Source organism: Vanessa cardui, chromosome 10 (genome assembly GCF_905220365.1).
Source record: "Vanessa cardui chromosome 10, ilVanCard2.1, whole genome shotgun sequence".
Lineage (NCBI taxonomy): Eukaryota > Metazoa > Arthropoda > Insecta > Lepidoptera > Nymphalidae > Vanessa > Vanessa cardui.
In genome coordinates, this window is record NC_061132.1 from 6786588 (window position 1) to 6909513 (window position 122926).

The window sequence follows — 122926 nt, forward strand, 5'->3', positions numbered from 1 at the left end:
AATGTGCCAGATAATATTGTAATGACAGTTTTTGCCCTTCTGATGCCACACCGCGGCCCCTCGTGTTTAGGTCACGTGATATACAGACTAAACATCACGACTATAAATTTCAATATAAATATTTAAAGTAACTGAATGCGCTTTTATGGTTCAAAATTAAAATATTTCCGTATACCTCTTCATATATTTTAATTATCATCAAATTTCATAATTTATTTTCCCTACCGAAACTATTAATTACAGTGCTCCTCAACTTAAGCTTAAACGTATCCATATATTGTAAATTATTTATTTAAATAACAATGACTTAACTACGAAAATAATGAGTTAATTTATAATATCGTTAAATATATAATTTGAATTTCGCATTTAAAACAGTGAGCCAAACCGCGCGACAGGTGGTACTTTCTAATTATCGCAAAACGGTCCGAGCTCATTTCCATACATTAAAATTAATTATTAAACGACGAAATTTGATTTTAGATGACACTAGAGAATTTCGAACGTTTTACCTCCAACATAAAATTATACGTAGAATTATTCAGATAAAGGAATTTGCATTCTTTCTGAATTATCATTTTAATGCTTAATTTTATATACTTAATGTATAAGCTTTAAGTGCTACTCTTGGTCAAATTTTTGATTTCACTTAGGCTATTTAATCATGGGATGTTAAATTTCAACTCGGTCTTTCGTTCAGTGACTGCATTTCTTAACGTCTTCTTGATATCAGTGGATATTGAGTTCTTCTCACAAAGCAGTAATGGTAATAGTGATCAAAATATATTATTTTAGTTTCCAACTGTGTTTGAAGGAGTTCCCTCCCAAGGGGATGTGAACTAAATACCATGATGATCAGTTGAGTAGTTAATGTATGAAAGCGTTGAGCGCGAAGAATATGTGAACCAGTATGTATTTGTTTATGATTCTCGTATCTATACCCAAGTATTGCTGATGAATGACGTACCGTAAAATTTCAAATACTGGAAAAGATTCATGACTAAGTACCGGTTCTCGGCGAAAGGTTTCCTTTTACTAATTACTAATTAACAAATTTAGAATCTTAATTGACGCAATACAAGCCACGTGCCGATACAAAAGTCGCAGAATCGATCCTGACCCTTTGGATAATTGTTGTAACCACTTCTAACAAGTAATAAACTTAAAAGGAGGGGTAAATAAGATAATATATTTTAAAGTAAAGTGAAGTAAAGTAACAGCCTGTACATTTCCCACTGCTGAGATAAGGCGCCCTCTTCCATCAAATTAACATTCCGAGGGTTTTGGAACATATTCCACCACGCTGTTCCAATGCGTGTTGGTGGAATGCATATGTGGCAGAATTTCGGTGAAATTAGACACATGCACACCTCCACACATGGATACACGATTTCACCGATCCTTCACCGCCAAGCACGAGATGAATTATAAACACAAATTAAGCACATACATATAGTGGTGCTTGCCTGGATTTTAACCCGCAATCATCGGTTAAGATGCAGTTCTAACCATTGGGCCATCTCAGCTCCACTTATTTTTTATTTTAAATAAATACTTTAACTAATATAAAACGTAAAATATAAGCCGACATCAAGAGATAGCTAGCATAAGAATTATTAAGATGGAGAATTATCGAGATGACCCAGTGGTGAAACGCTTACATCTTTGCCGATAATTGTGGATTCAAAGCTAGGTAAAAACCACTGCACACCATTAATACTACTACTAATTTGTGTTAATAATTAATCTTATGAAGAAGCCGTATATTTACTTATGTATGCTCATCAATGCATTCTAGCTAGAAATTGAGTAAGTTTTTAATTTTAATTTTGTATATTCTGTTTGTAAACCTATGAATAAATAAATAAATAAGGTGTACTCTTTTTTTAATTCGGTTAAGAGCTACCAAAGCACCAAAACACGGTCGTTCCCTAGAAAGACATGTTTATTTACAGCAAGCGACATTCAGTGAAACCGCTAAACTTTTAAATGTCCAAAATAGATTCTAGGAAAAGATATTCAGAGATAGCCGGCCTTTAAAACTGCCTGACCGAATCACGAAGAGTATTTTTTAGCTACACTAGTTATTTGTAAATGCCGAACGCCGCAGCGATTTCCATCAACTGTCCGGAAAAGATTTATGTAGTGAATAACACTTTTATACGCAAAAATCTATAGAAATATTATGAAGAGTTAAACTTCGTGTGCTTGTATACATAACAAGCGACCCGGCTTCCCACGGATGAAATGATTACGTCACAGTGGAAACTTCTAAAATTATCAGTGTTTCTTCACTAAATTGTTCATATATTATATATAAAAACCTACTTCTCGAATCACTTTATCGCAAATAAACGCATCAAAAACTGTTGCGTAGTTATAAAGATTTGACGACCTCCATGGTCGAGTAGTGTGTACACCGGTTTTCATGGGTACGCCACTCTGAGGTCCCGGTTTCGATTCCCGGCCGAGTCGATGGAGATTACCATTAGTTTTCTATGTTGTCTTGGGTCTGGATGTTTGTGGTACCGTCGTTACTTCTGATTTCCGTAACACAAGTTCTTCGGCTACTTACATTGGGATCAGAGTAATGTATGTGATGTTGTCTCATATATCAGGTATCGATAAAGATTCAAGCATACATAGGGATATAGGGACAGAGAAAGCGACTTTGTTTTATACTATGTAGTGATATAATCTCTGTTCCAAATTTAAAATTTTATACTGGTTGAAAACTTTATGCTTGTGTGCTATGTGTATCAATTTTATTTTTTTTTATTAATAAAATGCACCAGTGCGAACCCGTGACGGGTCGCTAGTATTAAAGAATAAAAGTGTGATAAAAATCTCCAATATTTTATATTTAAATTTGGAATGATAGGTTTTTCGATGGAACGTATTTTAAACCACTCAAAAATGTCACATTACTCATGTTTTCGGAACTCATGGATTTATGTGTTTTTCTTTATTTCGTCATAACTTTAAATGCCCGAACAGATTTGTATGTGATATGGTATCGTTACAAAACTTTGTTTCACATAGGGTGTCCGGTCCCCATCAAGTGTTTCATTTTTTTTATTATATATATATATATATATATATAGCCTGTTAATTTCCCACTGCTGGGCAAATGGCCTCCTCTCCCATTAAGGAGAGGGCTTGGAACATATTCCACTTGGAACATATTGGGTTGTTGGGAAAACACATGTCACACTGACTATAAATTAATTCTAACTTGTTTTATTTATTTGTGAGATTGATAAGAGTTTATGCCTGTAGTTGGTAACACTGGTTCACTCACTAAAAACAATACTCAGTAGAGGAGGTGGGGGAGAGATGGACACTTTTTCGCAATTCAATGCATAAAAAATCCATCATTACAGATAATCAAGATTTATTGCTAATTCTTATTACAATACAAATTTAGTTAGATATCTATATTTCTAAATCTTATAATAATACGAGATAATTTTAGAAATTAAGTCAAAAGTGCCCAAAGCTCCCATCGACAGGGAGGTTTGGTTTACCTAATGCTATTAGGCGGTGGAGTGCCTGATCCTTTTTCTTTCAATTCCCTTAAATTACATTCGTTCGTCACCAAACTTTTGCTTTTACTGCGTCACATTAAATTTTCATCAAAACGTGTCTTTTCACAGCAAAACTTTTATTCTTTGTCGTGATTGTACCCACGTCAATACAAGATACGGATCCCAAATGAAAACACACTGTTACTTAAGGAACAGTTTCTTTTTATCAAAATGAAACAAATAATACATAAGGCGTGTGGTCCAGTGGTTAGAAGACGCGAATCTTAACCGATAATTTTAAATCCAGACAATCATGTATAAATATGTAATTTAGTTCTATAATTCATCTCGGGTCCGTCAATCATGTATTTAATTTAGTTTTATAATTCATCTCGGTGTCCGTCATAGAAAACATCGTAAGGAAACCTACATGTCGCGAAAGTAAAACTGCTACATGTACGTATCTAACCTGTATGGTTGCATAATAAACTCCAAATATCGAAAGTAAGCTTAGCCCAGCTCTGGTATATTTATAGGGGCTATTACTTTATAAACATTTAAAAAGAGAATATATTCATTTCAAAATATGACTTTCACAGTAAACTTTAAAACAGTTTCGTGGTCATAAAATCATGGATACGGTCTAGTTAATTTCTTAAGTTTTAATGGTTTTAATTTTATTTGGGACGACCGACACGTCAATTTATAAGCGTAAAAGACTGGAAAGTAGGTATTTGATGAGTACATATGCCTGCCTATAATATTAAGTCGAAGTTAGATCTGTGTAACGACTTTGATAGACAAATTTGACAAATTATTGAAAAATATTAAAGCCAGTTACAGTCCTGAACCGTGGAACGGCAATGCCAGTTAAAACCGCGCGGCGCATTTAGTACCTTATGATATTGTAAATAAAACACAAAATACTAAATATATTAATTTATTACAATAAGTCTATTGTCCAACGTCGGTGTGATCGGTGTTACTTTCCTGATATAGTTTTCTAAGACGTCGCTATCTTTGCCGATTGAAGTCATGTTCTGTCCATATTTACTTAACATCTGGAATTAATAATTATTTTTATATAATAATAATAACATTTAATCTTAATTTGCGACTTATTAGATACAAATAAATTGATTACTAGAAATTTTTATCTTTTTTTGGATTGTGTATAGTACGACACAAGTTAGATGTAGCATCGGCAAATTCAATAAATCCGATTACTGCCGATTTACACAACCAATAGAAATAGCTCACTTTCGCGCCATTCGACGACATTCGTCGCTATAGATTCTAGCGTCAGTTCAACCTGAGAAAGCAAGTGCATGTAAATCGACGTGTCAAATTGACGAATATATTAGGTCACATGATATAACAAGTTGTTACGTTTGTGTAAAGATCATATTCACATATGAAATAAATATTGATAATTTTGGATAGCGTACTCAATTCGGATGTGATCCGTTCCATTTTACGAATTTTGCCGATGCTACATCTAAGTTTTTTCGTACTATACGTAAGTGGTCTGTTACGTACACAGTCAATTCTATTTAATAATTCTTAATAATTAAAGCCTACAAAGCTACAATCAAATTAGCAATGTTAAAAAAATATGAACATTTAGAACAATTTTGCAATTTTAATTTAAGAACTATATTAACTTATAATTATTTTATATTATTCCTTTTCTGCTTAATTAAGACAAATAAATCAGTAAACATATGACAGTAATTCCGCTGGGTTGGGTTTGAACCTAATGTCGATAAAAATTCACGTGTAATGAGCCTCTAAACTACGAGTATATCTAGCTATGATATATTTAAAGTATACTTACGTCAAAACCGTTTCCGCCTTTACTGATAAAGCTCATTGTTGTAACTTGGTATTCCATTTCTGGGTCTAAAGGCACGTAATCATCACCTTCCTTAACTAATACTTCAACGGTTAACTCGTTCGTCAAATTTAATTTCAATCGCATTCCTGAAAAAAGGTCAATAAATTTTACTTTATCATTTGTAGTTTCAAACATAGTTCTTTTTACCATTCAGTCATTACCTGTTCTCAAACATTCTACAAATATTAAAAAACATATATATCTTTTTCTTATCTCACTAACCTGTCATATAATTTATTTCCGAAACGAATAATTCTAACGATAAAGCGTTTAGTAACGTTTACATTTCTAAATAATTTATTATATAATAGGTATTTACGTACCAAATATTATCTACATTATGAAAAAGACAAATCACTATTTTAAAAAATAATTAAAGAATATGTTTATTCCAATGGCAGGAGAACGAAATAAAGTTAGATTTACATATTCCATACTATCTGCTAATAGTTCTGCTATATTATATTCTATATTTTTGATAACAGTACTATAATTTGTAACATAATTACTGACGAACATTAACTACTGACTTCCTTGCTGCTACTTCTCAATGGAATAAACATTCCGAACCAATGGTTATTTCATCTTTAACTCAATTCCATAGTAGGTATGGGGTTCAAAAAAAAACATCCTAAATTAAATATCATGTTAATTTAAGGTCAACTATGTTTATTTATCTTAAACTCGTCCTAGCATCGAAATTAACTTTACCTATTAAAATTTTATACAAAGTACTTACCCGAAACTTGAGGCATCCACGGTCCTTGAAAGGGCTTAGCGACCCAGGACGTGCTCATGCAATTTTTAAAGGCATCGATCAAATATTTTCCGAGCAGAGAAAAGGTAACCACGGAGTTTGTAAACGGTAATGCGTTTATAACTTCTCCTCTTGTTATGTCTGAATTCATAGAATTTTGTCATTTTAAAACGTACGTACGAGTTTGTAATTAACAAAAAAAATGTTGCTTAAGTTACTCCTTATTATATCAGTTATCTGCCAGTGAAAATCCCGTTACAATCGGTCGAAAAGATTATCCGGAACAAACAGACAAAAATTATAAAAAATGTTATTTTGGTATATGTACCGTGTATAAATACATATGCATTGAATAAAAGGGTGTTTTAATGTTACAAACAGACACTCCAATTTTATTATATGTATAGATATTCAATTCAATTAATGAAAGATTTTTTAGTCATTTAATGAAGAATATACATTCGAAGATTATAATTGGAATATTCGTTTCATTCGACGTTTATATAATTTTCACATAATGTTTATAAAGTATATCGTTGTATATTATTTCAGTTGTAATTACCTCCTTTTGGAATTGATCCACGGATCATATTACGCAATAGGAACGATACGTGAGTGAGGTTCGAGACTTCCAATTCCTTTGTCTGAAATATATTAATTTACATATATAATATTAAATTGTAAGATATATTTCATTGCTGATAAAATATTTCTCAATCGTTTATCTCTCAATCAAACGATATTCTTTTGTCTCTTGATATATCTTATTTAATTGTGATTTATTTTGACTTTAAGATAGATTTTTTTATACGATTTGTAGTTAGAAAGACGCAAATGGGTAATCTAGAAATAACTGATCACTGCTGCCCATGAATATTCGTCCTTTATCCGACATGAACCATTTCATTTCTTAGAGGACTTATTTTTTTATTCGTCATTATCAATCTTATCATCATTACATGGTATAAAACAAAATTGAAAAAAATCTTTAAAATTAAAGAGGAAGATTTATATTTATAATGCATGCACAATATAGTAGAGAAACATTGATAATTTTACGAGTAGATGTTTTAAAGTGATCGTAAATAAGCACACTTTTTGCGCTTACATTGCAAAGTCTGGCTGAACCCTACGAGATATATTAAAATAATGTATTACAGTATTTTAAGATAGTCTTGATAAGTTCTTCAAGAAAGTACACGATTATCTATGTCTCTCAGAGACAACCGACAGTAACCATTTTTTATAATTTAATTTTTACGACAAATAATGGCTTCATTTCGATGGAATTTTTAGCTATGTCTCAAATTTTCTAAATACCAAGGAGTATGCAAAAATAACAGCCATTATAGTAAATCCTTGATAAACTCAACGCATATACTCACCGAATACAAAAATGCGTCCGCGAAAAAATCGCCAATAGCACATTCCTTCGACCCACAATCGTCAGTAAGAAATTCGTCATCAACGTAACCAACTACTTCGTTTACAATTTCATGAAGATCATCAGTATAGGGTTGGAGAAGAGCTTTTATATCAGGGTCTAGATTTTAATGATAATTTATCAAATAAATATATATCATTATGATCATTAAAAATTAATATAAGATGTCGATAGAGCCGTAGAGGTTAGAACGCGTGCATCTTAACCTTAAAACACTTATATATACAATATAATTTGTGTTTGTGTTTATAATTTATCTCGTTCTCGGAAATGAAGGAAAACATCGTGGGGGAAACCTGCATGTATCTCATTTCATAGAAATTCTGCCACATTTGTATACCACCAACCCGCATTGGAACAGCCAGGTGGAATATGTTCCAAAACGAATCCCATAGTGGGAAATTGACAGGCTATTGTTGTTGGAAAATGTTAATTTTCATCAAATTGGGTTCAATGGTTTTGTTTGAAAGATCGATAGACAGACAGACGTTCTTTCGCAATATTATATATTATTATACAAATCTAAGACAACATTATATACAAATTACTAGATTATTGTTATGTATATTGAAATACATGCTTGAAACAATGTTATTAATGTTTGAAATAATATTGTATTTCATTAATTAATTAAATATGTAACAAACCTTCTGGAATAGATCTGTTGAGAAACACCGGTTCACCCTCGAAATCCTTCAAGTGGCCCTCGTCATCAAAATAAACCGTCAAGTTACCCAAATACTTTGTAAAACATGCCGCTGTCACTATTAAAACCTGATTTATAATAAATAATATATTAATATACAAATTAATAATAACCAAGTAAAAGATAAAGGCAGTAGGCAATTGACTCATTTTCGACGAGAACATATCAGTTTTGAGTACAATCTTACTTGATGCCGAGGATTTGATTCAGTCCGCACGAGTACAGGGTATGGTCCAGATATATATTCATTGCTCGGAGACTTTCCGTTCCATAAAAGACTATGCGAGTGACCTCCTACAATTACGTCAATTTTCTCTCCAACCATCGATGCTATTTGCCTGTTAACATAAACACATCTCTACTTAAAATAATAAATAAAGAAATATATACGACATATTACATATGCCTCAAAAATCAATGTAATATGTATATATATTACATTGATTTTTGAGGCCATTTGGCCGATCCAAGACTAACCATCCATAAACCCAATTTCAATCAAATTCATTCGTCTGATAAGTTATTGTTTGGACAACCTGTATCTAACATTAAATCTTTTGCTCTCCATATATTCTCGGAAACAAAATCGATGGCAATTTCTTTTCGAAACGTTAAATTATATCTGTTATATGTAATGAACAGAATCGGAGCAAAAACCATAAATTCGTTTGACTGAAAATGCACTGAATCTTTATAAGACTATGTTAAGCGGATATTGGAAAATCCAACAGATTTATTTCATAGATAATAAAGTTATCGATGTATATTACTAGTATTCCAACAAAAGGATCTTATGCACCGTAGTCAGCGATTTGACAGGTTTATTGGAAAATATGGGAGCTAGCTACTTTCTTTGCATTTAAATCGCTTGTAAGTCACACGCATGGAATACATCGCTGTAGTTGATAATGCTTTTAATAAATTAGTATTTTTAATAGTATGTTAAATTATACTCAATTCTTGTCTAATTATCACTTACTTGTCAATATCTAGTCCACAATGAGATAAGAGAATTATAATATCTACTCCTTGATCTGTTAGTATCTGTGCTTCTCTTTGTGCTGTTTTTATTGGATCTAAAAAGATAACACCTTCAGCGTTTGACGATGTCTGAAAATTTCAAAAACACTTATATAGTCATTCACTTAGTTTAAGATCTCTTCTTGTATATTTTCGTACCTTAGTTTCTGTTGTTATTAAACCGAATATTCCTATTTTTCTGCCATCTCTTTCTAATATTACGTGCGGTTTATATAAACCATCCAATGCTGGTTCAAGGCTTGTGTCAATATTGGCGACGACGACCGGTGCTTCGAGTGCCGCAAGGTACGGTGCTAAGCCCGCTATTCCATCATCGAACTCATGGTTGCCAATCGTCTAAACAAATTAATATTTATAACCTTTACTCTTATCTCTATATAAATAAAGTTTTACAATTAATAATCAAAAATAGATTATTAAAGAGCGTGAAAAGACACTGCGTCAGTGTGCTAACACCCACACTAATCTATGTAATCTCCTGCACAGATAGCTAAACTCTCTTGAAATCAAGTCAGAAGGTCAATATTTTGAAATAAACAGGGAACACTGTAATTATTAAAATTGAAACGAGTAATATTATAAGAAAAACGTAATTATATGAACATTAGAGTCACAAACAATGGCCGATCTAAACATTTATATACAAATTAATAATTACTTGGTGGTAGGGCTTTGTGCACGCCCGTCTGGGTAGGTACCACCCACTTATCAGTTATTCTACCGCAAAACAACAGTACTCAGTATTGTTGTGTTCCGGTTTGAAGGGTGAGTGAACCAGTGTAACTACAGGCACAAGGGACATAATTTCTTAGTTCCCAAGGTTGGTGGCGCATTGACGATTTAGGGAATAGTTAATATTTTTTACAGCGTCATTGTCTATGGCTAATGGTGACCACTTACCTTCAGGTGGCCCATATGCTCGTGCGTAAACCTATATCATAAAAAAAAATTCGAAATACAGGCTATTGAATATGCAATTTTAATTGTTTTATTTTTTAAACAATAGTGAGATGTCTTGAAGACTTCTTTCTACAAGATATTATAAACCGTCTCCTTTTTTCTGTTCGTCCTGTCTCATTTGTTACAAATATGATTATTAAAGACTATAATTTAAAAAAAAAGTCGTCAATTGCACCATAAATCATGAGAGCCCAGATGTTGTGTTGTTTTTTGATTTGAAGGGTACCGCTGTGTGGTGGTAGAATATCTGATGATTTGGTGGTACTCATGCTTGCAGTAATCGCTACCTACTACTAGTAAATAATAATTACATAATCATTAAACCATACAATCTATGCGCCTGCGCCAGTGCACCTAATTGCACTTGACTAGTAACAGCTAACATCTTATGTATATAAAAATAATTTATTTTATTTTAAATTACTGTTCCAATGGGTTTAATGGTAAATATTATCAGAACACAAATTTACTATCAGTTAAAGTTTATTTGTTTAAATAAATAATTAATGTTAGCATTTGTGTTTACGTAAGTTAAATATTGAATATTTTTATGTTGCTGTCCTTTGTTTATTATTAACCGTCATTTGTTAATAACCCAGTGACCTAATCAACGAAATGTATTGGTTTAAGATTGTTTTAATATAACGTTGAAAGAAGGTATAGTACGAAACAACTTAGATGTAGCATCGGCAAAATTCGTAAAACCGATCACATCCGAATTCAGTACGCTATCTCAAATTGACAATATTTATTTCTTATGTGAATATGATGTTTACACAAACGTAATAACTTGTAATATCATATTATCTAATATTTTCGTCAATTTACATGCACTTGGTTTCTCGGGTTGAACTGACGCGAAAATCTATAGCGACGAATAGCGTCGAATGTCGCGAGGGAGCTGTTTCTATAGGTTGTGTAAATCGGTAGTAATCGTTTTTATTGAATTTGCCGATGCTTCACCTAAGTTGTGTCGTACTTTATATCCCAGTAGGCCGTTTCAAGGCCTTATTTGTGTCTACCAATTCTTTAGCTGATAAGGAAATCATCGTGAGGAAAAGGTTTTGAAATAATAATGATTAACTCTCTGCGTTCAACGAGTACAAACATTTATCTTAAACATGTTTTAAATAGTCTCATTGTCCCTTTGACAACAATTTATCATCATTGTCATATTAGTTGAGCATACACGTTTTATTTATTTATTTAACAGTATCCACGTGCCAGTGCCTTATTTATATTCTATTTTAATATATTTAGCGTTTTATATTTTACATTTTAAATGAACATCACCGGATCTTCGCTGGACTACCTATCGTCTTCTTAGAAGGCTAAACGCTTACTTTTTTCTTTTTTTTTTAAATTACGATGTGTAATAAAGAGCAGAGATGGCCTAGTGGTTAGAACGCATGCATCTTAACCGATGATTGCGGGTTCAAACCCAGGCAACCACCACTGATTCATGTGCTTAATTTGTCTTTATAATTCATCTCGCGCTCAGCGGTGAAGGAAAACATCGCGAGGAAACCTGCATGTGACAAATGTCATAGAAATTCTGCCACATGTGTATTCCACCAACCCGCATTGGAACAGCGTGGTGAAATATGTTCCAATATTATATTTATATTATATACATCCGGTCTCACAGACATACACGTTTGTGCATATTTATTTACGTTTCTTTGTGCGCGCGTGGGTATACAGATATATTTTAGTGTCTTTCAATATCTACTTCCTAGATTATTTTAATGACAATGTATACGACGTAATAAACGATTATTAACTAATAAATAATGCTTGTATAAACATATGTCTAAAGAATAAAAAAAAGAAGCAATTTGCCAAATGCAAATACTCACATGTGCATCATTGGGCAGTAGGTTTATGAATCTTTGCGTTATATTCCATTTCAACAATGTGTACCAATAGGTTCCTTGGAACGTATCGCCAGCATTCAATAGCAAGGCGTCAGGTTTGTCTTTGAGCAGTGTTTTGATTTCATGGTACAAACGAGCGTAGCCTCCTAAGCATGATGTATCGTTTGATATACACACTGGGTAAGACACTGTCGTTTCTTCGAATCTGAAATCAAAAATTTACAAATTGCATAAAAGATATACATTTATCAGAGTAACTTCTTCAATCAGCCTTAATGGCCAGATTCAAAATTATGGAATAGCAAAATAGAAAATACTCAAACAACTGTCGGAGCTCATTTTGTTGATAATATTTGTCGGATTTTGCTAGCAAGTCTTAAAAAGGGGTGAACGTAATACACAATAATCTAGTCAAAATATACTTTATTCATGTTTTTACAAGCACTGTTGCATCGTGTTTTTACACAACTGTATTAAACGTGAATCTACCGCCGGTTCGTAAAGTAGATTCTATCAAGAACAACCGGCAATTTCTTGCCGGAGAAACCACGCAGTTTCCTCCGTTCTCTTTATCAATATTTGAAAGTTAAATACAATGACATCCTGTCCGAAAGTAAACAAACGCGTGTTAAATAATATGCCTTGTTTAATGATGTTTTCACTACATAGTATAAAACGAAGTCGCTTTCTCTGTCCCTATGTCCCTTTGTATGATTAAATCTTTAAAACTACGTAATGGATTTTGATGTATTTTTTTAACAGATAGAGTGATTCGCGAGAAAGGTTTTTGGTAGGACAATGTAGTAAAAGATAATTTTAGAAGTATGTAATGTGATGTCGTAAATAAATAAATTTTGTAGCATATTTAGTGTCAGTATTGCACCCGTGCGAAACAAAATTTGAATAAGAACAATTGAAATAAAAGATCTTAAAATGCCAGAGTTCCATGGTTATAGTAGTTAAGAATGAAGATTATCGTTGTCCAAACAAAATAATAAAACTACGAATACACGAACATTTATTTCTAGTCCAAGTAATATTCTGTCAGTAAACAGAATTGGCTTGTATTGTTTTAGTTTGGATTAAACCGGTTAGAACCAGTTTTATAAAGCGATTACCATTTCGACCACGATTGGCTAATAAGGATAAGGTTACCTTGATACACTCTAATTTAATTACATAGCCATGATATACAAGGGCGAGAGACGAAACAAAACTACAGAGATACCTTAGGGAAGCCTATAAGAACAACACACATAAAGATATACACATATATAGATATATCTGTATGTTTATAACTGTTATAAAAACCCTGTCCGGCGTTGAACACCCCTTAACCGAGTTTTCCCTGGACGGTTATCAATATTCTTTTTCGTTTTTATATTGTTTAAACCACACCAAAAAAAATAAAAATATTACATTTTTTTTATTAGCAATACATTAATTTCCAATTATACAACTGTAAGCACGTTGTGGGAATTTGATTAGACCAATCACGCTCATTGGTGCCAATGTTGGTCGTCGGTTTGGTCCAACTCATTTTGCGAAACGTGTTAATATACCAAGGTTAGATATCAGATATTACTCATCATAAAAGTAAGGCTTATTTTTTTATTATATCATATAGGTTGGTGAACTGGATCAATTGAAAGGAGTCTTCCTATCACGCATCAGCTTTAGGAACCAAAATGTTACCAGTACCTAAAGTTACACTGGCTCACTCACACTTCAAACCGGAATACAACAATACTACTTGAGTGTTACTGTTTGGCGGTATACTAATTAATAAGTCGGTGGTTGGTGCCACAGAATTAATTAAACGTGATAATAAGTTTATCATTAAATGTACTGTGTGGTGCCGTAAATAATTGAAAAATTAACATTTTTTATTAAACCAAAGTATTCTTAGTCTATATATACTTTTATATAGTAGGAAATTAATCTTTACATAAATTCATACTAACATAAAAATGCGAAATTAACTATGTCTATCCGTACGTTACTCTTTCAAGGTCAAACCACTGCACCAAGCTTGACCGTAAGTCAAACATTGATTATAACTAAATCTGACAAGCAATATTTGAATCACGAGTAAAGACACGGTTAGCAACTAGTGCTTCATCACGTTCAACCATGACCAATCATTGATAACCATGTACCAATTACTTGATTTATATCGTCGGGTTTATATTTTAATACCATAATTATGAGAAAAGAACACGAATATCGTATTATACGATCATGCGAGTACGTCATACTACTGACTCAGCAACAACTGTCTGTATATTTTCCACTGGTGGGTTAAGACCTCCTCACCCTTTTTAAGAAGAAAGTTCGGAACATATTCCACCACGCTGTTCCAAAGCGGGTTCGTGGAATAGGTACACACGTGGTACACATACGTACACATGTGTAGGTACACATACCTCACGATGATTTCCTTCACCGCCGAGCACTACATGAATTATAAACACATAATAAGCACATGAATATGGAGCAAAATTTCAGTGGTGCCTGGCTGGGTTTGAATCTGCGATCATCGATTAACGCAGCTATTTTGTAATTTGAATTCAAAACTTATATTTGCTGATTGATATTCAAAACTCTGCGTCAAATGTTCAGAACAATGATGCTTGATATTAATATCAATACGGGTCATTATATTTGTATTAAAATACAAATTTTTACGTGACATAATTATTGTCTAGGTCACTCAGACTTCTAGCAATCACCTGTTTTATCACATGTATTTACATGTGATAAAATTGGGCGTGCTCAAATATAATAATTAAATGTATATAATCCATACTAATATTAAAAAGTAAAGGAACAGTCTGTAAATTTCCCACAGCTGGGATAAGGCCTCCTCTTTCATTAAGGAGAGGGTTTGGGGAGGGGGAGGAACATATTCCACCACTCTGTTCCAATGCGGGTTGGTGGAATGCACATGTAGTAAAATTTCGAAATTAGACACATGCAGGTTTCCTTACAATGTTTTCCTTCACCGCCGAGCACGAGATGAATTATAAACACAAATTAAGCACATATATATAGTGGTGCTTGCCTGGGTTTGAACCCGCAATAATCGGTTAAGATGCACGCGTTTTAACCACTGGGCCATCTCGGCTCTCACTATTGTTATAATTATACTAATATTATAAATGCGAAATTCACTCTGTCTGTCTCGCATTCACGCTCTACTGAACCGATTGAAATGAAATTTGGTACACATATAGACTAGAGCCTGAGAAAGAAGATATGCTACTTTTTAATTGGAAATGGTGTTGTAAAGGGTTGAAAAGGAGGGATGAAAGGTTATATGAAAGTATTGTGTATAGAACTGGAAGCATAAAACTTGTATTTTAGGCCTTTGATCTTTGATTTGAACTTATAAAATATAATATCAAGACACCCACTAAGGAGTGTTTCTACCTATTTCTATTTTAAATTAATTTGTCAATGTATTCACATTTCACGAGAGCAAAGCCGAGAGTAGCAGCTAGTATCATTATATACTGACGTTAATACAACAATGACATACGATTAAAGTTAAAAGAAGACTAAGAGGAAAATATTATTTTAAATGACTATACACAAAATAATCTAACTCGCCTCACTGTATCTACATTTTAACCTATAGGCTTATTCGTTATGCAAAACACGAAAGACAGAGTACTAATAGTTATTCCTAGCGACTCGACCGAATAGACTACATTTATTGTAAATTGAAGATCAGCTCAAAAGCTATGATGTGATAGTCATAGGACTTTGACTTTTGACAAACCCGTCGGGGTAGGTTATTGAAACGTTTTATTACCTGGCCATCAGATATTCTACCGGTTTAAAGGGTGAGTGAGCTCTGTCTTCACTTTTGGCACAAGGGACTACTTAGCTCCCAACGTTAGTGAAATCGGTTCTGTGTCACGAATGGTTGACATTTCTTACAGTACCAACGTTGTGGGCACTGGTGGCCACTGACCATCAGATGGTCTGTTTACATGTCCGCCAACTTAACAAAAAATACATATTCTTAAGCGGATATACCTTCAACAGAAGCCGACAGACTTGAATGTCAAGTTTTTTTTGATTGATGCCTCAGTTTGCGAGTGTTTTTAAAAATTGTATTTAGGTACATACTTTATATCTATACTACTATTATATATGCGACGGTATCTCTATCTGTCGGTGAGGTTTCCTTGGCTTATCTAAAACCTACGAGTCCCAAAACGTGGACGGAGCCAAAGGGGGAAAAGAAGTTGTTTTTATTCTTAATGATAAGAGTTATCATTAAGAAATTAAAATTAAAAAATGAAATATTAGATTCAAATTTAATTGCAACCTGTTTAGTGGATTCTACATAAATTCTCCTCAAACCAAATACATGTAAAGCTATTTATTGTTTCTCCACCTCTTTAGTTGTACAATTAATATAATTGTATGTTTAAGCTTTTAGCTAACTCATTTTCGCTACAAAAATATATTCTCTTTACTTATTACTTTTTTTTAAATAATTCATATCTTCCTCTATATATAAAAGGAAATATTCCTATATTCGTGATCTAGGAGTTGCTAAACCATTCCTCCAATTGAGATGCAATTTTTTTTCTGTAAGTACTTCAGAAGATTCGTATTTCCTAATAAAAATATGTATTTAGCACGACTGTACATCAATTTTAACTTTTTAGGTATGTAGGCTATTTATGCTAAGCCGATACGGGTAGCTGGTATATAGTAAAATACAATACAAATACTAATAGTAAATACGAGGAAAGAGAATAATAATAATAATAAATATCTTATTACTAAAACTCTTTTATACAATCTTATTATGAAATCTATATAAATAGCTTTAATTGCTAATATTACTTGCTTATAATTACAAATACACAAAGTGCCAAGGTTGTTTCTCTAAAAGTCCCTCCCCGAGGTCATGCCACGTGACTGAGCCTCGTGACACGGCCGGGAACTATCGGGGACACGCGTTAAAGATAATCAAATTAGTTACGTACTTTCAGTGCTAGCAAGACCCTGATGGTAGCTTTTACGCCTGAATATCAAGAAAATATCGTACACATAATTTAAAGGCCAGTAATACAGATTCAACCAAGATAACCGACAATAAACTTAGTAGTTATTCTTTTCAACATTTGAAAATACAAAGTCAAATAAATAAAAAATATTAACTCCACGCTTTTTATCATCTATATAATGTTGTATAAATATTTATAATATAGGTAATATGGCTTCTTTACCAATGTAATTTTTACGAATGAGTTAAATTTACGAAACGACATTAATGCACGGACCATTGCTGGATTATCCTCCCCCATTGGGGAAAAGATTTGGAGCTGATTCCATCACGCTTTTCCAATGCGAATTAGATACATGCAGGTTTTCTCACAATGTGTTCTTTCACCGTTCAGCCCGAGACGAATTAAGCACATAAAATTACATTGGTACTTGCCTGAGTTTGAATCCGAAATCACTTGAGATGTACGCTTTCTAAGCGCTGGTCCATCTCAGTTCTTAATGAATTATTAATAAGTTAATTACTAACATAAACTTTAACCATCTTAACATGATCTTTAAATATTTTGATACGTCATTTATGTATAATTAAAATTGACGATAAGACTAAGTCAAAGATTATCAAAAAATAAACAATATTATGCGCAAAAGATAACTGTATTAGGTCAAAATTATATTATTGAGTCGATGTTTCCTGTATAATCATTAATTGCGAATGCTTTCCCAGATTATGTACAGCATGAAATTGCTGTTTATATAACTTTACAACTATGAGGAATCAAGATTTCCGAATATAGCAATAGTCGTCGCTTTAGACTGAACGCGTTTTACTGGTCCAAGTTTCTGTATTTAAATTTAATAAAAAATAAACCAATATTGTAATTGATCCTGCGTCATATTGTTATTCGTGATTTTCTTTTATTTTAATTATCTATACGTTAACGTAGAAGTGTAGGGTATATATATATATATATATATATATATATATATATTAAATATTTCGAGTCACCCGCCCTGGCTTCACACTGATGCAAAATATACTACAGAATTTGTTTATTTACGACAGCACAATACAAACTTTTAAAATTATCAGTGTTTCTTTACTATACTGTCCATATATTATATACAAAAACTTTCCTATCGAATTACACTATCTATTAAAAAAAAACACATTAAAAATCGGTGCGTATTTTTAAATATTTAAGCTTACATAGGGATACAGAGACAGAGAAAGCGACTTCGTTTTACATTATGTAGTGATATGAATATTCCGATGGTGTTTCGATAATCAATAAATAATTAATTATTCCGTTTTCTCTGTAAATTAATTTACGACACTAAGACTAACAATTGTGCCAGTTAATTTCCGTTACTATCTGTTTGCATTGATTAAAGCCTTAGTATTTTTAAAATCATGAAATAGCGATATCCCTTGGATGTATTGTATCCCTTGCGCCGTTCCTTAAGCTGGAATAAGGCAATACAAAGATAATAAGTACTGATGTATGGCCAATGTTGTTTTCAATCAAATCATGACATGTGTACCGCGGAAGTCGCTATAAACTAGACTGCAGTGAAACTCGGTACACTTGTAGCCCAGTTTATAAAACAAATTCATAATATGATCCAGATAGTTTTATTTATACACTCGACATCTATACTTATAATAAAATTGGAGTGTCTGTTTTTAATAATTAATAACCGTGTTTTACTAAATGCATATGTAAACATATTACAGAGTATATATACCGATACAAAAAAAAATTACAATTTGTCTGTCTGTCTGTTTGTTCCGGCTAATCTCTGGAATGGCTGGATTGATTTTGATAGCTATTTCACTGGAAAATAGCTGATGCAATAAGGAGTAAGTTAGGCTACATTTATTTTAGAATGAGTGTTAAATTCACAGCTAGTATTAAATATTATTATTACTTTTTGTCATATGGGAAGGCGGACTGCCAAATGAGCCAATTAAAAGTAACGTAGTGGTCACCATTATTCATATATCGGTAATAAATTTCAATAATTCCTTATATCAACTTTTGCCACCAACTTTGGGTACAGATGTTATAACCCTTATGCTTGTAGTTACACTGACATAAACACCCTTCAAACCGGAACACATCAATACTAAGCATTTCTGTTTATCGGTAAATGATAGGTGGTACCGACCCAAAGGTCCATAAAGCCTCAAGCTCTATTAAAATAAAAAAAAATAAAAAATCTCTAAATTTTTGGGTCCGACCATTAGTTACTGTTATTTCTGGCACGCAAATTTCAGAATTAAGAATAAAAAAAAAATACAGACACTCTCGTGCCGTAAAAAGTATTTAATTTCGTTGTTTATTCACCTGCTCTCATACCGATTGTACCGAAATGACGACCGAGGGAATTGTAAGAGAAAGAGAACGCAAGCGCACCTATATTTCCGTGTATAATTTGACACTTCAATATTTTTTTATTTTTTATGGTATAAGTTGGCGGACGAGCATATGGGCCAATGTGCCATCAACCATGGGAACTAAGATGTTATGTCCCTTGTGCCTGTAGTTACACCTCTCTTCATCTGTTAAAAATTAATCTTGAATCATGAGAACCGGAAGCTTTGGCGCATAGAATTAGATTAGAAGGACGTCGCTATGTAAATATTATATACTCTGACAGGTAAATCACTAAACAAAATTTTATGAAAATGACTTTAAGTCTTGAAGAAAGTGCACCCGCGTTTATAAGGTAGTTGTTTATATGTAATATACTCTATCATTTCACTAAAGGCACTATCAAATTATTGACATGTATATATAAAAAAATATCTATTAAAAATCATTTTAAATAATTACAAATAATAAGTTATAACACTTTTAAAAATCCTCCTAAAACAATATCAGTAATGAATTCGAAATAAAGAAACGAATCAATGATGTATTCGAGTTTACAGTTGCAATCGACAATTACCTTGCGTGAAAATCATTATAATGAACTATGTCCAGCTTAAACAAATCTCTTTTGAACACACCACAATTAACAAAGTCACTTATAAATAACAAAAACGATATAAAAAATAAACGTAACATTGTTATATTGGATAACGAAAAACGCGTTCAATTCGGCGCATCACTATCGATTACCGAATACTAAAACCATATCGACGTCAGTTTACTAAAGTCGACAGTTAAATACTACTAAGTACAGCACTCAAACGAGTGCCGCGTAAAGATTACTTCCACAAGTATGTTGCAGTTGAAATCTGTTATCGACTTTATGCTTTTGTAATAAGGTTGTTTAATTCGACAGGTAATTTTGATATGGACATTGAAATCGTTGCGAAAACAAGGGTTACGAAATGATACAACGCAGTCAGCTGATCGCAGTTTACGAACTGATGGAGTGCATTTATCATTTTAATGTAACTTAATACGTTAAGTACGTTAAATTGTTTAAAGGATGAGAATAATTTTGAAGTCGATCGAAATGACGTCATAAATTTTATATCCTTAATTTTGATTGTAAATTATTATATAGTTAGTATATAGTGATGTCATTTACGTATTACATTTTTGTATACTAATTTTGGATGGGAATTAATTTAATTAACTTAGGTATGTAAAACGTATATTTTAAATTTTTATTGCAAGTATTTTTAAGTCGGATTGTTTTATTGTATACTATTAAATTAAACATATCGAAAATAATATACGAGTATGTACGCTTTTTGGAAAGCGATGTTTCGTAAATATTTTTCACATTAACATTTAATTCTCTCATTAATCTTTGAACACTTAAAACGTTAAACTGCTTTTGAAATTTATACAATGTGTATATTTAACATAATTATTTATTGTAAGACTCTTAAGCGTTCGTAATCCATTCCGTGAATTCCGCTTTTCCTGTTTTCTTATTTCCATAAAAATGTATAACCGATAACGAATAACATATTCGTTATTAATTTCGGGATATTTACCATGTTTTTTATTTTTGTTCGGTGGAGCTCGGTATTTCGACATTATCTACGAATGTCTTTTTCACGAGTCTCGTGACAAAATAAAAACATGATAAATATCCCGAATTTAATAACTTTAATAATAAAAATAACCATGTTAATTTAGAATCTTATACGAATAACATATTTGTATATTAATGTAAAAAAAAAAAACAGAAAGATCTTAATACATCAATATACAATAACAGCTTAATAATATATATATATATATCACTCCCATGTACTAATTTATCAATCTCTATATAGAATAAAACCTATAAAATTTATGACTATAATCACTACATACTATAAAACATAGTCGCTTCCCGCTGTCTGTCTGTCCCTATGTATGCTTAGAATTTTAAATCTACGCAACGGATGAGGCGATTTTTTTTAAAAGAGTGATTCAAGATGAAGATTTATATGTATAATACATGCAAAATATAGTAGAGAAACACTGATAAAATTTTTTAAAGGTTTCTAATGTAACGTCATAAATAAACACTTTTTTAAATGTTTGGTACGTGCCGAATTATTATTTTTTTAAAGACAATTCCCAGCAAATAAATATATTGTCGAAATCAGTTCATAAATAATAGATTTATGAATAAATAAAATATACATTAAAAAACTAAATTTACAACCTCTACTTTTGTGAAGTCGGATAAAAAAATCAACTCACTTAAGCCTTTAAAGAATTAATAAAAAGACATAGCAGGATTAAGAATTTATATTTCCCGTAGATAAATAAAAAATAAGGATCAGAATGTGAAACAAAACATATCTCTGTCCCCTTCTTGTTTTAGCGATTGAATATACTACTACTTCTATACTTCTATTTATACAAGATTATGCTGTCTTTGGTTATTAAACGGGCAGGGTCCTTGGAAACGCAGTTTAATAGCTATTAGGGAATGGCCCTTGGTGCAGGACTAAGCTGACCATACATGCTATTTTGTATCGGACAGTCCTACTTTCAAGTTAAATACAAAGTACTTGCAAAATATTTTAAAGTAAGTTGACTAAAATACAAATGATCATTTGAAATGTACAAGAATTATTGAGACATTTTTATTTCGAAAACAAACAGTATCTTGAATTGTACTGTTAACTTATCTAATAAAGTAATATTATAAGTTAATCTGTAAATATATTATTATTAACTTGTTAACTGCCCGTGGCTTTGCTCATGCGCAACCGCTAGTAACTAAATATATTCAATTACCTTCAATATAATTATAGCGAATACAGAGAGACGTAACGTGTCAAAAATTTACAATTAATACATAAAATAAATAGTAGTATATTTAATACTTCTTTATTTTTATATACATTTTGCTTTACATACAACAACAACAACTTGTAATTTACCCACTGCTGAGCTAAGACCTCCTCTCCCTTTGAGGAAAAGGTTTGAAATATATTGCACTACGCTGTTCCAATGCAAGTTGGTGGAATACACATGTGGCAGAATTCTCAAATTGGACACATGCAGGTTTCCTCACGATGTTTTCCTTCACCGCCGTGTATGAGATGAATAATAAACACAAATTAAGCACAAAAATATTCAATGGTGCTTGCTTGGGTTTGAACCCGCAATACGGGCTAAGATGCACGTGTTTAGCACTGGGCTATTTCGGCTCTTATATACAGGTTATAAAAATTATATTAGCAACATTTTTTTTAATTTAAGTTAAAATTCAATTGCTGGCTTCGTATTTAAACTGTTAGCAAGGAGATTGTGACCAATAAGGTTAATTGGGAAATTAAATTTTTGCTAACGAAGTAAGTCTAGTAAGTCATTAAATATCACCTTAATAAAACGAACGACGATACGATCGAGAAATATTATTATTTAATTGGGTTATTTAAGTAGAATACATTAATTATATTTCGATTGGTTTTTTCTAATGTATTTATTGTTCTATATATATGGTATACGTTGGCGGATGAGCATATGGGCCACCTGATGGTAAGTGGTCACCATCACCCATAGACAATGATGCTGTAAGTAATATTAACTATTCCTTACATCGTCAATGTGCCACCAACCTTGGAAACTAAGATGTTATGTCCCTTGTGCCTGTAGTTACACTGGCTCACTCACCCTTCAAACCGGAACACAACAATATTGAGTACTGTTATTTGGCGGTAGAATAACTGATGAGTGGGTGGTACCTACCCAGACGGGCTTGCACAAAGCCCTACCACCAAGTAAAATGATACGTTACATACGTATTACGTACGTTTACGGGAGAAACATTATTATTGAATTGGGTTTTTTAGTAGAATTCGATAATTATATCTCAATTGGTTTTTCTAATGTATTTATATATATATATATATGTATATGAGACAACATCACATACAATACTCTAATCCCAATGTAATGTAATGTAAGTACCACAAATACACAGACCCAAGACACATAGGAAACTAATGATAATCTAAAATAAATCTAAACCCAGTGTACACACCACGGAGGTCGTCGAATTTTATTATTCGATTAATTTTATTATCGTTTACATTCCACGTGTCTTATAATTTACTGATGTTTAAAACATTAATAGTTTCACTTGAGGGTTTTTTACAGACTGTCTTTATGACAGATTCAAGAGAAAATTTAGACACCAATTTACTTTTAATTATTTTCAGATTAACTATGACAATTAAAATATATAACTACTGATGTTTAAAACATTAATAGTTTCACTTGAGGGTTTTTTACAGACTGTCTTTATGACAGATTCAAGAGAAAATTTAGACACCAATTTACTTTTAATTATTTTCAGATTAACTATGACAATTAAAATATAGACTAATGTTTAATAGATTTCTAATACCTCATAGAAAGAGTTTTACATGACAAATTAACAATATGAATTTCAACAGGTAGGTGTGTATTTTGTGACAAAATGAAAAAAAAGCCTATTTTAAATTTATCACTATAAAAGTTTTTTTTATAATTTTCAAGCAAACTGTAAAACTACATTGTTAAAACTAACATATTAGCCAAAAATTAAATATATACAATACTTAGAGTTGGTGAAAACCGGCGATTAAGATTTTAGTTGCTTCGTTTCAAATGTCACAAGAAAACTGATAACGACACTTTCCTCTAGTCTGTTTGTCACGATTAGGAACTATTCTTGTACTTAAATCTTAAGAGAAAATTGTACAATCGCAGACTTATCTCAATTAAAGAAAAACTGTAGGTTAACCTATAGTCAAACTCTATTCCAAATTTGAATTATATTTAAATATTTCGAAAAAGGAAAGAGAATCTAGGATTCTGTATGTATGTATATATGTATAAAAAATGAACAGAGATATATATCTAGTTAGTTTGTATGGAACACACTTATAATTGCTTATTAAATTAAGCATTGTTTGAACGATAATACTATTTTATTACCTGTTATCAGTAACAAAGTTTAGATTTAATTTTACGTTAGAAATCGGCAATTCGATTTTTCTTTGATTACTAAATTAATATATTTTTTATTTGTTATTAATTGATTATTTAACATTAAGGCCTGTAACACAAATAAGAATTAAAACAGCTACTACATAAATCATGATGGCGTAAAATGGTGGTGAAAATGCTAGAAGCATTTCCCCGTTGAATCTCCGTTCCGATTTTCTAAGCAAAAAATAATTACCCTTATGTCATCAGTGGAAAATACAAAACCTTGGGAGTAGGGTTAGCAAAAAAAACAATTCAAATAAAACTAAAGACGTCCAATGACATTTACCGGCACTATGACGGTATGTTACATTGGAATTTGGAATTTTGGAAGATGTGTTGACATCTTGGCCAACTGTAATCCAACACGTGCAAGTCACCTCACGATGTTTTCCATCCTTCATTATAAACACGAATGAAGCACATGAGCGTGTTAGAAACGCTTCTCTGATCCCACAATCTTCGTTAATATCACAATCATGGTCAAGTATTTCCTGTCAATTTCACTCGATATATAGATTTAGGTCGTTGATATGGATTTGCACGTGAACTACATTAAAGTATATTCTGAACAAATGGACATTTGTACAATTGCCTTCAATCAATAGATATGAGTGAAATCTCTAAGATTGCCTTATCATATTTTATAATCTCGCGCCATTTCGAGAGTATTTCGATTAGAAAGGTAGTGTGGACCAGTTTGGGTAGTTCAATGATATATGTAATTGCTCCTAGCGATATGAAGAGATCGATTCCCACAGCTTGGCCAATTGTGATCCCATAACAAATCCTTCTAGATTCACTATTCAGTAATATGTACTACTGTTTTAGTAAATGTGTGGCGGATTGAAATTTTTGTTGTGTGAATAATGTATGCCATTGCTATACCAAGCCACTCCATGCTATCAAGAGCTACTGAATGAAAATTGACTACGACCAAATATTTAAAAAAAACCGTTAATTGCAATTTACCAATATATATACATAGATAATATACATTAATTATATTATAAGCCACTAGGTATACATAAACCAGGAGATGCGAGGCGTTTGTGTGGAGGTTTTAGTATATAATATATTACATAAGCTGCGCTTACAGTATCACGCGTCTTAAATTTATACTATTGACGTGACAAAGGAGAATTCCATGTTCTCGTATAATAACAGTAATTATCGCGCTGTGGAGTTTCGCGCTTGAGATTATAAGCGTGAACGCGCACTTGAAAGTACTTTAATTATTCAGTATTATTATTATCAATTTTCGAAATATATGTTTAAGTATGCACTTTAAAATTAATTATTTTTATTTTTATATATTTTTTACTTATATACCGTACGAACAAGAGTATCTTCTGATGAAAAGTGACAACCACTCATGAACATCTACAGCAAGATTCATCGAAACTTCCTTAGTCGTATAGGTTAGGAAAAACCGCTCGCGAAAACAAAATGTTCTAAAAATCGTGCCATTGTTCATTCATATATTTTTCTAAATTCGTGAAATTGATTTACATAGATAAGTCATAGTAAATAGGATAAAAACTTGGCTAAACGTGGCGCTCACAGCGAGCTCAGTCAGACATATCAGCAACAGGAACATAGGACTAGCTTACACAGCAACTAACTTCTGAGAACTCTATTTCCTAAATAGCCGACAATATAAAAACGATAAAAAATATTTTCTTATTAAAAAATCGCGTCGAAATAATATTTTTATAAATAACTTTCATTTTAATTCAAGTGTTTTATAGTGAAATGATTTTGTAATTACATTAGTAATATGATTTCATATAAATATGCAACCTAACGTAAGACAATTTCATATACCAACTGATTATATTGATTTCTTACGTCATCAATAATTATAAGAATATGTTATAATATAGTGTAGTAAATGTAAGGCAAGACAACAAAAGTAATTGAGAATATCATAATCAAAATAATCTTTCAAGATACTCATAAGTTACAGTGTAGAATTATATATAAGGTTAAACCGGTTCTTAAAGTAGATTATATCGAGAAGAACCGGCAATAAACTTAGTAATTACTCTTATCCATTTCGATTATCTTCTTATCCATTTACTTAGTGGTAGGGCTTTGTGCAAGCCCGTCTGGGCTAATTATAGAATAGAAGAAAACAAGAATAAAACAATTGAAATACGAACCGCATTATAATACAATAATTATATTACTAAAGGATATGCTAGATAAAATAATGAGACCAAATTTCTCAAGTGGTAGTGCCACGCTGTATACCTTCGGGTTACAGCCGAATGGGCCGGCACGCCCGGGGAAGTACCACTCTCTCACTTAAAATCGGCGTAAAGTGGTAGTTATGCTACCGCGTTTCGTCCGGTAAGTGAGAGTTCCGGAGGCCCAATCCCCCTCCCCCCCAAAACTTGATGGTTGTGCAGAATTAGGTTAAATTACCCCAGGAGGGTACCATCAGCGACAGCGGTGGAGAATCCCTCTCTGGGCATCCATGCTCAGGACATACACCACCTGAGCAGGGATGCCCAGGCTGCCCTGCGTCCGAATTCTGGGGGGGCAATTTTGCGCTCGCCACTGTTCGGGGCAAGCGGAGCAGGCATCATAAGGCAACCCCTACTACCCTCGCTGTGGACTTCTGCAACTTAAGGGGACTCAACTCCAACCTCAACGCCGTTCACTACCATCTGGAAACGGCGAAGCCGGCCTTGCTCTTTTTAACCGAGACCCAAATATCTTCTCCTGCCGATACGACTTTTCTCTCGTACCCTAGGTACAAATTGGAACATTCCTTTATACCACGAGCTGGGGTATGCGTTTACGTCAGAGATGATATCTGTTCTCGACGCCTCGGCAGCCTTGAAGGACAGGACCTATCGATTATATGGCTGCGTGTAGACTGCGATGACCATCCGCGAATCTATGCGTGCCTTTATAGGTCCCATAGCGGTAATGCCGAAACCAACCGACTTGAGCACGTCCAAATGGCTACAGATTCCGTGCTTCAGCAGATTCCATCCGCAGAGATCATTATTCTGGGTGACTTTAATGCTCACCACGCAGAATGGCTCGGCTCACGCACCACCGATCATGCGGGCAGATCTGTTCTGAACTTCGCTCTAGCATATGATCTGACACAACTGGTCAACTCGCCAACGCGAATATCGGATGTGGAGGATCATACACCTTCCCTGTTGGACCTTCTGCTGACTTCGCATCCGGATGGCTATCAGTTTATCGTCGATCCCCCTCTGGGCTCGTCTGACCACTATCTCGTCCGGAGTACAGTGCCGGTTGTGCGGTACTCACAGCCTCGCTTTGTTGGGTGCCGCCGAGTATGGCACTACAAGTCAGCAGATTGGGATGGGATGCGGTCTTTTTTTGCATCTTACCCATGGGGGCAGATTTGTTTCTCGCCGGATGATCCGAACGCTGATGCTGACTCTGTTGCCGATGTGGTGCTTCAGGTTATGGAACTATTCATTCCTTACTCTGCAGTACCCATCGGTGGCAAGTCCCAGCCTTGGTTTGGTCGCTTCTGCAAAACGGCATCACGCCGAAAGTGGGAACGCTATCAAACCTGGGCTAATGCATCTGCGTCTCGTGATGTAAACCAGCGCATTTAAAAAGGAATACAACTCTGCCTCTAGGTCCCTCAAAAACGTGATTGCTAGGGCGAAGACGGAGTACATTGGCAGAATTGGCGAGAGACTGGTGCGTCTCCCTTCAGGAACACGAGCGTTCTGGTCTCTTCCTAAGGCTGTCTTAGGGAATTTCTGTCAGTCATCTTTTCCATCTCTGCACAGAGACGGTGAGTCATTTGCCCATACCGCGAAAGAGAAAGCTGATCTTTTAGGCTCTCTCTTCGCGTCGAACTCGACTCTGGATGACCAAGGAAAATCTCCACCAACAATTCCGCGGTGTGATACCACGATGCCGGAGGTTAAATTCCGGCAAAGTGCAGTTCGTAAAGCACTTCTTTCCTTGGACATTCATAAGTCGAGCGGACCCGATGGTATCCCACCAATCGTGCTACGGACATGTGCTCCCGAGTTGGCACCGGTCTTAACGCGTCTTTTCCAGCAATCCTACACATTAGGCGTCGTCCCGAATTCCTGGAAGACAGCTTTGGTGCATCCGATCCCTAAAAAAGGCAACCGCTCAGACCCGTCCAATTATAGGCCTATAGCCATCACCTCCATGCTCTCCAAGATAATGGAGTCCCTTATTAACTGCCAGCTCCTGCGGTACCTAGAGGAGAATCAGCTGATTAGTGACCGCCAGTACGGTTTCCGTCGGGGTCGCTCAGCCGGTGATCTTCTAGTTTACCTTACTCACAGGTGGGCTGAAGCAGTTGAGAGCAAGGGGGAGGCACTAGGAGCCAGCTTGGACATAGCGAAGGCCTTCGATCGTGTATGGCACAAAGCGCTTCTTTCGAAGCTTCCTTCCTATGGGCTTCCCGGGAAATTATGCAATTGGATTACCAGCTTTTTGGCAGATCGGAGCATCAAGGTCGTTGTCGACGGTGCATGCTCTGACTTAAAATTCGTCAATGCTGGTGTTCCACAAGGCTGCGTTCTATCACCCACTCTATTTCTTCTGCATATCAATGATTTGTTGCAAATCGGGAACATTCATTGCTATGCAGACGACAGTACCGTTGACACCTTATACACTGGTCGCGCTAATATTTCTCGGGAAAACGTCGAAGAGAACCGGAACAAACTTGTGTCTGAAATCGAGTCTCAAATTGGGGCCGGCTAAATCTAGTCCATTTCAACCCCAAAAAGACGCAAGTTTGCGCGTTAACCGCTAAAAAAACACCATTTGTCGTATCTCCACGATTTGAGAACATTCCGATAGCCGCTACAGGTAGTATCGGAATACTTGGCGTTGATATTTCGAGCCTCGTTCGGTTCCGCGGTCAATTGGAAGGCAAAGCAAAATTGGCTTCAAAAAAGCTGGGTGTGCTCAGCAAGGCGAGACAGTATTTCACGTCGGCCCATCGCCGTAAACTTTACAAGGCGCAAATTCGGCCTCACATGGAGTACTGCTCTCACCTCTGGGCAGGTGCTCCCCAGTACCAGCTCCTTCCATTTGACCGCATCCAACGTAGAGCGGCTCGAGTTATCGACGATCAAGCCCTTTCCGATCTCCTTGACCCTTTGGCTTTGCATAGAGATGTCGGATCACTCTGCATCTTCTACCGAATTTTTCACGTGGAATGTTCCGAGGAATTGTTCGGATTAATCCCGGCTGCTGAATTTTACCTTCGGACATCTCGACAAAATTCTAAGTTTCACCCGCAAAATCTTGATGTCCGAAAATCCACAACAGCGCGATTTCTCAGACATTTTCTGCCTCGCACAACCACTTTGTGGAACCAGCTTTCGCCGGCGGTTTTTCCGAACCGATACGACTTGGGAACCTTCAAGAAAAGAGCGTACTCCTTTTTGAAAGGCCGGCAACGCACCTGCAAGTCCCCTGGTGTTGCAGATGTCCATGGGCGGTGGTAGTCACTTTCCATCAGGTGAGCCTCCTGCTCGTTTGCCACCTATGATATTAAAAAAAAAAAAAAACATCCTGTTAATATCCTTTGGCAAACTTTTGATCTCGAGGAGGGAGTTCGAAATTTATTCCACCGTTCCAATTGGTTATCACTGATCATAGATATTAGCGCTGTAAGTAACATTTATTTATGACATCACACCAAACGTGGAATCTAAGAATAGATGTCCACTGTGTCTGCTGTTTGCAGGTAATATATAATATGTAAATAAATAAAATTAATAATAAAATTAATAATAATAATTAATAATAAAATAAAATAAAATAAAATTAATAATAAAATAAAATTAATAATTAATAATAAAATTAATAATAAGACCACAGGTAAAACTGTTCAAAATATAATTATAAACAAAATTTAGGAGTTCCTTTGTATTGCATTGTGTAGAAAAAAATACTCAAGGTAAAAGGTCCAAAAAATAGTTTTACACGATATTCAAGAAAACGGTAAGATTTGTCGTAAAAATACCTCAAACAAAAATTGTAGATGATTAAATTAACTACAAAAAAAATATAAAACTTTTTTTTCCTACGAGCCACCGCTTTTGAGATATTACGATTAAAAACTTGTAAACGTCATAATATGGATAAGTACGACATGTACAGTCGGGGTAAGAAAAGGTTCGTCACCTTAAGATCTATTTTCGTATGCTCATGAGTGATAATCTGCTTTACCGATCGAGAATGACATATTGCGTCGCAATTATTTCATGTTTAGATTTAAAAGGTACTAAAAAAGGTAAAAGGTAAGGCTTAATAAAGGCATGAATTTGAAAACTGACAAAGGTTTTCTTACTCTGACTGTACATATACATACGATACGATACGACATATACATCTCTAGTTTCAATCTATGTTAAAATATTTTTCTATTATGAATCACCGAATATCTAGATTGATTCTAACTTGAAACGAGATCTCATCAAATTACATCAAATACGTATGACAGAAGACAGGGTAAAAACAGGTGTGTTTGCCATCATTTGTTCGCCGTTCGCACGGACAAACGAACAACATGTATGGAATCTCACGAAGACAACTGAACAATGAACTATAATAGAAATATCACACTTACCGATTCAGTTGGTGTATGGCGAATAACGGGTATATTGTAACGTTAGTGGTATACTTTACTAGCGACGTGTCCTTGTCCTTAACTGATACTAAATATACTACTTTTCTTACAGCGTTCACAGCGCTTTTGACATTTTTAAATCTGTAATATTTCCGAAAACATTTATTTAATTTACATGCTGTAACCATATTGATCTATATAATTAACTAATATTGTAATAAATTATTTAAAGTACTTAATTAGATGTCGTGATGCTTAAAATCATTTCAAAATATACCATTATTTCTCGTAAAAGGATACCAATGCGGACTTTTTTGAAGATCTTTATAAAGTATAAAGTGTTATAAACCTTCCTCTTCAATCAATCTATTAATAGAAATAAAAACCGTTGAGTAATTTTAAAGATCTAAGCTTACATAGAGACAGACAGCGGTAAGCGAGTTTGTTTTATACTGTGTAATAATAATAACAATGAAATTATGGTTTAAGGTGACGCACAAGGTCTATGGAACAATTTGGAACGATTTAAAAGTGTAATTAATGGAAGAATATCGTATCAAAAATAATGCGATTCTTTTTATAAATGTTTTCTTTATGGCATAAACAAAGTAAGTTTATTCCAATCGAAGTAGCAGTTAACAGAAACATATCTTAGTTTTACGTATTTCATGCGATTTGCTAATAACTCAACTATGTGCACTACTAAAAGTTAATGATTAATGTATGTTTATTTATTAACCCAGTACTATTACTAACCCCCGACGCAAAAAGAGGGGTGTTGTAAGTTTGACGTGTCTGTCTGTCTGTATGTTTGTGGCATCATAGCTCCCGAACGAATGAACCGATTTCAATTTCGTTTTTTGTATTACATGTGTTTTACGGGCGAGTGTTCTTAGACATGTTTGATGAAAATCGATTGAGCCGTTTAAAAGTTAAAGTGGGGAAGAAAAACCGAATGTCTGCAAATATGCTCAAGTGGGGTATCAAATGAAAGGTTATGACTTATAAATCACAAAAAAACAACAAATTTTATAAGTTTACAACTTAACCAGAGATATTATAAGTATGTTTACCTTTAAAAAGTATAAAATAAAAAATTTAATTAAAAATGTAATAATTTTATTTTTCATTAAATTTTAACAACAAAAATTAAAATTTAAGTTCTTAACAACTTTTATCAACTTTATTTTTACTTCCGAAATTCCGATAACAGTTTAGTCGATGTTCAAAACGCCATTTTTTCGAAAATCTATAGTGAATCATAGATTAATCAAGCTCGACCAATGACGTCGCGTCAATTTGCTGTCAAATTTTGTTTATTTGGCTTTTCTTCTCTTATAGCTGGAATAAAGTATATAAGCGTTTACCCAGCCTCTCTAGTGTTTGAGTAATATGAATATATCATTTTAATAATGTAGATATAAGACATAAAATAAATTATTACAATAAAATTAAAATTATGGTATTTTAAGTATAAAAATATAAATATAATAATAATATAATAATAAAATAGGTGAAATTTGTTATTTAAATACTAAACTAAATTATATCATTATACACAAATATGTGTTCCATATACATATATATGTATATGTATATTCATTAATAATGTTGGATATTAATTATGTCCGGTAATTAATAGCGATACTAATCATGTAAGATTAGTATGATTTCTACGAGGTCATATTACATTTTCAATCACACTTATTGAGATAAAGAAGCATGCTCTTTGCATGTATTTGAAATCATATAAATACTAAAAGGCTTGTTAATATTTTTAGACGATCGGAATTGCGATTTAACGAGGAAGTGCTGCTAACATTCTTGCCACCAATCCACGATCATGATGTGTATAGTATTTTTAAATTATATTTTGTACATAATTGTACTAATCTACTGGTTCACGCGGCGTTTAGTCTTCACCAATTAACGTCATAATTAAACTAATTAACACATAACTTTTATGAGTTATACACATAGAAGTTCTTCATAAATAACTCCATTGATGAAAAGCATTATGAAGCTGCCTTTTTCAATAATTTATCAACATATTTTAGTTAATTTTAAAAAATCTTATCGATTATACGCCTATACCTCTCTCACGAAAATCTCCATTAATTAATGAAAACTATATGAAATCAGTATGGTAGATTTTGAGTTGATCACGAACAGACAAAATTGGATTTAAAAGTCTAGAGGTCCTAGGTCACAAATGGGGGGAGTCCCTAGTCCAACAGAGGCGTGGAGACCCTAATCATTTTCATTCATTTATTATGAATTAATTAGAATGTCTTAATTTCAACTAGTAAGCTAAGCAGTAAATTCATTTATTTACTTGTATCGGTAACATTTAAAACAGTTATTAGTAACACAATTACAATTTGACTATTAATTAATAAATATATAATAAATCAATATTGGACAAATTCATATATTAATATATATACTGTATTTAAATATTTGTTAAGTAGTTGGAATCTCTGTTATTGGGGACCTAGGGCTCCAGGTAAGTGGTCACCATCACCCATAGACAATGACGCTGTAAGAAATATTAACTATTCCTTACATCGTCAATGTGCCACCAACCTTGGGAACTAAGATGTTATGTCCCTTGTACCTGTAGTTACACTGGCTCACTCACCCTTCAAACCGGAACATAACAATATGAGTACTGTTATTTGGCGGTAGAATAACAGATGAGTGGGTGGTACCTACACAGACGGGATTGCACAAAGCCCTACCACCAAGTAAATTTTCTAATATAGATATTGATTATAGAATACTAATCATTTCGAAGTTTATAAGCTTGTTTCTAAACTCGTCCAACGTTCTGAGAACTGTAGGCGTTTCCAACTCTCTATCAATTAGTTTTACAAGGCTGGGACGGTTTATTGTTCGAAACGTATTTTTGCGTCAAATATTCAATGAAATTACATTTTATTGTTATTGCATTTGATTAGAATATATTCGAATTTTAAATTAAAATGATAATTTGAATTTAAATTACAGTGAATTTTTTTTTATATAATATCATAATTACAACAAAGTCGCTTACCGCTGACTGTCCTTATGTATGCTTAGATCTTTAATTACGCAACGGATTTTGATGCGGTTTTTTTTATATCGTTTTTTGAGAAGGTTTTTGTAAATAATACATGAACAATACAGTTAACAAAAACTGATAATTTAAGAAGTGTCTATTGTTATGTCGTATATAAACAAATTCGGTAGGTATGTTTAGTATCAGTATTGCACTCGAGTTAAGCCGGGTCGGGTAGCTAGTATTCTATAAAACAGTTGAATTGAGTCAATTATAAGATCTACAATTATTGACGCGTTCTTTAAGATGAAAATAATCGAATCGAATTATAAAAAAAATGTACTTATACGCTTGGTTCCCTGATAAGCAGATCCTGATACCTGATTGGTCGAGACGTACCAATTATTTCTGATCCTCATACAAATATATGCTGACATCGATACACTACCAAAATGAATCACGAACGTAATTAAAACGTGTTATACGTTTTCTTTGTCAAGTCACCTTTGTACGACCTTGTCTGATGAAAGGAAAACCATTAGCGTCATAAATTCAATTATAGGCGACAATATGTCACAACAAGTGGTAATAATGACATATTTAATTTAACAAAACCGAGATGGCTCACTTGTTAAAACGCGTGCATCTCAACCGTTGATTGCGGGTTCAAACCCAGGCAAGCACGACTGAATATTCACGTGTTCGTGTTTATAAGTAATCTCGTGTTCGGTGTTGAAGGAAAACATGAGGAAACCTGCAAGTCTCTAATTTCATTGAAATTCTGCCACATGTGTATTCCACAAATACGCATTGGAACAGCGAAGTGAAATATTTTCGAAATCTTCTCCAAATGGAAATGTATTTTTTTTTATATATTCTTTTAAAATATTATGAAAGAGATGAGATGAGTTGGCCCAGTGGTTAGAACGCATGCATCTTAACCGATGATTGCGTGTTCAAATCCAGGCAAGTACCACTATACATATATTATAATTCATCTCGTGCTCGGCGCCTAATTTCATCGAAATTCTGCCACATGTGCATTCCACCAACCCGCATTGGAAAAGCGTGGTGGAATATGTTCCAAACCCTCTCCTTAATTAAAGAGGAGGCCTTATCCCAGCAGTGGGAAATTTACAGACTGTTACTTTATTTTTACTTTTTTAATATTATTATCTAGAGGGATGAAAAAGCATCCCTTGCCGGTTCACGTCAATGTCACGTCCATGTAACGTCATTTATAGCCTCAATGGTTTGCGAGCTTAGCGATGCTGAATGTCGCAGGATCGATCGATCGTAACTTAACACAAGTGATAAGTTAAAAAGAAGAGGTAAATAGGAATATTAGTACCTCCTCAATTAATTATGGGCTTTGACCCTATTCTCTTGAAAAAAAAACACGTTCACGCGAGCTGCAAATACTTGAATGTAACTAAATACACTTTAACCATATTAAAAATGAAATTAGCTGTTGCAATGTTGTGTCAACTTTTTTTGTAGTTTATCAGACAGACGTCAGGAAGGCATCCTGCCTACATCATGTAATATTAACATAATTTATTTGTAGTATATTTTAGTTGACAAATAGAAATTACATTACATATATATATGAATAACAATCTAGAACGGATTATCAATTAGGCAGGATAGACAATTAGCTAGGGTAGGAGGCGCCCTGGAGCATTAGTAAAATTGGTAAAATTATCAAGATAATCTATACTGATATAACAAATGCAAAATTACCACTTAAATCGCGGAACCGATTCCGATGAAATTTGTTTCAAAGATAGTTTGGGTTCCGAAGAAGGATATAGGCTACAAATAACGTAGTAAGTAAGATCTAGGTAATGGTTTGTTAGCTATAGAAGTTTAACAATTTTCACATAGGCAAAGCTTAATCGTTCAACAACAGCTTTTTTGAAAGCAAATTTTGATTTTATTCGGATAGAGTCATGATATATATGGTGTTGTTGAGATAGAATAGATTGATAGAAACGGCTAGGGTATGTTAACCTAAAAACATTATATATATGTATTTAGACACTAGATATAAAATTTATGTTGTAAAAACTTTCAAATTGTTTAAAAAAACACCAAATCATACAAACTAACTGAAATTACTTACTTATTTTATTTAATATTTAAACACAATTGAAACCTTACCTCATAGCCCCAGAGTTCACAAATGGAAATGGCGAATTGAAAAAAGCGCGCATCCTCTTTGACAACGCTCTATTAGACGGAAAGATTTATCCTAACCATATATACCATCTATAGCATATTTGACGATGAATGAATTGACTTTGATTTTCGACTCGTATTATATCGGGGGTGTAACTCAGTGGTAGAGTGTCTGCTTCGCATGCTGAAAGTCCTGGGTTCAAATCCCAGCACCTCCACATGTATCAAATTTTGACACCTTTTTGTATCTTCACAACTGATTATTTTCAACCGACTTCAAAAAGGAGGAGGTTATTAATTCGTCTGAATTTTTTTTATAATTCAAGTTACACATTTCGTTATTTTAGAAAGAGATCATTCACACATATACACGGCATGGCAAAAGGCAAACAAACAGGAGACTCATCTAATGGAAAAAAATTACCAGCACCCATGGACATCTGCTAACACCGGGAGGCTTGTAGGTGCGTTACCAGAAACGTAAATGAACTGGCAATAAAATAAACATAGATATCTCATATGTTACGCTAGGATCTCAATATTTATAAATATATATATTTATTGTTTACATTTTTTTTCAGTCACATATTGGTTGAATAACAGATGATACTGTTTTAATGAAGGATCTCATAGTCACCTCAAAAAAAAAATGCAATTTTTTAACATCTTTGGCTCATACTAATACACAATTTGAAATAAGAATACAATTAAAAAATGTAATTAAATATAGAATATTGATACTTTGATCTTGTCCATAATCAAAATTGACAATCGCCTCGTCAACTTACTCTAAGCTCGCTGGAATACGATTTCTAATGACAGCAATAGAGTCAGGCACTCACAGGCAACTTGCTTGATGCAATGTAGTACGGAAACTACTCCACTAATTGCTTTCATAGAAGCCCTTATGAACTTCAATCACATTTGACTAGCATAGATATTGACAATATGTGTATGTTAGGCTGAATCAAACAACTTGTTTTCATCAATACTTATAATAAAATTGGAGTGTCTGTTTGTAAAATAACCAATTTTTAATAAATGCATATGTATACACGATCCATACATCACAAAAATATGTATTTTTTTTGTCTGTCTGTTTTCTCCGACTAATCTCTGGAACGGCTTGATCGACTTTGACGGGACTTTTACTGGTGGATAGGTGATACAATAAGGAGTAACTTCGGCTACAACAATAACTTTTTTGTTAAATTTAAACGCGCACTAAGTTGTGGACACACATTTTCAATCTACACATCCCTGTCAGCCTCCTTGGAGTGGCTCAATATATGCCGTGCCTCGAAAAACACGTAAAGCCTTTGATCTGAATCTGTCGTTTCAGGTTACCCGTTTGACTATGAGAGTGTGGGGACAGTGAGTGTATCTGTGCTTGCAAGCAAACTTGTGCACTAAAATATATATTATATATGTGATGCGTTGTTGCTTAATCTCCCTTGAGATTCGCCGCTGGAACCGAAGTCGATCAGAACATCTTGATCATCATATACATTAAAATCAAATAGAAATCCCAGATTATAAAACAAAAGAGAATCACGTCGCTTGCTTTATCATCGAATGAACACTCATGAACAATCTTCTTTAGGTATGGAAAAATATATTAAAGAATCATTTAAATAAAAATAAGAAAACAACAAAATATTTAATTGTGTATAAATGTATTAATAATAATATTTATACTAACCCATGACTTTACATTGACATTTCCGAGATCACACTTTATATCAAAATTATTATTAATTTAATTGACTCAATCTTATTTCATTATGCTTAATATAAAAGGCAAGTAAGTGTCTATATAATAAAATGTTTTCAGTAAAGATTACAATTGATTGAACTCCAGTCGTTTTCATAATAATAAAAATATTTTTTATTTATAAATAGCAATGACAAAACACTTCAGCAGTGCAAATCTGTAAGACTTCACTGCGTATTTCACTCGTTGATTGTTGACAGCCGATTTGATACATATGCATAAGTCTATAAAGTGTATTGTCTATTATAGTCATTGTTATATATTACATTTTGACGACTCTCATGTACTGTCAACTGATTTTTTTAAATCTTCATAAAAAGCTTCTTATTAAAGCATTTCAGTGTTATCAACATCAAAAAAATGGAGTTTTTATTTTAATATATTTAAAACACGCAAGTTCGAGTATTTTATCTCAATAAAATAATAATAATACATTTAAATTGTTATTTTTATCTGTATTAATAATAAGATAAATTAAGTTGATTTACTACTTATAAATATATTTTATTAACATGATGTATCAAAAATATATTTGTTTCAGAAATAAAATAAATAATATATTAATAATATGTTTTTAGCTACAATTTAATTATTAATAACGATTCTATCATCTTTTGTGACATTTATCGGCGTATGTTTCTTGATATAATTCTCTATAATTTTCTGATCGCGACCGATTACTTCAACATTCCTCTTTCCATTTTTAAACATCTGAAATAAAAAAATATTGCATATAATTCACTTTTTTATTTTAATATCCGTCAGTCTGATTATTTGTTACTTTCATTGCCCAACTTCTGGACAGATGTTGATGAAATTTGGTATTAAGCAAGAATGTATTGTTTTATTATTCTCTTATGAAGGACTTAAGGAGGATTTTATATGTGTAAGTCCTGACACCCAATCCCTAAAATAAGAGCAAACCCGCGGATGTTGCTAGTTTAAGAATGTATGCTTGATTAAACACAAAATCCATTACAATCCTGTATCTGTTTCATGGAAGTACAATTGTGTAAGTATTTTTGTATGTATATTGCTTATAATGTTGCTATCCTTATCTTTATATTGCACCAAATATTCGCAATTCAACTTAAAGATGCCTGAAATTTTTGGCAGTGTATCTTTTGCATAAATTGTGCAAATAAATTTATAATTCTTACTGTGAATCCATCCCCGCCATCAGCTAAATATGCTGGTACGATCAAGTGGTAGAAAGCTTCAGGGTCTAGCGGCACATCCGACTTTTCGTAACCAACGAACACTGACGTAACTCTTTGCCCTTGCGGTTTAGATACGTTGTATGTAACTTGCAATCCTAGAATGAGAAGGAAAATTATCAGCTGTCTTTGTTCCTGCTTCCTCTCGTCAGTAACTCGTAATTATTTATTTGGGATTGAAATATTTGTCATTCTTTGAAGTCTTTCACATAAATACTATAATAGTTAATGAGATGTTTGGGGGGGGGGGGTTAATATGTAAATGGAAGCACGCAAACCCTCCAAATTTGGAAATGTATATTTGGATAAGATATGTTATTTAAATCAAATCATAATAACATATCGTTTAGTTTAAATTTACACATGCAGATTTCCTCACGATGTTTTCCTTCACCACCGAGCTCGAGATTATATACAAAAATTAAGCACACGAAAATTCAGCAGTTCTTGCCTGGATTTGAACCCGCAATCATGAAGATGCACGCGCTCTAGACACTGAGCCATCTCGGCTCTTAATTTTTTTTTATTTTAAATTAACCGAAAGGACATGGTTCAGTTTTGAATAATATGTACGTTATTAACAAACCTGACAGTTGCAAGACATAAGGTCCCTTGAAAGGTGTCATCTCCCACGCGTCGGAAACACTTCTCTCGAGAGCTAACAACACGTCCTTGCCTTGCAGTTCGAATGATTGTATGCGATCGTTGAAAGGTAACAGTTCGAATATTACTCCTTTGGTTATTTCTAAAACATATATTATAATTAGCGATTTATGGTAAGTGAATGGTCAAACGATGACCATAAACAAAAATACCATCCATCCACCACTTCTTCCTTATATACGTTGAAATTAGAGACAGGTGTCCTTACGATGTTTTAGGACGAGATGAGTTATAAACGCAAATTAAGTACATGAAAGTTTAGCGATGCTTACCTGGGTTCGAACCCGCAAACATCTGTTAATATGTACGTGTTCGAACCAATGCCATCTTGGCTCCGCATAAGACAGAATGTAATTTCAGTGTATTATCAATTTATTTAAATAATTTTAGCTTGCTAAACTTCTATTTAGGTATTTTCTATTAGGTTTTAATTTTTCTAATTTTATATTCAATAAATTTAATATATATATATGTATAATTGTTCCGTGTCGAGTTGTTTGTGAAAGTCATGTACGCTAGTTATTGATGTATATAGAACATGATTGTCATAATAAAATAAAATAAAATAAAATAAAATAAAATAAAATAAAATAAAATAAAATAAAATAAAATAAAATAAAATAAAATAAAATAAAATAAAATAAAATAAAATAAAATAAATGTGTATAAGAATATACAATGAAATGCTTTTTTGGTTAGAAAGCATCTGACTACAAAATGGTACGGTATATCCGCTAGAGGCGCTAGACCATCGGTCCTCCATTGTTATACTTACTTCCACTCGGTATCGTAGACTTGATGTTACCGCGTTGAATAAAAGATATGTAATGTATATTAGCTCGTAGCGTTTTCCCCTGAAATCAACAAAAAATATACAATTGTGAAACGTAATTGTTAAATATTGTTTTGTCGTTTTAGCATACCCGTGGTTAAGTTTCTGTACCAGCCCCTCACCAAACTCAACTCAAACTCAAACTCAAATTCCTTTATTCAATATAGAAGCATTACACTTACTTATTGATTGTCAAATAAACACTACCACCGGTTCGGAAAAAGGAACACCCTGACCTGAGAAGAACCAGCGAAAGAAACTCATCGGGAGCATTTAATCACCGCCAAACAGAAAATCGTATTCCAGCTTGAAAGCTCAGATTTTAAGTTACAAAGTACATGACAGATCTTATGACTGTCGGCGTTATGATATATGAAATATATTGTTTACAATAATAACTTAATACGCTATTATTAATACACTAGTATAAGGTTAATAAACGTAAAATTCAATATTTTTAGAAATTATGAAACCTATGTTAGTTAATTGATTTAATTTCATTGTAAACACATTTTTTTCCTTTTTAAAGCCTAAGCGTCGCTCTCTATCCGGCCAGTAACTTTTTACCGCTGTTTTAAATTAATTCTTTATTAACTTCTAACAATTTACTAAATTGCAATCAAGAATCATCTTTATTTTTCGGCACATTTAAGGCTGGAGCTCTTCAAAATGAGACCTTACCCGATCTTTTATGCGCAGCTATCGTCTCACAATCACTGAGACAAAAATCAGCCCACGCTATTAAGATATAAGATACATAATTGCTGATAGACAATGCAATAGCGTTAAGCCCTTTTGTATATTAAGTAATTTAGTTTTGTTGTGCAGTGCAGTTTAAAAAAACACACACAACAGTGCTCAAGTTGATGTTCAGACGGATTTTCATACTCACAAATTCAGTTAACGAATCAACCAACAGATCGCCAAGAGCGCACTCCCCGAAGACACACTTCTCGAAATATAATGTAGTTTTACTCTCTCCGATTACTTCCTGTTCAGCTTTGTGTACCAGCTCCGCGTACGGGGCCAGGCGAGTTTTAATGTCACCATCTTTATTATCATGAAAATAAAAATACTCTTACATGATGCGTTCAAGATTGCATTGAATTTTAAACAATAACGACGAATATCAGCAAAACAAAACAGTTACACTTTCCTATACATATAATTAAATTGAAGTGTCTGTTTGTAATATCAAAATAACCCTTATTTACTCAATGCATATGTATGTATACACGGTACATATACCAAATAACATTTTTTATAACTTTTGTCCGTCTGTCTGTTTGTTCCGGCTAATTTCTGGAACGGCTTGATCAATTTTGATGGGTCTTTCACTGGCAGATAACTGATATAATAAGGAATAACTTAGGCTACAATCAAACTTTTTTGTTAAATTCAAATGCGTACAATGTCGCGGGTACAGCTAGTTTTTAAATAAAACACTATTATTTTTTTTTTAATATGTATAAAAATAAACGAATACAAACTCATTGCTTTAATTATCTTCATCTCTGGTCTTCATGACTGAGCATGTATACCACATTTTAATGTCGTGTGCGTAACGAACTCTTTAATAGCTAATAAATAGATAGATCCCATTGATGGGAATATGTAATATTTATCTTGCTAATACTACTTCAGAGCTAGCCAGAATTATGTATAACATGGGTAAACATAATGTAAATAAGCGACCCTAGATAGAATAGTATAATTAATGTAAAGATAAGAGTATTTGTGTAATCTACCATAGCAACATAGTCACCTATAAACATAGTCAAGTGACTTAGCTCTTAAAATGAGAATAAAAAACTCTGGTTTTGTATTGCATTGTACCTATAACCTTATCAATCAATGCTTTTTTAGATCAAAACTCTACTTGATAATAGTCGTGTATCACTTTTTTTATGAAGACTATATATATTGTACGAAAATTTATAATGACTAATTTTATTGTCCTTCAATTAAATGAGCTTATGTTTTTTGTATTAATTATCAAAAAGAAATACCTATATATAATATGGCTAAAAATTTTAATAGGCCAATTATTGAAATAGAACTACATAACATCAATCAATCAGCTTACAAAGCGGGTGAAACCACGCTGAGCATATGTATTGGATAATTATAATTGTTACAGTTTGATAACGGGGTCTAGTTCATAACATAACGTTTATAAATAATTAATAAATAATGATAATGCTTGTACTTTATTCTATTTTTGTAAATATAATAACGATATGTCATATTTGTCTTGATATTTCAATCACTACCTTATTTACATCTGAAATATAAGAAAACAATTGAATTGAAAAACAACTTAAGGTCGAGTACTTTATGGCCTCGAATTGTTTAAATTTCACATTACTGGTTATTGCATAAGAATAAGCAATGCCGAAATTGGCGAAATAATCTGTGCCTATTTGAGACATTTAAAATCCAAAACAAAAAAATATGAAACGTCAAATTTGACATTTCTTATTTTTTATTCCAGTTTCAGCCAAAGCAGCCAATCACAAGAGAGATAAGATATCGCAGGACATCAGCAATCTGTTATATTGCACAAATGTGCGCGCAAAAAGAAGTCGACTGTCTGTTCTCTTGCTTTTATAAACCGCTAAGATTTCAAGATAATATGCGACTGAGAGGAGTACACACACAAGGCCAACGATCTTACTTGGTTTCAAAGGTAGTATAAACACTTATCATCAGAAAAACCGGATATATTTTTATTGGATACCAGGGGATTAAACCCATGACCTCGGAATCTACATCTTATAAGCTATCTATTTTTTTAACAATGGAATCCCTCAGAAAGCTTCTCTGGGGGGAAACTGGTTTGTTTGGCATACCTACCCATTAGAACCACTACGACAGCCGTCCTCGACATAGCGCTTACGGCAAAACGTGGTCATCCCGGCTTGGAATTGTCCCTTCATGGACGTCTGAAATGGGCAACGTGAGACTCCCAACTAACACATCCACGACCCCAGGGTCACATCCTATCTTTTAAGTCCCAGACGTCGTAGTTCTTTCTAAGCTAACTAGACGAACTATTTTTTTAAATACAACAATAAGAAGTTTATACACATACTATGTAAAAACTTATAAATCATTTATTATTTTAATACACACCCTCAGGTAGAGATCGATCCAGGAATATGGGCCCTCCGATCCATTTCACGTAGTCACCTCGAAAATCAAACGACACAGTGAGACTTCCCATATACTTAGTAAAAGCTGAAGCTTGAACTATCAATACCTGAAACGAAAAGTCTTTTAAACTCACTAATAAGAATATTTTATAGAATAATGTGCATCTAATCATCATCATCATCACCTGATAGTATTTACTATCTTACTACTTTCTACTAATATTTGATGATGCTGCCAACTTGGGCAACAAAATCAAAGATTTTGCCAACAACCAATTTTGAATTAAGATGTTATGTTCCTCGTGCCTGTAGTAACACTGGCTCACTCACTCTCCAAACACAACAATATATGGATACTGTTATTTGATGGTAGAGTATTTAATAAGTACATGGTACTCAGACGAGCTTGCAAGAGCTGGCATCAAGTAAAAGTACTTAGACTTATTTATTTTTGGTTTGAAGCATATTGATAGAGTAAGGAATGAGTACATAAGAGGAAGTTTGATAGTGGCACCAGTAACGGAGAAGCTATGTGGAAACCGGCTGACATGGCATGAACATATCATGACGAGAAATGAGGACCATGGTGTAAGGAAAGTCTTGAGTATGGATATAGGTGGAAATAGAGGTAGAGGACGTCCAAACGCGATGGATGGATTGTGTGAAAGATGATATGTGTTAGAAAGAATGTTACTTGTGAGATGACGTGTGACAGAGAGGTATTCAAGGCGAAGACATGCTGCGCCGACCCAAGTAGAATTGGGATAAGGGCAGGAGGATGATGGTTAGAAGCATACCTTGTGCTTTCTCCTTGCGTTCGTTTCAATGAACACAGGGTACGGTCCGGCTACTTCCTCTCCACTCGGCGCTGGACCGTTCCATAACAATGAGTGCGTATGACCGCCTACTATTATATCTATATGTTCGCCGTAATCACGGGCAAGTTCCCTGAAAATATTATGAAGATATCAATTGTATTAAAAAATACGTAATAATGGAATATATCAGATTATAGAACCAGCATTAATGAAGTCCAGAATTAACACTTATTCAATTGACCAAACATTGTTTGGAAATGTCTTGTATTTATTGACAAAATTCTAACACACGCCACAACAACTATATAATAAATTGTCTAATTATTTAAGAAGCCAGATAAATGATCAATTTGTGATAAATAATCCCCTGGATCTCTTAAACTGTCAGTGTAATGTGAATCTCTTTAAAATGTCTTGACTGCCGCAAACCATGAAACTGCATCTATTATATCCGATGAGCCAGCAAATTTCACTCGTCATTCAAGAAAGTGACCAATACAAAGAATTACTGATTAACGGATGAGCAACGTAAGTAATATGGCAAATAATACTCAATCCATTCACCACTTTCCAGCGGTAAATGAGAAATGAAATCACAAATTAATCAGCTAAATTATATCATCTCTAAACCTTGTCAACATAGATGCCATAATATATATTGATAAGGCATATTACTCATGAGAAGCGACAAGACAGACCAAATACTTACTAAACTTGTATCAACTCGACTAGATCCAGAAATCATTCAGTGTATATATTATTGTCAGATATATATTAAACAAAGTAAATATGCTTTACCAATGAGATTACAAATCGAAAGTCATTCAGTCACAATGCATGTCTGTTTTATCTCCATGGATAAACCACAAAATCGAATTCGATCAAATTACGAAGCAAACTTGACACCTAGGACTACTATTAGCCATGACACTATTTTTTAAATGAGAAAAGCTTAGAACTTCATATAAACATTTTGTTTAGCAGTAAAACCTGTGAAACATCTTTACCGTATTGTTATTTATTTGTAAAGAATTAAAGATAATTCCACGTTAACTCACTTATCCACGTCAAGGCCGCAATGTGAGAGCACAATTATGATATCAATTCCCTTATCACTCAGCGCTTCGGCTTCCCGACGCACAGCTTCACGTGGATCAGTGAACTCCACGTTACCCGCTGAAGATAATATCTGCAATGAGATAAAAAGAACATTCATATGAAACAGTGGTAACGCATACGTCTTGACCAATGATTTCGGGTTCAAATTCAGACCCCGCTAAGTTTCCATGAGCTGAATTTGTGTTTATAATTCAACTCGAAAGAAAACATCTTAAGTATCAAAACTTCATTGAAATTAGGTACATGTTTAGGAGGAGCCGAAATTTCTTCTCAAAAGTAGAAGAGGCTTAGTGGGATAAATAGATAGTAGAAAATGTACAGGTTGTTGTTGTTGTTGTTGTTGTTGTTGTTGTTGTACGATTGTCAAAAACGTATATTGTACACACTATTCAATACTATCAATAAGTCATATTTCATTAATGAAAAAAAAAAATATTTTCTGGTTCATTAATATCCTTTTTAAATCAGGGGGAATTTTAGCTAGCAGTTGAACATATACAGGTTTTTACTTTTTAATTATAAATGTCTCTACATCGGTGTCCAATTTTTTTAAAATAATTTCCTTGTTTTACGCAACATTTTGTGCTTCTCTATAGGGCCGTGTTTTTTTATATCTGATACATAAGGAACCTAGTCTATTAATTATGTTATATTTACTATCTATATATTTGTTTAACATATCCAGTATTATGACATACATCAAAGACAGTTATGATACGCTTATCTTCAATATCATATGAAAGAAAAATTTCATACATCTTCCACGTGAAAACGTGTTGAATATCATATTTACGATAAGAAAGATAAACAATAAATACTAGAAATATACATATATATACATATAATCTGTAATTAGGAACAAATACAATAAAGAGATTAGTTTTGTTGTTTTTTTTAATAGCTTGTGTTAAATGTTTAAAGTGTTATTATGACTATTATTAATTACTTAGAATTGAATAATTTAATACATCACTTGACAATTATTTATATTGTAAATAAATAATATGTAATGTATGTTTCGTTATGACACTTTTTCCTTCTATGATGAATTCAGCGATTTCACTATACTATCGCGTAAAAGAACTTTGATCCAAACTTGATTTATATTCATACATGTGTTGCAAATCTATCGATAGTCGACCTCGAAACTATTCAAGATATCGATAGCATCGTTTTTATCAGTACTATCGATAGTATCGACAGTTTTGGCCTATCGATAGACAAGTCATTTTTCTTACGTTTTCAGGTTAAAAGTAATGGTTTTTGCAATACTATTCATAGTATCAATATGATTGCTCAGAGGCAGCTGTCGATGTATAGTACGTTTTCTATTGATAGTTAACTATTGATATACAACACTAATATATACATATATGTACTCGATTATACTTAATCTTTAAATTAATTATTATCCTAAATATACCTTCTAGTTTCCAGACTAAATTGTAGCCTATATGGGTTGAGCTGTTAATAGATCGCAAACAATTGAACGAACAATCACAAACGGAATTATATTAAGTAAGTGGGCGGAGCAATTCAACAATTAAAGTTGTTATTGTTGTCTAGATCTTTATCTACCTCACATGATCTTGAAACTGACACGTTAAACTAGATTTTATAAGTAGCAACACTACCCGTTAAAAAGAAAACATTATATTTCGAACGCTGAAAAGTTTGACACTTCCGAAGACAACGGTGACTTATAATCACAATAAAATTATATGTAATTCACGAGTTTGAATTAAAAGTAAAGTAAAGTAACATGCCTGTAAATTTCCCACTGCTGGGGTAATGGCCTCCTCTCCTATTAGGGAGAGGGCTTGGAACATATTCCACCACGCTGTTCCTATGCGGGTTGGTGGAATGCACATGAGAAGAATTTCAATGAAATTAGACACATGCAGGTTTCCTCACGATGTTTTTCTTCACCGCCGAGCATGAGATGAATATAATATAAACACAAATTAAGCACATATGTATATAGTGATGCTTGCCTGGTTTTGAACCCGAAATAATCGGTTAAAATGCACGTGTTCTAACAACTGGGCCATCGCGGCTCTTCTCGGTTTGAATTAACCAATTAATAACTATAAAATAACCTCCTCGAAATCATATTAAAACTGTAACGTCATCCTGGCCGATTTCAGTCACGGAGATCAAATATACAGAAGAAAACACAGATGTACTCTCTATTCCCCCATAATCCAATGGGACAGCAAACTACGTCCAGGAAGAGTTTAAATGCAGAACCAGCTGCTTTTCGTTTTTACCAAGAAACATCCAACTGTCAGACTTTAAGGCCAAAATTAATCAGCCTGACATGGAGTTTGAACCAAGAACCTCGGGAATACCGACCTAGCTAAATAGTAGTAGTAGTATAGTAGAGTAGTGAATGCCTCCTTCTTAGTAGCTAGGTATCTATACCTAGCTACTAAGAAAGAGGCATTCAGGCAAAATGTATCACATAAATAAAGGCTACCCACCTTAGTGTCTGTTGTTATAAGACCTATGATACCGATTTTTCTCTTCTTTCGTTCAATGATTATGCTTGGTTTGTAAAGTCCTTGTAAAACTGGTTCTTTGCTGGTGTCCATGTTAGCGGCTACGACGGGCGCTTTCAGGGCTTTCAGATACGGAGCGAGGCCTTGTGGTCCATCATCAAACTCGTGGTTACCAATTGCCTGTATCAAAAATGAATAACAATTTAAAATCAATACAAAACAGGTTTCAAATTAACGCAGTCAAGTGTTCAAACATACGAAAAAAATCGAACAATAAATTAAAATTCAATGTTGGGTACGTAGGATGAATCCTGCGGTTTCTTCATGATGCTTCGCCGGCTTCGTTCTCGTTTTAGAGATTTGGTTGTCACGTGTTAGGCAAAATTAGTAGCCTGTGGCCATCCTTGGAGTTCAAATTTACTTCATACCAAATTCCATCAAATTTGGTGCAGTAGGTTGGAAGTGGAAGAGCGACAGACAAACAGATATAGTTATTTTCACATTTATAATATTGAGTCGAGATGGCCCAGTGAGTCGAGATGGCACAGCGGTTAGAGCGCTTGCATCTTAACCGATGACTGCAGGTTCAAACCCAGGCAAGCACCGCTGATTCATGTGCTTAATTTGTCTATATAATTCATCTCGTGCTCAGCGGTGAAGGAAAACACTGTGAGGAAACCTGCATGTGACAAATTTCATAAAAATTCTTCCACATTTTTATTCCACCAACCCGCATTGGAACAGCCTGGTGGAATATGTTCCAAAACTTCTCCAAAGGGAGAGGAGACCTTTAGCCCAGCAGTGGGAATTTACAGGCTGTTGTTGTTGTTGTTGTTGTTGTTATAATATTAGTCTATACCTATAATCTATATTAATTATTAATAGATACTAATATGTCTTTGTTCGGTATGATAATTCCTAGAGGATATATGTATTTAATAAGGTTATTCCCACAATTCAATAAATTACATAATAACTTGAACCATCATGTAATTTAACACCGGAAATGTATAACATTATGTATTTAGTATTCATTCAAATGTGTATTGTGATTTTCTCTATCATGAGTACATTATAAACATCCACATGCCTAAATTGAACCTTAATATGTGCTGTTAAAGTACAAAATCGTTTGAGTTGTAATTTTTTTAAGGTGATCCAATTTCCTTTGCTCATAAGATCTGACAATGCATGTCTGCTGATTTTAAGAGTCGTGCTTTTATATGCAGGAGTGACCTTTCGTGGTTATCTTTATTTTGTAGGCATAGTGTTGGAATATTCGTTCTTGTTCTAGTTTAATAACAGTCCTGTTTAAATACCAACCATTCACTCTTCACCCAACTACACGAAGGTTTAACGTTAAACGGAGACATATGTATATGTATGTAATATACTTATTCTATATTTACGTAACACTGTCCATTTGTCTCTCTGTCTGTCTGTCTGTCTGTCTTATCAGTTTCAATACCAAATCACTGGACCAAATTTGATACAATTTGTATAAAGCAACCTTGAACTTCTACAAAAAACCCTATAAGGTTGGCAAAAACTCAGGCGACAACTAGTTTAATTTAAAATAAATACGTACAAAAAATGGTGACATTACAGTAGCAGTGTCTGTTTTGTAATATTATTGACATCAACGGAAATTCACGGAACCGGAAAATTACGGAAACATTCCCGAACACGTGTTATAACACGTCTTCTATTTTCTAGGACTGTAACCATATCTTCTATTTTTTAGGAAATTCTAACTTGATCATTGAATTTAAAACAAAATTATTCTGTTATGCATTTATGTTTCCTTATTCCGCTTGAGTCAGTAAATTAAAATGCAAAGTAATAAATTGAATAAAAGTACAAAGTTGCCGTAAAGAACCGTGATTAGAATACGTATATTTTAACCGATGATTTTGTTTTCAAACATGAGTCACTGATTTTTATGTGCTTTTTGTGTTCATATTTCAACTCTTCCATATGGCGAATAGTTTTTGCCACTTGCATTGTATCTACCAATCCATATTGGATTAAGCTTCAAGCCTTCTCCACAGCAATGGGACAGCAAACAGTTTCGCCAAAGAAGCTATCACAAATACGTAATATCTGAGAAACAAACTAAACCAAAAAGATCTGACAATTGCATCAGAGGTTAGATTCAAATAATTAGAATACGTTCTATTATTTCAATTATATAGAATTTTCTATTTTAACTTCTGCGCTATTCTATATTTATGCGTGATCATTACCATTATGTTATACTAGTAATCGTCCACGGCTACGCTTGCGTTTTAGCTTTTTCATATGTGAGGCGAAATAGTAGCCCATGTCCTATAAATTTGCTTTGCTTTGCATTTTTTTTCTATGGAATAGGTTGGCGGACGAGCTTATTATCAGGTGACCTATATGGCCACCTGATAATAAGTGGTCACCATCAGCCATAGACAATGACGCTGTAAGAAATATTAACTATCCCTTACATCGTAAATGCGCAACCAACCTTGGGAACTAAGATGCTATGTCCCTTGTGCCTGTAATTACACTGGCAAACTCACCCTTCAAACCGGAACATAACAATACGGCGCACTGTTGTATAACGGTAAAATATCTTCATGGCAATTTTTGTCAAATTCGGTTCAGCGGTTTGGTCGTGAAAGAGCGAAATACAGACAGACAGAGTTACTTTCACATTTATAATATAATATTAATATATAGATTGTAAATTATGTTATAAATTTATCGGGTTCGTATTTTAACTATCACTAAAATCTTGGTCTGTATCAGTCTAACAAATGAGCAAAACTCCTTGGTTTAAACCTCGTGTCAGGCCATTAAAAAGATATAGGATAAGGATAAGGGAATCGGATTATGCGAATGAGAAGTGAAAACAAAAGATCAGGACCGGCTTATGCAACACAATGTACCATTCGGAGTTGGCTATTTGGCCGAATTCAGTCAGAAAGAAGTCCCAATTATTTTATTATTGCAATTAAAATACTGTAACTACTAAAACGTACTTTTATTTGGTACAAATAAAAACCTATTTAAACAAAACAAGAAGGTTAATAAAAGAAAGGTTTCATTCCACGAACGCAGGAGTTGAGGAACAAACGTTGACATTTCCCTGTTAACTACCGCGTCGCACAAACCTATTAAAAACATTTAAAAGTATAAGGAACAAACGCGAGAGGAAAGTGTCCAAGGCGAGTCGCATGAACGTCGTCCATTTCGTTAAGACCTTAAGGATAACAGGCCAGGCACGATATTGGCAACAATGTATATAATATGAAAATGAACCAATGATTTTCTTGTAAAGCGCAAATTTTAGGAACAGCTGAGCCGATTTCGTTAAAAAAATTAAATTAGTATATAACCTTGAAGTACAAGGATGGTTTTTACGCAGAGAAAAAATTGCCTGAAAAAGTCTAAAAACAACACTTTTCTGTTATACTTAAAAGTCAATTTGAACTTTTATATCATAACACATAATTAAAGTATTAGTGAAGAGGTTCCAGGACGGCAAAACAATTTAATGACGATAATATCGTATGAATAGATCAATATGACCCTTAGAATGCAATTTAAATGCATATTTTCGAATACATTACATATTTAAAATGCAGGGAAATAGCGGTTAGTACTGCTCAATGAAAAAAATCTGTGGACGTTGTAAGACATTCTGTTGTATATTTAGTATCCAGCTAAGAAAGAAATAAAATTGAATTGATCTTAATTGGTACTTACATGGGCATCGTGTGGCAGCAAATTCATAAACTCCTGAGTAACATTCCACTTCAGCAGTGTATACCAATAAGTTCCTTGGAAACTATCACCAGCGTTTAGGAGTATCGAATCTGGTTTCTCCTTCTTCAACGATTCAATCTTTTTAAACAGACGAGGAAATCCTCCGAGACAGGAGTAATTGTTGTACCGACAGGTTGGAGTTTCCACTGATGTTTCTTCAAATCTAAAATCGGAAAGTCAATTTTCCACTGTTAGGCAAGATTAGCTTATTCTGGTTTTATAGCGACAACAAATTAATTTAAGAGCCGAGATGACCCCAATGATAAAACTCATGGGCCTAAATCAGATGCCACGATTGTTTAATAGTTTTAATGTACCTTGTCTTCTATTGTGTCCACAGAAAGTACAAAACCAAGATTAACAAATCTAGTACAGAACATACACAGAGAAATAGAGCATTAATAGAAAAACAATAACTAAAACACCACTGTCTACGCAATGTATTCAAAAAAAGCTTAACATACTCTGTAACACCTAGTAATATTAAATCATAACGATACCAACTGGGTGCAAACAGTCGCACATACAATTTATTCAGTCCGTTTGGGTAATACCCGACAAACAGTAATTGCACCGCGAAACACAAATAAATGTTTAATATTTATGTTCGGATTAAAGGGTGAGTGAGCCAAGTATAAAAGACCTAATAAGTTAGTTATCAAGATTGGTAACATATCAATGACGTAAGAGAATGATCATATTTCTTGCTGCTCCAATGTCTATATAATATGAAGTTCCACCCGCACCACCTTGATGTGCAAAAATCTACAACAGCGCGATTTTTTTTTCTGACTCGCACAACCATTTTGTGGAACCAGCTTTCGCCGGCGGTTTTTCCGAACCGATATGACATGGGAACCTTCAAGAAAAGAGCGTTCTTTCTTAAAGGCCGGCAACGCACCTGGAATCCCCCTGGTGTTGCAGATGTCCATGGGCGGTGGTAGTCACTTTCCATCAGGTGAGCGTCCTGCTCGTTTGTCACCTATGTCATAAAAAAAAACTTGTCTGTTTCTCTATTTTTATAAAAACGTCCTATGGAACTTGCCAACTAAAAATGAGCCCATTATTATAGGGCCACTGTACATCCACTACGTTATCGATTCAGCTCCATAGTACGGAATAGTTCTGTTGTCACCAGATACGTATAAAAAAATTGTAAGTAGTTTTATGAATTGATTCGTCAATAATGAGATGCAGTTTATAATAAAAACAACTTCCAAGATTTGTTTATTAACTGACCTTCATATGTGCATTTAAGTTAAGTTTACATGTAAAAGTATTTGCTGTTAAATTGCAATTAAAGATCACAAAAGTAAATGTTATTGATTATTTTTGGGATTCTGAAATATGAAATCATATAAAACATGATAAAAGTGGGAAATAGTCTATCGATGCAACAAAATGAATGGTTCATTAATGACGTAGTTCTGATTGCGAATAGTAATAGTACTTAATAGTACGAAACGATGCATTTTTTTTACTACATCAAAACTACTGTCCCATTAATTATTAATAATTCACGCCTTCATAAATTTTTTTTTTTTTTAGATTACTACCCATACTGCTGGGAATTTGCATTCGCATTTTGCTTGTTACCTTTCAAAACTTACGTTATACTAACTTGGTTACCATGACAACGGGAGGAAAAATTATAAATAATAAAATAAATATATTTATTAAATTGACTACGGTACTAAGCTTATTAAGAACATGTTTTACTGGACGACCTTTTCAAAGAACTTTGCCAAAAACAGTTACCTATATGTGTTGATTCATTATACATATATAAGTCAATAATAATATGCAATAACATCGATTTATGCTTCTCAGTGATCCTAAATTAAGTCATTATTATTTTATATTGCTATATATAATATACGCAAAGACGAATTAACTTTTCGAATATTTAAACAAAACTTACCTTGCGTGAAAATCGTTGTAATGAATAATGTCAAGTTCATACAATCCTTCGAAAGGCAGAGCGAATGTGAAAACCACACCAAATATGAAATGAAACTGCAATATTTCAAATATTATCGAACGCATATTGAAATTTCAATATATTATTGCATACATTGAATAATCTTGACGCTTATCTATACGTCTACACGCTCACTGAATTAAATACAAACTGAATAAGTTGTATAACTGACAGTGCACTGAGTCATTTGATGGGTAATGCTACGGCTACATTATCGGGTTCCGGCGCGGGGTTCCGTCTTATCATAAAAGCAGCGAAAGTATTACTCATTCGTAATTGATACCAAACATTAATCGTTAGTCTGATTGCGATCTACAGACATCAAGACAAAAACATCACCCAATACTAATAGCATGTCACTTACGACGCAAGCGTGTTCATTACACAAATAATTAAATTAACTCTAGCGTTCACATGTTTTGTTGTTGTTTATGTGAAATAGTATTTAATTCCAAGCGTTTTAAATGTGAAAGTTTATCGTAACTATTCGACCATGACACGCAGCAGACAAGTTCACGAGTACCACTACGTAATCACTTAAGACTTGAATTTGGTAGGTTACAAGTCTGACTGAGTTATCTCTAACATCTCAATAGTACTGTAATGGGCATGTTCTATAATTTGTATTGTTTTAAAGTGTTGGATTACTTGACGATGCATTTATGAAAGCTTATTGTGCAAAATACAAAACTACATATCCAGTGTCCAGCACAGTGACCTCAGCAATATAAGAATCATACACAATGCAATTATTTAGAGGTTTGTAACTACAAAGAAGTCTGAAATCATCTTGTTATAATTATTCGAAGACCTTAAAATAACTGATTTTTACAAATAGATATATAAATATGTTTAATTATTTATTTTATGAGGTCAGGTCACTCAAAGGTCTATGAAGATAGCTCGGGGTTTCCTTTAAAGATCAAATCGAATATGACGCAATTTATAGGCAAAACAAAAATTACCTACATAGTCCGAAGAATTGCCGAATTGAAATGGCTGTGGGCGGAAAGCATCGCACGTTTAACCGACGGCTACTGGAGTACAAAAGTTCTTAAGTAGTGACAACTTACCAGAAGATGTACCGTAGGCAAACTCCTAGGTTGTGGACTGATAATCTTGTAATTATCGCGGGAAGCCACTGGCGGAAAAAAGACGTTGTGGAGATCCTTGGAAGATGTTAATGTCCGGTAGAAAATGTCTTCTGACTAAAATGATGATCAGCTAAGAATATGTCTGATTTATTAATGAAAGTAGAAATTGGCTATGGGGTCCTATTAAGGTTGCCTTTAATAATTAGTACGTATTAAAGATAAAGAAGATTTATTTTTATAATAATGACAAATAGAGAAATGTTTTAATTGTTGAAACAAACAAGAACAGTCAATTAGGACATTCTAATGCCTATGACAATCCTAATGATAATCTTTTTGTAACGAAATATTGTCTAATAACTGGTTTAATCTAGTATTTGGTGTATTTAAAAAGGCTTGATAATATTCCTTCGCAATAAATATAATATATACTCTTTAACATTCAAATATAATTTGTTAACTAAAAAGTACGTCAAATTTAACAAAATTAAAAATGTTATATCCCATAGGTATTAGAGTAATATGTTTTTTAATAATTATATATTATTTATCTGTATATTTTGAAATGAAATGAAAAGAAAAGAAAAGTGTATCAAAATACTTATGTTTTTTGTTATATAATCTTTATTTTCAAACTATTACATATATATAATTCAATAATTAAAATATAATAGTTTAACAGATATTACTAAAACATTGTATTACTTCTTGTAACAGACCGGCATGTAAACTTCTTATTATGTTTACAAAATATTTTAAATAAGACCAAGTCAAAGCTTTTTAAAAAAGGCTGCATTCACGTCTTTCGCGATAAATGAGGCGAGACTTTAGGCATATTAATATAAAATATAAATAGTACCGTCAACAGTTATTAGGAAACATTTCATAGGTGAGACGAACTAGTGTTTACACAATCGTAAACTGTCACTCATATCAGTTTAAAGCCATACGAATTAGCAGAGTTAATTAAATATAATTATAAAGTAAATTCCGAGCAACGGCTCCCAGGAGAAAAATACTTTACTCTCATTGGTTAACGCGTGTTTCCTTAACCAATAAAATTCTAAAGATCGTCTTACATGCCGTCTTAGTTTTACCTATCCACACGCATCGACCAATCAGGTGCCAGTATTTTGTTTCCAACGAGTTCGACTCGTGGAATGAACTATACACTTCATTTATAATAAATTGTCTCCTATCCCCTTGTATTAAATGTATGTCTGTCACAAGATTAACACCAAAACATTATCATTGAGATTATTTACAATATTTACAGAGCGATCAATGATTAATAAATCATAACGGAGGCCAGTATAGTGTGACTTCGTTGTGAGCAGACTCGGGTAACCATTTCAGGTATTCCTCCAATAAATCTGTAAAAAATATTTAGGAATTAACATAATTGAATAGAATCTCCATTCCGAACCGCTGATAGCTATATGCAATACACGACATAAAAATATTATTTTTGGTATTAAGAAATTTCGTACAATAAATAAAAATCTCAAATAGTATGTATATGATATTAGCACTTAGCTAACATACAACATAGGCTATATTTTTCTTAAATAACTAGTTTTTTTTGGTGTAGGTTGGCGGATGAGCATTATATGGGCCACCTCATGGTAAGTGGTCACCATCACCCATAGACAATGACGCTGTAAGAATTATTAATTATTCCTTACATCGTCAATGTACCACCAACTTTGGAAACTAAGATGTTATGTCCCTTGTGCCTGTAGTTACACTGGCTCACTCACCCTTCGAACCGGAACACAACAATACTGATAACTGTTATTTGGCGGAAGAATAACTGATGAGTGGGTGGTACCTACCCAGACGGGCTAGCACAAAGCCCTACCACCAAGAAAATAGTGAATGAGGAATTGAAAAAACAAAGACAATTACATCTTACTAACGTTATATTACATTTAATAAATTAAAAAAAAAGTATTGAAACATTTATGCGTACTCTTTTTTTTCTAAAAAAGGTAGTCATTTGTCAAATCAGCCACCTGGTGGTCACAACTGCTTGAATATATTGATATTGTAATTTTTTTTAACCATTTCCTATATCAACCTTGAGATCTAAGATGTTTCGTCCCTTGTTCACTAACACTGGTTCAATTTTTTTTTTTTTTATAAATATAAAAATAAAAATAAGAGACAACATCACATACATTACTCTGATCCCAATGTAAGTAGCTGAAGCACTTGTGTTATGGAAATCAGAAGTAACGACGGTACCACAAACACCCAGACCCAAGACAACATAGAAAACTTATGGTAATCTACATCGATTCGGCCGGGAATCGAACCCGGGACCTCAGAGTGGCGTACCCATGAGAACCGGTGTACTCACCACTCGACCATGGAGGTCGTCAATTAAAATACATTTCAATGGCAGTATCAACGTTTGGGGCAAGAACATCTGGTGAGACTATATAATAGACTTACACAAAATCCAAATAACAAACGATTTGACAAACTCACAATTAGGCTGTTCCTTCCAAGCTGCCTCCAATTGGTCTTTAGTACCGGCCCTTCGTGAGATCAAAGCCTTCAATATAACTTCCGTCCTGGACTGCAACTTCGCCCAGCTCTTGACCATCGTTGACGGAGGAGACAATAGAGATCCAGCGTATTTCTTCAGTTTTGGGAATACTTTCCCTTCTATGAGATATCTTGCGAACCACCTGTATAAAAGGAGATGTGATAAATTCTGATCGATATGTATATGTTTTTATGATATATCTTGGCGGACGAGCATATGGGCCACCTGATGGTAAGTGGTCACCATCACCCATAGACAATGACGCTGTAAGAAATATTAACTATTCCTTACATCGTCACTCACCCTTTAAACCGGAACACAAAAATACATTTGGCGGTAGAATAACTGATGAGTGGGTGGTACCTACCTAGACGGGCTTGCACAAAACTCTACCACCAATTAAAAGTAAGTATATACGCTAAAAGTATATACGCCAGGTATAATACGACACAATTTAAATGAACCGTAAAATTATTATTAAATGAAATAGTCAATATGGCGAATATATTAATGTTATAGTTGTATGACGTTAAAAATTACTAGTAGTTATCGCTTGCATTTTGAGGGTTTGTTGTCACGTGTTGAGTCGAGATGGCCCAGTGGTTAGAACGCGTGCATCTTAAGCGATGATTACGGGTTCAAACCCAAGCAAGCACCGCTGATTCATGTGCTTAATTTGTCTTTATAATTCATCTCGTGCTCAGCGGTGAAGGAAAACATCGTGAGGAAACCTGCATGTGACAAATTTCATAGAAATTCTGCCACATATGTATTCCACCAACCCGCATTGGAACAGCGTGGTGGAATATGTTCCAAACCTTCTCCTCAAAGGGAGAGGAAGCCTTTAGCCCAGCAGTGGGAATTTACAGGCTGTTGTTATTGTTGTTGTCATGTGTTAGGCAAAAAAGTAGCCTATATTCTTTCTTGAAGTTGAAGTTTGCTGCCTACCAAATTTAATCACATTTGGTTCATTGGTTTAATTGCGAAAGAGCCACAGACAGACAGACAGACACAAATACTTTAACTTTTTTAATATTAGTATATATTACGTTTAATTCGTAAATGTGCCAGTTATTTAGAAATAATAAAGTCATCCGATAGTCAAATACAAAATAAGAACAATCTAAGATAAATTTTATCAATTTGTACTGGCACAGATTAAAATAATATAAAACAAAACACATTTAAAAAGTTAATTAATTATATGATTGTACCGTCCCAGTTAGAACGGTACAATTGTTACAATAGTTTGGACACAAGTCAAAATACTTATGAGTTTGAAGTAGTTTCATTGCTAAAGTATATATTTTAACGACCATGTTCAACTGTCTCACAATTCACTCGTAAAAATATTACCACGCAAAGTTAAAAGAAATGTATACTACGACACAACTTAGATATATCATCGGCAAATTCAATAAAACCGATTTATACAACCAATAGAAATAGCTGCCTATCGCACTATTCGTCGCTATAGATTCTCAGTTTAACCCGAGAAAGCAAGTGCATGTAAATCGACGTGTCAAATTGACGAATATATTAGGTCATATGATATTACAAGTTAATACGTTCGTGTAAACATCACATTCATATAAGAAATAAATATTGATAATTTGGGATAGCGTACTTAATTCGGATGTGATCGGTTTTACGAATTTTGCCGATGCTACATTTAAGTTGTGTCGTACTATACAATGAATCTTTACAAACCTGTATCTTTCTATTTTATCCGGATAATCGATTTCAACAGCAGGCAGCTCCCAGCAACTCGGGCCGAATGTCCCTTTGAAGTGACACTTGACTCGGCCCGATGCTTGGTCATATCTCGGCTCGGGCGTCGACAGAGGTTCCCCTGTTCATACCAATATTCGTTACATGATAATTTATATCCTATAAATGTACCAAAACTGGTCAGAGGTTTAAGGTTTAAAGTTTACTTTGTGGTAGGGCTTTGTGCAAGCCCTTCTGGGTAGGTACCACCCACTCACCAGTTATTCTACCGCCAAATAACAGTACTCAGTATTGTTGTGTTCCGGTTTGAAGGGTGAGTGAGCCAGTGTAACTAGAGGCGCAAGGGACATAACATCTTAGTTCCCAAGGTTGGTGGCACATTGACGATGTAAGGAATAGTTAATATTTCTTACAGCGTCATTGTCTATGGGTCATGGTAACCACTTACCATCACCATATGCTTGTCCGCCAACTTATACCATAAAAAATGGAATCCCATTTTCCACTACCCAATGGGGATTGGATATACATGTGGCAGAATTCCATCCGACACATCCAAGTTTGCTTTCGATATTTCCACAGTCTGAACTCGCAATTCGATTATAATTAATTATTAATGGCACACCTCAGTTTGTTACATTGAATAAAACGACAGTTAGTTATTTAGTATTTGGTAAACAATATATACAAAAAACATCTTCATAACTTACTATATACATACAGTGTACAAAATCGATAGCAAAAAAATCCTTTAAAATAAATAATCTGTTATTATTGTAATAAATAACATCTTAAATCGGTATATGGCATATCTTATCATGCAGTGTCCGATGGTTGTTGCTGACTATCAGTGGTAACAACAGCGGTAACAACAATGGAATTTATGACTTAATATATATTTTTTTACTAATATATAGTTATTCACAACATTATTATTAATGTTATTCACATCAAGGTAAAGTAAAGTAAAGTAAAAAGTAACAGCCTGTACATTTCCCACTGCTGGTCTAAAGGCCTCCTCTCCCTTAGAGGAGAAGGTTTGGAACATATTCTACCACGCTATTCCAATGCGGGTTGGTGGAATACACATTGGCAGAATTTCTATGAAATTTGTCACATGCAGGTTTCCTCACGATGTTTTCCTTCACCGCCGAGCTCGAGATGAATTATAAACACAAATTAAGCACATATATATAGTGGTGCTTGCCTGGGTTTGAATCCGCAATCGTCGGTTAAGATGCATGCGTTCTAACCACTGGGCCATCTCGACTCACATTTATTATTTAGTGTTAAATTTTTGTTTATATCAAATCAGACTCACCTAAGTTACACATTCGCGGAACGTATATCGGCAGCCATTCGGGTTCGATGGCGGCCACGTTCCTCATGACCATTTTCCTTCTATCCGTACCTCCCGTCTCGTACAACTCCTGGTATACGACCCACTCGGGTATGCTCTTCCGGAGTATCGACTCGGAATGTAGGAACACCGGTTCCTCTAAATTGCTGCAGTGGTAGGCGTATTTGAATTTTCGTTTATCTTCGCCTGAAGGTAAAAAAGAAAGTTTTTAGTGGGAATAGTGTAGCTTAATAAATACGTATTAATAAATACGATTTACGGGTCAGTCCTGACTCCTATGGATATTGTTAGCATCACTCCTAACTCAAACTTTGAACCTAATTAGGGTAGTAAATAGGAGTCTCACTAATCCATTTGTAGCACCCTACGGTCCCTCAAAAACAACAACAACAACAACAACAACAACAGCCTGTAATTCCCACTGCTGGGCTAAAGTCCTCTTCGCCCTTTGAAGAGGAGGTTGGGAACATATTGCACCACGCTGTTCCAATGCGGGTTGGTGGATTGCACATGTGGCAGAATTTCTATGAAATTTGTCAAATGCAGGTTTTCCTCACGATATTTTCCTTCGCCGCTGAGCACGAGATGAATTATAAAGACAAATTAATCACATGAAACAGCGGTGCTTGCCTGGGTTTGAACCCGCAATCATCGGTTAAGATGCACGCGTTCTAACCACTGGGCCATCTCGACTCTCCGGTCCCTCAATAATAACTATTATAGACATTTAGCGTGTAGGCTATTTTGAGATACTGAGGCATATAATATTCAGAGACGGATCCAGGTATGAGGCTAGCCAATACTCAAAGACCGAAAGAATAATATATTTTTATTTACGACATGTCACGATTGTTTGAGTACCCTGTACTGACTGACTGATTAATGTATTATAATAATCTAACAATAAATTGTTATGATTTCGTCATGCCAAATATGGAGTACAACTAAAAAGGCGATGTGCTGACGGCACAGACACACTACTACCACACCTGGAGCGCAGGCGTACGTTCGTTTCGTACCTTGTTTGCAACACAATTCCCCGATAGTCCAGCTACCCCCTCCAGTGTGGTACGTGAGACAGTGTATTATATCTACTGTATAGATACAAACACTACACCATTCATTCTTCATCATTCAAAGGGGGTCATTGCTACTGTTGTTTAAAATATATACATTATTGTGTGCCCTGCGTAGGTACCCCCTCTGGTATCAGCGAGGTGTTAAGCGCAAAAACTTTAACATAGACCTATGATATAGAAATCTTTAAATAAGCGCGTTCAAAACAACAAATAAACGTTGTTCGTTAGCTTATTTGTTGAGGAACGAATGAATGAACGATTCAAATCACAAGTAAAACATTATAATATACATGACAAAAGAAGATTTTTCGTAAAACTGTGTTTTATTCGATGAGCTTTTATATCTCAGTTGCGCAATTAAATATTATCAATAATTTGAAACATCATTAACGCCTCTCTAAAGGCATAAGTATTGTGAGATTCCTACCCATTAAAACCACTACGATGACCATTTTAGGGGTCCCCCTCAACCCGTTGAATGAAACTAAAAAATACTGTTATTTCCTTACCTTCTTTCACCTCGTCGAGGCCTATCTTCCTTCCAACCTGGTCTCCCAGGCCGCTTAATAACAGCTGCCTCAGCAACTTCGCCTGTTTGTCGTTGGGCGGTTTCATCTCCGGGTCGATGGTCGCGTTCACTCCTGACACGCTTAGATTTATTTCCGACGTCAACTGCTTACGGAGTTTGCGTATTTCTTTTATCGCCTAAATTAAATAAATATATGCACTTTAACTTATGATAGTTCGGACCGTCAATATCTGGAAGATATGACTGTACCCGTTGTACAACACATCAATTATTTGTAAATTTTTGTTTATTCCTAAGTTTCCTCTATGGCATGTTTTTGGTGTACTATAAAGTATATTAACAAAATCATTGGAATTTTTTTAGTTCATTGGTGTGGTTTATACATAAGCTTAACAGCGAAATAACAAATTACTATCTTGGCTGCAGATTCTAAGGTCCCTAAATTCAAACCACGATTTGGGCCAATTAGGAATTCATGTTGAGAAATACTCAGGAGAGGGGCAATTTATACATCCAGTGCATTGAGAAATCTTTAAAGCTTTCGTCCTGTACCTGAACTCCTTTCAGTCGTGACAGATTTGCGTTCCAGTCGGATTGAGAGATGAAATCCAAAATGCACTTGTGTTTACTATATTAAGCGCTGCCTTACTTGAATGACACCATCGTGACCAAAATCAATCAATCAAAAAGAAGTCATCATAATTTAACCGCGAAACGAACCCTCAAATGATTCTTTTGTCAGTTTTAAGTTATCCTTACTTTTTCCCTTAGGCCATATTTCGCACAGAACAGTTCTTCTTCTCCTTTAACATGGGCATATTCAGCTGCTCCAACCGCTCGGAGCAACACTCCTGGGTCACCGAGCAACAACGTATTGCCAGTCGCCGGCCAGCTATCTGCTTTGCCAGTCATCACCTAAAATATATTGATTATAAATAAACACAGAGCAGACATCTAAAACCAGAGAATTATTGACATTAAGTCATAGATATATACAAAAAATGGTTTTTTTTTTTATCCATAAGATGAGTCAGCCAGTGTAACTACACGAACAAGGGATGAAACATCTTAGTTCCGAAAGTCGGTTGCGCGTAAATTGACCTTAGTAGTCGAGTACTGTACACCGGTTTTCATGGGCACGCCACTTCGAGATTCCGGGTTCGATTCCCGGCCGAGTCGATGGAGAAAAAGTGTAATAGTTTTCTATTTTGCCGTGTTTGTTGTACCGTCGTTACTTCTTATTTTCCATAACACAGTGATTTAGCTACTTACATAGGGATCAGACTAAAGTATGTGATTTTGTCCAATATTTTTTTACTTATAATTATACTTATACATACCTCCTGCACGGTGAGAGCTGATACAAGCGCGATGGCGTACGGTAACAAGTCGAACTGGTGGCTGAGAGCCAACATCTTCCCGTATCGAGGAAGCAGTGGAAACGCTGACACGGCTTTACCCAGGGGCGTCACTTTGAGCATCTAAGATAAATTAATTTTAATTAATAAGTTTGATTTATGTTAAAACAAAACTTTGGATTTTTAAATGTTGAAAAATATTGACTATTGAATTTTCACTAGTTCATCCCGATAGAATCTACGTTCCAGTTGTTAAATGACAACTTAAAAGTGCTTGTAAATTCCTACTTTACTACTAAAATACAGTATATTTTATTGATTGCATGATTAAAGGTTATTTCGAGAAATTAACATCTTAAAATCAAATTAAAAATTGATCGTATCAAAGGAAATGTTTGAAATCGGTTCAGATCGTTTAAATTTAAATCAATTAATGATTGATGAACCAAAATGATTTTCCGTGAGTTTTTGTACGTGTTGTACGTTTATTTGCAGGCGTATATCATTAAATCTATTTTTTCTTGAAGCTATCTTAAATATAAAATTTTAAATGAACATGGTTATTTTTATTATTAAAGTTATTGATTTCGGGATATTTACCATGTTTTTTGTTTTTGTTCGGTGAAGCTCGATTTTTCGACATTATCTACGATTGTCTTGTTCACGAGACTGTGAACAAGACATTCGTTGATAATTTCGAGACATGGTAAATATCCCGAAATCAATAACTTTAATGTCTTAAATATGTTTATACCTCTTCAGCATTTTTCTTCTTGAGTTTCTTCGATTCATGCTTCTCCAATATACCCAAAACTTCAAGTCGCTTTTCTGCCAGGCGTAATTGAATTTTATCTGGCGCTGTCGGATACGGGAAGTTCACCACCTATACGAAATATTATTTTAGTAATTAAGCTTTTTTTCAATTCCACTACCAAAGCAATCCAGTTAGGGGTCTAAACTTTCGGAAGAGACTTTAGGGCTAATGAAGAAACGACGTGAAAACCCACCTGCAACTTCGTCAGAGAAGCGGTAACTAAACCAAGAGATCAGAAAGCGCGTACGTCACGACCTCCGGTGTTAGAATACTCTTATGATTGAAAGAGCAATTCAGAAGTATCGGGGGTCTAAGGTGTTCGTACAATCTCTTAGAAGGAGCCACCTGACGAAGTGGAGAAGTCGTTTCTTCTAAGCCAGCAGTTCTTTCGGAAGTAGAGGACTTCTACGGCCGGTTATACGCATCGCATGCATCTCGACCTGATCCCGAAAATGAGGATTCTATAGAGTTATTAAAAGCAGGAGGTAATCCGGTTCTAAAGGAACTCCAGAAGCTTTTTAACTCTGTCATTTTAACTTCGAAGGGAGAACTCCGGAGGCGTGGAGTAGGAGTATGGTCGTCCTGTTCCTCAAAAAGGGAGACAAAACCCTGCTGAAGAACTATCGTCCCATATCCTTACTGAGTCACGTCTATAAGCTGTTTTCAAGAGTGATCACGAACCGTCTTGCGCGAAGATTCGACGAATTTAAACCCCCAGAACAGTCCGGGTTTTGGACCGGATACGCCACCATAGACCACATCAACACAGTACAGCAGAATATAATAATCGGCCCCTGTGTCTTGCATTCGTGGACTATGAGAAGGCCTTTGACTCAGTTGAAATCTGGGCTGTTCTGGAGTCCCTGCAGCGTTGCCAAGTTAATTGGCGATATATCCAAGTGATGAGAGATGTCTCTACGAAGCCGCCACTATGTCCGTCCAAGTACAGAATCAGCGAACAAATCCCATACCATTGCATCGAGGAGTGAGACAAGGGGACGTTATTTCCCAAATTTGTTCACTAATGCAATGGAGGATATGTTCAAGACGGTGAACTAGAAAGGACGTGGCATCAACAACAATGGCGAATACATCTCTCACTTGAGATTTGCAGAAGTCATCGTCATCATGGCAGAAACGCTGCAGGACCTACAAGAGATGCTGAACCAGCTGGCTGATTCTTCTGTGCGCATCGACCTACGGATGAACTTGGGTAAAACCAAGGTCATGTTCAAAGAACATGTTCTACCGGAACCGATTGCAAGACACGGTACCGTCCTCGAAGTTGTTCACAAATATGTTTACCTTGGGCAGATTTTGCGATTAGGTAGAAACAACCTTGAGAACGAGCTGAATAGAAGAATTCAGTTGGGTTGGGCAGCGTTTGGGAAATTACGTCGAATTTTTACATCGTCGATCCCATAGTGCCTTAAGACGAAAGTCCTACTCGTCGTGACATACGGAGCCGAAACGTAGACACTCACGGCAAGGCTGGTCCACCAGTTTGAAGTCGCTCAGCGTGCTATGGAATGGAAAAGGCTATGCTCGGCGTTTCTCTGCGGGATCGCATCAGAAATGAGACGATCCGCCAGAGAACCAAAGGCATCGACATGGCCCACCGGATTAGTAAGCTGAAGTGGCAGTGGGCTGGCCATATTTGTCGCAGAACCGATAACCGTTGTGGAAAACGTGTTCTAGAGTGGAGACCGCGTCTCGGCAAACGTAGTGTAGGACGTCCTCGGGCACGGTGGTGTGACGACTTACACAAGACGGCTGGCAGGAGCTGGATGCGAGTAGCCCAAGAACGATTTCAGTGGCGTGCAATTGGAGAGTCCTATGTCCATCAGTGGACGGAAATGGACTGATTGATTGAATTAAAAAATGTCAACCACGTTGTAAGAAAACATGATTAATTAGACGTTAAACTTGATATAATACAATAAAATATATGGACGATAAAAAGAATAAATTGTAATTACATTACTGGGTTTAATAACCTGTTGAAAAGAATAGTGTGGCGCGTATCTAGTCGAGAGTCGAGATGACCCAGTGGTTAGAACTCGTGCATCTTAACCGATGATTGCGGGTTCAAACCCAAGCAAGCACCGCTGTTTCATGTGCTTAATTTGTCTTTATAATTCATCTCGTGCTCAGCGGTGAAGGAAAACATCGTGAGGAAACCTGCATGTGACAAATTTCATAGAAATTCTGCCACATGTGTATCCCACCAACGCGCATTGGAACAGCGTGGTAGAATATGTTCCAAACCTTCTCCTCAAAGGGAGAGGAGGCCTTTAGCCCAGCTGTGAAAGGGAATTTACAGGTTGTTGTTGGTTGTTTACTTGGTGGTAGGGCTTTGTGCAAGCCCGTCTGGGTAGGTACCACCCACTCATCAGTTATTCTACCGCCAAACAACAGTACTCAGTATTGTTGTGTTCCGGTCTGAAGGGTGAGTGAGCCAGTGTAACTACAGGCACAAGGGACATAACATCTTAGTTCCCAAGGTTGGCGGCACATTGACGATGTAAGGAATAGTTAATAATTCTTACAGCGTTAATGTCTATGGGCGATGGTGACCACTTACCATCAGGTGGCCCATATGCTCGTCCGCCAACTTGTACCATAAAAAAAAAAAAACCTTGTCGATGCCCATGCACTTCATCATGAGCACGAGGTCGTCGACGGGCCGGCGGCAAAGCTCGGGCTCGTAGTGCGGCGGGCAGTCGTGCTGGAACACCGCGCTGCTGTACAAGCGGTACGCGTGCCCCGCGCACGTGCGCCCCGCGCGCCCCGCACGCTGCTCCGCGCCCGCGCGCGACGCCCACACCACGCGCCACGCGCTCGCGCCCGTCGCGTGCGAGTACACTCTACACACAAAGCACTCGTCAGGGACACTCCGCGCTCGCGCCCGTCGCGTGCGAGAACACGCTGCACACAAGCCGTCAGTCACATTATACTGACTTATATGGTTGTGTTTCGGTTTAAAGTGTGATAGACCGGGAGATGATAATGACAAAATATTTGGTCATTTGTACCAGTATGGCGGTTCTTCAGGGGTCTAATCACGTAAAGGCAAAAAGGAAAATTATGTTCGTAGCGCTCGCACCGGCGGCCCACTCGCGTGGGCGTTAATCGAACGCGTCAGAAAATTTGTACCAGGCTAATTTTTGCATAGCTAATCATCGTCGAGTAGCCATTCACGAAAATCACCATACTTTTCCAACTGTTCCCAATGGCATGGTGATTTTCGTGAATGGCTACTCGACGATAATTAGCTATGCAAAAATTGGCCTGGTACAAATGGTTGAATTGTTTTATTAAAATTAACGTATTCGCGTCGGTATGGCGAGCCGTAAGCCACACCCGAGAAGTATGGCATTACGCTACCGCCTACTTCTTTTTTTGACTATCTGAAAATACAAGCATTTTTAACCGACTTCAAAAAAAGGAGGAGGTTCTCAATTCGTCGGGGCCTTTTTTTTTTTTTTTTTTTTTATGTATGTTACCGAATTACTCGAAGATGGCTGGGCCGATTTTGACAATTCTTTTTTTGTTTGAAAGGGCATGTTTTACAGGTGGTCCCATTGTCAGGAGATCAGGATCTGATGATGGAATCCTGGAGAAATCGAGGGAACTCCTCAAATTTTATAGGCACACCTATAGTGATTTCGTTTTTATTCAAAGTGCCTTGGTCATATGCTCACGAAAAGTGACATTTGATGAAGTAGAACTGATGATGAAGACCACAACTGGTAATCAGAACCTATTAGTAAGTAACTATTTTACGGGTTTAGTTCTATTTCTTTGAGATAGTCGTCAAGCAATTGATGTTAGTAAACATGCATATGATGAAGTCTAGCTGATGGTGGACTACCAGGAGAACTCCTCAATGATTAACGGTATTGCATCGGGAAATTGTATTGTCTAATTGGCGATGAGCAGTTAGCATTAGGCTTTTGTAACTTAGGTAACGCTTAATTTGAGTTGCAGTCCACATCGTATTGAAACGGCGTTGAGTTATGTTTAGAGTCGAAAGCCGAAATGTACTGAGTATAATAAAGTGAATGACAAACACTACCAATTGTAATTATAAATAATAAAAAAACACTGAAAAGCAGTAAATAAATTTTTATAAATAAAAAAAACCGCCTTCAAAAATGAACTAAAAAGAAAAAAATAATCAGTTACATCCATATCCAATTTACGATTTTTTAATCACCTTTTGAAATGGATGTAACTGATTATTTTTTTCTTTTTAGTTCATTTTTGAAGGCGGTTTTTTTTTATTTATAAAAATTTATTGTGCAACAAATCGTTCGACACTCGTTATTTTTCCGACGCGTTCGATTAACGCCCACGCGAGTGGGCCGCCGGTGCGAGCGCTACGAACATAATTTTCCTTTTTGCCTTTACGTGATTAGACCCCTGAAGAACCGCCATACTGGTACAAATGACCAAATATTTGGTCATTGTCATCTCCCGGTCTATGAGTGAGGTACAATGGATACAATATCTTCGGACCCAAGGATATGTGAAGGGTATTTAGTACAGCACCATTTACTATCATGTGGTACTGGCGCATCCGCATATGTACTCGTATTATGTAAAAAAACAGTGGCGCTAGTAGCGCGGAGGTCTTACCGCATCTTCTTCTTGCCGGTGTCGACGACGTACTTGATGGAGGGGATGGTCAGCGAGGTCTCGGCCACATCTGTGCTGACGACGCAGAGGCGCGCCCCGGCGGGCGGCGGAGCGAACACGCGCGCCTGGCGCTCCGAGCTAAGCATGGAGTACAGCGGAAGAACCCACAGCGGCTGCCGGCACGACCTTATAACCGGAGCCAGGATATCCTCCTCTGCATCTAAATAAATGAGTCGAGATGGCCCAGTGGTTAGAACGCGTGCATCTTAACCGATGATTACGGGTTCAAACCCAGGCAAGCACCGCTGATTCATTTGCTTAATTTGTCTTTGTAATTCATCTCGTGCTCAGCGGTGAAGGAAAACATCGTGAGGTAACCTGCATGTGACAAATTTCATAGAAATTCTGCCACATTTGTATTCCACCAACCCGCATTGGAACAGCATGGTGGAATATGTTCCGAACCCTCTCCTTAATGGAAGAGGAGGCCTTATCTCAGCAGTGGGAATTTTACAGGCTGTTACTTTACTTTTACTTACTTTTTTTTTCATCTAAATAAATATTTTAAAATCTAAATATTATGTTCTAAGAAAAATGATTAGGGTATTAATACCAAAGTTTAGGAACCCAGTAAAAGTAGTTTATTTTAATTCTAGTACATATTTACTATATTAAAAATTCCATTTTTAAATAATGCGCGAAAACGGTACTTGAACAATATGGCGCTGCATTGGGGTCGGTGACGTCACTTTGCTGTATTTTAATGTGTGGTACATATTAGAAAAGCAAGGTTTACAAGAAAGTAACTTCATCATAAGCCCGGCCAATCAGGAGCGTTTTGTGTCACGTGACAAACGTTTGAAAAAATACATTTTTATTTATTTATTTTTGTATAAATTAAGTATTATTTTCAAGTTTCATTAGTAAATAACCATTTTAAACTCATAATCTACACTGATTATTTTTACAATTTATTTTTCGCATTGTCAAATAGCCTATTTAAATTAAATAACAAAACATAATATACTTTATCCAAGAAGGCAATTACGACGTTTTTGAATTTACATTTATTGACTTCAAAGAAATGTCGATTCGAATTTAAGATTGAGAATATACACAAACCTGAGTCGCTCAAATGGCCGTCGCTATCTTCATCGCTAACCAAGTCCGCCTGGCCATCATCTTCAGGCATATCGTAGTCGTCCAAATTGATTTTTGGCAACTGCTTTGATTTTTGCTTGGCCTTCTTACGTGCCTTTCGCATTCTCTTCATTTCTTTCTCAACCTGCAAATATATTTATAAACATTTTTTTTTTTTTAATTACATCATTTGGAATTGTATTTTGTCTTATTAAATTCATTTAATCATTTCGAAATTGTCTTTTGTGTTATTCGCTTCGCAACAGCACGCTACTCCACGTTAAATTAATATGTTATTTATTCAAATATAAATTAATTTGTATTTTTTTGCTGTCCTTACTCTTAGCCGTCCTACGCACAAAAAAAAATAAGTGAATATTATAACCCACATTTTTTTTTAAATCTAGTGGTATAATTATACTTTAATCATGTATTTGGCCTTAGGTGTTCAAATGATATATTACCTCGTCATCATCAGATTCAATATCCTCAGGTTCAGAGTCGAGGGCTGGGTCTACTTCATTCACCGTCTTCTTTGTTATCAATTTCGTATAGTCAACGTCTTTTCGATAAGGAAACGATGCCTTCAACTTACGTACCAAGTAATGTACCTGTAAATAATTAAACCGTCTAATATATTATTATGATTTATTCACTGAGTAAACAGTTTATTAGTACATGGTAAGGCTAACTGGGAAGAGTCGAGATGGCCCAGTGGTTAGTATGCGTGCATCTTAACCGATGATTGCGGGTTCAAACCCAGGCAAGCACCGCCGTTTCATGTGCTTAATTTGTCTTTATAATTCATCTCGTGCTCAGCGGTGAACGAAAACATCGTGAGGAAACATGCATGTGACAAATTTCATAGAAATTCTGCCACATGTGCATTCCACCAACCCGCATTGGAACAGCGTGGTGGCATATGTTCCAAACCTTCTCCTTAAAGGGAGAGGAGGCCTTTAGCCCAGCAATGAGAATTTACAGGCTGTTGTTGTTGTTGTAAGGCTAACTGGGATTTCAAGTGTCAGACAACATAAATCACGTGAGTTGGCAAACAAACTTTATTTAAATTGCAGTCTGAATTATCGCCGATATAATATTAAGAAAATAGTACAGTCAGTGAGAAAAAAATATTTATATATAAAAAAATATATTACACGGACCAGTGCAGTGTTATTATTTATATAACACTGCACTGGTCCGTGTACTTTTATTACATAATGTGTTATTGTGAATATGCCGATGGTGTTTCAAATAAATAAATAAATAAATTCCACAAATGAATTAGTTTACCAACACTATTACCTCTTGTTGTCCCGTAACAAATATGAGTATTCCCCCTTCAGGTAGCCTTGTGTGTATTTTGACAGCTTTCTTGTATGCCTCCTTTAAGTAATCGCTGTATGTATTCTTATTGAAGTGTATCGTCACTGGAAATTGTCTCGATTCGACCTGTAAGAATATTAATATATAATATACAACAACAGCCTGTAAATTCCCACTGCTGGGCTAAAAGGCCTCCTCTCCCTTTGAGGAGAAGGTTTGGAACATATTCCACCACGCTGTTCCAATGCGGGTTGGTGGAATACACATGTGGCAGAATTTCTATGAAATTTGTCACATGCAGGTTTCCTCACGATGTTTTCCTTCACCGCTGAGCACGATATGAATTATAAAGACAAATTAAGCACATGAATCAGCGGTGCTTGCCTGGATTTGAACCTGCAATCATCGGTTAAGATGCACGCGTTCTAACCACTGGGCCATCTCGACTCTTATATAATAAATAATATAGTAATATATATAATATAGTAATAAATAATAGTCGCCCGAGGCTTTGCTCCCCTTTTAGGGGGAATGGTTGTCATGTGTCAGGCAAATAAAGTAGCCTTTGTCCATTCTTGGAGTTCAAGTTTGCTTCATACCAAATTTCATCAAATTCGGTTCAGCGGTTTGCTCGTGAAAGAGCGACAGACAGACAAACAAAGTTACTTTCACATTTATAATATTAATATAGATGAGACAAATAACCAATTAGTACATATATTTGCCCAATATTTGATGCATAATGTTGTCTTAGATTTTCGCAATTATTACACATTGAAATAAAACTAGTTTTAACGGATGTAGTTCAAATAGACAAATGTCACCTCAGCCTACCCGTGACCAGGAACGCTGTAAATTTCTCGAAACGTCGGGATAATCAAAATAATTAATATACGCGATTTAAATCCGTTAAAACTAGGTTTATTTCAATTTGATGCATTTCCACTTTGATGCTACTAATAAAAATAATTATCATTATTCAATCCTATAATATTAGTAGTAATAATTCATTACCTTTATAGTTGGAGGTGGCGTTTTAAACAATCTTGTATTATCTGTGAAGTCTTCAACTCTGAGCGTCGCTGACATTATAATTAATCTCAATGTAATCCCCCTTTTAATTCTAAGAGGTACGATTCTTGATAATAATCCGAGTAATATATCTGTGTATACGCTACGTTCGTGAGCTTCATCAATGATTACTACTGAATATTTGCTTAAAAGGAAGTCAGATTGTATTTCCTTCAGGAGAACACCTGAAAATATACAATTCGAATATATTACACTAGTATCGTCCGCGGCTACACTAGCGTTTTAGAGGTTCGGTTGTCATGTGATAGATAGGCAAAAAAGTAACCTATGTCCTTTCATACCAAATTTCATCGAATTCGGTTCAGTAGTTTGCTAGTGATACAAGTTATATTAATATAAAAGTATAGATAAGACAGATTTCTATAAATTAATGTAAACACTAACTACTAAGTTTTTTACCAGATATTTTTGATATAATCTATGTTTTAAATTGGTGGTAGTTTTACATTTAATTCAAGGACAGTATTGACTGTCCATAATAAATCAAAAGTAATAGGCTATTTGACAAAGCGAAAACAAAGAGTGAATTATAGTGATCAGCATATATAATGAGTTTAAAAATGGTTATTTATGAACTGAAGTTGTAAATAAAACTTATTTTCATTAATTCAAAAAAATTGTCACGTGACACAAAACACTCCTAATTAGCCGGGCTTATGATGAAGTCACTTGCTTGTTAACCTTGCTCGTCTTCTATATGTACCACAGATTAAAATACAGGCAAGTGACGTCACCGACCTCATTGCAGTGCCATATTGTCCATGTAGCGTTTACGCGCGCTATTTAAATATGGAATTTTAAATATGATATTTTTCGGCAAATATGTACTAGAAACAAAAAAATCTAATAAAATAATCGTTTCTCAACCTCTACTAAATAATATAAAATGGATTTTAAAAACTTGTCAAATAGCCTATTATTTTGTTTAGTAATTTCATGAACCATTCCATGTGTATATTAAGTAACATTTTAAATTAATAATTTTTGATATGTTTATAAAATAAAATATACATTTTAATTATTGTATGTTAATAAAATATTTATTGAATAACATTATTTATAAACTTTTATATATTACACTTTAACGGATTTTTAAACTTTCAATACCAAATGATTGAATTGAATAGATTTGCAGATTATAGTTATCATATATATTTCGAGCTTTTTTAAGCTTAAGTATGGGATCTTACCATCTGTCATAAACTTTATTTTAGTGTCCTTAGTGACATTTCCCTCGAAACGCATCAGATAGGACACCTCCTTGCTCGTCAAGGCCAGCTCGTGCGCCACCCTCTTGGACATCGCCACAGCCGCCACGCGTCGCGGCTCCGTCACAGCTATCATCTTATTCTCCGCATAACCAGCCTCATAGAGGAATTGTGGTATCTGAGTTGTTTTACCGCTTCCTGGAAAAAATAAAATAATCTTTATTTAATATTATAATTGTGAAAGTAACTTTGTCTGTCTATCTGTCGTTCTTTCAGGACCAAACCGCTTAACCGAATTTGATGAAATTTGGTAACAATCACACTTAAACTCCAAGAAAGGACATAGGCTACTTCTTTGCTTTACACATGACAACCAACACCCTAAATCTCAAGCGAAACCGCAGACAACTACTAATATTACAAATTTCTTAAAGATATTTAGGTTTCTAGGCGTAACCTACGACATAAGACAAAATGAGTTCAAATAGCGAACAACTAATTTCTTTACGTGTTTCCTACGACACTAGAATGTAAACACTACCAAGTACCAGATCCTGGATTGCTATTGGTTTTCAACCAAAAACCCAGCAAAAAGTCAAAAGATAATTAGATACCAACAAAGCATTAATAATAATATGTTATGGACTGAATTTCAGCCAGATATCAATCAGGTGTGTATACTATATGAACAAACAGAATATACATACATAGAACTTTCCATTCAAAAAAACAAATGATTATTTTAATTAATTTATTTTGAAAAAGATATTTTGATAAATCTAATTTAGTCACTTAACTAGTAACTGTTGTTCTAAGTAACTACTGAGATGCTGATTATTCTTGGTAGAATCTACTCTCCCAAATAGTAGTAGATTTACAATCAATTCAATACTGTAACATGAATCATTCATTAAAATCCTTTAAAGAGCCCACTTAAATAAAATATTTTATTTTTGATTAATTAGTAAAATGTATAAGATTAGTTCAATTTTTACCAGTTTCTCCAGCAACTATGAGAATTTCATTTTCATTCACCAACTCCATTATTCTCTGTTCTTCACCCAGTATCGGTAACTTTAGCCTTGCTATTTGCACTTTCGGATCTCTTTTTATATCCACATGTACTTTTGGCACATCAAGAGTAGGCTTTATAGGCTTGAGTGTTTCATCACTATTAATTTTGTCTGAATGCTTAGAATTACTTTCTTCTTTATTAGTTGGTTTTATAATATTATCTGTATTTTTAATTGGTTCTTCAGTGATTTCAGCAACCTCTATTTCCTCTGTAAGTTCTTTGTCAGCTTCTCTCTTTACTTCTGTATTTAAAGGATCTGCTGCATCAATTTTTGTTTCATCTTTGACCTCAGGTGATTCATTGTCACTAGCATCAGATGCAGATTCTTCATCAGTTGAATCTTCAAGACCAATAACATTAGGATCATATTTTTTCTTCTTATTGCCATCCATGTTATCCATTCTGAGAAGTCTTAATCTCTTTTTTGCACCTGAAATGAAGTTTTGTCATCTTTAATCCATACACAATTAAAATAATGTAAGTCTCTATAATAATTTTTATCTAATATATAAACAAAACTTAGAATGACTTCTATGTATTTCTATTTTCTTTTTATTAATTTAATAAACTTATATATAAATCTTTTTTTTCTCTTTTTTTATACATAATTCATTGCCATAAAAGACGAAGTTCACTATAGGTAAAACCTATTAACCAATATATAGACCAGTGATCAAAAACATTGGATAAAATTTTAATATTTACCAGCTATACTGCTAAATTTTTTTTGTTCATTGGGTACAGTTGCTTTGTGTGCAGCTTCTGAATTATATTCATTCAGCTTGCGTAATCCAAGTGTTTGGAACGTTGAAATTGTCGTCAAATGTGCTACTTCATCTGGTGTTGCTTGAACTTGTGATAAGGATTCTAGCAGAGCTGCCCTCTAAAAATATAGATGTTGAAATTATGCCCCTTTATAAAATCTCAAGTAAACCTGCATGGAAGCAAAATAAACAGATATGGTTAAAACCCTACAACTGAACCACAATAATCTGACCCCTCTTTATTCCTTTAACCCCCCTATATCAACATGCCATATGATATGTCAATTTAAGTTAAAACATATTGTGACTTGATTGCTGCAACTGAAAGAGAAAACTTTAAATGATAAAACTCTCTTCAAAATAAGTCATTATAAAGTAAATATTTTAGTCATTCAAGATATGCTAAAAACATAATTAAACATTTTTTATTTTTTTTAATATGATAATTATATTACATTGCAATCTGGACTACATTATGACTATTAATTTACAATTGTTACAGTGTTAAATTCAATGACAAAACATTGTCAACTGCAACAATACTGTGTCATTGAGGTTTTATAGACAAAACTATTACCAAATATCATGCATATTATTATGAAGTCATTCTATTACATTTGTATAAAATATATTTATCAAACTTAATTACATACACAACTCAGTGCAATTATTATTTAAGCGGTTAATACAAAATCAGGTTTAATAACTTTGTGGTGAGTATACAACCAATACATGTTTAATTAGTAATATACAAATTTACCATTCAATAATCTTAGGCATTGTGCTAGTACCATTTAAGGTTTGTTCGTTCAATCTACCATTACAATTATATGCTTAACCAAAGACAAGATTAAATGTGAGATTACTAAATACTTACTTAATTAAAATTATGTTTTCAAAGTACTTTAATTACTCACATTTTCCTTCTTTTTTTTCTTGTCAACAATTTTTTCTAATTGCTTTCTTCGGGCTTTAGACAGAAATTTGACTTTTTCCTTTTTTTCAGTTATAACTTTTGTTTTTCTTTTTGTTGAAGGCAGAGCCAATAAATTACTTGTATCCGTGGAGCCATATTCATCAGCAGCGAACTCAAGTTTAATCTAGAAATTATTAAAATTTATAATTTTGAGTAACCTAAATAACACTAAACAATTAATGAATATTACAAAGTATCGTTAAAAAATAAAATATATGCAATTGAAATTGAACTTTTCGTACATAAAACTACTAAATTAAATTTTAGTAGACGAATTTTACCTCATTTGTTTGTGAATTATCGATATTTGTTTTAACCACTTGACGCGCTTTGGCATTGTAACGATTCTTGCCCATTTTATCTGATTATTTTACATTTATTAGAAATAAATTTAATAGATCTGCTAAATTTAGATATGGTTGTTTTCAGCTCCTATATAGGTATTTTTAAATAGGTATTACAAAATAAAGGAACTTTAAGTATAACAGCAATCAACTATCAAGTCAACGTGCTTCTGTTATGACTTTTTACTTCATCGTCATTATTCAATTCTTTGTTCTGCTCTGGATACAAGGTATTTTAGTATTTTTAAGAGTGTTCATTTTTCAATTGACTATGAAAATTTTAAAAAATCGTGAATAGTTTGATGTAATTTTTAAATATAATCGATGAGTTGTCGTTCGTCAACATATTAATTTCAAAATTAATAGATCGTTCATTTCCATTTATTGATTAATAAACTTGAATTTATTGACTTTGTTAGCCAAATTATTTTGCTTCGCATAAAAAAAAAATCTACATTTATATTATGCTTTATATTTTTGATGGTTATAAACTATCTAAGGTCGAAATCCGTAAAAGTGCAGTGAAAAAACTATTTACGAACAGTGGTAACTTTAACTGGAATTATGTCAAATGTAATGTAATACATGTCAATTTGACATGTGTATTTGTTATTATTTTGTAACCTCTTAAATATAATCGTGTAAAAGCTTTAAAAAGATACAAATAAATAATATTTTATATTATAGTTACAGTAAACACCTATGACATGTTACATGAAATATCGCGAAAACGTATAACCATCAATAAATATGAAGAAACTAGCTTATCTTGGCATAATTCCGTGATGGCAGTGCGTGGATATAAAACTTTACATTTAATTGATTTTGCATATAACTTACATTCTTTAGAAAAAGAAATAGATTTGAAGGAATGTACGATTAGCGCTAGTTATGATAGTCCAGTACCAAATAATTATCTATCAAATTATGCTGCACGAGGAGTCAACAATTTGGAACTTGTCGAAATGATAACGAACCCAGCCTTTTGGCCACATAATAAACTGCTAACACAGGAAATGACCAATATAATATCATTCAAATGGTCTCCTGTGAATCTAATAAATAACCACGAAAGCGTACTAGCAACTGTAAACAGTGTCGGAAATGTCGAATTATTCGCTAGAAAGAAGCAATTATGGTACAGTATAATGGAATTCTCAAAAGAAATGATGAAAAATTTAGATTCGAAATTCGAACTATTAGACCGATGCCCCCAAAAGTTTAAAGAAATGGAGGATGTTGTATACAGCATAGAAACATCAACAGTTTGCTGGTCACCTGAACTAAATCCTGATAATTCTTGTTATTTAGCAACAGCTCAGAAATCTGGCGAGATATTATATTGGTTAATCAATTGTAATGATACCGTGCAGACAGAGTTCTGTGGCAGCATAAAGAATTCAAATAATGTTGAAATTCCATTTATGGTCTGGATACCAATTAATATGAATAAATTTGTCTTGATCATTACGAATGAAAGCGGACAAATGTTAGCTAATGAATGTCAAATCATTGAAAACAAAGTATCACTTTTAAAAGAATACAGTCTATGGCAACACACAGATAAAATGATAGTTACATACTTAGAATATATATTTATAAATGATATGTTATTGATATTCTTCAATAAACACAGACATTTAATCATACAACTGTATGACAAGAACTTTAAACTGGTCTGCCAATGTGTGAAAAATGTAAATGACTATAAGATATCTTCTATTAAAAAAAGTAAAGATATATTCTATGTCAGCACAATTAATACAAAGATATATAAAATTGATTATTCCATCACTGAAGATTCTATAGATGTCACATTTAAATTATTAGACATCAAAGATACATATACAACAAGTGAACTATTCGGAATCGGATTTTCAGATAATAACAACTTGCTCACCCTCGCAATAATAGATAGAAAGTTATTGTATCGAAAACAATCACTACAAATTGAAATAATTTTTCTGTGCCCACAATTAGATCCAGAAGTAGAAGCAATGGCTATTATAAATAATCCGTTAAAAAAATTAACACATATGTGGGATTACCTTGAAATATTACGATGCAAAGTAATAAAATCAAAAATGTTACCTGAAATAGATTATCATCAATTACTAGAAGACGGTAAAAGTGATGTGTATAAATTAAAAGTATATTTAGTTTTTTTAATTTTATATCAAAATTTGGAAACGCTAATGACACCACGTTTGAAAGGGAAACTTCCAGAAACTTCCATTGACATTATAAAAGATAGAATTTTATTAAATCAAGCAATAAATGTTATAACAGATATTTACGATAAATATACAAAGAACAATCACTTAACGGATTTTGAAATTGAATGTTTTGAATGTAGTAAAAGATATATTAATTATTATTGTAAGTTATATTCTGAAAAACATAGCAATTATGTATCTGATGAAATATGGTCGATATCTAATTTGAATATAGAATACACATGTCAGGCGTGTGATGAGAAAATATTAGACTTTTCATGTGAATATGGTCATTTGAACATGTTTTGCCATCTCACATTCAGTCTTATCGATAGTGATCAATACATAGTGTGCAAATGTTGTGGTTCCACTGCAAGAATAGATTTATATAAGGAAAATCCAACTTGCGTTTTCTGTGATTTATATTTAAATAGATAAGAGTTTAAATTCGCATAATTGCGCTACGGTCTCATCAGTCACAAGTAACTGTCAGGCAGTTTCATTTGTTCCGGAAATAGACTGTTTTTTTTTAATTGAGTGGAACATTTGGTCAAAGGCTGAAATGAGAATCTAAACAAGGTTAAAAGGCATGACATTAGAAATATGAAATGTTAAAGAACTTATATACAGTGAGCACAACATGCAACTCACAATTTATACAAAATAAGTATTTTGCAAGTAGTTACGCATTTTGACCGTGTTCTGACGAAGAAATAAACGGGGCTGCCAGTATATCCACCAATTTTGTCAAGTGAAATCATACAGAATTAAATCTTATGTACTAATTAATAAAACTTCATAACTAGTGCCGTAAAGTTATGTAATTTTTTTTAAATCCTATTGGACAAGTTAATGAGTTATACAAATTGCATACATAAAATAAATACATTAATACACTTATTGTACCAATTGTACGATCTGTCGGCCCTGAAAATAAAGCTATTTACAGTCTATAACATTTGCAGTCTATAATTATTTATTTTCTCGAAAAACATTTTTGTACCTATAATTAAGTAATTGTTTTCAATTAATTTATTCATAAATTACTAATAAAAATAAGCTGATTAGAGACAAAAACGTTATATTGATAGACTAAAATAGTCTGTGTGTCTGTGTGCTCAAGCTTAAATGAACGATGAAGAAGTCTAAACGTTATGAACGAATTGAACAAAGATGTGTGATAACATAACACATCACTACTTTTGAATGAACTGCTGTACAGTAAACTACTAATAATATAGTTTCCATTCTGAGTGTTTTTAATGTATTCTGTTCAAAGACTAAACGAATACACACTTATTATTTATAAGATTAGTGCTTTACATAATTTATAACATGTTATGTATCTCAATCATTTGATTAGTAAAATTGTGATAATTATTATTTTGTATTTTTTATTATCTGTATTCTTTACATAAATCCCTAGTTAGTGCGAATAAAATCAAGAGATCTTTAAATTTAATTCTGACATATCAAAGTTGCTTGTCGGCTGTCTTGAAATCGCAATAATAAGTATCACAAATCATGTCAGTTGCGTAAAGTATCTTAAGTCCGAATATAGTTGCCTAGACTTTAAGAGATGATTTCGACTTTTATTCAGGGTTTTTTTGTCTTTTCTTAAAAATGTGTTAAATTGACCAAGATAAGTTTTTTTTTTAAATGTACATTCCTCATACACCTTTGCCTCGCTTGCACCTTTGCACTTGTTTTTTTTTTTGCTTGATACACAATCTATAATGGTACATAGTGCAAAACGTTAATACAACTTATAATCATTATCATTGTTAAGTCATTTATTATGATATGGCTTAATGATGGGTAATAAATGACGATGAAATTGGTCAAAGTTAATCGTGCATGATTATCCATTTTTGAACAATAATTATACGATATTATTTTTTTTTACTGTACTTGCACTAATACATGAAGATGTCAAAACTATAAGTATACCTAGATAGGTCTAGTGACTAGATGTAAGGCCGTAGATGTCGTGATCCGAGATTAATTCGAGAGGAAGCGCATAAAGCCGTTTGGCTTTCGCCTGCCCTGTCAATTAATCAAGACGACAACAGTTAAAGAATCCCGTTATTTTAAGTAGGTATTAGGTAGGATTCGCACGGATGCAATACTGATACTAAATATGCTGCAGAAAATCATAACTAGGTGTCATTAGACAACAAATACAGTACTTTGATATATCTTGTAGGATTCATAATTTCTAAAATTATCAATTTTTCTTTACTATATTGTATTATATACAAAGATCTTCCTCTTCAATCACTTTGTCTATTAAAAAAACCGTATCAGAATCCGTGACGTAATTTTAAAGATCTAAGCATACATAGGGACAAGCAGCGGTAAGCAACTTTGTTTTATACTATGTAATTATTACAATCTATAAGACATATTTACTTAGAGCATTTAAGAGAGGTAAAAATACCTAAAGATGTAGGTATTTTATAAGAAATTTCAACAGGCTAAATTTAGGTTTGAGGTTTTGAGACCTCTTCAAGGAGGGCACGAGGCCATGATCTGTAGCTCACATAGCCCAAGATTTACGCCACCACTCTTTCTTAAGAACTTTCTAGGAAAATATTTCTAGCGTAAATATAGACACGATATATTTTTTTCTAAAAAGTAGTTCGAGATGTCGTTAATAAATATTTAATTAACAGTGTATGACGAAAAAGATGACCAAAATATGGCCAAACATTTTTCTTACCTTTTAAATTATTACGTACCTATACACAACTTAATAAATTGCGTCAATCGTCCAGTTATTCGCCTGAGTTCAAACGCGGGCAAACACCAATTAATTACTGTGCTTCATTTGTGTTTATAATTCATCTGATGCTCAGCAGGGAAAGGAAACATCGCGAAACTTAAATGTTTCTAATTTCAATGAAATATCTTGCTACTTGTGTATCAACCCGTATTGAAGCAGCGAGGTAAGTGAGTAATCTCCAAGCCTTCTCCTCTAAAAGGACTTTTGCTCAGCACACTCCATGGCTGTTAATATTAACGCACTATTTCTATAGAGTTTTCTGTAACTAATTCATTTACAGGCCAGAGTTAGGAAAAGGCAGTATTACACACTTCCCTCAGAAGACACATGAAGCCCCTACTCTTCGTTCAAACGCAGTGTAAGGATTTATTTATCCAATTATTCAGATTACCGGGCCATTATTTATTTATTTATTGTAAAAAGTTACACCATCGACTTATCACTAAACACTTAAAACAAAATATATATTTAATATGGGTAACATTCGAGGTGATACATCTTTATAGGTGTAAACAACATTGACGTTCAAAATTAGTAACCAAACTAACCTATGTAAAATATAAAATCTTATTTTAAACTAAATTATGTAATAAATTTAAGAATTAAGAAATAACTAAAACAAATCATAAAAGCTAATTATAAAATTTAAAAAAGAACAAAACTTAAACATATTACTTATAGGGTCTGAGATCGAACTATGAGATCTTTGGAATGTTTAACAAAATAATTTATATTATTGTGAAAGATGTCAATATCGCCGTTAGATGACAAGTCATTAAACGAATTCATAAGTCTGTTAAGAGGAGCATATTTACCCAAATTTGTTTTAGATGTTACAGTGGTAAAGGGTTTTTCAATTGGACGTCTAGGTATAGTACGAGGAACTGCTAAGTTGATATGCTGGATTAATTCAGGTGAAGATATATCTCCGTGAATTAGCTTGTATAAGGTCAAGGTATCAGTTATTTGACGGCGCATTTCAAGCGATATAATTTTAAAGTGAGCTAGTCTTGTATTATAGTTAGCTCGATATGGACAAGTGCGATCTTTATAAGCTAAAAAACGGGTAAAATTACGCTGTATACGTTCTAATCTTTCGACATGAATTTTATAAGACGGGTTCCAAATTGAAGAGGCATATTCGAGGTGAGATCTTACAAGGGAATTATAAACACAAAGCAAAGTAGTTATATTTTTGAAGTCCTGGCCAGTGCGTTTTAAAAAACCTAACATCTTCCATGCCTTCAGTATCATGGTATCTAGGTGATTATTAAAGTTTAATTTACTATCCATTATTACTCCCAGGTCCCGAATTGTATTAGACTCAACTAAAGCAGTGTTAGAAATTGAGTAATTGGATGAAATCGGGTTTCTGTTTCTAGTAAATTTGATATGAACACATTTATTGATGTTGATATCCATTTTGTGTATTTCGCACCATTTAGAGAGAGCATCTATATCTGCTTGAAGTAGGGTAATATCGCATGGTGATTTAATAGGCCTATATATTTTTAGGTCATCAGCGAAAATTAAGCACTTACTAAATTTAACATCTTTTGAAATATCATTGATAAAAACTAGGAAAAGTATCGGACCTAGATGAGACCCTTGGGGAACACCAGATGTAGGCACAAATGCAAAAGAAGTATAGCCATGTGTAATAACACGCTGTGATCGATTTTTTAGGTAAGATTTGACCCAACCTAACAGACTACCATGAATACCGTAATGTTCTAACTTTGTCAGTAATATGGCGTGGTTTACCTTATCGAATGCGCTACTGAAGTCAGTATAAATAGCATCTATTTGAGTTTTATCATCAACATTCTTGGAAAGATCTGTTACGTAGTTTAAGAGATTACTAATTGTGGACCTATTCTGTCTAAAGCCATGCTGTTGCTCGGATAGAATATTTTTAAAATAATGAGTTATAACTGGACAGATTAGTTTTTCAAAGAGTTTTGGAATTGTACTCAATATTGAAATTGGACGGTAGTTTTTCACATTACGCTTATCGCCTTTTTTATAAATTGGTACTATATTAGCAGCTTTCCATATTTCAGGAAATATCGCCGATTGTAAGGATTTCGAAAATAATATTTTTAGAGGAAGCGTTAAGTGCTTACGTGTCATCTTTATAAATACTGGAGGAATTCCATCTGGACCAGCGCCTTTGCTTATGTCAACGGACTTTAGGGCTTTAGAAATCATTTCTTCCGTTAAATTAATTTTATTGAGGGAGAATTGAGGAAAACACTCAGATAAACTTGGCGTAAAGTTTATATCAGGAGGAGAAAATACTAATGAAAACTGTGAGGCAAATAAATTACAAATATCCTCACCGGTGTGAGCTACCTTATTCTCTAGGAACATTTCTTTTGGTAAGTCTGAAGAATCCTTCCGATGATCTTTCACAAAGGACCATAATCTCTTTGGATTTTTTAGAATAGATTCTTCTGTGAGATTTAGATAGTTGCTATAACATGAAACTATTAAGGAATCCACTCTATCACTACTTAATCTAAGTTCTAGCTGGTCTCTGGGATTTTTATATATTTTGTATCTTGTAAGAATTTTGTTGCGTTCTGCAATAAGTTTGATCAAGTTGCGCGTAAACCATGACGGATATTTTAAATTACGAGGTTTTGTTTTAGGAACAGTTGAATTGATAACGATAGTAAGCAAATCATAAAATTTTGCAACGGCCATATCGACATCTTCAAAATGGGATAGCTCTAGTTCCCAATCTATTTGACTTAACTTTAAGTTAACTAATGAGTAATTGGCCTTTTTAAAATTATGCGAAGCAAACTGTTTTTTAATAATGTGAGAAGAAATATTTGGTTTAAAGTCAATTTCTAAAGCAGGATGATGTAAATCAATTTTTGTTAATGGCCTAAGGCTTTCACTCACGGATAGAGCTCCACTGTTACTCAGAATTAAGTCAAGAATTCGGTTATAGTGATTTTTTACATTGTTAAATTGTGACAAGTTGTTGTGTGACATAAAATCCACGAATAGGTATCCGAGATTACAGTTATAATTAATAGGAGACATAATATGGGTGTCGTCACATTTATCTGACCAATCTATGAAGCCGAGATTAAAGTCACCCAGAATTATAATATCACTAGCGTGAGATTGCATAACTAAGCTAATATTTTCTAGTATTAAGTCCAGTGATGTACTTGTTACTGGCGGAGGAAGATAGAGGACACAAAATAAAATTTCCTTTGAGCCAGGTTCGTCAGACTTAACAGAGACCCACAAATCTTCGAGACAACTTTCAAAGTGTTCGATTCGCTTAGAACAAAGATTTTTGGAGACAGCTAATAAGACACCCCCTCCAGATTTGCCAGAAAGTGAAGTCGATGAGCGGTCTCTGCGATACACTATATATTTATTACTAAATACTTCACTATCATGGACACTGTCATCCAACCATGTCTCTGTACCAGCAATTATATCAAAATCGGATCTTAATGAAGACAGTCTTATACATTTGGTTTTAGTTTTAATTCCTCTAAAGTTTTGATAGTAGACCTTGAATTCTAAGCAGATAAATATACGGACATTATGTAAGGTAATTTTTTATTCAAAGGTTGTCAAGAGATTCGTAACATTTGATTTGCTTGGCAGGTGATTGGTCATTTTTACGTACGAATATCCTTCCGTTACGGACCCAAGTATATCTGTATTCTTTTTCTCGTGCAACTTTTTATTATTAACCATTAGACTAATTAGGTAAACTTTTTAACCATCTTCCAAAAAGGGAAGGAAATCAAATCTCTCTTTCTCTCTCTCTTATCAAATCTCTTGTAGTTTTTATTTTTATTACCTAACAAGTAATTAGTTTCTAAAAAGATTTGTATCAAAAAATAAATAAATGTGTAATCTGTAAATACAGGCCAGAGTTAGGAAAAGGCAGTATTACACACTTGCCTCAGAAGACACATAAAGCCCTTACCCTTCGTTCAAACGCAGACTAAGGCCTTATTTATCCAATTATGCAGATTATCGGGCCATTAGACTAACAAGGTAAATTTTTTAACTTTTTAACCATCTTCCAATAAGAGAAGGTAATCAAATCTCTCTCTTATCAAATCTCTTGTACTTTTTATTTTTATTACCTAACAAGTAATTATTTTATAAAAAGATTTGTATCAAAAAAAGATAGTACTGTTTACATTAGAAAAATAATATTGTTTAATTTTTATGTTAAGGAAAATGTTAACCTTTGAGATCGACCTAACTCTGATTTGTTATAGGAATCTTGATCTGTTAATAAAATGCTACTATAGATATATATATAATAAAATACATTGGAGATGAGAAAACGCATACCTGTTTTTTTTTAATTTTATTTAATAAATATTAAAAAATTTAATTACAACTATAATTTGGCGAAATCGCATTTACGCGGCAGAGTAGTATCTGCGGGCAACATTGTCCCAGCCAGTTACCGTGATTTCCTGAAAAAAAAATTAGATAAAGGTCAACAACATCCTATATTTATTATAAAAAGCGATTTGACTTTTATGCTTAAATTGAAAAGCCTTATTTTACTCAAAACTCCTACCAATAATACCGCGCGTTTAAATAAATAAAAAAAATAAGCGAACTTTATAAAAATATATCATGCTTCTATTTGTTCAAAATATTGTTTAATATTATATAGTCTCGAGTATCAAAACTTGTTGGAAAAAAGGTCAATGAAATCCGTCCCCAAAACAGTTTCAAAAATCGTAATAAAATATTCTTCTAAATAAGGTTCTACTAAAATGTCAGAATTTATAAACAGATTAATAATTTATCTAAGAATAATTATTACCTTTGGTGCAATGATATTCTAATAAACAGATATGTTATATCCATACTAAACAACAGAAAAAGTGTGCCGCGCCGGGGACCGTTTATTTTAGTTATTTTTACATATCGTTAAAATTAAAAAGGATAGCTTGATAAAAACAATAAATAAAAGGGATAACTAGATGTTTTAATTACGCAAAACGTATTACTACGTAATTATGATGTATTATAACGTATTACTACGTAAAACAACTAAAGGCAAACGTCCCAATTAGGACGTTTTCCAGTCTTCACTTTTTGTGCGTTAATAACATATCTGTTTACTAGAACATCATTGCTTTGGTGTGTTAAAGGTTTTATAAATTTTGTAGTAATAAAAGTGTAGATTTGGTTAGTTTATATATAAAAAAGATATTCGCATACGTACCACAACAAGCTGGTCACCACTGTATACTCGTTTGAGGGTGATACTGCGTCCATCCTCGAATTTTTGTACTTGGGTCACGACATCACCAGAAACTGTGAATGTTGTCTTTGCCTGAAATAAGTGTACATACATGCTATTAAGTGTTGGGAATTTATAAAATTAAATATTGTCTATGAAAATTAGCCTCTATAACTTGACCCATAGATAATTCTATCTATGGGTCAAGTTTTACAGTTAATTTAATGTTACATGGATTTTGATACGTACTTTGATTTCAGGAGTGATAGTTTCTTCAAATTCAACTCCATCCTTGAACTTCAATTCCTTGGTCGAAGCGTCAATGGTAGTCAAGGTGTAGTTGTCTCCATCCTTTTCAAGCTTCTGTGATGGTTTGGCCGACAGCAAGAAGTCAGCTTTGTCAGCTGGGACGCCTGTGATTCATGCGAACAATTGTTATATTTATTCTGAGTTTTCCAAAACAGGTTACATTTTAGGCAGATTACATTTTTAGGTACCAGAGATATCAATTCGGATTTCGATTCATATTCTACATTAATATTATAAATGTGTAAGTAATCCTGTCTGTCTGTCTGTCTGTCGCTCTTTCACGACCAAACCGCTTAACCGAATTTGATGAAATTTGGTATGAAGCAAACTTGAACTCCAGGAAAGGACAAAGGCTACTTTGTTTGTCTGACGCATGACAACCAACACCCTTAAACACGAGGGAAGCCGCGGGAGACTACTAGTGTAAATATAAATAACCGATACTATTGGTAAACTATAAAAAAATTGAGACTTTATGAAAAAATGTGAGATGATTTTTATACTACTTGGTCGCTTGGTAACTCACCACCAGGTGGCGCTATAGAACGTCAACTTCTGTTTTTATTTAATAACATAAAAACCAGCCAAGAAAGTATATTGGAAAATTTTAACTCTGAGGGACTTAGTATGAATTTGACACGTACATAGTATTGATAGACAGCAGATAGGATAACTTCTGTCATTATGTATTAATATTATTATATAATTATATTTTATTTGCCGGTTTCACTGGATCAATATAAAGTTGTTCGTAGATTAAAAAAAAAACTCAACAATGTATTTTTAGAAAATCTGCTTAATGAATTATACATTTATTATCTATATGATAGTTTAATTAAACAACTGTTTGTCATACAACAGTTTTTCTTTTTTTAATTCAGTCAAACAAAAAATTAGATTAAACTTCCCCATTAAAATTGACAAGTGAGGTTGATTAATTATTTTTTTTAATATTATATCTTATCACAAAACAGACAAAAAAAGTAGTTATTCATAATCATACCCATAATCTTTTTTTTAAGTACTAATGGAAAACTACACAAAAAGGGACATATCATATCGATGATCGATTAACAGTTGCCAAAAATCATCCTCAAGCGACATTATTTGACTGGACATATGGGACTCCATTGAAAAGGGTGGAGCAGTTTAAGTACCTCGGACATGTGGTTTGTTCTGACCTGACAGATAATGCAGACATGGAAAGGGAGCGCAGGGCGTTGTCTGTTAGAGCTAATATGCTTGTACGCAGGTTTGCTCGTTGTTCCATAGATGTTAAAGTCACTCTTTTCAGAGCTTACTGTACCTCATTTTACACGAGCAACCTGTGGGTCGACTACACGCAAAAACAGTTCAATGCCCTACGGGTACAATATAATAATGCGTTTAGGTTGCTGATGGGTCTACCGCGATACTGCAGTGCATCCGGTATGTTTGCCGAAGCACGAGTAGATTGTTTTTACACTACGTTAAGAAAACGGTGTACATCCTTGTTGCGTAGGATTCGTGCTAGTCCCAGCAGCACCCTGAAAACATTTAGTGACAGGTGCGATTGCCGGTATTTGAATCATTGTGGAATGGTTCATGTGCTGGCAAATCGTTCCTGTCTTAAATAAATAAATAGAGTAAGTATTTAAATAAATTTTAACTATTGTATATTTTTTTTTTTTTTTTTTTTTTTTTTTTTTTATTAACGTAGTTTTAAAATAAATATTTTGTATACTAATATCTTTTCATAAGTAGATAATATGTAATTGTATAAATGTAAATGTTATGATCCTTGGATGGTCGAAATAAAATATTATTATTATTATTATTATTATTATTTAATGGAGATAAAAAATTATGAGGAATATTAAAGATATTTAGTTACTTTTAATTTTCACGAATTTTAAATTGACATAACATTTTATTTATTTCAAATGTAATATTATATAAGTTATTTCATAAGTAAATTATAATGATTAAGTATTTAAAGTTGCATAAAGTGTTGTTAAAGGCAACTAAATAATAAAAAAAAAAAGTTCACGAGAAGTATCGGATATTAGTCACGTATTTGTACCAGTTATAATAAGCGTATATTTTGCTGAAATTAAAAATAAAACTAATATTTGTCCAGGTATAGAAACAGCCATTTCCTTATTGTTTAATCTTAAATTGACTTACCGACATGTGTCAGGAATTCACTGAAGTTCTCGTGTTTTTGGAATTTGTAAGTTTTACCAACGTACGCCATTTTAATTTGTTACAGTTAACTGTAAGTGCCGATATTGAATTAATAAAAATTAGCTGGCGCCGCTCTTTTTATTAGTAACTGGGGTGATTCAGAGAGATAAGTACAATTTTTCTTATCAGTTTAATTTAAGTTTCGAACTTTAAACATAATCGTTGATAATATTTTTTCCTGATAATATTTCTTATAATTTTGTTTTGTCATCAATTTAATCATATTTTAGGTGCTTGCCTAGAATTGTAACAGTTTCTATCCAATCAAATGTATTCTATTCAAGTAAACTTCACAATAAAGCGTTTTTGAATCACAACATAGTATAAAACGAAGTCACTTTCTCTGTCCCTATATACCCATGTATGCTTAAATCTTTAAAACTACGCAACAGATTTAGATGCGGTTTTTTTTTAATAAATATAGTGATTCGAGAGAAAGGTTTTTGTTTATAATGCATGGAACAATATAGTAAAAAACTACTGATAATAATAAACCGTAAATGAATAAAGTCTACGCTATATTTAGTATCAGCATTACACCCGTGCGAAGCCTCGGCGTGTCGTTAGTAGTTAATATTTAAACTCTGTCTCCGTTTCGAAATGTAGAAGAAACGTCAAGAAACTCTCTTATTTAGTTGCTCTTTTCAACAAAACCGATTTACATTGCTGTTCTTCACAATTACTGTTTAACCAGTCCCTTCATGTACCCCGAGTGAAATAAAAACCTTTAATCAATGATATTCTAATAAACAGATATGTTATACCCATACTAAACAACAGAAAACAATGTGCCGCGCCGGGGACCGTCTATTTTACATTTCGTTACAAGTAAAAAGGATAGCTTGATAAAAACAATAAGTAAAAGGGATAAGTAGATGTTTTAATTACGCAAAACGTATTACTACGTAAAACAACTAAAAGCAAACGTCCCAATTAGGACGTTTTCTAGTCTTCACTTTTTGCGCGTTAATGACATATCTGTTTACTAGAACATCATTGCCTTTAATGTAAATTATACAATAAATACATCGTTTGAGGTTTTATTTTCAACAGTATTCAGATTTGAAGTTTACAATATGGAGAAATTTCATTATAATCCCTTCGAATTTTTAAAATAAGTAATATAAAAAAAAGCTTTCATTGAACAAAATAAAAACATTTGAAGTAGAAAGAAGGGTTTATATTAAAAATGTAGCAATTTGTTATATGGTAATTAATGTCTATATTTATTTCATAAGTTCATACAATATTTGATGTAATTTGTAATACAGTGAATTAATAATGTATTCCTAAATTAATTAATGTTTAAAAATCACTGCTGTTTAGTTTTTATAGATTTAATATAAGCCTGGCTATTTTTATCTTGTCATTTTGTAATCGACTTCATACATAATTATATACTCAAAATTCAATATTGTTTACCAAGGTCAGCAATAGGTAATATTAATATTAAGGTAATGCAATAAATTTATGTTTATGAAGTATTTACGATTCATTTAAGCTGCATCATTGTGATATACATATTTTTTATCGAAGTACACAGTATCGTGCACACAATGTCATTACATTACTTAATATTAGATTAATAATACATTAAATAACGGTAACAGCGGATTATCGTTTTTTTATTTCAATTATTTTAAACGAGCAATTGCGTTTTTTCGTTCCTCATCATGATCTGCAAAATATGCCCAATTGTTAGTTTTAGTACGGACAAATAATCTGCTGATGTGTGTTGTGAAAAAGTTATAACCCTATCTTTCATCAAACTAATGTACCACTTTGTGAGCTAAAGTATTATGTTCTTTGTGTCTGAAGTGAGACGAGATGGCCCAGTGGTTAGAACGCGTGCATCTTAACCGATGATTGCGGGTTCAAACCCAATTACCATTGAAAATTCATGTGCTTAATTTGTGTTTATAATTCATCTCGTGCTCGGCGGTGAAGGAAAACATCGCGAGGAAACCTGCATGTGTCTAATCTCATAGAAATTCTGCCTCATGTGTATTCCGACGACCCGGATTGGAAAAGCGTGGTGGAATATGTTCCAAACTTTCCTCGAAAAGGGAGAGGAGACCGTAGGCCAGCAGTGGGAAATTAACAGGCTGTTGTTGTTGTTATTGTGCCTGTTGTTTCGCCGGATCACACGCCTTTTAAACCGGAACATAACAAAAACAACAATACCATGTTTTACTGTTTGGCGGTAGAATATATGATGAGTGGGTGGTACCTACACAGCCGTACCTCCAATTTTACCAAGTCAATTTCAACTAGGTATAATAATAACCTTACCCTTAGCCACTCTTAAGGCGATAGGAGACCTTATAGCTTTCAGTGTTACGAAATTTAATAACTATTGCTATGCTTCCTTGCACATACGATCAAGTGACTCGATTTTTAATTTCAACTCAAATGGTTACCCATTGTGTTTGTGAAGGAATCTGCATAGTATTTTTTTATTTTACTTTGGTTTTAATCTGTGCCAAAACTGCATAGTAATGCAGAACCTTCTAGACTGTGTCAATAATGAAAATTTAGCTAATTCATTAAAATCTGTTTATTTTAAAAATTAAAAAAAAATAACGAACACCTTAGTAACATAAAATTATTGGTTCAATTTATTTTGCAATAGCAGCAAATGTTAAAACGGAATTTGACCCCCGATTTTGATTAGATTAGATTGGCAACAACTCTGGTACAAATTATCTTCTTGATTATGGCATTTATATAAACTTTATTACTGTAAATAAACAGAGCCAAGAACATCATACAGAAAATTATGTTTCTCTATAGAAGACTTAGAACGGTGCAAAAGTTCCCTTTATTTATTGAAGCAAAAATATACTGAAATGGGTCTTGATTCTGCACGATGCCTATTATACACCAATAAAATACCTCGCAGTAAAACTCGTCTAAAATAAATATTCAGTATAAAATTATACACCTTAAGTAGTACCTAGTACAAGCAAGTGATCGTATTTATACGAATTTATATAAAAGGTATTCCAGACTCGCTATGAGGCAGCCAAGGTTCAAACATTTTTGGCGGGAGAGTGTCTAATTAAATTTTTCGAAAATATAATCTGTCATTGGTGTACTTTGTAATAAAACAATATCATTATTAGTTTATTTTTCTTAAAATAACGATCACCAACTTAATATATTTGATTAGTCTATTTGCACTTTTACTAACAAAAATAAGTGATTCATTCGAATTAATTTACTGTTTTTAAAATGATTGTTACTCACTAATATTTCATATTCGTTCAGATACAAGATAAAGGTCTTATACGATGTTGGACGAATATCCGAACACATATATGAAAAAAAAAATGTTTTCAATTAAATTGTTTTTCAAAAGAACATTTCTTTGCTTTCTTTGCAGAACATTTTCCTTATCAGTTATTTTCAGTTGTAAAGAGTTTATGTGGATATTGGTGTTATAGCGATAAAGATTATAACCACGTTGACCGATATTGTTTAAGGTGAAGGAGTGTCACACTCACATAGCCACTCCTTATTTTTTTTTTATAAGCAAGGAGTTTATCATATTATATCTTATAATATTTTTAATCGAATGTTGTGACCTATATTTAACAGTGAATTCAATATTTATTGCGGGCTTTTATTTCAAATAAAAAATGTATTAATTTCTTTAAAATTTTCAAACATTTTATTTTTCAAACTTTTTTTATGTAAAAATGCTTTTTTGCAATTTTGTGTACCACCCGTTTCGTAGCAAACAATTTTTTGCGTTGCAAACTTTAGAAATGGTCATTTCTAAAATGATCAGTGTTTGTTAACTATATCATGTGTCATATACAAAAACCTTCCTCTCGAATCATTTTATCTATTATCTATTTAAAGTTACTGAAAACCGAATCAAGATCTATTGAGTGATTTAGAAAAGATAGGAGATACAAAAAGAAACAAAAAATCACTTTATTTATAAATATTATATTTATAGATAAAATGTATAAGTTGTTAGACTGGAAAATAGTTAGTACGACCGCTTCCCATATAGATTAGTATTATAAGAAAATATTAAATATCCTTTACATTTTCAACTGTGCGGAAAGCTAGGAGATGAAAATCTTCTGTCCCATGCGCCTGTAGTTTTACTGGCTTAATACTCGCTATTCAACTCGAGACGCATATAAGATAAGAAGGAAATCGAATAAAGAGGTTATTTGTAAGTACGAAAGATAAATAAAAGTTACAAACATTTATTTAATATTTATAACATTTAAATATATAATATTACATTTAACTATTTACTTCTCCTTTTATATTTATCACAGTAATTAATTACAACAATCGTATGAGATTATTTTTCAAAATTAATCTTAAAATAAAATGCCCGTCACGGGTCGTCTGGCAGGTATAACCTCGATGTTGGTGGTTGATTAAAAGGAAACTAATTGATATGGATAATAAATAAAAGCATACATAATTAATAAAATAAATATAATTTTCTTATTGACATAATTATATACATTGAAAAAGTATATATATTTTACGTGCCACACACTAAAAGCTACGACGCGGAAGATGAAAAATCGTAATGCTGTCACAGCATACGAGTCGCTCTTACTGTCGTTTGTGTAATTGTCGTTTCTCATCAAAACTTATTCAACTGATTCATATATTCGTATACATGTTCCGTTCCATCCTTCAGCTGTTGTTGTCTGTGAAATAATAATAACAAATTTTAACGTTATTTGTTTAAATCATTATTCACTTGATATTTTTATGTTTACTCACAAAAAAATTTAAATAATTAATTTCACGTTATTAATTTCAGGTGGGTAATCTTTAAAAAAATACAATATAGAATAAATCAATTTTTAGATCATCAAGTGACATAAAAGTTTTTTTTTTAAATATAACAATTGAACATTTTTTGATTAATGTAATTGCTCATGATTATTTTATATCTGTTGATAATTTATTATATAAGCTTTGCTCCTTCAAATATTAAATTATTTATCCTCATCATATGCCAAAACAAAATAGTCTGAAGTTTCAAAATAATTAACTTCTGTAAATCATATCCTTAATATAGACTTATATATTTTTAGCATCTGAAATAACGAATTTCTGGAGCTGAAAACTTTCTTTGGCCTTAAAGGAATTTCTGTACAAAATTTCTGTTAGACCACCTAATAAGACTGCACGTAGATAAATTAATCAGTAATATTATAATTGTGAATCTTACCACAGTAAGTTGGGTGTCAGTGAACTTTCTGATATGTGTGGATTTTCTACCGTTTTGTTCTATTTGCACTTGAACAAGACTGTCGCCTTCCACGTGCATCACCGACTTAACCTGTAAATTAAAAAAAAAAGTTTCTATTTAGGAGATTTCTTTAACTATACAACTGGCTGGGAGGAATAAAAATAAAAAATTAAAAACAAAAGCGCGCGAAACCGCATCAAGCTGTCATTATATTTTCTTTTTGGGCGCGAACAGTAAGGTCAGTATTGGAGCGACTTGTAATTTATTAAAAGTGTAATTTGTGAATATTTTTGGATTGTAAGCTCAACTGAGTAAGTAATTTGGTGGTTTTTTTACATAAAGATAAATTCGAAAGAAACCATTTTTGTTTGTTAGTAAATTGTTATAAGTAATTTACATTCTCATCTTTTTCTTTATTCTATTTCACTTCTGTATGCTAAATATATATATTTTTTGTAAATGTATGTAATTATTTAACTAATGTATGTATCGATCCAAATGTTATTTTTTAATATAAAGTCACTGTAATTGCGGAATATATATTCCACGGAGGAAACCTGGCATGAAATTAATTCGTTATTTTTTAATTTTATTTTATCCATGTCAAACTAAAATCAATGTCAAAATTAATTTTATTGAAGACCTTAGCTTTTAGCCTGCTCTTATACATTATAGACACAATATACAATGAAATGTATAGCTACAACAGATAAAATATAAAAACAAATTTTAACAAAAAGAAAAACCGACTTCAAACAAAACACTATTTCAAAACAAATAAATATGCACTAAAAAGTAATAAAAATAATTGCGCATTCAACATATTTTTGGAGTCCTCCTAAGTAAAATGAAATGAAAAACATTAGACTACTTAAAAGTCGATTATATATATATTTTGTAGTCGGTTGAAAATGGATATAACCTACATGAAAATAAACTCATACTCGCCCCACGCTTAATATAATTTACATCATCTTATGTGTTTTATTTATTAATATTATTGCATACGACAATGATGTAGTAAACAGATATGTTATTAACGCGCAAAAAGTGAAGACTAGAAAACGTCCTAATTGGGACGTTTGCCCTTAATTGTTTTACGTAGTAATACGTTATAATACATCATAATTACGTAGCAATACGTTTTGCGTAATTAAAACAACTAGTTATCCCTATTACTAATTGTTTATATCAAGCTATCCTTTTTACTTTTAACGAAATGTAAAAATAAACGGTCCCCGGCGCGGCACACTTTTTTCTGTTGTTTAGTATGGATATAACATATCTGTTTATTAGAATATCATTGGCATACGGTGTATAATAATTGTTAAATGTATCTAAGCGATTTTATCAATGATAAGTACACCAGAAAAGACGCAAATGACATTGCGTTTTTGCATCTGATTCTATCAAAATAATCAAGGTTATTTTGGATATACGTTACATGATTGTAATTATCTTGTGACGAAAGGCAACTTACGATTCAAATATGCTTGTAAAGTAAGACAAATTAATTAGTCCATCTATATTAATAATTTAGTGCAAGTCTACGGTAGAACCACAATTATAGATCGTTAAAAAAATGATTTCTGTAGACAACATAGGTATATGCGCACAATTCGTGTAATTAAAATATGTCCACGTTAAATCCATGCAATTCAAACAGGTCAACGGGCGACTATGTTTGGTGTTCAATAGGCTATTTGACAATGCGAAAAATAAATTGTGTATTATTGTAATCAGTGTATATTATGAGTTTAATAATGGTTATTTACTAACGAAAGTTGAAAATAATACCTACTTAATTTAATGTTGTCTTAAATTTTCGCGATTACACATTGAAATAAAACTAGCTATAACGGATTTGAATCGCGTATATTAATTATTTTTAACATCCCGACGTTTCGAGCACTTTACAGCGTTCGTGGTCACGGGTAACGTCGGGATGTTAAAAATAATATAGATGTACTTAATTTATTCAAAAATCCATAAATAAAAATGCAAATTTTCGAACGTTCGTCACGTGATACAAAACGCTCCTCATTGGCCGGGCTTATGATGAAGTCACTTTCTTGTAAACATTGCTTTTCTACTTAATGTACCACAGATTAAAATACAGGAAAGTGACGTCACCGACCCCATTGCAGCGCCATATTGTCCAAGTAGCGTTTTTGCGTGCTATTTAAATATGGAATGTTTATGATATTTTTCAGCAAATATGTACCTACTAGAAATAAAAAACACAAGTTTTACTGGGTTCCTTAACTCCTACTAAATAATATAAAATGGATTTTAAAAACCAGTCAAATAGCCTATTTATATTTTATTATTATGTTTATGTTGTGAGTTGAAAATGCTTTGTACAGAATGATTATTTTTTGTTTACCTTTACTCCGTCTGGTCTTTCTTCGACGAACTCTTCGCCAAGTCGAAAGGTCGTAACTACTTTCCGTACAGCGGTAGTCATAGTCATTGTATAGGAACCGTCTTCATTCTTCGTCAAAACGCAGACAGGGTACAAAGAAGTCACGATCTTACGAGATAATAAGCCCACCTCTAGAAATAAAAACAAAAATTTCAAAGATACTATTAACATCTACACTTACTATGAAATTGGAGTGTCTGTTTATAAATTCAAAAAGAGATTAATTTTACTGAATGCATTTATATGTATATATGGTATATGCACCAAAACAACTTTTGTTTTAATTTTTATCTGTCCCTCTGTCTGTTTGTTCAGGCTAATCTCTGGAACAACTGAACCGATTTTGATGGGACTTCACTAGAGTAACTTAGGCTACAACCATAACTACTCTGTTTAATTCTAACGCGCACGAATTCGAAGAACAACAATTTCAATAAATATAAAAATAATCAACAACGGTTCCGAAAATATATTTTTTTATATGGAAAAATCTAAGTTAGATCAAAAAATAATCGGTAAAATATCATAATCACAGAATTAACCCCCAGTCTTGATTCATACACAACTGGAATATTATATAATTGGCATTAAAAAGAGCAGATTTGTTATCCTTGTTACCTTATAACGTAGTCACTCTATATCACATTCAACTTCCGCATATTTGATTTGATTTTCATTTAAAGTAAACATTACGCGAATACATATTTTAATGATAAATAGAGGACGGCAGTATGATAATTGTAATAAGACATCAGATCAGATTAAAATATCAACTACTATAACGGTCATTGACCTACAATTCACCTTGTAGAATTTACTACGATTAGACGATCGAAAAGGTATTTATGTAAGAATATATTATAGAATATAGATTATTAAACATAAGGGAACTATTATAATAATGCTGAAGTATTATTTGTTAATATACAAAGTAATTATTAAAATTGTAAAAGTTAGGGAAGCGTTTGGGACTTTTTTGTTGGTTTTGGTTGTAAATGTGCAGGAGTATAGTGACCACCGCTCATGGATATTTGGATCATCGTGCATGTGTGTTGCCGGCCTTTTTAGAAATGTCTCTCTTTTTTAAAGGTCGCCAGGTCGCGTCGGTTCGAAATTCGAATTTTCGGACATCTAGTTGGTTCGAATAGAGCTTGGAATTTTAGTAATTATCACCAGCCGGGATTAATTCAAAAGTAAATAATAATGTAGTAAGAATAATTATTATAATCATCAAAGCCCCGTTCAGACATGTTGGTTTTATTCAATCAATTAAAGTGAGTAATGAGCGATTAAAACAAAATGCGAACTTTCAACTTTTGTAAACATTTTCACTTATTTCTTAGTTTAAAAATATCTAAAAGTCCGTTCTATAGATATATTCTATAAATTAACAAAATTACAACTAAAAAAAATCTTTGGAATGTTTAAACTTTTTAATCTTATTATATTATATTTTTATCTTATTATATAAATTCACTCAAACTATAACAGATTAATAAAATCGTACGATACTACGTAGTCTGATAATAGTTGTACTTATTACATTAAAGAGCAATTATCAATTAATCATAAATCGAACGATAACAGATCCCAAAATAAAACAAATTATAATCTCTACCAGCCTTACTAATTATCAGTCTGAGAATCTCCAATCTAACTCTTTGACAAATAACACAATAATGCTAGCTCAGCATAAATGATCAATTACCAGATCATATCTTTTAGTATCATCGTGAGTATACATGTTCCGTTATAATTATACAAAAAAATATACAATGAATGTTTGTATAATAAGACGTATAATATGAGTATCCGAACGCGATTATTTTCCTCAATCCTTAGTCCCTGGAAGATCGCCTTCTTAATAAGACCGCGTCTTTGTTTACATTCGTTATTATAAAGAAAATCTCATTGATTTACAATAGTGGCCATATGTGTACTATTAGCGGGATTTAATGAAAATCTTATAGTCTTAAATCAGTTCAAATATCTTAGACAACTATAAAACTGTTACTGTTTTACCTTCCTATTGCATATTTTTATGGTAAGTGGTAGCCACCGCTCATAAACATTGACGCTGTACGAAATATTTCACAAATATAACCATTCATATATTCAAAAGAATCGTTAAAAAGCGTTTGTGTGCTAAAGGATATTACAGCACTAATGACTTTCTAGTTGACTGCACACCTTGGGAATGAGATGATCGCCTCCAGGCTGTTTCAAATAACAAGATTATGTTTATTGCTGTAAATTATAAATTGACATTATAAAAAATAAAATCCCACTGAGTTTCTTTCGACGGTTCTTCTCAGGTCTGAGTTATTATATTCCGAACCGATGGTAGATTTTCGACAATCAATAAGAAAGTGTAAACACTTCTATTTTGAATAAAGGTTTTTGACTTTGACTTTGACTTTGATTCCTTTAAACATCAATGCCTCACCGAACTTAGAAACTAAGATGTCGCGTCCCTTATGCCTAAATTTGCACTGGCATACTCACCCTTCTTACTAGAACTCTAGACTATCTAATGATGATACTACCCAGAGGAGCTAGCAGAACGTCTTTATCAGGTAATTTTTTGTTAGAGGATAAAGTGGCCAAAGATCGAACCTGCAAGTTGCTCATCAGTAGGTGGCCATTAATAATTGCTCTTTTGAAGGTTGAACTGCATTTTACTGGTAATTACTCAAAAGTCAAAGTTAAATTCAACATACATTCTATCAAATGGCAATGAAACGCATTATAAATTCTCAGAATCACTCCAAGGCAGTCAATGCAAATGTAAATATATATGTATAATACTTTAGGAAGCTTGTTTGCCTCGAAAGCAGTATAAATAAAACGCGTCGCTAAATAACAGTTTTTTATAACTAGCAAGCAAGCCAAAGTCATGATTTCTAGCATGTATGGTATTCTTGTTATGATTACTATTATCTTTTTTTTTCGCGTTAGAAAAACGCATTACGCGTTTCCCCACATGACCCGAGATATGTGGGGCTCACTGGTGCCCAGGATGCCTAATGGCTTTTTCCTGATCTGATAGAATATTTGAACTCTATTTATACGCAGGACCTTGGGACCTGAAGCCTTTTAAGCTATCTGTGATATAATTATAAATAAACGAGGACCTTCTGACCTTCTGACCTTTTGACTATATAACGACAGCACGGAAACGCGAAACCTATATTTTTAAATAAACATTAAATACAGTTTTTTACAGTTCTTGCGAAACAGCCAGACCGTCAACAGTGTTAATAATATTACTAAAACCTTTTTAACATACTTTTGTTACTTAAATACTCTCGACATAGCACCACAGACAACGCATTTATTTGTGGCTAACTGAAATTTAATTAAATATATGAAGGTATTCATATTCAAGAATATGTGGTAACTCATAAAAATAAATAAAAAATGATTGATTTAATATTTTTTTAATTACTTTTCCGTGCATTATTTCTCTATATTGACGCGCTCGGTCTACAGCCTCATAAAACTCACAAATATTGACAAAATAGCGTAAAACGAGAACGACAAATGCCGGAGAGACGGATACGCAAATATTTAGCCGGACGCGATCGTAAAATATGGCAACCCTACTAAAGTAAGACAGATAAACAAGGTCAGTTTAGGCCGAGCGAACATATGGATATGTTCCACATTTGGATTTATCGTCACGCTCACGGCCTATCACCGTTATTTCTATGAAATTTTCTAATTATGCAAATAAGTTAAATTCGGCAATTCTTCGCAACAATAATCTGAATAACCTATAAACATAATTATATAAATTTCTCGGACATAGTAGTACTTTCTTCTGTAGACTGTTAGGTATATATGACTACTTATTTTAAGAGCATACTAACAATTTAGACTTTATCACAATCGAATTGAAACATATACAATAAAACATAGTCGTTGCCGTGCAGGAGTTTTCCCATTCGATCAACACAACGCCGTTCGCTGAAGTATGAACGAAATAAAATCAAGATCACATCGTACCATAATAGTTGGAGTTAGCTTTCATTTAGGTTGGTTAAGAGCTGATTTATTTTTCTGAGCAATAGACAAAGTAAGATCGGATTACGACCCTTATTTGCTAGTAGAATTTCTCCCCACATAATTGTCTGTGGTATAACCTTAAACAATTTCATAAGATTCCTTATGATACGTCAGAGAGATTTGATACCCCAAAAAAAAAACTTATGAGTGTAGTCTACCCAAATCGACAGCCGTTAATGAATATTTATAATAGAGCTATTATATGAGATGGTGAATATAATATTTTTTATTAAATCGTACATATATAATTTACAGACACATCTAGATGCATTATTAGTACTTATATCTCATTTTTTTTAAATTAAAAATGTCAATAAGATCATAGCACAGTGGTAACGGTCTGAAAGGTCTGGAAGCTTGAGGACATTCCTTCGTTAGGAGAAATCATGTGAAAGTCAAACAAAATACTACCCAAATCATTATGATAATTAATTATAGTAATGAATAAAAAATATATACGAATACTAGTTGTCGCTCGAGACGTCACTCGCGAAAAAATTAGCCTTTGCTGTATACCTTAGTCTATGACTCCTTTCTTGGGGTCCAACTTTGCTGTATACCAAATTACATCAAATTTGCTTCGTTGGCTTAGTAGCGAAAGAGCGTTAGACAGAAAGACAGCTCTTTTCACATTTCTGATATTAGTATAGAATATAGATTAATTGAGTGGAGATGGCCCAGTGGTTAGAACGCGTGCATCTTAACCGATGATTGCGGGTTCAAACCCAGGCAAGCACCGCTGTTTCATGTGCTTAATTTGTCTTTATAATTCATCTCGTGCTCAGCGGTGAAGGAAAACACCGTGAGGAAACCTGCATGTGGCAAATTTCATAAGAAATTCTGCCACATTTGCATTCCACCAACCCGCATTGGAACAGCGTGGTGGAATATGTTCCAAACCTTCTCCCCAAAGGGAGAGAAGGCCTTTAGTCCCGCAGTGGGAATTTACAGGCTGTTGTTGTTTGTTGTTGTTATAGATTAATTATTATCGAGGAATGTACAACGAGCGCACGCTCGTGAATCGTGTGCTTCTTCAATAAATACAAAAACGTAAGTGAATCCGAACTAGTTAACAATAGACACAACAGTTATTACCTAATGCAAAAACCTGAACTGTTCCCACGTCAATAGTGTGCATAAAGCTGAGGTAACCGCGAAACACGGACACTTGATAATAAATAGAAATGTTTTATATGGATAAGACATTTTTGAATATTATACAATGTAAAACTTTACATACAATAAAATTGGAGCGTCTGTTTGTAATATTAAAATAAGTTGCTCTTTTTTACTCAATGCGTATGTATGTAATGGTACATTTAACAAAATAAAATGTTCACAATTTTTGTATGTCTGTCTGTCTATCTGTTCCGACTAATCTCTGGAAACGCTTTTGGCGGGACTTTCACTGGCAGATAACTGATATAATAAGGAATAACTTAGGCTACAATATATGTTATATTTTTATTAAATTAAAACGCGTATAAGGTCGCGGGCACAGCTAGTTGTTAATAAAATAGCAAAATGTGATGTAATTTTTTTTGCCTAAGACTCAACATAAAAAGAACAGCGAACCTTATTATCAACAGGTAAGTAAAATATTTTATTAAAACAAATTGTACATGCAGAAAAAAATATTATATTCTAGAAACTTCGAAACTTAAGTTTTTTATTATATTATGTTCGTAGTTTCTTGTTTAGTAGTAGGAACCCCTCATTAATTGGTGAAAAGTTTCAAACGAAAATCAATCAGAGTTAAATAAATACCCACATACACATACAAGATGATAGAATAAGGTTATTCTGTAAAAAGAATCACGAAACTCACTACAGAACACGATCGTGATATGTTCGAATGTGATATGCCTCATCACCATCATCATAATCATTACATAGTATAAAACAAAGTCGCTTACCGCTGTTTGTCCCTATGTATGCTTAGATCTTTAAAACGGTGTTTTTTAATAGATAGAGTGATTCGAGAGGAAGGTTTTTGTACATATAATACATGGACAATATAATTAAGAAACGCTGACAATTTTAAAAGTTTCTTATGTGATGTCGATGTAAGGAATATTTAATATTTCTTACAGCGTCATTTTCTATGGGTGATAGTGACCGCTTACCATCAGGTGGCCCATATGCTCATCCACCGACCTATTCATATATATATATATATATATATATTCAGTATCAGCACTGCACCTGTACGAAGCCGGGTCGGGTCGCTAGTTGAATATAATCATTATAAAATGTTTACGAAACACACGTGAAATAGGCGTATCGTCGTAAGTCGATTGTGAACATTACAAGTGATATACGAAGTGAATTCTTACAGAATCGCACTACTGGCTCACTTGACACTCCTGTCTGGTAAACTTGCGCAATTGCGCACGTAAGTCAATTATATATACCGTTGCGTGGTGGATTCCATTAGCGTTGAACGCTAATGACGTTTTTTTTACGGTGATAAACATCGCCATTGTTGATTATATTTATTGTGTCTACAAATTCGTTTCGTATAAACTCAGTTTCCATGTTTATTGCGACCTTTATGACCTTACTGTATGCAAAGCATTAAATACGATAATTTATTTACATAATGAACATATAACATACAAAATGAACTTCATGTAGAGTAGGTAAGCTGATTTTATTATTTCAATATTTATTTTAAGTAATAACAGTGAAATCTTATATATTATTTATTCGTTTAACAGTTATCCGTGCAGATTTCGATCCTATCATATAAGAATCAGAATGTTTTAGCAGTAAAATACTGAAAGCAATCACAGCATATAAACGACATCAAAATCAGTGCGTACGGAACATACATATATGTAAGTATATATAACATTATCTTACTTAATCTAAAGTCTCGTGTATATATGTGCGTTATTAATTTTTTTTTACGTTTTTGTGTAGGTTTTTTTCTGTTTGTATGGGCAAACAAATTAACGTTAACATAAAACAAAAAAATAAACTATAATTAATACGTATAATATTTTATAAATGCCTAATTAACACATGGCTTTAAAAAATACTTTTTTAATATATCATATAATGTAACATTTTAAATTCACGATTCTTTAGGAAAAGGTAAGTATCCATTATTATTGTTTTATAGTCACCCTGGTGTGCCCCAGGATTAAGTAGGTGAGAATATACACTTTCCGAAATTTCCATTTTTCCGACACAATACCAGATATACAGGAAGGATTTTATCTAATTATTATTTATAGGGAATTGTTGGTAGTAAATAATTAAAATATAAAAGTAAGTAATATTCATGGGGACGTATTTATCCGTGATGAGTACATTAGTTTAATTAACGTAATTAAATGAATAAAAAACAACACGTACTATAATAATTAATTGATGGTAATTAGAACCTTTAATATCAAATGCAAAAAAGAGAAACGTATATCACATATAAAAAAAAATATTTAAAAAAATAAAGAAAATGTTGTTGCGTTCAGGAATAATTAAAAAAAAAACTCACCAATAAATTTTAGATAGTCCTCGAAATTATCCGAACTCTTCAATTTATATTTTATACCAAGATATTTATCCATTCTATTCACAATACAAATATATCAGAAGATCAGATTTATCTCGGTCAATAACCGTACAAACTTAAAATACGTCTTTATTTTGTTGAGTTTATTATAAAAGTGAGAATATTAGTATCTAACGCGAAATAGATGCGAGCCGTTAGAAAAACACGTGTTCCTCTGACAGCGATATGTTTTTATTGAATTCTTTGTATTGAATATGGAATGCTAATTGAAATATAATCAAGTTTAAAGTATCGTTTACATGGATGTAATGTACTTCATAAGGTACGGACGGTATAATGTTCCTTTTTGTATTGAATATGTTGTATTTAATTAGTATATAAATTATAGTTGTCAATAAAGCGACAGATTTTTTTTAAAAAACGAATACGAGAATATATTTCTTATATTTATTAATTTTTAAACAGACTTACCTTTTGATTTTTGTCTTATTTTAAATATGTATATTAAACCTTTATTATTTTCAGCTTGTCATTTTTATGACTAATAAAAGATTAATGTCGGACTTAAAAGGCAGCTTTCCGATGTACAGATTATTGACATACAATACATATAGATAATAGATACATTGTTGTAAGTTACAAAAATGTAACTATTATCAATTTAAATTTAATACTGTCCTATGTGAAATGTTACGACAATTGCAAGAACAAACATTATGGTTATAGTACCATGTAGATTATAGAATCTACATATGTGCTATATTTTATTCAGTTCCGTCAAGCTGTTATCGTATTTGAGTATTAAACATCCATCAAATCTCATTTATAGATTATAACATTAGTTTGATAAAGAATTAATATTTGACAAGTAATTTTTATGATATAGGTAGGCGGGCGAGCACATAGGTGTTATAAGAATTACTCCTTTAAATATTCTTTGCATCGCCAATGCGTCATCAACCTTGGTAACTTGGTTTACTTGGTGGTAGGGCTTTGTGCAAGCCCGTCTGGGTAGGTACCACCCACTCATCAGTTATTCTACCGCCAAATAACAGTACTTAGTATTGTTGTGTTCCGGTTTGAAGGGTGAGTAAGCTAGTGTAACTACAGGCACAAGGGACATAACATCTTAGTTCCCATGGTTGGTGGCACATTGACGATGTAAGGAATAGTTAATATTTCTTACAGCGTCATTGTCTGTGGGTGATAGTGACCACTTACCATGAGGTATGCTCGTCCGCCAACCTATACGAAAAAAATAAAATAAAACTAAAAAATAAAATGTGACCTATACCCCTCGTTTCTGTAGTTACAACACAACAACACTGGGTTTTGTTGGTGTTTGGCGGTAGAATACCTGACGAGTGAGTAGTGAGTAAATTAAAAAATACAGATAGATTTAAATGTAAAATATTTTAGTGTATTTAATATCAATTATATGCAGCAAATTAACTATATGTAACTGGCTGGTTTAAAATATTTATACTTTTAATTCCGGCCCTAGCCATTCGAACATGTTAAAATCGTACATGTAATTTCCGCTTACATTAAAACTATTTAAACTATTGTTAAGTTATATAGCTTCTAATTTACATATTCTTTGTCCAAAATATAAGGTTTAATTATACTATTAATTTTATTTCATAACGTAAATTGTTCTTAATGATAGAACAATTAATTAATGTTTTTATTTAATTAAATAAAATTGAGATAATGATCGCATGGATTTTTAATGATGTTTACGTAATTATCGCCTAGTTACGTTAAATTGCAATTTCAAGTTATATGCCAAATATTTTTTTCTGTGTTTTTTGCTTTTTGATGTAGGAACCAACTCTATCAAGAAATTTAACTGCCTCACTGTTCTAGTGGCTAGATATGAGGATGCAGATACCGAGGTTCTGAGTCAAGATCCAGAGCGGACCGATGGCAGTTCATTGGGTTTTCCTATAGAAAAATTGCCCATAACGGCCCGGAGTCTCGTATTTGAAGGTGTGTGTGTACACCAGTGACCAGAGGGTTATATTACTTCGAAAAGCACTTAGAACCGTTGGTCATATGGCTAAACATTTTCCTAACATTTAATTCTTTTAAGTTTTTAAATAACTTTATATAAACTTTTTTCTTTTCTATTTTGTTCAATTCTGATTAACTAGTAGTCACAAAACATCTGATGCTAGAATGGCGTTTCTTCGACATACATACGATGCATGGGGAAAATCAAAGAATGCTTTTGCTCTATGATTTATTCAAAGCATTTGATTGTGTAGAACATGAACCACTTTGTACAAACTAAACATTGCATTGTAAATAGTAAAGCTGAAGAGCAAGAGATCTTGATCTCATTGTTTCACATTTGAATCTTCATAAATTAATAATGGAATGAATTCTTTCGGATGCGTTCTAGGAATAAGCTCTCCACAAGGATCAATTTTAGGTCCTATTATATTTTTGTTATATACTTACTTACTTACTCTACTTACTAGTCTTCCGTTTTATGTTAAAGATAATTACTTGTGATATGTTAAAATAATTACTTTTTAAGTTTACAGGAAACAACCTAATTATGACGATGTAAACAATGTATTATCACTGGTAAAAAAACAAAATGCTAACTGTTTGTCTTATATATCTAATGTAAGGAAGCAAAATTTCATGTTAATCTTAAACAATTATGATCTAAATGTAACCGACACTATACTATTTCCAGGAATCATTTAAGACAGCTAACTGATGTTGATATTGCTCGATTTCTTTTTTTTTACCTGAGTTACTTTCACACACTCGGTATTCATTACTATAATGAGATCTCGCAGCTATTTTTGCTTGGCCTAAGTTAAAAAATAAGACATATTACTAAATACAATATTAAATTGAATTTATTTACTAATTTCTAGACAGCATATATAAAAGAATATAACAATTGTTTTTTTTTTATAATTATTAAAGTTGTTTATTGACGTAAGTACTCTATGTTCAAAATGGGGAAAAGGATTAATTAGTATACTTGCCGAATTAAAAGATAAGACTAAAAATGACATATTAAATGCTTTCACTTTTAATTCTTATAAAGTAGCTTTTATGATCACGTACAAATGGTTAACCTTTAACCACAACGAATCTGGTTACGAGTGCGCTACATAATTGCATAATTATATATTATACGTATAAACCTACTTTGTGCAGGAAGTCAGGTATCGTAACCTTACAACAAACCTTTCAACCTTAACGTAATATAAATAATAATTGCAGTTTTATAATAGCTTACATTTTAGTTTACTCTTTTACGAGGAGTTTATTACTTATAAAAATATTATTTTGCATGTATAAAATAAGGTAAACTTAGATCAATAACAAAGGTATATTAAGGCTTTCGACTAAGTGAAATGTATGTAATGTTGTTGTGTTATTGTATGGTTATTTAAATGACTTTAAGTTATTGTTACACTGTAACATATTCATCCAAGTCTTCTATTATATTTGATAGCTCATCTGTATCTATGAAGCGTTAAGTCAGCCTTGTTACTGGCGCTCTAGTGGAGCTTCGGTAGCGAAGTACTTATCCGATTATGCCTTATTAAAATGAAATCAGAATCATCTATGCACCATGCCAGCGGCACTTGCCTAACTACTAATTGAATTATTAGAAGATATGGTTCTGTAATGTTTTGGAAAAACTTCTGTGATACTACTATGTTCGAAAAAGTAGTACAAAATGTTGATAAACAGTCACAAAAAGTAGGTTTCAGCAAAAATACACGTTTTCTGGTCATAAGAAAAAGTTAAATTTTAAACCTTTTTTATCCCCGCAAAAACGCTGAGTCATTTTGTGGACATCACATTGTTAAAAACAACAGATTATAGACACTTATTCAACGATAACAGCTACAATTATTTGGTGTTTTTGGGAAAATATTTTTTTTTAGGGAAAATGATCGTTAGTATGTAATGCACAAATCTAGTATTTGTGTGTAGTAGTCATTAAAACTCCTGAAAAATTGTTTATCAAAGTGCCAGGTGATATTGAAATTTCAGTTTTTGCTATCTTAAAATGGCAATTAAATCATAAAATTTGATAAAATATTAAAATTTCATAATTTATTCTTTACCGAGATAGTATTTTTTTGTCGAATGGTTTTTATTTAGAAAACGAAAAAGTAGGTCGGATTCCCTGGTGCCTAGGACCATCTGTGTACCGGAATACTCACTAAAAAGCAGCAGTACTCTCCGTTTCTTTGGCGGGCGCTTCGGGATGGCTATCGCATGCTACAGTGACGCGGATATATATCCTAGCAGGCTAGCAATAAGGAATTATGACGAAAGCTATCCTATTCCGTTATATGAATATAAATACAGTTTATTAACGTTTTATTGCTAGGTCTATACTAATTAATAATTAAAACGATATCACTTTTAACGTAATAGGTGTCGTCGTCGCTTCACCCTACCCGGAATCTGTTTTCGCTTCTATTCCTACACAACGAGCGCTAGTTCTTTATTTGTTTTATAACCTGAGCCTTTCAGTTATATAGATCGTCAGACGGTACAGATATCCTAGTAATGGCCGGTAATATCTAGCTGCATCATTAGTTTAGTTAGTGTTATCTAATTCAGAAGGCAACTGATCCCGACTTTATAAGGTCGAATGCTGAGTTGAGTCAATAAAGAGGTATTGTATTGGTTTGCCTGTAGTTCTTAGTTTTAGCCAATTTTCAATTCACATGGGAGTTTAAAGGTTGTAAAAGAAAGTAATGTTGGTAGTCTTGTCATGTACCTCATTACAGTTGAGTCTCGTGAACAGGACGTAGATAATGTCGAAATATCGAGCTCCAACGGATAAAAATGAAAAACATGGTAAGTATCCCGTAATTAATAACTGTAATAATAAAAATAACCATGCTAATTTAAAAACTTATGTATCCTCATGTTTTTTTGTTTCTACTATATCCAAATGCTGTTACATATAGGCATACAATATACATAGATGGTATCAGTATGAATCACTTCTTAAACTGAATGAAACATAGACATCACAATCAGTGCGCACAGAAAATATATAGGTAAGTAAGTATATCATTATCTTACTTGATCTACAGTCTCGTATATATTTATACACTTTTTTTTATATTTTCATTACGTTTTTCTTTTTAAGGGCAAACAAATTTAGGTAAACATGAAACAAAATATAAACTATAATAAAGACGGATAATATTTTTCACTTATCTAATTAACCCATGGCTTAAAAAAATACTGTTTTAACAATATCATGTGTATAATGCAATATTTTAAATAAATATATTATTTTATAATTAGCTTTTATTTTATAATTATCTTTCCGAAATTCCTATTTTTGTCCGGTTTTATATTTACCTAATTATTATTTATACGATATTTTATATTGGCCATAAATAATTAAAATATAAAATTGAGTATTATTCATGGAGATGAATTTATGCGTGATACGACCATTTATGTTCTATGTTATGTTATGATGTTTTATTAACGGAATTAGGTAAATGAATAAATAACAACACGTACTGTAATAATTAATTGATATCAAATATAAAAAAGAGAAACATATTATGTTAGGTGACTTACAGATAATAAATTAAACGTTTAACAATATTGATTAAATTTAAGAAATAATGTTACTGCGTTCAAAAATAAATTTAAAAAAAAACTTACCCATAAAGTTGAGATATTCCTCGAAATTTTCCGAACTCTTCAATTTATATTTTATACCAAGATATTTATCCATATCCATTCTACTAGCAAAACAAATAAATCAGAAGATCAGAATTATCTCGGTCAAGAACCGTTCAAACTTAAAATACGTCCTTATTTTGTTGAGCTTATTATAAAAGTGAGAATATTAGTAACGTTAAATAGAAAAACTTGTGTTTCTCTGATAACGATAATATGATTTTACTTAATTCTTTATATCGAATCCGGAATTCTAATTGAAATAGATAAATCAAATTTAAATCATCGTCTACAGGGATATAACGTAACTGATTAGGTTATAAATGTTATAATGATCTATTTGGATTGAATATGTTGTAAATAAATGGTACTTGACAATAAAGCGATGGATGATTTAATTTTTGTCTTATTTTAAATATGTTTATTAAATCATTATTATGTGTAGCTTGTCATTTTTATAACTAAGAATAAGTTTATTGTTGGGCTTGGAAAGCAGCGTTCCGATATACAGATTGATACATAGTCTTAACATAAGGAATAAGGATCGATTTACATTTATAATTGTCGTATCAAAAGTTAGACATAATGCGGACTTTATGTTTTAAAGAGTTATTATTATAAGGTTGGATTCTAAAATAAACTAAAAATACAAGCCGCTGGGGCATGAAGCTCATATTACAGAGCACAAATGTAATACGAAAACTTCATTTCCTTCCAACCACCACCAACCTTGGGAACTAAGATGTTATATCTTATTCGCCTTTAACCGGAACACACAGTACTGGGTACTGCTGTTTGGCGGTAGAATACCTGACGAGGGAGTCGTATTCATTCGGAAAAACCGCCGGTGAAAGCTGGTTCCACAGAATGGTTGTGCGAGGTAGAAAATATCTTGATGGTGCAGAGTGATCCAACATCTCTACGCAAAACGAAAGGATCAAGCAGGTCGGAAAGGGCTTGAACGTCGATAATTCGAGCCGCTCTGCATTGGATACGCTCAAATGGAAGGAGTTGGTACTGAAGAGCAACCACACAAAGGTGAGAGCGGTATTCCATGTGGAGCAGAATTTGCGCCTTGTATGTCTTAGGCGATGGGCCGAAGTGAAATACTGTCTTGCTTTGCTGAACACATCGAGATTTTTTATGCCAATTTGGCTTTGCGTTTCTATTGACTGTGGCTCTGAACGAGGTTCGAAATATCCACGTCAGGTATTCCGATACTAGCTGTGGCGGCTATCGGATGTTCTGAAATCCTGGAGACACGACAAAACGTAATCTTTTAGCGGTTAACGCACAAATTTGTCTTAAATTGGAGTTGAAGTGAATTAAGTTTAGCCGGCCTTAGTCCAAGACTTTGTTTAATGAAGACACGATTTCAGAAACAATTTGTTTCGGTTTTTCCGGAGAAATATTAGCCCGCCCGGTGTATGAGGTATCTACGGTGCTCTCGTCTGCGTAGCAGTGAATGTTAGAGATTTGTAACGAGTCATCGATATGCAGGAAAAACAAACAGATTAGGTGATAGAACGCAGGCTTTTGGAACACCAACATTGACGAATTTTATATCCGAGCATGCACCATAGATAACGACTTTAATGCTCCGATCTGCCAAGAAGCTCGTGATCTAATTACACAATTTCCCGGGAATAGGATAGGAGCTTCGAAATATGTTCTTTGTGCCATACGCAATCGAAAGCCTTCGCTATGTCCAAACTGGCCGCCAATGCCTTGCTCTCAATTTCGCCCATCTGTGATTAAGGTAAACTAGAAGATCACCGCCTGAACGACCCCGATCGTACCGTAGTTTATTGAATTGAAACCACTTGGAGAACTTGTTTTTATCCCCCAAAACCATGCCTCTGCCTACGGACATGTAACAGTGACTTTTTTCAAAATATTTATACTTTTAATTCCGGCCCTAGACGTTCGAACATGTTAAAATTGTACATGTAATTTCCGCTTACATTAACACTATTTACTTAAATTTATCAATTATTAAGTTATATAGCTTCTAATTAACATATTCTTTGTCCAAAATATGAGGTTTAATAATTTTAAATTAATTCTATTAATTTTATTTCAAAATTTCGAGATGTCGCACCTTTATTTTACTTGACCTACTAAAAATTTTACCGCTTATATAAAAAAGACATAGATAAATATAACATGTTGCTTAATACAAGACTAACTCTATATACATATATAAAGTTAAATATGTTAAAATTTTATTTATTTTTTTATTTTAAGTGAAGCTGATGTAGACTAACATTTTTTTCTTAATATGGATAGATTAAGCGTGCCGTTTATATGAATCAGAAACTACTTCGAGGGCAATTTCAAAAGAAACTTTCTAATAAAGCAAAAATAGACTTTCGAAAATGCGGCTTTAATACGTCATGCGGCATAAACTACAAGGTACCACCCTCGAAAGAGCTGTAATCGACCTCAGTAAAAAACTTTGCAAAAGAGCTATTCGTATGCTATGTCGTACATCATATGACATCACATCATATACACAAAATTTGATTAAAGACAGTAAGAAATTCTGCCCCAAATCGCACCGTAACTGTAAGCCGTTTAGAAGTTCCGTCAATACATAGTATAAAACAAAGTCGCTTTCTCTGTCCCTAAATCTTTAAAACTACGCAACGGATTTAGATGCGGTTTTTTTTTATAGATAGTGTAATTAAAGGGGAAGGTTTGTGTATATAATAAATGAACAATATAGTAAAGAAACACTGACAATTTTAGAAGTTTGCAATGTGATGTCGTAAATAAACAAATTCTTTAGTATATTTAGTATCAGTATTGCACCCGTGAGAAGTCGGGGCGGGTCGCAAGTTGATTATAATATTCGATTATGACAATTACATGAACATAACCACGTTCCGGAAAGTGATTCAAATATCCAAGTAACCCATAAATAAAAGATTCGACCGAGTATTGCTAACGAGCTCCTCAGAATTGTTCCGTTCCCTCCCGTTCCCTTAATTTGTCATGGATCCTGTGCTCAGAACCTTACCAAACTTTCACCAAACTACCCTTAAAGTATATCCTTTATAATAAAAAATCATCAAAATTGGTTAACGTGATTTTGAGTTATTCACCTATTTGTCGCGCATATACATAATGCAAATTTAAGACTTATGTCGTTTTCATACGGATACCATCATCGGAAAAAAATAAAAAAAAATGGGACCCCACGGGAAGCACTACCTTTCAAACAAAAAAAAAATTATCAAAATCGGTCCACCCAGTAAAAAGTTATGAGGTAACAAACATAAAAAAAAATACAGACGAATTGATAACCTCCTCCTTTTTGAAGTCGGTTGAAAATAACAAGGCTGACTGATTCATCATCGCCGAGCGTAAACTATTCAAGTTAGGGCCGTGATATTTGGTAAGTAGGATCAATTTATTGAGTAGACACCCACTAAGAAAGGAGTTTTGGAAATTCTACCTCTAAGAAGGTAAAATAGGGGTAAAACGTTTGTATGGAAGTCCGTCAATTTTTAAGTTAAAAACATGAAGTTTTATTTTTGAGTAACTGATTAAAAATAAGTTTATACCAATTTCAGCGTTTTTGGATATTCTATCTATCTAAAGGGGTGAAATAAGGGTTGAAAGTTAGTATGGGAGTCCGCCATTTTCAACCGACTTCCAAAAGGTTATCAATTCGTCTGTATTTTTTTTTTTTTTTTTTTTTTTTTTTTTTTTTATGTTTGTTACCTCATAACTTTTCACTGGGTGGACCGATTTTGATAATTTTTTTTTGTTTGAAAGGTAGTGCTTCCCGTGGGGTCCCATTTTTTTTATTTTTTTTCCGATGATGGTATCCATGTGAAAACGACATAAGTCTTAAATTTGCATTATGTATATGCGCGACAAATGGGTGAATAACTGAAAATCACGTTAACTAATTTTGATAATTCTTTTTTTATTATAAAATATATACTTCAAGGGTAATTTGGTGAAAGTTTGGTAAGGTTCTGAGCACAGGATCCATGACAAAGTAACGGAACGGAAGGGAACGGAACAATTCTGAGGAGCACGTTAGCGATACTCGGTCGAATCTTTTATTTATAGGTTATTTGGATATTTGAGTCACCTTCCGTAATGTGGTTATGTTTATGTAATTATCATAGTCGAATATTATAATCAACTAGCTACCCACCCCGGCTTCGCACGGGTGCAATACTGATACTAAATATACTACAGAATTTGTTTATATACGACATCACATCGCAAACTTCTAAAATTATCAGTGTTTCTTTACTATATTGTTCATGTTTTATATACCCAAACCTTTCCCTTGAATCACACTATCTTTTAAAAAAAACCGCATCAAAATCCGTTGCGTAGATTTAAAGATATAGGGACAGAGAAAGCGACTTTGTTTTATACTATGTAGTGATGGAACTCCTATACGGCTCGCAGTTAGGGTGCGATATGGGGCAGAATTTCTTACTATCTTTAATCAAATTTTGTGTATGTGATGTGATGTCATATGATGTACGAAATATAGTTGGTCTTTTTCAAAGTTTTTTTGCTGAGTTCGATTACAGCTCTTTCGAGGGGTCCTTGTATATTACGCCGCGCGACGTATTAAATCCTCATTTTCGAAAGTCTATTTTTGCTTTATTCGCAAGTTTCCTTTGAAATTGTCCTCGAAGTAGTTTCTGACTCATATAAACGGAACGTTTAATCTATCCACATTAAAAAAAATTAGTTAGTCATCATCAGCTTCACTTAAAATCAAAAAATAAATAAAATTTTAACAAAAAGAAAAACCGACTTCAAACAAAACACTATTTTAAAACAAATGAATATGCACGAAAAAGTAATAAAAATAATTGCGTATTCAACATATTTTTTAGAGTCTTCCTAAGTTAAATGAAATGAAAAATATTAGACTACTTAAAAGTCGATTAACGATTATATCATGTAGTTATAATTATTGTTATATTTGGAGTCGGTGTCAGCCAATAAAACCCTACAGTATATCTATCAAAAAACAATACGAGAATACTTTGACAAATATGTTTTTTACAAATTACCTTTTACACAATAATATACTGGATCAATCAAGGGGCTCGTATCGCTTCTTTCTTTTGATTGTTGGGGCAAGGGCACCGTGGCTGACACCGGCTCCAAATATACCAATAACTATAACTACATGATATAATCGTTAATCGACTTTTAAGTAGTCTAATATTTTTCATTTCATTTAACTTAGGAAGACTCTAAAAAATATGTTGAATACGCAATTATTTTTATTACTTTTTCGTGCATATTCATTTGTTTTAAAATAGTGTTTTGTTTGAAGTCGGTTTTTCTTTTTGTTAAAATTTTATTGAAGTTAGATTCATGAAACTTAATTTTTGCAGTACTAATTATAAATGAGTTGATACTAATTCAAGCGTTTCTGCATATTCTACCCCTAAGGGGGTGAAATAAGGGTAGACATTTGGGATGGAAGTCTGTTACTTTTTAAAGTAGAAACATGTAAATTTATTTTTGGAATACTGTTTAGAAATTAGTAGATATGTAATTATACATTTTTATATATTCTACCCTAATGGCGTGAAATAAAGGTTGTGAATATTATTATAGAAGTCAGTAATTATTATTGAGAAGAAATATGAACCTTTAGGAATGCTGATTAGCAATAAGTCCGGACTTATTTACGCGTTTCTGGATATTTTACTCGTTAGAGGGTACAATATGGGTTGAAAGTTAGAATGGAAGTCAGTATTTTCTTAAGGTAGAAACATGAAACCTTATTTTGGTTTGGTATTTTTTGATTTATAGACAGCATATATAAAAGAATATTACAATTGTTAAAGTTGTTTACTGACATACTCTGTGTTTAAAATGGTGGAAAAAAGTGACTACTACGTTTGTCGGCGGTTCTTCTCTGTAGTCTTCTTGCCAAAATAAAAGATAATACTAAAATTGACACACTATATGCAAAAAGTTCAATTTTAATTCTTATAAAGTAACTTTTATGATCACGTACAAATGGTTAACCTTTAACCACAACGAAGTTACGAGTGCGCTACTTAATTGCATAATCATATAATATACGTATAAACCTACTTTGTGCAGGAAGTCAGGTACCGTAACCTTACAACAAACTTTTCAACCTTAACGTAATATAAATAATAATTACAGTTTTAAAATACTTAGCTTACATTTTAATTTACTCATTTACGAGGCGTTTATTACTTATTAATATAATATTTTGCATGTACATGAAAAAAAGGTACCTATACTAAGACTAATAACAGAGGTATATTAAGGCTTTCAATTAAGTGAAATATATGTTATGTTTCTTTTATGGCTTTTATTTGTGCCAAGAGTTGAAGAGGCACAGATTGTATGTAATGTTATTGTGATATTTAAATGACTTTAAGTTATTATTCCTTAAACTTATTTATCCAAGTATTCTATTACATTTGATACCTCATCTGTATCTATGAAGCGTTAAGCCAGCCTTGTTACTGGCGTTCTAGTGGACCATCGGTAGCGAGGCAGTCATCTGATTTTGCCCTATTAAAATGAAGTCAGAATCATCTTCGTACCATGTCAGCGGCACTTGCCTAACTACTTATTGAATTATTACAAGATATGGTTCTGTAATGTTTTGGGTACTATGTTTAAAAAAGTACCTACTGCAAAATGTTGAGTTTCTTAATAAACAGTCACAATAATATGTTTCATCAAAATAACCTCGTTTTCTGGTCATTGGTTAAAATTAAATTTTAAACCTTTTGTTATCCCCGCAAAAATGCTGAGTCATTTTGGTGAAGTCACATTGATAAAAACAACATCTGTGATTGGCAATGATTCAACGATAACAGCTAACAATTATATGGTGTGTTTTGGGAAGTACCTAAATATAAAATAAATAATTTTTTTTAAGTAAAATTATCTTTACGTGTAATGTACAAATACTAAAATTAAAACTCCTGAAAAGTTGTTTATCAAAGTTGCCAGATGATATTAAAATGTCGGTTGATGCCTTCTTAAAACGGCAATTAAATTATAAAATTTGATAAAATATCAAATTTCATAATTTATTCTTCACTGAGAGTACCGTATTTCCCAGAAAGTCAATAAATCCTTCTTGGGGCAAGGTATCCGTTTCTATAATAAAATTCCGCAGACATATTTTAACTTTTCCGTTTCGTAAATTAAAACCGTTTGTAAAAAAAAATGGTAAAAAAGCCATATTATTCTATACAAGATTTTATAGATGATAAAAGAGTTAATACCCGTTGACTTCCAAGCAGGATATATTATTTTAAATAATTGTATTTAACTGACATGACTTTGTATTTTTTAAATGTTGAAAAAGAGTAACTACTGAGTTTCTTTCCGGTTCTTCTCGGTAGAATCTACTTTCCGAACAAATGGTAGCTTCACTTAATTGTAAAATGACGATTCAAATATGCTCGAAAAAACCTACCTACTTGAAAAAAGTTTATTTTGATTTTGGTACTAAATTCACTAAATTGGCTTGTTTGTAATTTTTAGTAACAGTCGATTTTCAATCCACAAGTGAATGTAAAAATTGGAAAAGAAGTTAAAGTTGGTAGTAGGTATTGTCATGTATTTTTTTTTGTTTTATTACTTAGTCATTCTCGATGGTTCTTCTATACACAGATGTTGTCACGTATATAGATAGTATCAGTATTAATCACTTTTTAAACTGAATTAAACCCAATTTGTTATGCTATCACTAGATAAAAATATTTTCAATTTCAATTTATTCTTCATACCTAATGTTACAGAGTTACCCTAACCTTCAATACGGTGTTATGACAGTTGATTCTATATCATAATTGTCGGCGCTTCACATAAACACGAAATACATGTCTTTACAGATGCATCGGAAAAGGCGTACGGGGCATGTCTGTATATTCGATCAAGTAGTGATAATGGTTCTACAAATGTACAGCTTCTTGTCTCTAGAAATCGAATAGCGCCTGTCAAACCGACGATGATACCGAGGCTTGAACTTTGCGGAACTTTGTTAGGTGCAAGGCTGTGTACTAAGGTTCAGGAATCACTTACCATACCCATTCATAGATGTAACTTTTGGTGTGACTCTAACATAGTTCTAGGATGGCTTTCAACTCCTTCTAATCAATTAAAACCTTTTGTTGAAAACAGAGTCGATGAGATTTTGGAAATCAAATCTGGTCACCCCTGGAGCGTACCGTCGAAGTACAACCCGGCGGATCTTGTTTCCCGTGGCCTCAGTGCCGACGTAATAAACGATCCACCTCTGTGGTGGTCCGGTCCTTCTTTTTTACTTCATGATGAAAAAGAGTGGCCGAAAATTCTAAACACAGAGAAAAACGATTTGCTGGAAGTAGTTAGTCATTTCATTAGTAATTGTCGCAATCATTCATACGTTTATCATTCAGACGCAATCACGCATTCATCAATCATTAATTGCTTATTAGAAAAATGTTCTAGCCTAAATAAAATTTACAAAATAATTACATATACATATACAAAGATTTATTTATAACTTAAAACGTAAAAATAAAATGTTGCAGAAGCAACAGAAATAGAAAATTCAATAAACACTATTATACATCATTGTCAACTTGAAATGTTTCCTGAAGAGTATATAATAGGTTGGGGAAAAAGTTTCTTCGTATTTTATATGAAAATTCAAAAAGTTTTTTTATAGTTTATTTACATTTGACTAAAATATGTAGGTGCCATTTTGTTCCATAACTTTTTGCCATCTTCTTGGTAGTGACATGATCCCATTGCTGTAAAAATTTTGGGGCTTCTGATCGAAAAACTGCGACAAGTGGTTTTGGCAGTCCTCTCGTGATGTTAACCTGACACTGCCTAAGGAATTCTGCAGACACCGAAACAGATGAAAATCTGAAGGTGTAAGGTCAGGACTATACGGCGGATGCATTAATACCTCCTAGCCAAACTCTCGTAATTTTTGTTGAGTGGCTAAAGATGTGTGAGGTCTAGCGTTGTCATGGTAAAAAACCACACCCCTTCTGTCTGATCAATTCTGGCCGCTTTCTCTCAATTTCTTGCTTCAATCTCATCAATTGTTCGCAATACAGTTCTGAATCGATGGTCCTGCCAGGCGGTAACAGCTCATAATGAATGATGCCCTTCCAATCCCACCATACACACAGCATTACCTTGTTGCGAGTTAATCCGGGTTTTGCCACAGTCTGTGAAGCTTGACCGGCCTTTGACCACGATCTTTTTCGCACGTTCTTGTCGTATGTGATCCACTTTTCATCACCAGTTATCAGCTTCTTCAAAAATGGTTCGGTTTCATTACGTCGTAATAAAGAATCACAAATGAGTACACCGTTCATTAGGTTTCTTTCAGTGAGTTCATGAGGCACCCATATATCGAGCTTTTTTGTGTACCCAGCTTTATTCAAATGAGTCAAAACTGTTTTGTGGTCAATTGCCAGTTCTTCAGCTACATCGTAACTACTTATATACCGATCTTGCTCCACTTTTTCAAAAATGGCATCAATTTTGTCCGTAACAGGGCGACCAGAGCGAGATGCATCTTTGATATCAAAATTTCCGGCTTGAAAACGCTTAAACCAAACTTGCACTACTCTCACAGATACTGCATTAGGTCCATAAACATCACAATTTTTTTTCGCGGCTTGAGTTGCATTTTTACCTTTTTTATAGTAAAATTTTAAAATGTATCGAAATTCTTCTTTAGATTCACTCATTTTAACAACAACAAAAACAAATGAAAATCACACAAATTCCTAATTTGAATTTGGAAGTGCCTTCTTTAAAATTAAAACTTTTTAATGATACCAAAACCGGCCAGATACAAATGGTATAGCCAAAGAGATTTTATTACAAGTTCATACATACTATATGCGAAAAGACTTTTTCCCCAACCTAATATAATCTTTTAAAATCTGGTCATAAATTGCCACGCAAAAGTAGATTGATTCCTTTGACACCATTCATTGACAATCATAATCTCATTCGCGTAGGCTTGACAACTCCCCCTACGATTTTAACATAAAACGTCCCATTGTAATTTGTAGTAAGCATATTTTTACAAAATTTTATTTCATATGCAACATTTAAAACTTTTACATGCCGGCCCACAATTATTATTGTCACATATAAAACAAAGTTATTGCCCTCTAGGTGGCAGAAACTTATCTAGACTTATCGCCTCACATGTTTCAAAAATAGAGCACAAAATTTACAGCCTCTAATGGGTCATTTACCTAGTGCTCGAACTAATCTGGAATTTCCATTTCTCAATTGTTATGTAGATTACGCAGGGCCAGTATTGATAGCCGATCGTAAAGGCCGCGGTTGCAAACTAATAAAATCTTATATGTGCATCTTTGTTTGCTCAGCAGTAAGAGCAGTGCACTTGGAGCTCGTCTCTGATCTTAGCACTGATGCTTATATGGCGCGCTACATCGTTTCATAGCGCGTCGAGGCAAACCGCGGACGATAAGATCTGATAATGGCACGAATTTCGTAGGCGCATCTAACGAAATACAGAAATTTATTCAATTATCGAATGTTGCATGTGAGATAGCACAATAGGGTATCGACTTCATTTTCACACCTGCTTATAGTCCTCAACAAAACAAACCACAACAGCCTGTAAATTCCCACTGCTGGGCTAAAGGCCTCCTCTCCCTTTGAGGAGAAGGTTTGGAACATATTCCACCACGCTGTTCCAATGCGGGTTGGTGGAATACAGATGTGGCAGAATTTCTATGAAATTTGTCACATGCAGGTTTCCTCACGATGTTTTCCTTCACCGCTGAGCACGAGATGAATTATAAAGACAAATTAAGCACATGAATAAGCGGTGCTTGTGCGCACGCGTTCTAATCACTGGGCCATCTCGACTCTTTATAGTCCTCATTTCAACTCATTAGCAGAAGCAGCAGTCAAATCATGCAAGCATCATTTAAAAAGATTACTTTCTCTAAGCCATTTCACATTTGAGGAGATGAATACATTTCTCACTCAAATAGAAGCGATTCTAAATTCGCGTCCTCTTACACCTCTCTCTTCAGACCCTAATGATTTTTCGGCACTAACTCCCTCTCATTTTCTAATTGAACGACCACTCTTATCAGTACCATGCTCTCAGGTGACTGAAGCTGACATCACTCGACTGGACCGATGGAGGAGAATCCAGTATATACGACATCATTTCTGGAGCCGCTTCCATAATGAGTACACTTCTTTGCTACAGGCCAAAGGGATTGCATTAGAAATTCGCATCCCGAATTTAAAGTTGGGGAAGGGGTGGGGGGTAAGGGGGGGTGGTGTAGTACCTACACCACCACTCCCCCCGCGCGGAAATCATTAGTTTTCTTTTTTCAATTTTTAAATTTCAGTACTAAAATCATCAAAATTCGTACTGTTAGTTAAATTTTGGAAGGGGAGAGATATAAAAATCCAATTATTGGTATACAATGTGATTTCTGGCGCTGCGCCGGCCGATGCCGCGGCACGCTCGCTTCGCTCGCTCGGCTTGCGCAGCGTTTGGTCATAAAAACTAACCTGACCTAACCTATCCTTAGCTACTATAACTATTTACTATTTTTGTTGCCGGAGTGGCTTCGCCACTTCTGTGCCCCTCACAGCTGTTAATTTTGGGTGAAAAATAGAAACAACAATAGGTATATTT

General features: G+C 33.4%; 6 protein-coding genes and 1 non-coding gene across 8 annotated transcripts; 2 read left to right on the forward strand and 5 right to left on the reverse strand.

Moving 5' to 3' along the window:
• Positions 1-4451: 4451 nt before the first annotated feature.
• Positions 4452-20426, reverse strand: LOC124533021 (apyrase-like). The gene is made up of 11 exons (XM_047108183.1): positions 20193-20426; positions 12192-12414; positions 9511-9708; positions 9311-9441; positions 8519-8669; positions 8273-8399; positions 7567-7724; positions 6744-6825; positions 6164-6322; positions 5365-5510; positions 4452-4588 (listed from the first exon to the last, which is right to left on the reverse strand). Exons 1-11 carry the CDS (start codon positions 20309-20311, stop codon positions 4463-4465), a joined length of 1620 nt encoding a protein of 539 aa, XP_046964139.1. The 5' UTR covers positions 20312-20426; the 3' UTR covers positions 4452-4462.
• A 16254-nt stretch (positions 20427-36680) lies between these two features.
• Positions 36681-36752, forward strand: Trnaa-cgc. The gene has a single exon. It is a non-coding gene; the product is annotated as a tRNA-Ala (tRNA).
• Positions 36753-38191: 1439 nt separating this feature from the next.
• On the reverse strand, positions 38192-54557 carry LOC124532749 (apyrase-like). Its single transcript, XM_047107803.1, has 11 exons — positions 54336-54557; positions 52355-52577; positions 48596-48793; positions 46052-46182; positions 44973-45123; positions 44156-44282; positions 41913-42070; positions 40964-41042; positions 40112-40270; positions 39469-39623; positions 38192-39019 (listed from the first exon to the last, which is right to left on the reverse strand). The coding sequence occupies exons 1-11, from the start codon at positions 54458-54460 to the stop codon at positions 38894-38896; spliced, it is 1632 nt and encodes a 543-aa protein (XP_046963759.1). The 5' UTR covers positions 54461-54557; the 3' UTR covers positions 38192-38893.
• Positions 54558-56161: 1604 nt separating this feature from the next.
• Positions 56162-77604, reverse strand: LOC124532750 (probable ATP-dependent RNA helicase kurz). The gene is made up of 19 exons (XM_047107804.1): positions 77418-77604; positions 77078-77260; positions 76102-76279; positions 75317-75826; positions 74304-74519; positions 73036-73277; positions 72001-72147; positions 71160-71306; positions 70678-70840; positions 69556-69775; positions 67553-67781; positions 64855-64983; positions 64083-64223; positions 63502-63657; positions 62723-62918; positions 61096-61320; positions 59754-59895; positions 57983-58185; positions 56162-56862 (listed from the first exon to the last, which is right to left on the reverse strand). The coding sequence occupies exons 1-19, from the start codon at positions 77490-77492 to the stop codon at positions 56786-56788; spliced, it is 3579 nt and encodes a 1192-aa protein (XP_046963760.1). The 5' UTR covers positions 77493-77604; the 3' UTR covers positions 56162-56785.
• A 464-nt stretch (positions 77605-78068) lies between these two features.
• On the forward strand, positions 78069-81076 carry LOC124533024. The gene has a single exon (XM_047108186.1). It carries the CDS (start codon positions 78188-78190, stop codon positions 80132-80134), a length of 1947 nt encoding a protein of 648 aa, XP_046964142.1. The 5' UTR covers positions 78069-78187; the 3' UTR covers positions 80135-81076.
• Positions 81077-86843: 5767 nt separating this feature from the next.
• On the reverse strand, positions 86844-90329 carry LOC124533237 (fatty acid-binding protein 2-like). The gene is made up of 4 exons (XM_047108440.1): positions 90211-90329; positions 87985-88148; positions 87718-87828; positions 86844-86953 (listed from the first exon to the last, which is right to left on the reverse strand). Exons 1-4 carry the CDS (start codon positions 90278-90280, stop codon positions 86897-86899), a joined length of 402 nt encoding a protein of 133 aa, XP_046964396.1. The 5' UTR covers positions 90281-90329; the 3' UTR covers positions 86844-86896.
• Positions 90330-94722: 4393 nt separating this feature from the next.
• Positions 94723-111369, reverse strand: LOC124533255 (fatty acid-binding protein, muscle-like). 2 transcript variants are annotated; one of them, XM_047108458.1, is made up of 4 exons: positions 111208-111369; positions 97896-98065; positions 95489-95599; positions 94723-94958 (listed from the first exon to the last, which is right to left on the reverse strand). In XM_047108458.1, the coding sequence occupies exons 1-4, from the start codon at positions 111284-111286 to the stop codon at positions 94899-94901; spliced, it is 420 nt and encodes a 139-aa protein (XP_046964414.1). In that variant the 5' UTR covers positions 111287-111369; the 3' UTR covers positions 94723-94898. The 2 variants fall into 2 exon arrangements, with proteins under 2 accessions (XP_046964414.1, XP_046964415.1); XM_047108459.1 differs by lacking the exon at positions 111208-111369 and adding an exon at positions 105505-105772.
• Positions 111370-122926: the final 11557 nt, after the last annotated feature.

Coding starts and splice junctions, on each gene's coding strand:
- LOC124533021 (XM_047108183.1), bottom strand. CDS start 20,311: ATGTTACGTTTATTTTTTATATCGTTTTTGTTATTTATAAGTGACTTT. Junction 9,709..12,191: donor TACTGCCCAATGATGCACAT/GTGAGTATTTGC, acceptor TAATTTGTTTAG/ACGATTGGCAACCATGAGTT. Junction 8,670..9,310: donor TGTGGACTAGATATTGACAA/GTAAGTGATAAT, acceptor TTATGTTAACAG/GCAAATAGCATCGATGGTTG.
- LOC124532749 (XM_047107803.1), bottom strand. CDS start 54,460: ATGCGTTCGATAATATTTGAAATATTGCAGTTTCATTTCATATTTGGT. Junction 41,043..41,912: donor TTGATTCGTTAACTGAATTT/GTGAGTATGAAA, acceptor TGTTGATTTCAG/GGGAAAACGCTACGAGCTAA. Junction 39,624..40,111: donor TTATGTCTTGCAACTGTCAG/GTTTGTTAATAA, acceptor TTCTCATTCTAG/GATTGCAAGTTACATACAAC.
- LOC124532750 (XM_047107804.1), bottom strand. CDS start 77,492: ATGGGCAAGAATCGTTACAATGCCAAAGCGCGTCAAGTGGTTAAAACA. Junction 72,148..73,035: donor CGCCACCTCCAACTATAAAG/GTAATGAATTAT, acceptor ATATTCTTACAG/GTCGAATCGAGACAATTTCC. Junction 59,896..61,095: donor TCCGCGAATGTGTAACTTAG/GTGAGTCTGATT, acceptor TGGTATGAACAG/GGGAACCTCTGTCGACGCCC.
- LOC124533024 (XM_047108186.1), top strand. CDS start 78,188: ATGTTACATGAAATATCGCGAAAACGTATAACCATCAATAAATATGAA.
- LOC124533237 (XM_047108440.1), bottom strand. CDS start 90,280: ATGGCGTACGTTGGTAAAACTTACAAATTCCAAAAACACGAGAACTTC. Junction 88,149..90,210: donor TGAATTCCTGACACATGTCG/GTAAGTCAATTT, acceptor CATGAATCACAG/GCGTCCCAGCTGACAAAGCT. Junction 86,954..87,717: donor GTGGTGACCAGCTTGTTGTG/GTACGTATGCGA, acceptor TTTTTTTTTCAG/GAAATCACGGTAACTGGCTG.
- LOC124533255 (XM_047108458.1), bottom strand. CDS start 111,286: ATGGATATGGATAAATATCTTGGTATAAAATATAAATTGAAGAGTTCG. Junction 95,600..97,895: donor AAAGACCAGACGGAGTAAAG/GTAAACAAAAAA, acceptor TTTAATTTACAG/GTTAAGTCGGTGATGCACGT. Junction 94,959..95,488: donor CTGACACCCAACTTACTGTG/GTAAGATTCACA, acceptor ATTATTTCACAG/ACAACAACAGCTGAAGGATG.